The sequence below is a fragment of the Sorex fumeus genome, unplaced genomic scaffold, assembly GCF_029834395.1.
Source record: "Sorex fumeus unplaced genomic scaffold, SorFum_2.1 ptg000129l, whole genome shotgun sequence".
Classification (NCBI taxonomy): domain Eukaryota; kingdom Metazoa; phylum Chordata; class Mammalia; order Eulipotyphla; family Soricidae; genus Sorex; species Sorex fumeus.
This window is the reverse complement of record NW_026606186.1, coordinates 10720221-10864399: the sequence shown is the minus strand read 5'-3', so window position 1 is coordinate 10864399 and position 144179 is coordinate 10720221. Positions and strand designations below refer to the sequence as shown.

Here is a 144179-nt window from a genome sequence, read left to right as displayed (position 1 = left end):
GAGATTACCCGGCCACTCCACAATGCTCAGAGGTCTCTAGGTTTGTGATCCCTGATGCTTAAAGTACCATGTGGTGCTAAGGATAGAACTGGGATTGGCCACAAGCAAGGCATGTTTGTTCCATAACCCTTGTACTATCTCTCTGACCACTGCATTATCTCTTTAAATTTAATTTTTCTAGATATATACATAAAGAAATATTCATATTTACCTATACAAACATGCATAATTAGGTATAGAATAGATAGTATAAATAGAGATACAGATATTGAAATAGGCACAGACACAAATAAAGACAGATAATATTAATACAAATATGCTTTGTATATAACCACAGATAACCAAAGATGCAGATATTATGTAGATAGACATTTAGAAATAGATATAAATATAGTTATATTGACAGATGCACAGATACAGATATAGTTATATAGAAATAAACTATAGATATATAGATACATATCTAGATAGAGATATATATCTATTATGAGAAGTATATATAAATAGATACATCTATAGATATATGGATACATGTGTAGACATAGAAATATAGATTTAGATATGTAGATGATATATATAGATGATAAAGATGCAAACATTGAAATAACTATATGTAAATGTTGAAGCAGATGCCCACACAGACTTAACTATATAGATGCCATAGATATAAGGATACACATGCAGGCATATCCCATACTTGGACAATCCCTTTTCCCAACTGGCCCCTTACAAAGGTGAGGCATCTAAACCATAGCTTCTTATCAACTTTGGGCCACAGTTCCATATCAGTTTATGTTGTTGATTTATTATCAGTAACTGTCTGATTTATGTACCGACACTAAATTCCTTTTATCCATGGGATTGCATACAATTTCTCAGGTGAAAAGGAGTCATGAGTGGAGTAAGTTATGAAGCCCTATTTGGGGTTCTGTTCTGCTCTCATCTCCAGCCTTTTCAGATCTTCTCTCTGGTTATGTGAAACCAGTTGTTTTCTGTCTTTCAGAAAGTCCTTTGAGAGAAGGAACTTGGCTATCATTCAACCCAGGATACAGATGAGGAAATAGGGTGTTTGATACAGCTGCTATTCTAGGGTGTCTAGGTCCTCTAAACTCTACCCTCATGCTCCTCCTTCTCGAACAAGCACCTTCACCTTACTCACCCCTGGAAGTTCATCTACTACCTACCTCTTCCTAAAGTCCCCCCTCGCCCCAGCTCTCTCTCTTGACATCCCAGGCCTGCACTCATGTGGTTCCCACCACAGCACTGAGCCAGATGCTTGATAACTCTGCTTATTCCTTATCTGACAAAAACATGCTCTCAACACAAGTCTTTTCTTTTCCAAACACTGAGTCCCTCAGACTATCACTTTTTTGTCTCTCTTACCCTGTGCCCAGTGATATGCCTGGCACCCAGGAAATGCTCAGTAAATGTTTGTCAAATAAATGATTCAGGGAATGATCTTTCCAGAGCCTCGTGGCTTCCGATGATTTGAGTTATTGCATTTTTCCCCATCCAGAAAGAAAAGCTCCAGACGACCCATCGGCTGTGTTCAGATATTGTAAATAATTGATCATAAAGATGAAACGCACAAGCTGGATGGAGACCAGGGAACTTGTCAATATCCTGGGAATAAATCTTTCTTCACAGAAGCCAAGTGCTGGAGCTGGCTTCCCAAGGTCATTAAACAATCACTGCGACTCAGGCATTAGCTGGAATAAAGTGTTTGTGTTTGTTTGTTATCATTTCTTAGTAAAACTAATTAAGGAACTAATTGATTGTTTTGTTGTTCTACTAATTAACTCCATATGGTGCCCATTTCCATGGAGATAGACTATGAGTTATGGGAAGGATTCTGATTTAACACGTCGTTTCTGGGTTTGGGGATAATCCTTTAGAATTAAGTATCCTTTGCAGTCTCATTTCCCTTCATTGCCTCAACCATATTCTTAGCCTTCCTGGATCTTTGAGGGTGGGTAGGGAGTTGGGAGTAGCCAAGAGTGGACAGGAAAGTGCTGGGAAAAGCCAAGGAAAAATATTAAAACTGGAGCAAGTGGTGGAGAAAACCCTGAGGTTTCCACTTTCGGTACCTGCTATATATCCGACTCCTTTCTGCACACCATGCAGAAATTATCCCAAATTCCACTAGTGTCTAACACCCTCATTCGCATACCCGTTTTGAAGAAGAAGCAACAGAGTTTTCAGAATTTCTCAGATAAAGGTATCCAGTTAGTTCACTGCTTCATTCATTCATTCAACAAATGTTGATTGATCACCCATCATGAGTGAGGCAAATCATGAATAATTGATTTGATCCTTTTCCTCACAAAAATTATTTTTTAGAAGGAGGAGATATATGAGAAATAAAAAAAACAAGGACTTGCATAGAGATAGGCTTAGGGGAGGGTGGTGGAAGAAAAATCGTACATTGGTAGTGGGAAATGTACACTGGTGGAGGGACAGGTGTTGGAACATTGTATGACTGAAACTCAACCACGATCAACTCTGTAACTCTGTATATCACAGTGACTAAAAAAAATTGAAAAAAAGAAGAGAAAAGAAATCAAGAAATCAAGAGCTGGAAAAGTAGTACAGCAGTAAGGTACTGCCCTACATGCAGCCCACCTGGATTCAATTCCTGGCACTGGAGTAAGGTCTGAGCACTGATGGTGTGAGTCAAAAAGAGAAAGAAAGAAAAGGCAGGAAGTCAGAAAAGCAGGAAGGCAGGAAAGAAGGCAGGAAGGCAGGAAGGCAGGAAGGCAGGCAGGCAGGCAGGCAGGCAGGAAGGAAGGAAGGAAGGAAGGAAGGAAGGAAGGAAGGAAGGAAGGAAGGAAGGAGGGAAGGAGTGAGGGAAGGAGAGAGAGAGAAAGAAAGAAAGAAAGAAAGAAAGAAAGAAAGAAAGAAAGAAAGAAAGAAAGAATTTTAGATGATACATGCAAGAAAGAAAACAAGCCTAGGTCGTAAGAGAGCAATGGGGGAACCATATAAATGTCTCAGTTAAGAACACTATGGGCAAAAAGTACGCCAAGCAGAATGCAGGAAAGAGCAAATAGAATGTGAGAAGTTGCATACCGTGTCCCAAGGACCAGAGGCTGGGGATTGTGGCAAGGGGAGAAGAAAGGGAGCTGTGATGTCAGATGTCAGGCCCTGAGGGCCTTAGTCATTGTGGACAGAGATTACATCTCTGGTCTGGAGATGATCAGCCCTTAACCTGATTCTAAGACTTGTGTTTACTCTTGTCGCCCTGTGCTCCCCTAATCCATATGCCCAGTGAACCTCATGCAGTATGGTCCTGAGAAGATCCTTTGACACTAAGGGGCTCAGTGTCTCCTTTCCTATGATCCTTGAACACTGAAGATTTGGGGGAAAAAATGAGTCTCAGGAGACATGGTCCAGTACTGACAGGATGCTTCGTTCCAAATCAGTCCCCAGTGTCTGGGTCAACCTTCCTTGAAATCCCAGAATGTAATGCCTTTTCAGGTGGGTAACCCAGTGAATAGTTACCTTCTCTTTACTCACTGGGGTTGGACTAGACCATTTAATTCTTTAGCGAATGGAACAACGGAAGCTGTGAAGTGAGCAGAGGTTTTATTTGTTTGGGTGGATTAGTGGGGCGCCTTGAGATGGAGCAATGTGTCATGGGTTCACTTCTCAAGTTGCTGCTGTCCATCGGTGTGAGTGTCCACACTCACCCATAGTGTGGAGCCACCATTTGAAACAGTCTCTCAATGAAGTAGTAAAACCCAGACTATACCAACCAAACCACAGCTGGAATGCAAACTGTAAGCCTAAGAACAAACACTTGGTGTTATACGCTGTTTGAGGCTATAGAGATGCTTGTTATATAGCATTATTGAAACTGATTAGGAAACATGCTATGCATAGCCCTTGGCTAGAAACTGGGAAGTAAAGAAATGAGTAAGGATAAGGAATTGTGTTTGCTGTTAAATAGATAGCAATCTTATATAGTTCAATTTATTTTATTTTATTTTTATTTATTTATTTATTTTTTTGCTTTTTGGGTCACACCCGGCAATGCACAGGGGTCACTCCTGGCTCTGCGCTCAGGAATTACTCCTGGCGGTGCTCAGGGGACCATATGGGATGCTGGGAATTGAACCTGGGTTGGCCACGTGCAAGACAAACGCCCTACCCGCTGTGCTATCGCTCCAGGCCCCAATAGTTCAATTTTTTAAAATTCTAATTACAATAAGTCAATTCTAAAACCCAGGCTCTTTCATACAGATTGATATTCTGATCTGTAATTGAAAAATTAGACATTTTAAAGGAGAAATATAATTAATTGTAACTTAATATACATCAAGGCTTCTTGAAGACTCACAGAGAGAAGAAATAGTGCATTAAGATGCAGTCTTCAAAGTTAGAGATACGGACTCAATGCCCCAAGCTCTTACTTAGAAGGTGGATGACCTGAAGAAAAAAACCCAGCCAGACTGAACACCAATCTTGTCATCTCTAACATGGAGAAAGTTCCACCCTTTCACAATAAGGATATCTGGGTTTATTTTGTTTTGTTATTGTTTGCTTTTTTGTGGGGAGTGTAGGTGAGGGGAGACATGCTACCTCTGAAAGTTCTCAGGGACTACTCCTGGTTTTGTGTTCAGGGCACTCCCAATGGTGCTCAGGAGTGATGTCATGTATTAAACCAGGTGTGGCCACATTTAAGGCAAACATTTTAATCCCTATATTAGCTCTCAGCCCACAAGATTTTTTAAGGAGGTATATGTATGATGTCCAGTACAATGATAAAGGGGACCCTTCAAATGAACCTCCCTTTTGGCTGTAGGTTCTAAATTAACAGTTGAAAAGTATTCCATAAGTACAAATTTTAAGAGTCCAAATTTTATTTCCTGCATTTTTAGATTTTTTGAAAACCAAGCACAAAGTGAAATGAAAAATGAAAAAATAAGTAGCAGTAGTTTTAACAGAAACACAGGAACTGAACAACCCACAACAGAGTTCTTCTGTGTCAGAGTTGAGTTAGAGATTGCATAAGGTCAGGGATCTAGAAAGACCAGGTCTGTCCCCAAAAAGGTACAAAGAGGAAGGAAACCCATCTGCTCCCACACAGTCATAGGCTGAACTGATCACTAGGGAACCAGTTGAATAGTTGACCTTTACAGTTGCTTCCTCTTCACTGTCATGGACACCAAGGGAGCTTCTATGTGGGGGACAATTGTCATTCCCAAAAGGAGGTCATCATAGGAAGGACTCAGAGGAGAGGTAGGAGTGGGGCTTAGAGTTCTTACTTGAAGAAAGATGCTAAAATTGTAAATTCACCCTCCTTAGACCAAAGCTGAAGTATGTCTACCACTGCAAATGTATCCATTTTTCTCCCCCTCAAATACCAGGCAACAATATTACATTTAAAAAGCACACATTTTTGGAGGTGCTCTTCCATGAGAAGGAGTATTCAGGCTGATGGAGGAGACAAACCCACACCATTTGGCTTTGATTCCACATGTGGAACTCTACATCTAGGTAAGAGAGGCAGAACTTCCGTTTAAAACCCACCATGTATGAAAGAACCAACTTTATATCTAAGAACCCAAGTCTAGATAAATCAACAGACCTCTTTAAGTTTATCCAGCTGGAAAGTGGCTTATGTTGAACTCAGATCACAATTTGAACCTGACTTGATAGGTTGGCCTCTTGGTGCCTCTGAACAGTCATGATGGAAAGGGGAGGCTTGTGTTTGATGGACATGTGGACACCTACACCTCGATACAATTCTCTCTAGAAATCAATTTAAGAATATCAGAGTATCAGTCAGACAGCAAATGTTTATGACATGTGTACATGCCCGACATTGATCTAGTCTCTGGAGCACAATTCTGAGCAAGATACACAAGATCCCAGCACTCACTATGCTTAGCTTCTACTGAGGCAAAACAGTGAGCAGAGGGAGGAAAGGAAATTTTAAGGTAAAATTGCTGTCTTACCTGCCACTTCTGGTTCCCAAAGTCTCTGAGACTCTCTGGGCACCAGGAGTATTTAGCACAGAATGGGATTTTTCTCCCACCCTTCCTCCTCTCCCCAAATTCTCAGGTCAGTCTTATGCTCAGTCAGTATAGCTGTTCACCCAACTTTCCCCTACCCCCTCCCTGCTTTCTCTTCTCCAGTCCTTGACTCTAACCTTTCCACTTGTTTTTCTCCTCTGATGTTGTCTGAGCTTCCAGAATAATTACTGCAGGAAAAACAATCAGTTCCATCTTCAACAAGTTGAGACAGACAGGAAAGCTAGGGTATTAGGCTGTCAATTTTCAGGTCCTTCCAAATGTTAGAACAATTTTGGTGAATTACAGGCAATAAAAATCACTTTGGGGGCTCTAGGTGGGAAACAAAAGCAATGATGAGTATCTGGAAGCATAGACAGAAGGAGGATTTCCTGAGGCCAAACCCCACCTTCCAGAATCTCCCAGGAATGACTCAACCCTTTATCACATTGAGAAGGCCCAAATGATATCCCATGTATATGGTAGAAAGAAGTAGTGCTTTTATATCCTAGACAATTCACTGTGTGTGTAGAGCACCCACAGTCTACATTGGTGATGAGCGAGACACGCTTGCTCTATAGTTGCTCAGACCAGTGAGAGACCCATGTATAGAAATACCACCAACGAGAGCAAAGCTCTGTGAGAGTAAGGAGGAGAGACAGAGTGATCTGACAAGAGTGAGAGTTATTTCACACAAGAAAGGTATTTGAGTAAGATCTTGATGTTAAAATATACTCTTACTGGGAGGCAGGGATGTAGCTCAAAGTGACAAAGGAAAGCCCTGGGTTTGAACCTCACCACTGCATGCCCCACCTGCTGCATTGCTGGGTGTGTCTCCCATAACAAATAACAAAAGGTTATACTCTTATTCTACCAATAGTACTAGTGATAATGAAAATGCTAAACCTTGTTTAAGCCTTGTAGCTAAATACTTTGGAAATTTGAAATTTCAAAAAACTTGACCACTATTTGTAGGCAGTTACCATTATCATCTCCACTTTATAGATCAGGAAACTTATGCACAGAGAGGTTAAGTAATTACTTACTAGGTTAAGCAATTACTATAAGTAATTATAGCCAATAAGTCTTCAAGTAGAGAATCTATCTGAATCATATAAATGAATCCTCTACAGGAGAATCCTCGGAGTATACATGACTTTTTAGGAGACATGAGATGACTGGTGACTAGTAGGAGTGCCAGTAAACAAGATCAGAATTCATGTCCAGGCTCCACTACTTACAACCCAACTGACTATTCAAGTCACTTGGGGGGAATTCCTGTGACATTCTGAGTCCTAGGTTTTTTTAAAGGAATTGTCATTGTATCAGGTAGTCAGAAACAAGGGCTGGAAATAGCAGCAAGTAGAAGTCAGAGCCAGAGACTATATTTGCATTCATTCCAAGAGTTCACTGAACACCTGTTGTGGTCCCAGCACCAGGTGAAGTGTTGCAGGGAGAAAGACAAATGAGAACAAATCTTGCTCTTATGGGAACTGCAATATGGTGAGAAATCCTTGTAAGTATTAATCTAGATGTTTATTTACTCTTAGACTCTGGGGTCACTGAATTCTTTCAATTGTACCCCAGTGTCTCTTCTCTGCCCCACTCCTGGGGCTCCTCTCTGCAATATAAAACAAAGGTTTCTATGAAAAATGCTAAAGGAAAGAAAAATCATATGTTTACCAGCTAGATATTATGACTTTAGAAGAGGAAAAGAAAATGAGAAAGGGAGATAACATTTGGGAAGCAACCATGGGAAACTAGAGAGAATGGAGTGGATCTTTGCTTAGAGTAAGAAAGGAACCTTGTACTGTGAGTTTCTAAAAAAATCTGTGGTGCCCAAACAGGGAGAAGAGTGTTCGGTGGCCTAGAACTGTTCCCCTGGCCAACCCACAATGTTGATGGACGATAGACAAAGGACCAAAAGAATGGAGAAACAAGAATTGGGCCCCAGGCTGGTTGGTAGTAGGTTTATTTCTCTCTCCTCCCCAGCATAACCTGATCTCTCCCAAGCATAGTCGTAGTTTTGATCATAGTCCCAATCATCATAGTTCCATCATTTTAGTCTCCTTGTAGACCTCAAAGTCCTCTACCCAGTTACATTTTCTTCCTCATCTCATTGTAATCTCAGAGTCCTCTACTTCCAGTCATCATCGTCATCTACTCCTCATTCTGGTCCTCACAGACCCTATAGTCCTAAAAGACCTCAAAGTCCCAGAGTCTCTTCTTTCCCCTTACAGTATAGTTATATAGCAATCATGAAGGGTGGGGTACACATAGGTGGGATTAAATATTGTCATAACAACAAACAGAGGTAAAGCCACTCTTTCAGGGGAAGTTCTAGATTAACTCAAGGACAAAATGTCATCTGAGGGTTCAGCACACCAACTTACTAGAAGATGTGCTCAAGGGTGGGATTCCACCCAGGGTGTGTTGTTTTCTCCTTTCCTCAGCTAGTAATCCATTTAAACAATCATAGTAATTTTACTTCTTATAATATTTCTAGTCATTCTGTATGAACACAGTAAGAGATTTATTAAGCTCAAAGGTTGACTCTTACTGGACATCTCACAATATATTCCAGACCACAGTCCTCAGGCCAGGTTACTCTTTTCCTAATCCCAGAAGGGTCCTTATTTAGTTACTTTTTCCTGGGTAATGACAGAGTTTGTTCCATGACTGTGGTCTTAATTTATTATACTTATAGAGCTTAGTTTGTCCCCTTTCAATGGCAGGGTAGCTTACAGTTTGCCCTGAGCCCATTCAGTCCCTTCTTTGGGACCTTGCTTTTGGAGTGCTAGGTACTAAGAGAAACTGAGGTTTATGTAAATATGAATGCCCAGGAGTAAATATTATTTTGAAGTCAATTAACTCCCATGTTACAAAGCATACCATGAACTGTCTTCCTGTGTCTATACAAAAAGGACATTGCTAAATAAACCATGCAAATGACATAAAGGAAATAGAAAAACAATATAGAATTATTAGTGCTTGATGGAATTGGGTGTGCCTCAGGGGCACTGTTGTGGGAGTAACTCAATAAACCTAAGCTCCCTGCAGGGAGGATCAAGAACAACCCAATGTTACTCAACATTGTACCACAAACATCAGGGCACAGGAACATACGCTGACTCAGTAAAAGTGAGGGAATTCCATTGCCAGAGGTCTGCCACATTAGTCTTTGCTCACCTAACTTGCAGTGCTGTGATATTGGTGGTACCCACAGACTATGTCTCTGTTTGATCCAATCCATGAAAGCCCATGAAAAATGTTTCAAGGTCTCTGACAGATGCAAGGTTCCAGATCAGAGGACAGAGGTCATAGATTAAAAAAAAAAGTCTTAACCTCAGACAAAGGCAGTCTAGGAGGAGCCTGCTAGAATTACCTTATTTTACTATGAGAACAAGGAGTCAGACCAATGATGGCACAGAGATACGCATGCTAGGATAAAGCCTGCCCAGTGTCCCAGATCAAAAAGAAGAAGAGCAGTTCCACAAGTGTAGAGGAGGGTCTGAGGTCAAGAAAACCTCATAGATAAGGTGACCTTTCAACCAGGTCCTGGGCCCAGCCACCAGATCTTAAGGTGAGGGAGAGTCTCCATACCCTGCAGTGGAAAACCTAGAACCTGAACCGGAAGACACAGGTAATCAGGTGTTAATAAATAGAAACATGACATAGGATAGAATAAATAGGACCTCCTAGATCTAGGTCAGAATGGAAGTGAAGGAATGGGGACTCATCAACCAGCAAGAAGAAGCACCCTATTTTTCTTCACATCAGAGACAGCTCCAGCCTTTGTGGAAGGAGGACGTCACAGAAGGAGCTTAGGTGATTCCAGCATGGGGATGGGGTAGGCTGTGTCAGGAGCCATATGCCGAGCAGCGTCTGAGATGGAAAGGTGGATAAAAAACATTTGTACTGTGATCTTCAAGCCACCTCCCTGTGCCACAGCTGGAATCAATGCAGATAAAGAGAAGTTAATATGAAAACTGTTTAAAAGAGAAAACTGTGAGCTCTATAGAAACCAGTCCCAAATTAAACCTGGTTTTGTTATGGTTGTCTGGAGTGCATGGCAGGATTTCATAGAGGCATATTTCTAAGTTAGTTGAGAGAACAGGCAGAAAATAGATGCATGGACCATTAAGTCAATAAAAAGTACCCCAGCTAAGAGGTCAGATAAACTTGGGTTCAGATCCTGACTAGGGAATTTAGAAGCTATGCAAATGCGAGTTCTTTTGTGGTTTTTAGAGCTTTTTTGTTTCTTAGACCGCTATTTTTCTCAAATGGAAAAATACTTTTATCAGATCTTAGAAAGCACATATAAAGTCCCTGATTAAATGCCTCATGCAAAGCAGTCACCTCAAAATACAGAAAATTTGAATGATGATAATGAGGAGGATAGAGGTGGTGATGGTGATGATAAAGGTGGTGATGATGGTGCTACTTTTGCCATGGGTGATGATGATGGTCACAGTGATAGGATGATGATAATGATTAGGAGGGGGTTATGGTGGTAGTGGTGGTGGTGATGTGATGGTGAGGTGGTATTAATGGCGGTGATGGTGATGATGGATGGAGTGATGATATTGATAATGCTACAATGGTGGTGGTGGTGGTGTGGTAGCAATGATGGTGGAGATGAATAGAACAATATTCCACCCTTTTATTTGCCCAGGCTATAATAATGACTTTTTATCACCCTATCCTATTGATCTTGGATAGTGTGAAAACCTTCAGACATAGAGAAAAATATCTTGGAAAATAGTAAAATTAAAATGTTACAACTCAACAGAAGGAGAGGAACAGACACAGAATGACTGCACTTATTTATGGAATATAAAGAAAAATAGTAGGAGACAAAATGACCAATGACAGTAGGAACAAGGGCCAGAAGGACTGGCCGTTGAGAGCAAGCTTGCTGCAATTGGTGAAATGCAGGAGGGCAGTTAGGATAGGAAGTCCACTATGACAGTGGTAGCTGGAAATGATCACTCTGGACAAGAACTGAGTGCTGAATGCCACTTTCTAGGTCCTGCCTAGGGCAACAGGGTGTCGGTGCTTCCACTGCCATCATTATGTTTCACCCCCAATACTGAGACAGAGAATGGGACAGTGCTCTCTGAAGAGGCACAGTTAGTGCAAAGGTCCTGAGGAAGATAGGAATAAGATGGCTGGAGAGTTGAGAGCCCAGAAGAGAGTGGGGCAAGATGAAACTGAACAGTGTACACTCAACTCTCAAGTTCCTGAAACAGTGTCAGCACAGAGTAAGAGGTCAGAAGCAGATGTTACCTCACCATTGCCAGCAAATGATCATGGAAAGAGTTGCAGCACAAAGATGGAGAGATGCTACTGCAATCTGGGGAAAAGCTCTCATCTTAGGAGATCCGTGAGCTATGATCGTCTGATATTTTAGGTCATTGACAGCTCAGAAGTAGGTTGAAACCCTGGAGTGAGGCAAAGTTTGGGAACCATTTCAACCACTCTTCCTTACAGAGCAGTAAACTGAGAGGAAGGGCATGAGAGTCATGGGGATGCTTTCGGGTGCCTCTGGAAGTCTTCTGTGAGGGTGAATTTCCTCAGCAAGGTGCCATCACTATCTGTCTGGGCCAGTTCTAAATTCTGCCAAAGTTTCTCAGCCCAATACTGGGCATAAATGCCTCAAAAAAGACAGACTTTCTCTGTGTCTTAGTTCCTTTTGAACTTGTCCTACCTCTTTTTGTTCTTCCATTTTAATGATTCCTTTCTCTCTACACCCCTTTTGACAGCTACCATGGATCAACCCCCACAGCAGGGAGCCCTTTAATTGGTAGAAATGTTGCCAACACTCAGCTTTGCAGGTGGAGAAGCATTTAGTGGTGTTTGTTCTTTACCGAGGGAAAAGGGGGGAGTTCTTCAAAACCAAAGTAGCCCCAGTAGCTTGTTCAACACGATTTGAAGGTGATAAATTGGACCTGATTTTTTGTCATATTTTTTCCCCTGCCGGTTCTGACAAGTGGCCACTGCTGAGAATGCTGGAGGAGAGAGAATTGCTTTCTGCAGTGCTCCTGTCTTTCCACCTCCTCCCTTCCCTTCCTTCCTCCAGTTCTGTTCTTTCCTCCCTATCCCTCCATCCATTACCTTTCTGTCCCTTGCCCCCCTCCTTCAAAATCTGGCATTGCCCAATACAAGGTCTGTCCCTTGGCATGCCCAGAAAACTGAGGACAGCATCTCTGAGGACTGGGGCCATTAATTGACTAAATTCTGAAAAACAAAACAAAACAAAACAAAACAAAAAAAACCAATCTGGAAAAAAGGTGAAGTTGCATTCATTGGAGTGTGACTTTGGGGTCCAGAACCTGAGATCAGAAGCTCAAGCTTTGGGAATTCTCCCCACTCCCTCTCTTATTTCTCATGTCATTTATTCACTCACTGCACTTGCATTTATTGAGTACTGACTCAGGACCCTGTACTAGGGGATACATAAAGAAGCGAAACTTAAAAATATGTTTATTTTGGAGGACAAGAAAGAAGGCATGATTATAATGTACAGTAAACAATACAATAAGTCAGAAAACTATACATAAATATATAGTTGAGTACAATATTTAAATATATATTGTTGAATGCACCAAAATTTTAAAAATCGGATGAGGAAAAGGGTGATTGAGAATGTGGAGTGGGAGTGGGAGGAAGGCAACTTTTTTTTTTTGCTTTTCGGGTCACACCCAGCGATACACAGGGGTACTCCTGGCTCTGCAGTCAGGAATTACTCCTGGCGGTGCTTGAGGGACCATATGGGATGCTGGGAATCGAAACCCAGGTCAGCCTCGTGCAAGGCAGATGCCCTACCCACTGTGCTGTCACTCCAGCCCCCAAGAAGGCAACTTTTGATAAAGTGAATGAGATAGTGCTTACTTAAATGGAGATGGCAAAATTTATTCATTTGCCTTCTGATTGTCCCATTCACACATCCATTCATTCCACCAAATCATTCATTCCCTCCACCCGCACCCTCATTCAACAATTCCTTCATTCACTCATGTAGTCTCTTCCATTTGCTTGCTCACTCCTTTGTTGATGTATTCATTTATGAATTGCCTCAATCGAGTTTCTCGTATTGAGCAAATTTTAATCCCATTCATAGATGTCACTCATGACACTTCTCTCCTCTGGGTCTCTGCATTGGTTCTTCTCATTGCCTCTAACACAACTTCTGCTTATTTGCATCCACCTTCTCCGGGAAGCCTCTCTGACTTAACCTCTAGTTTAATGGTCTCCATTCAGGGTCTCTGCCGCCCTGATTTTTTCTTGCACGGCACAGCATCATTCCAGCAATTGGTTTCTTAGTCTGACACTCCCACAAGACCATAGCACTGTAGCACGATCCTCCCATTGTTCATCAACTTACTCAAGCAGGCACCAGTAACATCTCCATTGAGAGACTTGCTGTTTTTGTTTTTGGCATGTCGAATACGCCACAGGGAGCTTGCCAGCCTCTGCTGTGTGGGTGGGATACTCTCAGTAGTTTGCCAGGCTCTCTGAGAGGGATGGAGGAATCAAACCTGGGTCGCCTGCATGCATGGCAAATGCCCTACCTGTTGGGCTATCGTAGCTCCAGCCCTCACAAGACCTTAAGCTCCTTAAATTGAATGACAATGTCTTATCTTTGAGCAGGCATTAGTTATTCAGTAATAACAAAGTCAATCAAGCTTCTGGGTCAAGTTGTGGAGGGGTGAAAGTAAATGAAAGAAGATACACACTACAGGGAGCAGGAAGAGAGCCTCTGTGCTGAGTCACTGTATACACCTATGGTTTCAGAGACGTGGGTCAGCTCCACACTGATCTGCAACAATAAACATTTGTAACTCCACTTCATAGATGAGGTCAGTGGAGCACCCAAAGTTTAAAGGACGTTTCCAAAGATCTCAGAGATGCTAGATGGTCCTGCAGAACTCACCCTCTCATTTCTGCCTGATCCCCCAAATCCCGCTCTTGCCATACTCCTAACACAAGTGAAATCCTGTCATCCAGGATTTTTGTTTAGTTTGGTTTGGTTTGGTTTTTTGTTTTGGGGCCACACCCAGTGATGTTCAGGAGTTACTCCTGGCTCTGCACTCAGGCATCGCTCCTGGTAGTGTTCAGGGGCCATATGGGATGCTGGAGATTGAACCCAGGTTGGCCGCATGCAATACAATCCCTTTACCTGCTATACTACAGCATCTCTCAGCACCAGAGCCAGCCAAGTTGAGAATGAGCCTGAAGCTCTGTAGCCACATTACAGGTATCCCAGACCCCCACCTTAGCTCTCGGCTGATGGCTGATATAAGATTATTTTCCTGATTCTGCATTTAAAACAGGCCAGACCTCCCCAAGACCATGGAGCCCTGGCCTCAGACCTTTTAACTGGTAATTACTCTGCAGCCACAGTGTGAGATCATCCATTAACCTGAGGCCAAAGTGTGCCCTGCTAATCAGCCGGCTCCAATGCCATCAAGCAGCTGGGCTGATTGCAGACCTTAATCACAGAGGGAAGGCCACAATCAGACTGTCCTGCCCTCCTCCAAGCCCAAAGGGGGAAGAAAGTTTTATTATAGAGGGGCTGACATTTGGCAGCCTCTGCAAGGAGAGGTTACCATAGGCCATGTCTCAACCAAGGCTCATTAAATAACCAAGGAAGACCAAAGGAAGAAGATGATGAGCTGGGGCCAGACAGCCATATGGGACTTGAAGCATGAAGGGAAGAAAAGGAAGGGGACTTTTAGGCCACAACCGCTTCATCGTTTTTAGTACTACATGCCAAACACTGCCCTGTGTGTGTGACTTACATTGCCTTTAATCTTCAACTAAAGTCCCAAGGGAGATATTCTTGAGCTCCGTTGGTAATGAAAAAGCTGAGGTTCAAGAAAATTAAGAAACTTTTCAGGGTCACATCATTGGTAAGTAGCTGAACTAAGACTTGTTCCAAGATGGGTGCCCTTTCTCCTGTCCCCAGGTATCTAACTGTCAGCTGGCTGATTTCCTTGTATTAAGGATGACAGTGCAATTGATATATAGGTAGAGACTTCAGTGCAATGCTCATTCTAGTCACATTTGCATTTGAAGAGAACTGTGATTAAACTGAAGAAGAGGCTCAATGATAGTAGATTTTCAGGTGACTGGGGAGCTCCAGCAGCATGGGAGACTCTTCAGGTCTCTCTGAATCCCTTCTTAAACTAATCTCCACTTCCCCTGTATTCTTTCATCCCTTTGGCTGTCAGAGAACAGCTAGGAAAGCTTGAGACCCTGTGGATATGCTTTGAGGAGTAAAAATGAAAGGTAGAATCTTCCTGGGAATAAAGGTAAGAGAAACCCACCTTAGAGGAGGAGGGCTCAGTGACTGGAAGACCCCTTCAGTCTAAAGTGGGAGAAGATTGTCTACAGAGGTCTGACCACTTCGTGGCCAAATGAGATAATCCAGGCATGGCATGTTGTCACCTAGGAACCTGAAAATGAGTGAAAAGATAAATGCAAAGGACTCCAGACAGGTGATCCCAACAGCTTACCTATCATTCCTTTTATTTTACATAAGTATATACATTCCTTTTATTTTACATAAGTACGTTGATTCACAATAATAGATTTTCAGGTATACAATGTACCAATGCCAAACCCACTTCCGTGTCAGCATCCCTCCACCAAAGTTCAAAAGTCCCCTCCCACACTCCTTCCTGCCTCCCTAGTAAACTCTCTTTTTTGTGTTTTTGCTTGCTTGTTTTGGGGGAGGGATACAGCTGGTGGTGCTCACGGCTTACTCCTGGTTCTGCATTTGGGTACCACTCCTGGTAGGGCTTGGGAGAGTATATGGGATGCTGGGGATAGAACCTGGATTGGCTGCATGTAGGGGAAGTATGAACTATATACTACCTGCTATCACTCTGGTCCCACAAACTCATTTTTAAATTTGAATTATTATAGTTTTGATCACATGCTTACAAGACTGCTGACTTGTATGCTTTAATGCTCACAATTACCTTCTTTCTATACCACCTAGGTATCCAATACCCTCCTCAACCAATGTCCTTATGACACCTCCAGTCTTCCTATTTGTTTCTCCTCTTTGCATCAGCAAGCTCAAGAATCCAAACTCCAAGAGTTTCTACTGGGAGAGAAGTTGTCTTTCCTATATTAACTATAATCCCATTAATCCAGGTCAACAGGAATTCACTAAAGACCTACTCGATGCTATAGAGAGGAATCAGAGATGGATAAAACCTGTCATGAGAAATTTAAACCTCGACTATCTCACCAAGACTAGATTTGACCCTTTTTTTAATCTGGGTTCCTTGAAGATCTAGCATATGAAGGGTCTAGCCGAAAACCAATGTCATACTCAAAATTGGTAACTGAAATGAGTTTATTAAAATCTTTGTTTATAAATGCAAGGACAAAAATAGTAAAAACCAACTATGGTTAGCATAGAATTTTGAAACCATCATTACTAGTTTGAATACAAAAAAAAGAGGGCAGTAAGTTATTAAAACCCAGACATAGTGACTGGGGCTTTGTATAGACTGGGAATGGAGGAAAGAGAAAGGAAATTAGCCTTAACTTTCTCCTCCAAGTTTTTAACTGAACCCACAGGATTCCAAAATATGAAGGATGGTCTGCAGATGGAGTCCATAGAGTTGATCCAGTAGGAAATCAGCGTGGAGGAAGAAAGAAGAGAGAGGAGTTAGAGAGAGAAGAAAGCACATCAGGCACACTTGCCAGCTCCAGATAACTGGTCATGAACTTGAGAAAGACTTAGCTTTCCCCATTCCACCCTGCAATGCTGTCAGTCAGCCTGAGTTGTTCCTTCCAAGAATGCATCAAAAGTGGGGAGTTTAAGTCACTTTCTTGCTAAAACATATGAAAGTCTCCAAAGCCCAATTGAAATTCTCTCCCTCTCCCCAACTCTCCTGGTAACATTGCAGGATTACTGCAGCTCATATTCATCTGTCTCCAAAAGATTAAACTATCCCCTAGAAAAGGCCACAGTTTCCCCAAGGAGAAATGCTCATTTATGTTCATTCCCTCAAGAAACTGACTTTTCAGAGGTAAAAATGCAGGTCAATTTCTTCTCTGACTTAGGAAGAAGTTGCTGGTTTTTGCTGAGGCTCATGGGAAGAGTAATATGCATCTGAAGAACTCTTGAACAATTTTTTAGTAGGAATAATGATTTTAAAAGATATTGTTATAAACAATTATAATGACCGATACATATTTATCAAACACTTATTGTAGTTCAGCACTTTGTTGTTAAGCACTATATAGAAATTATGGTTTTGTTAATTCCCATAGAGTAATTCTTATTATTTGCTCCATATTATAGATGAGAAAACAGAGGCACAGAATTGTTTTCTCCCAAACATCACATAACCAGTAAGAGATAGAACTGGGACTCAAGTCTGGGACTGAATTCTCTGTAAAGCAATTCTTTCCAATTGCAGACTCAGTGTCTTCTAAGGGACATCTGGTATTGCCTAAAAACACTTTTGACTGTCATGGCCTGGAACAAGAAGTGTTAAAAGCATCTAATAGTAGAGCCATTGGGATTTCTAAATATCTTACAATGCACAGTACAAGTGCCCATGGCAAAAAATTACCCGGCCTCAAAAGTCAATAGCACTGTAACACTGTCCTCCTGTTGATCATCGATTTGCTCGAGTGAGCCCAGTAACATTGTGAGACATTTTTGTTACTGTGTTTGGCATATCAAATACATCATGGGTAGTTTGCCAGGCTTTGCCATGCAGGCGAGATACTCTCGGTACGTTACTGGGCTCTCCGAGAGGGGTGGAGGAATCAAACTCAAAAGCCAATAAATAGTGCTAAAATCAGAAGTCCTTCTCTAAAGTTCCCTTTACCCACTCTTGCACTTGTCCAAACATGATGGCCCCTCAGTTAGAGGTAAAGCTAGACAGGGGGAGAAGGGCCAAGATAATGCAATGTCTTGTTGTAAATATTTGTCTTTTGCCTATGCATATTAAGAATCTCTGAAGAATTTGGGAAGAGATATGGTATATTTGAAGCTTAAGAAGCTAATTGATTGCCGGGTAGAGATTCATCAGAAGGCATAAAGGGAAACCAGCAAGGAGATTGGTAGTGATGATCAGACAATGACAAGTGGATGGAAAGATGATGGAGATGTGGGATCAAGAAGGTGTATTAAGGATCCTTTTAGAAGGAGGCCAATATCACAAGATATGTTGAGGAGGAAGAAGTGTTGAAAAAAGGCTGCCCCGTATATAAGATCACTCCCACTATTTTCTAGAACCCCCCTCTCTTTCCATAATGGCCTTTCTAATAAACAATAATGTATTTCTAACATAAGGAGCAGCATCTGTGAGGTGATTGAGAAAAAAAGTAGTCAGGTGCAATCTCTAGGACACCAGGTATGGTTGATCAGGTGGCCTATAATGTGGATGGTACCCCTGGGGGATGTGCCTGTGTGGCAGCTGTAAAAACCCGGGTTACAGTTGCCAGAAACTCTTAATTGGTAGCTGATAGAATCTCTGACCTGAGCTTTTGACTTGGTGTTAAGCATTTCCTTGAAACCTATGAATCCCCAAGGTTGGGGTCAAACCCACCAAAAGCAAGTTTATTCCAAACAAGAGGAACACTCAGCTTACCAGAGGAAGCCACTGACTCCCATTTTTTTTACAAAGCTCCCTTCACATAGGGTAGGGAGGAGATCAGTGGGATGCTTGACTGGTAGGAAGGTGAGAACCCAGACATGAAAATGATAGAGATACATATGTCAGCTTTAAAAAGGAATCCTGAACAATAATGGTCTACCTTGTCAAGAAATAAGCTCCGCATTGGAGCCAGAGAAATAATAGTGTAGGTAGGGAGCTGCCTTGCATATGGCAGACCCATGTTTAATCCCCCAAATCCCATATGGTCCCCTGAGCACCACCAGGAGTAATTCCTGAGTGTAGAGCCGGGAGTTACCACTGAGCAAAGCCAGGTGTGCCCTCCCTCCAAAAAAACCCCAAAACGAACAAAGAAGAAATAAGCTCCTCATCACTAAGAAAAATTCAAGCTCAAGAATAATAGCATCCAGAGAGAAATTCCACTGGGATCCAGAGGGATCCCAGCATCTCTTTAGCAGGATGTGAGATCAGACTTCCTCCACGACACATTCTACTCTAAGAGTATAGGATGCAAACTAAATGTGGTCATATTTTTATGTTGACCCTTTAGGAAACTCAAGTGATTTTTTTCATAAACTCTTAGAGCATTTGTTTCGCCAGCTGATAAAAATTACACTGTTAGTCCTTACCACATCACTTCTTAAAAAACATTCCATGAAAGAGTGAAAAATCATCCAGACTTTTTTTTTAATGTATCACTGACCTGCTTGCAGTTGCTGACAGAACTTCAGTAAATGTTCCTTCAATGCAAGCACGTTTCCACCTTCACCCCTCTAACAAGAACTCTCTTGATTCCCACCCATCTAAACATTCACACATTCTCTTTTTCCACTTGATTAGGAGTCAGGGAGAAAAGATTAGACCAAATTAAGAGATAATACAGGAATAGCCCCTACCACATCTTGAGATGTCTTGTTAACTACCATGTTGATCCTAACATGGGCTCTCTCTTACCCTGAATTTTCTTCTGAGCCTCCAAACCCACATAGCCAATTGCTATGAAGCATCTCCTCCAAAATGTTCCACAGGCATCTCAGTTACCTAAGTATAGTTCCTTGTCACCATACTTCTCAACACCAAAGCACGTCCCTTCCCCAAGATGTTAAGGTTTCAGGCAATGATGCCCAACCATAATCTTTTAACAGTGTCTTTGATTCTTCTACTTCACTCCCCATAACCATTCATTTCTGCCTGAGTCGAGTGTTCCAGCAGAAAATCCTGATACAAGAATTTAAATGTAAGATTTTTATTTAGGAAGTGCAGGAAATCAGGACAAAAGTGTGAGCACGTGAAATAGGGAAGAAAAGGAAATCAACCAAGTTTGCATTTCTCAAGCCATCTGGACTGTGGGTAATTGAAACTCAACTCTATGTCAAAACTTGAAGAAATGGTGGAGAAACAAATCTTAGAGTCACAATATCACTTGTTGGTGGAACTCCCTTGGGGATGGGCTGTTAATTCCCTGGCACTAGTATACTATCTTACCCACAGGATGTTCCCCAGTTTTAGAGAAATCCTTCAGGCAAAGAGTTATACAGTTCCTGCAGTTGTATGTAATGCAAGAAATAGTAGGATTCAAGAACTGTTAGAGTTCAAGGAAGGGTGGTAGGACATTCATAGAGTCTACCATATAATCGTATCCTACAGAGCTTAAATATTCCATGAATCCAGGTTTCATTCACCTATACCCAGACCACCATCCATCTCCTTTAAATAATTGTGAATTGGTCTATGCCTTGCCTTCAGCAGAACACTCTATAATCCTTCTCCAATGGCAGTCTTAATGAAGTAGTTTGTACTTGTATAATCACTTGATGACTTGATATCCCACTACTCATCAATTTGCTTGAGTGGGCGCCAGTAACGTCTCCATTCATCCCTGTTGTGTTGTGTGCTAGCGTAGCCCAATGGCATCTGCTTGTTCTAGAAACATGAAGAGCCTCAAACCAATTGTTCAGGATCTTGACAAAGAAGTCTGACCATCTCGTATAAGCCGGGGGTGTGGGGGCGACTAAAACCTCATGGGAAAGAGGGCATTCCAGTCCGTCCTTCACGCCCTACCGAGGTCACCAGTTGCCCCCCACGAGCGATTCTCCAGCACGGCCACGGCTCCAGAAACACAAGGACTTAATGCAGAACCCGGCAGCTTGGAGCAGAAAAGTGAACGGACTATGCGTTAATCCAGGCCATCAAGTCTGCCCGGAGGGGAAAGGGTGTTGCCCCATTCGCCCTCTCTTCTCTGGAAAGAAAGATGGCGGCTGCATGGGAGTCTTGTGGACAGCAGGTATGAGCCGGGGGAGTGGGGGCGACTAAAACCTCATGGGAAGGGGGGCGTTTCGGTCCGTCCTTCATGCCCTACCGAGGTCACCAGTTGCCCCCCGCGAGCGGCTCTCCAGCACGGCCACGGCCCCAGAAGCACAAGGACTTAATGCAGAACCCGGCAGCTTGGAGCAGAAAAGTGAACAGACTATGCGTTAATCCAGGCCATCAGGTCTGTCCAGAGGGGAAAGGATGTTGCCCCAGTCGCCTTCTCCTCTCTGGAAAGTAGAAATACTTCCAGGGCCAATAAGTAAAATAGCAGAAATCCAAAGGTAAAGGTAAAGGTAAAGGTAAAGGCCCTCCTGTTGATCATCGATTTGCTCGAGCGGGCCCAGTAACGTCTCCATTGGAGACTTTGTTGTTACTGTGTCTGGCATATCGAATACTCTCGGTAGCTTGCCGGGCTCTCCAAGAGGGGCGGAGGAATCGAACTCGGGTCGGCCATGTTGGCTGCGTGCAAGGCAGACGCCCTACCCGCTGTGCTATCGCTCCAGCCCAGGTCCATCCTTCACGCCCTACCGAGGTCACCAGTTGCCCCCCACGAGCAGCTCTCCGGCACGGCCATGACTCCACAGCACAGAAACCAATCTCTTAATTATCTGACTTTCAGTAGAAATACTTCCAGGGTTAATAAGTAAAATAGCAGAAATCCAAAACCAACATTTAATTCTTGAACCCAGATGTAGAAAGCAAATCACTTCACAATGCTTTTTCAGCATGTCTGATTTGGGGGGGGGGGGTAAACTCTAAATAATAGTGGTGAATCTTTTATTGAAACAATGAATCTAATCAAAGCAGATAGAGTGTTAACTAGAATTCATCTGCCCCACAGGGACTGGGAGGGGTGGGGGGTGGGGTTTTATTGGGGTTCTTCATGGTAAAAAATAAGTTTTGGTAAAGGGAAATGTGTTTGATATTTGCATGACTGAGACCTAAACCTGAAAGCTTTGTAACCTTTCCCACGCTGATTCAATAAATAAATTTTAAAAAAAAAGTCTGACCATCTCGTAGGTGGGCAGCCACGTGATCTTTTGACGTCCCGTGGAATCCAGTCAGTAATGGCTCTAGTCCAACGGTCGTCTCTAAATCTTATTACATGTCCAGCCCATCTGATTTTCGATGCCTTGGCAAAGGAGATAGCGTCCCTGATTCTTGAGCATTGACGGAGGTCGGAACTTCAGATTCTTTCTTTCATTTGAGTGAAGTATGATACTCCAAGCATAGCTCTTTCGATTCCTCTTTGAGAGACTCGAATAGCATTCTCATCCTGTTTGCGTAGGGTCCAGGTCTCTGAGGCATATGTTAATGCAGGAAGAACAGTGGAATCAAAGAGATATTCTCAGAGCCGGAGGTTCTTCGTCCTCTTAGTTATTTCTTCGACACTCTTGAAGGTGTTCCAAGCCACTTTCCTCCTCCTGCGCAACTCAGATGCCAGTCATTCGTCATATTGACTTCTCAACCTAGGTACACATAACTGTTGCATTCAGAGATTGTCATTCCATTGAGAGTGAATGGAACGTCAGGAACAAGACTGTTACTCATGAACATGGTCTTTGTGAGATTCAGCTGTAATCTGACCTTTCCACACTCACGGTCGCAAGTCAGTCAGCATTTGTGCTGCTTGGCTTATGTTTGATGTTATTAGAACGATGTCATCAGCAAAGCGGAGGTGGTGTTATTGCCGACCATCTATCTTCACTCCCATTCCTTCCCATTCCAGTCCTCGCATGACGTTCTCAAGGGTGGCACTGAAGAGTTTCGGTGAAATAGTATCACCCTGCCGAACCCCTCTCTTGACATGGATGATCACTTCTTTGTAGAATGGTGAGATCCTGGTAGTGAATCCATAGTACAGATCATGGAGGATCCGGATGTATTGAGTTTGAATGCCCTGATTGGCTAAGGCTTCAATGACCGCTTCCATCTCAACAGAATCAAAGGCCTTCTTTAAATCAATGAATATTAGACAGGGCTGTATCTTGAACTCCCGAGAAACCTCAATGAGCTTGGTTATCATGTGGATATGGTCGATGGTGCTGAATCCTTTTCCGAACCCGGCTTGCTCGCATGGTTGTCCCTCATCTAGTGTTCTGCCAATCCTATTCAGGATGACTCAAGTGAACAGCTTGTAGATGACAGACAATAGGCAGATTGGGCGATAGTTGCCAATGTTGTGGATGTCTCCCTTCTTGTATAGTAGTACAGTCCTGCTGGTTTTCCATTGGGCGGAACCTTGCATTCAGACAGGTAGCATGTGAAGAGCCGAGCCAGTGTATTGATGAGTACTGACAGCAGTTCAGGTCTGACCTTGTCTGAGCCAGGTGCTCTTTGTTTCTTTACTGTCAAGAGGGTGTGTTGTATTTCAGAAGGAAGAACACTGGGAATGACATATCCATCCTGCGGAATTTGGTATGTGGGCTAGTGGACGCGGCTATTAAAGACATCTGAGTAATGAATAATCTCCATTGCCCTTCTGGAAGATGCGATAGATTCATCAGGACATCGGAGGGCAGTCATCTTGGTCTTGTAGTTGGTGAAGGACAGGCGGACATTATAAATGCTTTTCCAGGCTTCTGCCACATCTACCAGCACTGCTGCTCTTCTTTTTTTGAGGTCTTCCTCGATGGCTTCTCTGCACTGTTTTCCGAGCTTGGACATTCACTTGCATGCGCCAAGCCATGTTGTCGAATAAGCTCAAGAGTTTTTGAAGACAGGCGTTTTTTGTGGTTATCTCTCTCTTGGTGTTCCTCGCACAATCATGAAGGTGTTGAAGCAGTTGATTGTATTTGTTGTCAATTTTGTCAATGACAGCATCTTCCCATGTTGCTGCAACAGAGCCAAAGAGCTCTCAGTTGATGGTCATTCTGGGAGTTCTCTTCTTAAACTTTGCATTCCTTTCTCCCCGCTCTGTGAAGTAGAACTTTGCATGACTGAGACAATGGTCCGATCCCATTTGGAATTTTGTGATAACAGCAACATCAGTCAGGCAAAACCGTCGATTGAACATTATGTGGTCAATTTTGCTGTGGAACCGTCCACCAAGAGACTCCCATGTCCAACCTGTAGATTCGGCCTTCTGGAACTGTGAGTAAGCATGGATGGTTTTGATCTACATGATGAACTCATGTCATATAATGAACTTGTAAAATGATTCTGCCAAATATGGTTTTTGACTTCTTGTGTCTTCTTTATAACTGTACCTGGCTTTTTTCTTACTGCTTTTACAAGTGAATATAGGGCATGAAATTGAAATTTTCATTATAAAGTTATTGAAAACATTAAGTGAGTCAACACTCTTATGTTCCTTGCACCACTATCCACAATAGTCAATATCTGGAAACAATCTGACTTCCAAGAATAAATGACTGTATAGAGAAACTATCATGCATATAGACAATGGAATATTACTCAGCCATAAGAAAAGATAGTCATGAAATTTTTTGCTACATGGAGAAAGTTGGAGAGTGTCATGCCAAGTGAAGTTAGTTAGAAGGATACAGACACAGAAAGATCTCTCATATATATGGGACATAAAGAAATATAATGGTGGAATGAAAAATACTCAAAGGCAATGGAAACAAAGAACATGAGAACTGGTGTTCATTAGATAATATGCCACCTATGGGAGCTGGGGGATAGGACAGGAAGAGGGCAATGGTGGTGGAACGAAGCACTCAGCTGAGAGGAAGAATTGGTAGATGGTAAAGTAGTGTGTATGAAACCCTAGCCTCAATAATCCTATAAATAACATTGAAAAATGAGTGTGAGTGTGTGTGTGTGTGTGTGTACACACCTCATAAAATGGGGTGGAAGAGGGCATTGTTAGAGGGAAATGGACATTGGTGAAGGAATCAGTGTTGAAACACTATATGCCTAAAACTCAATCTAAAACTTTGATATTTTATGGTGACTAAATTTTGTTTCATTTTATTTTTGAAAAATTTTAAATTAGAGTCTTTTTTCCTCTACATCCTCAATGGCTAACTTGCTACATTCTGATCACTAGTTAGCACATTAGAAATACTACTACTAAATTGGGCATTTTGAATACCTATTCCACATCCTCCATATCTGTCTTCTCACTCCAGTATTTGCTACCAAAGCTCCCTGTGTATGTTTGAAGCCTGAAAACATCCCTTGAACCATCTTTACACAAACATATACGTCTAATTTCTATGGAACTTCCTTATGACAAACTAAACTCGGTCTGGTTCATAATATGTCACTGCCACTCAAAACTTCATGACTGTTGCACTGTAGACCTACTCAAGAAGATTCCTGAAGGACATGGAGATGAGGGAGTTACTCCCCGTAGGTAGGACTTTGAGCTGTCATCTAAGCTTGTTCACCTTGTATGCAGGCATTAATGTATGGAGGTATTAATATACAAAGATTCCTGAGCAATGCATGGAGCAAAGGTCTGGAAGGAGTATGACATGAGATTAGAGATAAGAAAGTTTGAGGAAGAAGAGAGAAGATACGAATGAATCTATGGCTATGGAAATGATGAATGTGCTTCTTTGTGTCAAATCTCTGCGCTCAAATAGTCATCTAAGTAGAAAGAGGATCCAGCTCCTAGATAGACAGGTCAACTCAATGAATGGTGCCAACCAGCCTTCTTGGTGGACCACCAGGGTCGGGGTAGTGGGGTTAGGAACAGTGCAGCCACATACAGAATAGAAATTTTACATGAGCTCAGCTGCAGGGGCTCCTTCTCACTAAGGCTGAGCAAGCTATCACCACTGATGAGTGTCTATTCTAACAGCAGCAGAAACTGAAAATGAGTCCACAATAATGGCACCACAAGGACATTAGCTGGCCGCTTGGCAGCAGATTAATTATATCAGACTCCATTTTATTGAAGACTGGGTAGCAAACATCCATATGGGGACTGATATTCATGCTAGTGATGGTTTTAACATTTCTGCATTGCCTCTGTGAACAGTACCAATTATGGATTTAAAGAATATGAGTCTTGCTAAATAGGACCCTGTATAGTATCACAGGGGGTCCAAGAAAGAGCAATGACAGTGGATGTATGATCTCTGGATATGTGAAGATTTAAACACCCTATAAAAGGCTCGAATTAAGGAGGCAAGGCTAGGACAATGATCTGCAGAGCTGGGATGCTGTGCTGTAGGATGAGGGCTATAGTGCAGGTCACTCATAAGTGGAGTATTTAATGTCCAGGAACCAGGGGTGAAAGCAGAGTTGGTGTCTTTTACCCTCACAACATAAATACATTATTTTTTTTGCTTTTTTTTGCTTTTTTTTTGCTTTTTGGGGTCACATCTGGGGATGCTCAGGGGTTACTCCTGGCTTTGTACTCAGGAATCACTCCTAGGAGTGCTCCGGGAACCATATGGGATGCTGGGAATCAAACCCGGGTCAGCTGCGTGCAAGGCAAATGCCCTACCCGCTGTGTTATTGCTCAAGCCTCATACATGCTTATGAGTATATTTAAAATGAGCTTCCCATTCCAGTTTCTCATACCCAGTGGATGGATGGAAGAAACCCAGTCCAAAAGAGGAAAAATAATCGCGAGATTGGCTTGGGTTATTCACTCTGCTGTAAACTGGCATGGGACAATCACCTAAGCTTCAGTTTCTTTCCACAATGGAGACAGCAATGAATGCCCCTCCCTCGGAAGGCTGCTTTGAACATTAATGTGAAGCCCAGAAGACTCAGTTAGATACAGACATTGGACAAAGCAATGTTTGACAACTTCTTTATTAAACAATCAAAATGCCTTCTTTTCATTTTCTTTCACTTTTCCTTCTAGTTCAGTCCCACTAGGCACCCCTTCACACAAACATATAAATTGGTATATTTCTCTCTGGTGCAAACCAAGTGGGAGTGGGAGGATGAGGGTTTAATTACTGATCAGCTCAATTTCAAGAGAAGACCAGAGAGAGAGAGAGAGAGAGAGAGAGAAAGCTTCAAATCTGAAGCTTCCCAGGATAAAGATAAGAATTTCCCTGCCAGTGTCCAGTATTCATACATATGGCTAAGATTCTCAACTCTTGAGGAAAAGATTTTGTTTTTCATTGGTTGTGACATCTCTTTATCTAAGGCCTTGGAGGCTACCTTCACCAGGGACTCATGAATAATCCATGGTGACCTGTAAAACTCTAGGTGGTTAAATTAAAGATGAACATGGCAAACCTGGATATTTAGCCTGGATTCAGCTGTCCCCACAGCAAACATCTTTGCAACACAGAACCCCACTAGCAGTGAGCATGCTTCACTTCAATACTGGTCCTACCTTCCAGAGGTTCCAGGCCTCCACACTGGCCCACTAACTCCTGTAATACACGATTCTGAACTTAGACCTCAGCATCATGTCCCTCCATTGTCCTATTTCCTCTATGATTTATTAGAAAGAGGTCAAATCAGAAAACTAATTTATGCAGGGTCAGAGTAATAGCTTAAAGGACCACCAGGTATCTTGTCTGATTGAGGTTCCAAGTTCATTGAGGTATGACATGTCCCACCAGGTGTCCTTCATTGTCCCCAGAACCACTGGGTTCAAGCAGCATCTAATCACTGGATTGAGCATTGCATTTCAGCTCGAAATGCTTTTTCTTGAATCATGATGAGATATACAGTTTTCTTTTTCTTTTAATTGAATTATGATGAGATATACAGTTACCAAGTTGTTTGTGATTGGGTTTCAGTCATACAATGTTCCAACACCCATAGGAACAGTCAATTTTCTTTCCTCTCTCTCTCTCTCTCTCTCTCTGTGTGTGTGTGTGTGTCTTCCTCTCCTCTCACCTGCCCTGCCTCTCTGTGTCTCTCTTCTTTTGGTATTATGGTTTGCACTACAGGTACTGAAAGGTCATCATATTTGTCCCTTTACCTACTTTCAGCACTCAGTTCTTGTCCAGAGTGATCATTTCCAACTACCCTTGTTGTAAGGGTCCCTTCTCAATCTAACTGCACTCCCTGTCTACACAACCACCACCACTTGTGGTAAGCTTCCAAGCATAGACCAGTCCTCCTGGTCCTTGTTTCTACAGACCTTGGGTATTAGTCTCATATTGTGTTGTTTTTATATCCCCCAAATGAGTTCAATAATTCTATGTCTTTCCCTTTCTCTCTCTCTCACTTATTTCAGTCAGCATGATACTTTCTATTTCCATCTATTTATAGTGAAATTCATGATCTCATTTTTTCTGGGGGCTGCATCGTATTCCATTGTGTAGATGTGCTGTATTTTCTTTATCCAGTTGTCTGTTCTCGGATACGTGGGTTGTTTCCAGATTTGGGCTATTGTGAATAGTGCTACAATGAACATAGAAGAGAAACTGGAATTTCTACTGCATTGTTTTGGGTCTCCAGGATATATTCCCAGACATGGTATTGCTGGGTCATATGGAAGCTCAATTTCTACTTTTTTGAGGAATTCCCATACTTTTTTCAAAAAAGGTTGGACCAATCAGCATTCCCACCAACAATGAATAAGAGTCCCTTTCTCTCTGTGTCCATGCCAGCGCCAGTTGTTTTTGTTCTTTTTGATGTTTTTGTTCTCTGTCATGTGAGATGATATTTCATGGTTGTTTTAATTTGCATCTCCCTGGTGATTAGCAATGCAGAGCATTTTAATGTGCTTTTTTCTCATTTGTATTTTTACTTTTTTAAAGAGTTTAGGGTCACTTTCAGGTCTACTCCCAGATCAGTGCTCAGTGATCACTCCCTGTGGTGCTGAGGGAACATGCAATACCAGGGGTTGAACCCAGTTTTCCTGAATATAAAGGATGTGTCTAGCCCTTTGAGCTGCCTACCCAGACCTGGGTTAAGCATCAAATCATCTGGTCTGTTTGACCAGGTATCACTAGGAGTAGATCCCAGGGTCCCTGAGCACAGGAATTTATTTATTAAGGACCTGATATCACTGTATCACTGTATAACTGTCGTCCCATTGTTCATCGATTTAGTCAAGCAGGTGCCAATAATGTCTCCAATCGTCCCAGCCCTGAGATTTTAGCAACTTCTTCTTACTCGTCTTTCCCAACGCTGCCATATTGGAGACTCTTTTAGGGTCAGGGGAATGATACCCATTATTGTTACTGTTTTGGCATATAGAATATATAAATAATAATTTATACAGTGCAGAGAACTATAAAGCAGTGTTACCCTTTCAGATTGCACAGTTTTGGCTTATACCCATAAAGGCTGTGCCTGAAAAAGTATATCTGCAGATACCACTGAAGTAAAGGGGTAAAAGGAGCTATTGATTATACAATTTGTAGTGTCAATTCACAAGAGGAGTGAACTTTGGGCCCTCTACTGGGTGAGGAGATCCCAAAAGAGATCTAGTAACACTCTCGCCTCTCTGCAGCGGGGCTGAGTAACACAAGATCAATAGCACGCCTCTTTCATCATTCCACAGATGGAAGAACCAAGGTTCACAGTGGAGAGGCAACCGTCTCAGTGTCACACAGAAAGTGGTCAATAAAATCACAAAGAGAAGGGCTTGAGCGATAGTTCAACAGGTAGGGCATTTGCCTTGCATACAGCCAATCCTGGTTCGATTCCCAGCAAGTGTGTTTCCTGAGTGTGATTCCTGAGTGCAGAGCCAGGAATAATCCCTGAGCATCACCAGGTGTGACCCAAAAGCAAAAAATAAAAAAGAATCACAAAGAGAACCAGAATTCACAGCCCTCTTCCCCATCCTAATAGCCCACCACCCCATCTCCAGGTGAATCCTCCCCGGCAAAGGAGGGGAAATATATTTGCCAGTGATTTAGCACTGGGATGCTTCCAGGATGCCCTACTCCCTTTGGGTAATTTATGGCTGTGGGAACAGGATGATGGGCTCATTGCTTACACAGTGTAATTCAAAAAATGCAGCTGCCCCAGAAAGATGGGTGAGAGGTATAAAAATATGTACATTTGATGGAGCATATATATGTGTTTGTAAATACAGTCTGTTATTGCTCAGTGTTATTATATATCCATCATCTTTCTTTGGGTTATTGGAAACATAAAAATCTTAAAGCACTAAAAACACAAAGAACAGTAAGTCACCCAGGAAAGTATATCTTCTCAGGGATGATTTTATGTCGGGAACAGTTTGTGCCTTCAGAAAATAAAGTCTGTGCACTGCCAGGGAGGGAAGAGAAAACAGAGAGTGGAGCTGGGAGAAGGTCTGTGTTAGCTCCTAAGTAGAGACTGAGCTAAACTGATGGGTGGTCAGGATTCAAGGGGCTAAAACAGGTGTCTCCCCTGTGATGTTGGGCAAGCTGTGACCTTGAAGCCTGTTATCTTGCATAGAAATAGGGGATCAGAACACTCACTGAGGCATATAGGGCACCATAAGTACTAGCTCCCTCCTCCTTAAATCACCCCATTCTGAGAAAGCACTAACTGAGGCTATACACACACACACATACACACACTCATACACACACACAAAAAAAAGAAAGAAAAATGACTGTGATGTATTAGCCTGTCTTTCTCTCTGGATTCTCTCCTCGTAGCCTGAGCATCCAAACCATGAAGTGGAACCATAAACTAAATTCCAAGCAGCAGATCTAGTCAATAGCACAGACGTGATTTTTAAGTGAAATTAACGATTTTTCAAATATAGATTTCCTCTCCAGGCCCTTCCTTCCACAACGTCGGAGATTCGTGCTTCTACATGCTTTGGGTAATGTTGTGAAGGCCTGAGGTTCTGTTGTATGTCACAGGTTAAGGAGACCTGGAGGGGAGAGTGCAGGGATGGCAGGGGTCACATGGGTAGGAGGTCCTTTCACACTTATAATGTAGGTCACAGGTCTATGCAGACAGGCAGGCAGGCTAGACTGATGTAAACCCTGATCTTCTTTCACCCTGTGTCCCCTTAGGCCCACCACCACCTGGGACTGTGAACATCTAAACATGAGGGAGGGAGGTCCAGAAATGGTGATGAAACTCAAGCATGAAAATTTACATTACATGTCTATCCCTGAGAACTGGCACACATAGTAGTTGCTTCATAAATGCCAATTACGTATAGTTAATTGTAGTTAATTCCTTTGTAAGAATAATTTTCTAAGGGTGCTTTGTGAAAGACAGAAGACAGGGTAGTAGATTATCCCTGATTAGACTTGAAGAGAAAGCGTTGAAGGCAGCTAAGTACAATGTGGAGAAAGGGCATTCTGCATAAAAGGTGACAGTAAAGTCAAGAAGACATGAAAGTTTTGGTGTATGAAGAGAAAAAATGTGTTGATATGTTTGAAGGATGGAGTTCAAACTCTGGGAAGTGTGTCTGGAAATAAAGCTAGAGATGCAAACAGGATTTAGAAGATAAAAAGCCAGCTTTCATTTCACATCAAGGAGCTTAGGACTATTTTTTTAGGTACCCAGGAGTCCTAGAAAGAGTTTAAGCCCAGAAATAGCATGCAGTCCAGTCATACTAAGGTAAGAAACCACTATGTCTCCAACTGTGATCTGCCCCATTCCTGGAAATAGTTGCTATCTTGCAAGAGTCTATTGCTCTGGGAATGGCATGAGTACCTAATATGGATAAAATTCCCATTGTATAAAAGTTTTTATACAATGATTTTATAAAATTTTAAAGTACTGATATGGATAAAATTCCCATTGTATAAAAGTTTTTATACAATGATTTTATAAAATTTTAAAGTACTGACAACCTGGGGTGGGGGAAAGGGATGGTTAACATCTTATCATCATAGGTTGTTACCTTTCCATCGTGTTCTTGCTCACCATTTGGTAGGTAGGAAAACGGAGCCACAGAGAGGTGGATATATTGGCCCCTTATAAGTAATAGTTGATCTAGGACTTTGGACTTCCAAGTGCTGCCACCCACTACCTTTCATTACTTCCTAAGAGAAAAAAAGTGCCTCAGATAGAAGCAAGACTCCTAGTGGGAGGATAGAGGTGCTTAGTGAAAGGTGGGAAGAACTCCAGGAAGGTATAGGACACCTGAGCTCCAGACCCAGCCTGACTCTGAGTCTCTGTGTGACTCCTGTTTCTGCCTCCCTATCTAATCCATGCAGTTCTGTTCTGGGACTTTCTAAGAGGAAGTGAAGTAAATGCTCCATCCAGAATTATATAAACAAGAGTCGATTATCAAAGCTTGGGCAGGAAGAGGTGGACTGGAGTAGAGAGAAAGGGGGTTATTCAGGAGGGGAAGAATAAGTCTAAAGACTTAATACAAGCCCACTGTTGCAAGAAATGAGTGAGCTCCCCCTCAAAAAATGCAAATATCTTTACCCTGATCCTAACCAGCTTGGCAATGGCCAACTTTCTCTCATACAATACTGACATGGGAAGTAGTCTTAGAGATTATGTTATCAGCCAATGGCTTTAACACTTATTTTTAGTCATTTTTTAAAATCTTGCATGGAATTCAATATACAAAGCTGGTTATTAAAAAGCAAGCTTTTACGTATGTGAACTTATTTCATAAGTACAGATGATAACCTCTACTTATTATAAAGTCAATCAATAAGAACAAGGCTGTTTTGATTAAATAAATTGGATGTTCAGGTTGATATTAAACTGCAATTGTCATCTGTAACCCCCCTGACTTCACTTTTTTGTGTTTATCAAAACAGCCTGATAATTTTCATTAGTTTGGGTTGTATAGTATCTTGGAAACACTATTTATACAGATGAGTAGCTGCGAATGCTGACAGGTTAAAAAAATAAAAGAAAAAGATTTTAAAGTAAAAATGGCTTTACAATCTTTGGATATTCTTTATTGATGCAGATACTTAAATGGATGGCAAGAATATGATACAAAGTGCCCTATTCAAGATCACTTCTGCAGTACAGGGTTTCATTTATTCATCCATTTATTCAACAAAGACCTCATGAGTTCCTACAACATGTTGTTCACTTGCCTAAGAACTGGGAATATGGTACAAAGCAGAATAAAATAAACCCTGTTCTCTTGAAATCAAAAATTCTACAATGGGAAAGATGGACAATGAATAAAGCAAAGATGTGAAATCTACAGATGATAGAGAAGAATGCTATGAGAATAAATGTAGTAAAGGAGGTGGGCATGTCTACATTTTAGGGTGGTTTCATTTGAAATCAGTCAGGGTGATTTCACTTATCGGGTCTGAGAACAATCTTGAGAGGGTGAGGAGCTGGAACCTAAGCCTAAAGAAAGAGAACCCATCAAGAACTCAGTCCTGCAAGAGGTGTAAGAAATAGTCTGAAGGATGAAACTGGGAGACTGGAGGGATAGAGTCAGAGTGAGATCCTTGAAAATAGGGTCAGAGTTTACAGGGTAGGGATAGGATAGCCAGGTCACATTAAGTTTAGAGGACCATTATCACAGTCTTCTGGTTTCTGCAAATAAAGGAAATGTCTTGAAGATTCTGAAGAAGAGACATGACTGCTTCATGGTGTATTTTACAATATCACTTGGGATGCTAGGTTGAGAATAGTGTAAGAAGTATTGGTGAAATCAAAAGAGGAGAATAGAGCTGGAGTAATAGCACAGTGGGTAGGGCATTGGCCTCGCATGTGGCCAACCCAGGTTCAATTCCCAGCATCACATATGGTCCCCCAAGCACTGCCAGGAGTAATTCCTGAGTGCATGAGCCAGGAGTAACCCCTGTGCATCTCCAGGTGTAACCCAGAAAAGAAAAAAAAAAGTAGAAGAGAAGAATAAAAGCTATTTGCAATAATCCAGCAGGAGCAGTTGGTAGTACAGACCAAATCGTGGTAAAAATTGTAAAAAAAAATTATTAGATTCTACACACACTTTGAAAAAAGAAAACTGGTATGTTCTTACCAGTTCATGATGAATTGAATGTAGGATATGAAAGAAAGTACTCAAGAATAACATCAAGTGTTTGCACACAGCAGCTGGTAAGGTGAAGCTGCCATACCTGACTCAAGTGTGCTACAACAGTAGAGGTTGATGAGACTGTGGGTCAGTACTTCAGTCTGGCATGTGTTCAAGATGTTAGGACTGCAAGTAAAGGCGGACAGACATCAGGAATCCAGGGAAGTGTTTTGATCTGGAAATGTCAGTTGGGGAGTGGTCTATGGCAGATGGTGTTTCAAGTATGAGAGAAACAGCAAGAGATCAGTGATGCTGAAATGAAGATAGAGACACAAAAATTCAGCTGAAGACTCCATGACAATCACAGGTTTGAGAAGGGACCAGCCAGAATACTGAGAAGGAGATGGTTGTTCCATTGAGAGTGAATGGAACGTTCAAGAACAAGACTGTTTCTCATGAACATTTTCTTTGTGAGATTCAGCTGTAATCTGACCTTTCCACACTCACGGTCACAAGTCGGTCAGCATTTGTGCTACTTGGCTTAGGTTTGGTGTTCTTAGAACAATGTCATCAGCAAAGCAGAGGTGGTGTAGTTGCTGACCATCTATCTTCACTCCCATTCCTTCCCATTCCAGTCGTCACATGACGTTCTCGAGGGTGGCACTGAAGAGTTTCGATGAAATAATATCACCCTGCCGAACCCCTCTCTTGACATGGATGATCACTTCTTTGTAGAATGGTGAGATCCTGGCAGTGAATCCATAATACAGCTCACAGAGGATCCTGATGTATTGAGTTTGAACGCCCTGATTGGCTAGGGCTTCGATGACCACTTCCATCTCAACAGAGTCAAAGGCCTTCTTTAAATCAATGAACGTTAGACAGAACAGCATCTTGAACTCCCAAGAAACCTCAATGAGCTTGGTTATCATGTGGATATGGTCGATAGTGCTGAATCCTTTTCAGAACACAGCTTGCTTGCGTGGTTGTCCTTCATCTAGTGTTCTGCCAATCCTATTCAGGATGACTCGAGTGAACAGCTTGTAGATGACAGACAATAGTCAGATTGAGCCATAGTTGCCAATGTCGTGAATGTCTCCCTGCTTGTATAGTAGTACAGTCCTGCTGGTTTTCCACTGGGACGGAACCTTGCATTTAGACAGGTAGCGTGTGAAGAGCTGAGCCAGTGTATTGATGAGTACTGACGGCAGGTTCTTCAGGTGTTCAGGTCTGACCTTGTCTGAGCCAGGTGCTCTTTGTTTCTTTACCGACAAGATGGCATGTTGTATATCGGAAGGGAGAACATTGGGAACGACATATCCATGCTGCAGAATTTGGTATGTGGGCAAGTGGACGTGGCTATTAAAGACATCTGATTAGAAGTCATGAATAATCTTCTCCATTGTCCTTCTGGAAGATGTGATAGATCCATCAGAATGTCGGAGGGCAGTCATCTTGGTCTTGTAGTTGGTGAAGGACAGGCGGGCGTTATGAATGCTTTTCCAGGCTTCTGCCACATCTACCAGCACTGCTGTTCTTCTGTCTTTTAGGTCTTCCTTGATGGCTTCTCTGCACTGTTTTGCGAGCTCGGATGTTCACTTGCAGTTGCCTGAGGCATGCGCCAAGCCATGTTGGCGAATAAGTTCAAGAGTTTTCGAAGACAGACTTTTTTTGTGGTTATCTCTCTCTTGGTGTTCCTCGCACAATAATGGAGGTGGTAAAACAGTCGATCGTATTCCTTATCAAAGTTGTCGATGACGGCATCTTCCCATGTTGCCGTAACAGAGCCAAAGAGCTCCCAGTTGGTGGTCATAGGAGAAATGAAAATTAGAAAAAAAAAAGAAATGGAAATTAGAATATCAGGGGACGGCGAGGGGGTAAGAGGATGTATTGGAGATCCAAAATGGAAGGAGCAGGCTTTAAAAAAAAACTCTAAGTAGAGAGAGCCTCGGTGAATCAGGAACATGATTCATGGTTGGCAGGTAGCATGAGGACTTGGGGACAGGGTAGGGTGGGAGGCTTTGAACGCTATTCTCCAGACATATTCACAGCTTTGGGACAGACAAAGGCCAGGAGATTGAAATCAGGTTTGTGATTCTACTGAACTAGGTTGAGAGAATGGGAGTTTAGCAAGGATATAGGCTCTGGAAATAATACTCCTGGTTACAAATCCTTGACCATTTCCTAGTTGTGTGCTCACTAGGTAACTTGAGCAAGTTACCTAACTTCTCTGCATCAATCTTCAACAGGTTCTTAAGGAAAGATAAATGAGATAAGATATACAGAGCAGTTAGAATAGTATCTGGCACATGTAAAGCCCTCAGTTAATATTAGCTTCTATAGGGATCAAAACTCCCAAAGGAGTTTTGGGAAACTTTTGTTTCTTGTTTTGAGTTTTCCAAAACTCCGTTAAAATCTTGTTTTTCAGAAAACACTTGGGAAATGTGTCTGATACACTGGGTGATATAAAACAATGCCACACATTAAATCTCACTCAGCCCAGTGCTATTGGGTCCACCTTTAGATATCTTGATCTAATTTCTCTTTTCCTTTGAAAAGTGAGTTCAGCCATACAGTTCCTCTTTCCCGGCTGAGACTGTCAGCTCAGTGACAACTTAAAGTCAACCAGAAAGCATCCAAAAGGCACTGATAAATCTTCACATAGCATTATGCTGTGTCCTGTGCCCTGCCGGCTCTCACAGAAAGGAGGCAGGAGCCTGAGATGCCCTGGGTCAGAAAGAAAAAAAATTGCTTTCATAAGTGATATGCATGATACCCTTTCAGTAACAGTATTGTAAACCACAATGCCTAAAAGGAAAAAAGAAAACTGCCTGCCACAGAGACAGGCTGGGGAATGAGGGAGAAACTGGAGACATTGGTGGAGGGAAGGGGACATTAGTGAAGTGATACGAGCTCAAATACTGTATGACTGAAGTTACAAAGCAACTTTGTAATTTTGGATATCATGATGAGTCAGTATATTTTTTTAAAAATTAGAATATATGCTCGAGCGGGCCCAGTAACGTCTCCATTGGAGACTTTTGTTGTTACTGTGTCTGGCATATCGAATACTCTCGGTAGCTTGCCGGGCTCTCCGAGAGGGGCGGAGAAATCGAACTCGGGTCGGCCATGTTGGCCACGTGTAAGGTGAATGCCCTACCCGCTGTGCTATCGCAGAGCGATAGGGCGTTCGCCTTGCACACGGCCAACATGGCCGACCCGAGTTCGATTCCTCCGCCCCTCTCGGAGAGCCCGGCAAGCTACCGAGAGTATTGGATATGCCAGACACAGTAACAACAAAGTCTCCAATGGAGACGTTACTGGGCCCGCTCGAGCAAATCGATGATCAACGGGAGGGCCTTTACCTTTACCTTTTAGAATATATGCACAGAAACAACATTTTTGCATTTTTTTCCCAAGAGGCCACACCTGGTGGTACTCAGTGCAGTATTCCTGGTGATGCTTGGGCTAACCCTGGTCTGATACTCAGTGCCACATGGTCCCCAGATCATTACTGGGTGGTGCTCTAGAGGCTCTCCAAGAACCACAGAAGTGGCTCATGTAATCTTCAACACTCAGAGCCTGAGCAGCATGGCACCCTTGGGTTTTCACATTGAACATTGGTAAACCTTTGGCTGAGAATCATGGGGATAGGCCCTTGGGCCTCCTGAGCACCAATTGGAACTCCCCTATATATGTGGCAGCCAGTAAAATAGAGTATAGCTTTTCAATTATCCATCACTTCTACTCTCTTTTGAGAATTTAATTTTAATTCTATTTCTTTTTGGGATTGGGATTCTGGAACCCTTGTTCTCAAACATCTCCTTGAAACCACAAGATCCCTCTTTCCCTAGGATTAGACCTTATTTAATCTCCTGTTCTTCTGGGGAAGAATAAATCAGCCTCAGGGGCATGCAGAGGTGCATGGAATGGGATGGAAGCAGGGTGCCAGGTGAGGCTAACCTAGTGTCTTCAGTGGAGACTTATTCAGAAACATTCAAGAAAACTGCAATTGGCCAGCAAAAGGGACAAGAAGGGAAACATATTTAGAGTATTAACTCAAGGTATATTACATGGGCCAGCATTAGCAACTCTGTAAGGAACTTGTTAAGAATGCAAACTTCCAGCCCCACCCTGGACCTACTAAGACAAAACCTGCATTTTAACATGATCTTCAGGTGATTTGGGTATTTGCCAATGCTTGAGAGGTATCCACTCCCCTTATCTCATGTCACTGTCCCCATTACCCTGCACAACCTCTCTGCCCCTTGTACAGATTAGAAATGCAGAGGCTAAAAGAGTTTATTCCTCCCCTGCTCAGGGACAATGCTTATAATGTGTAGGTCTGAACCTGGGTTGTCATGTTCAAGAGGTTATGCCCTTTTCCTGACCTTGCTGGCAGGGCAGGAAGTGCATGAGCTCAGTCTGTGAAGGGAAGGGGGAAAAATGGTCAGAATTGATCAGGAATCCAAAGCATCAATCCATAATGCAGTATAGAAATCAACCTCTTTCACTCATTTATCCATTCAGCAAACATTTCTCAAGAGTACCTACTCTGAGCTAGAAATGGGCTACAGAGAAAATTATAACTATGTGTATGCTAAAAAACAGAGTTGAAGAGGAAGATGGAAGGGTGGCCCCCACCCCCACTGTCTCCACTCATTCTCAAGTCCCACATTCCCACTCCCACTTCATTCACTAGCCAATCCATTACATCTTTTCTTCTCCCTCCTACTTTTTTCTTCTCTCCTCTGCCCTTCTTCTTGCTTATACAGTTGCACCTGCACATCTCCAAAAGAGAAGCATGGCTACAGTCGTCACCCCCATAATGATGATTTTGCTGAGAAACAAAGGCAACACCCATGTACCTATGCACTCTAGAAACCAGACATCTGCTATCACTGGTCTCCGCAAGCCAAGACTCTGACTTGGCACCAAAAAACTCATTGCTAGATAAGGCCCTTCCAGTGGTGTTCAGTGTCCTCTCTTTGGAGGAAACCTCCCTGCTCTCAGTAAGTGAGCAAAGGCTGTTCCCTATCCAGAGCCCCCTACAGAAGCTCAGTGCAAAAGAGCATGTTGAATAATACAGATGCAGCCATCATCAAGCAACCCTTATGCCAAGTATGGAAAACAATGATATCACAGTCATGGTCACAGTCATACAATTGTTCATCGATTTCCTAAAGCAGGCACCAGTAACGTCTCCATTTGTCCTAGCTCTGAGATTTTAGCAAGTGCCATATTGGAGGCTCTTTCGGGGTCAGGAGAATGAGTCCCATTATTGTTACTGGGTTTGGGAATATCAAATACGCCATTGGGAGCTTGCCATACTATTCCCTGCAGGCAGGATACTCTCAGTAGCCTGCAAATGTGGCTGCACACCTCCGGGAGCTTGGTTTTATAGTCTCTGGGGCTTGGCCGTTGATGGGATTACACAGCACCGGAGGCAATTGGTGGGTGTAACACCTAGCTACTAGAAGATGGGGGATCTGGTCGGAGGGGGCCCAGTCCCAATCCAAGCAGCCTTGGAGATCTCAGCCCCGGGTCCCATATACCTGGGTTCCTCTGCCAGTTCCTTAATGTGTGAGACCCAGAGATTATACAACCAAGTTCCCGGAAGAGAACAATGCATTCTCCTGCCCCTGCACCTGGATATTCTCACTGGGACCCCTTTGAAAGGGGGTGGTGGGTTGACTTTCCCTCCCTGCCCTGAGCAGTGCCCCAGCAGCTGAAGACCTCCAGAACCAGCCTCAGCCATGCTTAAGACCACTCTCCACAATAATGATATAAGCTGGAGGAAAACAGGGGAGGGGGCACTAGGTAGGAGGAATGAAGAGGTCAAGTTTATGGCAATACTAGAAACATGACCCTAGGAGCCCACCAAACAAGTGAGCTCAATGATAGGCAAGTCACGTTCAGCCACAGAGTTATCGACAATGGGGTGACAAAAGAATGAACCAGTTAAAAAGACAGTGCAAATCTATGTACACATATGTGCAGACATAAAGCATCTGTAAGGAAGGGAGGATATGTTCATCTGTGCTGATGGCAGAGTGGCTCGTGCTGATTTACAATATAAAGGGCCACCAGTTACAGAGGGAAAAGGGTCATTTTCCTTCCTATTTACCTCAGTAATTTGACAATAGCAATAAGTTGCCTAAAAGAACTCTTAGAAAGACAATTTCTTTCTTTCTAGTCCTTTTCATAAGAAATTCCCTCTTTCTTCCATGCAGTTTTTCTTGAGATTTTTCTGACCTCTACCGGGATGGTAAATTCTATCCCAATCCAGTCTGGAACCTCCCACTTCAGACTTTGATCATGTACAGTTCCATGAACAAGATTTTGTCCAGATGGTGAAGGCGATCTGTATTGGGACAGTGTTGTGTCATGATTTGACCAACAACAACAACAAAAAAAAAACCTGGAGGCTTGAGAGAAAGTACAGGGTTTAATCATTTGCCTCCCATGCAACTAACCCAGGTTCAGTCCCCGCAGCACATATGGTCCCCTGATCACAAGCCACGAGTAGGACTTGAGCAAGAAGGAAGGAAGGAAGGAAGGAAGGAAGGAAGGAAGGAAGGAAGGAAGGAAGGAAGGAAGGAAGGAAGGAGGGAGAGAGGGAGGGAAGAAAGGAAGGAAGAAAAGAGGGATGGAGGGAGGGAGGGAGGGAGGGAGGGAGGGAGGGAGGGAGGGAGGGAGGGAGGGAGATACTGTAGAGACATCAGCCTGAAGCCAAAAGGCTTCCATTGACTTCAAATTTCTGAATTATTGACATTTTTGGTAAATCTAAAATTAGGGTATATGTCTCCTACAACTTTCCACTTGAAATTCTTTTGAGACTTTTTTCCCCAAGAGTTTCTTAACTTCCCAAGATTGGATAAAAGTTTCTCTGCTTCCAGAAACCATTTTTCTCTTTTCTGTTACCCTGTCCCTAAAAGAGACCATTCCAGTCCAGGGGAAAGAGCTCCAGGTCAGCAAAACAAAGACAGGATCAGCAATTATTATAGGGGCTTCACACTTACCCACCTCTTTCTGGGTAAGATGCTTAAGATCTTCACACCCAAAATGCCATCATCTCTAGTTTGTCCATAAGGAAGGTGAGACTCAAAAGAGGTGAACAATTTGTCTCCACTTCCACCCCAGCTTGCTGAAGAAAGGACCAGCACTCAGAGCAGCTCTTCATAACCAGGTTCCAAGTCTTCTCTTCAGGGCCAACCTCTACCCAGATGCCACCACTAAAATATTATGAAGGAGTCACTCTTGGTCACAGCTGATGAAAGATTTTTGTTTTCTTCTCTTGGCTTACAACTATTCCCCAATATCATATAATAAATAGGATTTACCTTGGACATAATATTTAGAAAATTAACGTCATGTTTTTAAAAGAAGGAGTTGTTTGACCCAGGTTCCCCTGGAAAGTAGAACTGTGGGTAAGGGATTCATTTCACACTGGGGAGACCCCAGGGAGAGTTTTTCTAATCCTGAGATGCCTCATCCTCTGAACTCCAGGAGGGTAAGCCCTTAAAATGACCCAAATAATTTTCTATCTAAGGCACACATTATTTTATGTCTCAAACTGACTTGTTCTGTTTTAATTTTTTATTAAATCATAGTTAAATATGCAGTTACAAAGTTGTTCATGATTGGGTTTCATACAATGCTCCATCTGTCCTTTCGCCAGTGCACATTTCCCAGCACCAATGTCCACCACCCAGTTTCTCTCCTGCAAATGCCCCCACCCTACCTTCACCCCCAACCTGCCTCTATGGCAGGCAGTTTTCAGGAAGTTAGTTTTGATTCACTAATAGCGTTTTGTGTTGCATCATCTCTCTTGAAACATCTGAGTGAAATTTTTTTGTTTGCTTCTTCACTTTTTAATTGTTAGAATCATGTAGATAGCGTGTTTATAATTGTGTTAATGTTTCCATTTTTATATTATTTACCCTAAAACACAAAACATGAATTCAAAAAGATATATGCACACCTATGTTGATTGCAGGCTTTAAGTAAAGTAGCCAGGGTATGGAGATAACCCAAACGTTCAATGACAGTTGAATAGGTAAAGAAAGTGTAGATACACACACACACACACACACACACACACACTCACACACACGGAATTCTATGCAGCTGTAAGAAGAGATAGAAATCCTGCAGTTTGGAAGGAACAAAAAAGTCTCATGTTCAAAATAAGTCAGAGGTGGAGGGATGGGCACTTGATCATTGTATAACTGAAACCCAAGCACAAAATTTGTAAGCCTATAACTGTACCTCATGGTGTTTCACTAATAAAAAAAGAAAAAAAAATAAGTCAGAGGAAGAAAGACAGATACCATATGGCCTCACTTATCTGTGGTCTAGAGAGAGATAAAGCAAGGAAATAGACAGTGCATAAGAATGACAAACCCTTGACCTTGGATGACAAAACTAGGATAATCAAGCAATGGGGGGTGAGGAATGAAGCTATATCATAGATGAATGGTAGAGGGTCAGGGGAACCAAGTGTGTCTCTAAGCAAACTGCTTAGTGGCTAGGCTCTGGGCTTGATCTCTCCTCCCAGGAAATCCTGGATGGCCATTGGCTTTCCTAGATGTACTCCTTTACCACTGCCCTTTCTTGCCAACTTGAGGAATGGGTGGCAGGAGGTAGATGACAACAGACACCCTCTGTGGCACTGCAGCTGATACCACAAAAGAGAGCATTCTCAGTGACCCTTTCACAAGGGCTTGTGATGGTGCATCATGTCACAGAATGGGAAAGTGGGTGACCTTCTGGCCTCCAACCTCAATCGTCACAAAATGTCAGTAGTGCTGCAGATATAACCACAACATCACAGAGTCAGAAATAATGAACATATTCAGAAAGAATGAAGAACAGTTAGGATAGAGAATAGAGTATGACAATAATAGTTGGAAATGGTCACTCTGGACAAAAACTGAGTATTGAAAATAGATAAAGGAATATACATGATAACCTTTTGGTATCTGTATTGCAAACCATTATGAGAAAGGGGGGAAAGAGAGAGAGGAAAAAAAGTGCCTGCCATTGAGACAGTGGGTGGGGAGGAGGTGCAGAAGGGAAGCAGGGGACATTGTTGGTAAGAAGTGTACACTGATGAAGGGGCAGGTGTGGGAACATTATATGACTGAAGCCAAATCATGAAAAACTTTGTAACTGTGCATCTCATTGTGATTCAATTTAAAAATGATGAACACATCAATCCACTGTAAAGCTACTTTTATCTCCAGCATGCTGTTTCCCCAGCACCAGAATAGTCACCTCCCAAAAATGCATTATAGGTTAGAAGCTCAAAGCAAAACCCAAGCAACTGAGTGCCCACATTTTGAAACAAGACCGATTCCAGGAGGAGATGTATGTTCTGGGACGCATCCAGGAACCAAAGACCCTAGCAAGCATCTTTATAGCTCTTTCCTTGATGGTTCAGAGGCTAGCAGGTTTAAGCATGGCCCTCCATGCTCCCACACTACAAATGGGATTTATACAAGGTGGTAAAACAGTGTCATCAGGGCAGCGGCATATGGGTCTTTGTGTAGTCTCACTCCCCTGCAGACCCATGAGTTGTCCAGCCAGCTTGCTATTTGCATACATAGGTTTAACATTCAAAGGAGGCAGATGGGACCTCTTGATTGGCTTTGCCTGATAAAAACTCGCAAAGAAAAAGGAGAAACACCAAGGAAGAGAGTCACACATTTTTCACTCAAAAGAATTTGGAGAAATTTGATTCCCATAGTCTATACCCACAGCAGACCTCATAGCATAGCACATGACAGCATCCCCCTTGCGACTGAGCCCAGACCCAGCTTTGCAGTTTCATTAATATCCTCCATCAGGTGACAACCATATACCAGCTGGGATTGACACCCCAGATAAAACTGACTTGATATCCTCAGTTAGATCCAGCAGAGACAGGGGCAACTTTGACCAAAATACATAATTGTGGGACTCATGACAGAAGCAGGTAGATCCAGGATTAGCTGCACCATTCTTTCTAACTCAATGGATTAGTGCTCTTAACTTTTAAGAATTGGGTAAACAGAAAGGAAGAGATAGATGAATTAAGGGGGCATCCATGGAAAAACATAGGCTTTAGCTGGAAGTAAACTGGATGCAAATCAATCATGTTTCAGACAAGCAGCTTCAATATCTGTTCCTCCATTTTTCTCATGCAAATGAAGACAATGATGGCTCATGCCATAAAGAAATGGTGTGATGTCCTAAAGAAATGGTGCCTGGTACCCGACATAAACTCGGGAAAGGGTGTATGTGGAATGCTTCCCCTGACAACACCAGATTTCACTCTGAATGTCTGCCACTTCTCTCCAAGTTGCCTTTCCAGCCAAATGACCTCCTGTTCTCTTGATTGCCATCAGTCATAGATGAGGCTTTAGTTTCCGTGGTGGCCAAGACCTGTTCATAGGACAGATGATTTCTGTCATCCACAGGGTCTCCGCTCAGAATTGGCAGAGGCTGAGACCACTGAAGCTGCAATTCCAGGACACCTGGGCTTTGTCCACTCCAGAGAAAGCCTTGGGTGCTCATAGACACTCTTTGTCAATTACCAGGTAAAGTTGCTGACGTTTTTAGAAAACGCCAAAGTCCCTATTAAGTAAAATTTACTCAAACTGATTAAGTTCCTCTGAATTTTCCACTTGCTCATGGTATTTACCCATACCCTCTCCCCTTCACACACACAGAGGGTCTTGGACCTGTTTAGCTCTGCACCTATTTTATCCTTATATCCTGGCAAGTAATAAGGGTTTTGCTTGGCTTCATTGTTGATCCTAAACCTCCTACCCCTTACTATACCCACGTCCTTTACCTTGTAACTTCGCAATTTTTTTCTCACTGCAAGAGCAGCATAATCAATCCCCCAACCCAAACCTGGCTACATGACTTGCTTTAGTCTCAGGGACATGTATTATCTACTGCTGCATAAACAACTGATTAAACTTAGAGGCTTAATACGTTGATTGTCTCCCAGCATTAGTGGGTCCGAAATCTCTAGCTGAAACCTCTGCTTCAGAACTTTTCACAGACTACAATTAAGGTTATTTGTTGGCTGGAAATCATCTCAGGGCTGAGTGAGGGAAGGATCTACTTCCAATCTCACGCAGTATATTGGCTGGATTCATTCAGTTCCATGTAGACTAATCGACAGAGGAACCTACCCTCAATTTGTTACCATATGGTGCACTGCACCAAGAACTATAAGTCAAGAAGACAATAGAATCTGCTACCAAGACAGAAGTCACAATCTTTCATCACCTAATCATGAAAGTACATCAACTTGATTGTCTCAACTGTGGGAAGCAAGTCATGAGTCCTTCCCAGCCTACAGGAGAGGATTCTTCAAAACTTTGAATGCCAGGAGGTGAAACCAATGGAGATCATCTAGAAGTCCGCACAGGACATTTGCAGGTGTCGTAAGTAAAGGCTTATTTCCTCTTGTGCTTCTGATTCTCCCATTAGAAGGATGTTCTCTGGAACTAGTCCCAGAAAAAGGAAGAGACATATGGTCAGAGTTAAGATCCTCCAGCCAATCCCAACCCATAACACAGGTCCTCGTTAAAACAAAGACATGTGAATGGCCCCAGCTGAGACCAACCAAATTGGTACTTTGATCAGCTGAACTTAGCCAAAGTCATTGAGGTTTTGTGTTTCTTTTTGATGTAGAAAGATTAACTGATACTCTAAGTAACACATGTTAGCAAAATGTTTTACTTCTCAGTTTGCTCATCTGTAGAGAGGGGATAATAATATTCATACCTTATGAAGTCATAAAAATTAAATTAATTTGTGTTTCCAAAATATTTAGACTAGCTGTTTGATACATTATAAGCAGACCTAAGTTCCTGATGAATTAAAATAAGTAAGTCAGCAATAGTTGGCTTGTTTAAATCCTTACCAGATGCATTTTTATACACTGCTCCATCTACTCATTACAACAATTCTATGAAGTTAGTATAATTATTTTCCTTTTTCATATGAATCTTCCAAAGTGTAGGATGCAAGGCAGTCAGAGTTCAAACTTGGAATTGGCTAAATAAAATCCAAGATTGGAAGCAAGAGAATAGGTTCAAAGATGGAAGAAGAATCAAAGGAATATGCAGAGGAGCTGAATTGACTCAAGGCTCAGGTTACAGAAGGTAGGCAGGCATCAGGACACTGGGGTGTGTGTGTGTGTGTGTGTGTGTGTGTGTGTGTCCGTCCTTATGTGCCACAGAGGGAACAAAGAAAAGATCCAAAGAAGGCAGAACAAAAATGTTTAACTAAGACAACATAAGTCCAAAGGGGCAATGGGAAAGATGTTTTCAAATAAGAAAAAAAGTTTGGAAGTATTAATTGGATGACTCAGTTTATCCCCAGGAGACAAATCTAGGTTAACTGTTAGGAAGTTTGAAATGGGGAGGGGTCAATGTAAGGAAGTACTAGATAAGAATCTCAATTTCTAAACCATATAAGAATATATGAAGAAACAATTAGCCTACTAGACATGCAAGGAAGATTCTGGGGCTTGCATGCCCAGAATGTTGATAGAAATCCTTGCCTGTATGAGGAGCTAAATGATTTGCCTCATAAGACCTTTTCTAGTTCATAGAGTTGAGCTACCCAGAAAACAACTGCATTTATGGGTACATTGCCAAGTCTTACTGAGGGAAAGTGACCCTTACTTCATTTTTTATTTGATGGCATAAAACAGAGAAAATGTACACACACACACACACACACACACACACACACACACACACACACACACACACACCACAGAGAGAGAGAGAGAGAGAGAGAGGAGAGCTCTATTTTTTCTCTTTAAAAATGGATCAAATAATTATAATTCTAAACACTAAACATGTTCAATAAAATAAATCTTCATTATGAGCCTCAATAGACAGCTTGGCTGTCATTAACCCTCAACCAAATTGATCATCGGCAGAGACACTTTCCAAGCCCCCTACCTGGACCTAATCACACTCTATTCCCTGATATCCTCCTTCCCACCCCTTCTCTCTTCCATCTGGTTTCTCCAAAGCTCATTCCTCTTGCAACAGAAATCTGGGTTTTCTTTCATTAACCTCTTTCATCTGCTGGTGGTATCCCCATTTTTTTCCTTCTGGGACTTTTCAATGCCTAACATCCCTGCTTTCACCTTACATTTTTGGTAAACATCAAGTCCTTATCAATCTTCTTTTCTTACTAGTTCTCATACCTCTACAGGTAATTCCAAATATACCTGTGGCAATTGGCCATCCACAAGCCAGGAACATTTTTTTTCATGTTCATATGCACCTCTCTTTCCAAGCTGAAGTCTTCATGCCTGATAAGCTGCTAAATGTCTCCACTAATTGCCCCAGGTATGTCTTACTCAACCTTTGCAAATTTTTCTTTATCCTTCAGCCAAATCAGTTTTGTCTTCTTTAGTGACACTGCTTAGTGTTAGTAGTGACTAAGTTCTTGTGTCATTTCTCTTCTCTTCACAATTTTTACAACTGTAGGTTATGGAGGGTGGATGGAATTATTTTCAAAGTCCCTATTTAATATTTCAGGCATCTTGTTACTCTACAACTTTAGAGCTTCAAATATTGCTAAATTCGATGAGGTTAGAAGACAATACATAATGAAAAAAATACAACAGTAACAATGGCTGAAAATAAAAATATATTATCAATGGCTGATAATATAACAATAATATCAACTTAACTTTACTGAATAATTATGATGTATGAGAAGTTTCTAGAAACATTCTCTATGGATCACCTCCATAAAGTAGCACCACCATTGTTATCTCCTTTTTTTTGTTTTGTTTTGGTGACAAAGCGCTGGCTTTGGTGGCAAAGGGCTGGAGCGATAGCACAGCGGGTAGGGCGTTCACCTTAAAAGCGGCCAACATGGCCGACCCGAGTTTGATTCCTCCGCCCCTCTCGGAGAGCCCAGCAAGCTACCGAGAGTATTCGATATGCCAGGCACAGTAACAACAAGGTCTCCAATGGAGACGTTACTGGGCCCGCTCGAGCAAATCGACGATCAACGGGAGAGCCTTTACCTTTACCTTTACCTTGGTGGCAATTAGTAGTACTCAGGATTGTACCGAGGTTGACCATGTTTGAGACAAGTACCATACCCCTTGTACTATCTCTCAGGTCCTATTGTCTCCATTTTAAGTATTAATAAATACTAAGTAAGAAAGTTTAGATTTTTGTCAGATAATGGCTGAACTGTGATTCAAACTGATTCATATTCCTGACTACAAGGCTATTTGAGTTTGGGGGATAATGACTGGCATTTGAGCACTATTCTGGTTCTATGCTTAGGAGAGTTCTCTGGTGGTGCTCAGAAGTCTATATGTAGTGCCAAGACTAAACCCTGGTGGAGACCAGGGTTTATATTGTTTCTTTTATTTATTATCTTACCTCTTATAGGTCTGGAGCAATAGCATAGCAGTAGGGCGTTTGCCTTGCACGCAGCCCACCCGAGCAAGCCGGGTTCGATTCCTCCGCCCCTCTTGGAGAGCCCAGCAAGCTACCAAGAGTATCTGGCCCCCACGGCAAAGCCTGGCAAGCTACCCATGATGAATTCAATATGCCAAACACAGTAAGTCTCACGATGGAGATGTTACTGGGCCGCTCGAGCAAATCAATGAACAATAGGAGGACAGTGACTGTGACAGTGACCTCTTATAGTATCTTTCCAGTCCCAAAGTCTATTTTGTTAATTTATAGAGAAGTAGTGGTTTGGTTTCTTTAATTTGTTCTTTTATATTTATATAATTCATCTCCTTTTTTTAAAAAAAATTTCCTTTACCTTATTTTCTCTCCCCATTCTCTTCTCATGCAACATTAGTTTTTTTTTAAAAAAATCAATGTTTCACCTTTTGTCCATTAATTATATATTTTTATGCTATGCACAAGCCAAATCATTAAATGCTTGTCTTTTTCCCTTCTGACTTATCTTACTCAATATAACCCCTTTTAGTTCCTTTCAGTTTCCTGCAAACTACCAAATTTCATCTTTCATGGCTGAATAGTATTCCCTGGTATAAACTATCACATATTGTTTATCCAGTCATCAATTAATGAACACTTACATAGTTTAGTTATTACTGATAAGATGGTAATAAACATTGGTGCACATAACTTTTTGTGTTAATGTTTTCTTATACTTCACATGGATATCCAAAAGTGACAATGCAAGATCATGTGATAGCTCTATCTTTAACTTTATCTTGAAATTGCACCATACCATTTTCCCAAATTGTTGCATTGATTTGCTTTCCCACCAACAGTGCATGAAAGTTTCTTTTTCTCCACATTCTCTACAGGTTTCTTACTTTGGATATAAGCTATTCTCATAGGTATGAAGCAGTATCTCATTACGGTCTTAATTTACATTTCCAGGGTCAAAGTCTTAAATTTAAGTCCTATGATTTAAGTCCTCCAGGGTTTGTGTTCCTGGGCAAATCTTTTGTCCTTTTAGGCACCATTTTCCTATCTCTCCAAGGACAGTAATATCAGTAGCTAAAAGTAGCTAATGTTAATTCACTTGCAGACCAGCAGGATTAAATGAGATAATACTCTATAATCCAAGGATTTCTCTGATTCCCCATGTGATCAGCCCTCCCACTCAAGACAAAATGTGCCTTGTCCCCAGCATTCACTGCCTCAAGGCTAGGACATCAGAGCAAAGGCTTAAGAGCCTTGATCCTAAGGGATATAGGACATAAATATTGATTTGGTGAAAACGGTTATCTTCCCGTCCCCCAAGCAGAAGAAAACACTTCTGAGAAAACCCTAAATTAGTAGATTTGGAGATTTTTATGACAAAGAAGTTCCATTCTCACCTATAGTCCTTGTCTCTTGTGTGTGGCAGAGGAGAAGGATAATGAAAGTTCCAGATATGATCAGAGATCTGACTGCAAAGTGCCCTCAACACCAACTCAGAATGCCTCTCTGCCTAAGCAGCTAAATTTCAGGTCCTAGCCAAAGGTCATGCTCTGTTTCCAGCATCTTTGCTGTCAGGGTGGTTCTGGAATTACAAGAAAATTCAATGACCAGAGCAATGCGGGCATAATTAACAAGAGTATCAGAAGAAAACATTTTTTTTCAGGATGAAAGAGAACCCAAAGGGACCAGGGCTAGGAACCAAAATGATCTTGCAGTCAGTAGCACAGATGTATAATGGCATGTCTGGGACCAGATGCCCAGACCCTTTCCCAGTCCCATGGAGCTTTAAAACTCTATAAGGCTTCAGGTTCTTTTTTTTTTTTCTTTTTGGGTCACACCCAATGATGCACAGTGGTTACTCTTGGCTCTGCACTCAGGAACTACTCCTGGCAGTGCTCAGGGGACCATAAGGGAAGCTGGGAATCGAACCCAGGTCGGCCATGTGCAAGGTGAACGCCCTACCTGCTGTACTATCAATCCAGCCCCAAGGATTCAGGTTCTTAAGACCTCATCTGAGGGCAACGTAAGAGCCAAATAGATTGTAGTTAAGTTTCTGCCATTTAACAATCTGGAAAGTCAGAACAAAAATTAAGTTCAGATAGGAAAAAAGAAAGGAATCTGTAGCTCAGTTCTTCTCTCCCTGATTTATGAGGTGAAAACAAGGTCACTGCATATGAAGACCCCAGTCAGCAAATTGCCTGGCACAGGAGCAAGTTGATCAATGAGGTGTTACCACCTCCTGGAAAAAAAACCCCTCTCACATGAGCTCTCTCCTGCCCCCAGCCCCTCGTGTCCAATGACTATGGGAGAGAAACAAAATGGGGAGATGAAATACATTTACTCACTGGTCTTTGCACCCCTGAGGGACAGAAGTCACATTTCTCTCCCACTAATGGTAGAAGCTCATTGATGCTATTGTGAAAATTGAATGACTCACTGAAGATTACTCTTTGACCCTGGAATTCAACTTGGAGTAGGTCTATTTGTTCATTAGTTAATTAGTTCATCCGTTTATTTAGTAACAGCCAAATGCTATGAGACACCATTAGGGGATGAAAATTCTTCAGATTCATTCTGCTTAAACTTCCAAGTGCCCATACATCAGTGGGGATCTATTAAGATGCAGACTTCAAATCAGAGGTCTAAAAAGAAACCTGTGTTCTGTGTTCCCAATTAGCTCCCAGAGAACACCCACCCTGATGAACCAGGGTCAAATGCAAATGATTCTCAGGTCAAATGCATTGAATTCAAGTTCCTATTCTGAGTCTTGGTAGCTGTGTGGCCTTAGGTAAGTTAATTAACCTTGCTGAGCCTCAATATTGTTTGTTATTTGTTAGGATTCTGTAACTTATTATTGAAAGTGATGGGGGATATTTTAAACTACTCCAAAAACCCTGTCATGTTGTGGGTACTCCAAAACTGACTGTGAGTTAAATGGACAGCCTAAGCTCTGAACTGGTAAGGAAACAACACACCTTAGTGACCAATCTCAACGGTGTCTAATATTCCCTGGAATGAAAGAATTAATGACTGTGGCTCTGATTCCTACAATCAATTTGCCCACAATTTGCTGAAGGGGCTGCTTGGTGTTGGCTTTTGCCAGACTACAGAGATCTTTCCAGACCAGCTTGGGACAGAGCAGATCCTACACACTGACCATGCTGTATCCCTCCCTATTCTCCTCTTCCAGGCTTCAGCCAGCTCAAGATGCCTCCTGATTATTCATTTGTGGCAATCAGCACAGATATTAAAGCAATTCCCTGGCCTGGCATTGATGTGTCCCCTGAGTCAGCCTGAGAGTCTCTTTGAGGTCCCCAGAGCCAGTGGTGATTTGAGAGGACCCAACCCTGGAAATAAAATGTTAGTAAAATATACAGGAAATGAGATTCGCTTTTTTTACTGGAAGGGAAAAGGAAAAATGACAACAACGGGAGGCTCAGGGGGGAAAGGCATATGCACCAGCCATCAACAGACAAGCCTGGAATGAGAAAGCCGCTTTGCAGCCTGACTCACCAGCCCTGGGGAGCCAAGGAACATCTGTCCAGAATGGGACCTGTGAGGGTGTTTGGGGTGGGGTATGGAGAGGGAGGGAAAGAAGGAGGATGGAAAGGGGGAGGAAAAGAGAAAGAGGAAGAGAAAAGAGGAGGAGAAGGAGAGGAAGAGAAGGCAGATGAGAAGGAGCTGATAAGTCTCACTTTATAATGACTTACAGAATAGAGGCACAAATCTGAAACATGCTGGTCTTCAATGCAAAACACCAGGGTGTAAACACAATTGTCTACCCCCTAGCTGCTGCTACACAACATTCCACCATGAGCCTCTGCCCCATGCCCCACGCTCTGGGCTGTTGCTCACAGCAGTACTGAGTCAGGAGGAGGGTGATGGAAAACAGTAGATGAGACCCCCTATGTGGGCCACTAAGAAGTCTAAATGGGGTGCCAGAGAAATACAAAGCAGTTAGAAAGATATTTTACATCATGATCTTGTGCATAAATATGGATCCATAAACATAAATATGGATCATAAATATGGATTACAAAAACGTGAAGTAGGAGCAAATTGGTAACCTTTCTGGGTGTGTTAATAACTGAGAACACATGTAGGACTTCTTACCTTCTAGGCGCTCAACACTTGTTAAATACTAACATGCCCCTGTGAAGTGGTGGCCTTGATGATACCCATTTTATAGATGAGGAGGTAAGTCTAAGATTCCCTTGGGTAGTTTTCCTATAGCCCAAGAGTCAGATGATGGCGAAGTTAGTTTCAAACACAGTTCACTCTGTCCACTTCACTGCTACATCTGGGCCTTCTCATTTGACACTATCTGGTCATAATGTGCAATTAGACAAATGTGATGATAGCATGCCAATGTGCATGAACATGTCATTCCCTTAGTACTGGTCTGAACCTGACTGAGGCAGAAGTTTTCATTTCTGTTTCTACCACCACTACACCACCATCTACCCTGATTACATGGCACCTAGTTGGACCCACAGTGATCCTCAGTAAATATTATTATAATTGGGCCAGAAAGATAGTGCAGGGGTTAAGGCGCTTATTGTGTATGTTTAAACAACAACCCTGATTTAAACCCCAGACCCATGGCTCCCAAGGTATCGCTGGGTGCAGTCCTGGAGTACCCCAAGCACTTCCAGTATGGCCTGGGTAATTTCTGGCACAACAGAGCCACCATCAGGACCTTTCATTGCATAGAGAGCCTGGTGGGTCCAGAATTACCTGCAAGGCCCCCAGTATCTTTGAGCACTACCTTGGAGTTTCCTTCCGCCATATCAAAGAATATTTTGTGAGAATGCTTTACCTGAGAATCATGTGCATTTCATCAAGCTTTATTTTAGTGAGAAAAATAAAGCACAGCCAAAGAACTAGTACAGGGGTTAAGGCACAAGCCTTGCATGCACAAAACCCTGGTTTGATCCTGGCACCAGGGTTTTGTGTATATCACCCAGTATCACTGGAAAGTGCCTGAGTATCACTGGGAAGGCCTGGGAAGTAACTGAGCACTGGTTGGTGTTGAGTACTGGTAGTAGAGCACTGGTGAGCCCTACTAGAGTGACCTTGATAATCCCTACCCTCACAGGGCCAAATCACGTCCTCAGTGCCTTCAACAGTCTGTCCCAGTTGGCTGAGAGTGCTCCCAGGGCCTTCCATGCACTTTTTGGGAACCCCCACATTAAAATAATAGAAAACTAATTGTGAAGCATCATCATGTGCTTCTTAGGACTGGGAATTTCCATTCACCAAATCACAGTATTCTGAAGTAACCAATCATAGAAGGATAAAAAGCTCTTTTTTTTACTCCCCCTTCCTCACTAATACAAATAAGGCTCAGGAGGGTTTCAGTAAATCTGCATCTGAGCAAGTGACTCTAGGATTCAAGCCCAAGATGTCAGCGCTGTGATTAATTGAATGGTGACCTTTATAAAGAAAAGATCCACTGGAATTTGTGAATGTGACTTTATTCTCACAAAGGTTTTTAGCAGATGTCATTAAAGAGTTCAAATGAGCTCATCCTGGACTTAGCATATGCTAGACTACATTTAATGGAATTGGTCCTTGTAAAAGATGGAAGAGGGAGGGCACAGGAAGTGAAGAGTTGGAAATTGGAGGCATTGTCACAAGCCTACGAATGCCAGACGCCAGCAAGACTGGAAGAGAGGAACGTGGATTCTCCTTGGAAGCCAAGAGACAATCGTACTACCAACACTTTGATTTCAGATGTCTGACCATAGAGGGTTTAAAACAGAATAACTTCAGTTGCTTTAAACTATTCAATCATTTGTTACCTAATACTAGGCAGCTGCAGGAAACTACAACAAACTCTAATATCCTTGAACTCTCCAGTTTCCTCAGCTTAAGAGATACACAGAGCATTCCTCTCCTCCTGGGCACTGGTATATAAGGCTTAGGAGAGCCTGAACTTTTTTTTTCAAATAATTTTTTTTATTTTTTAAATTTTTTTTATATTTTTATTAGTGAAACACCATGAGGTACAGTTGTAGATTTACAAATTTTTGTGCTTGGGTTTCAGTTATACAATGATCAAATACCATCCCTCCACCAGTGCCCATTTCCCACTACCATGGATCCCAGTACCCCTCCCACCCCCATCCCCCCATCCCACCCTGCCTCTGTAGCAGGGCATTCCATTTTGTTTTCTCTCTCCTTTGGGGTGTTGTGGTCTGCAAAAGAGGCATTGAGTGGCAATCATGTTCGGTCCATAGTCTACTTTCCACATGCATCTCCCATCCTGGGAGGATCCTCCAAACACCCTTTATTTGGTGCTCCCTTCTCTATCTGAGCTACCCTTTGCCCTATTTTGCCCAGCTGGAGGAGATCCTGAACTTTGAGCCTTAGTTCCATTACTTCCTGATGGAGTCACTTTGGACAAATCACTAAATCTGTGAGCCACGCTGTCTTGCATAAGACATGGATAATATATCACATGTAAGTCATAGTACTATTCAATTTTTCAAGTTCGCCCAGAACAGAACATTGAGTATTAAAACAAGAACACTCCAGGAAAATCAAAGCAAATCAGTCCCCATGGGTGATGATAAATAAGAACTTTTATTTAGAGGCTGGAAAGAGAGTACAACAGGTAGGGCACCTTCCTTGCATGCAATTGACCTGGATTCATTCAGTCCCTAACACCACATACCAACCCTCTGGGCCCACCAGGAGTAATCCCTGCATGCAGAGCCAGGAGTAAGTCCTGAGAAATTCTGTGTCCGCCCCCCGCCTGGAAAAAAGCAGTTTATTCAATATTAAATATTTATTAAGTGTCTGTTGTGTGAAAGTCACTGTTTTTATGTGAGCCAAACATTTTTGGTGCTGGAAATACAGGAAAAAGAAAATTATCTGCTTCATGAAGCTTACACTCTAGCAAGGGAAGAACGACACAAGAAGTAAAATAGTATACCAAATAATTATAAATAAAAAGAAGAAAAATACAGCAAAATGTTCAAAGAACACCGGGCATCATGTAATCCAAAGTTTACATAAATTAGCTGGAGCAATAGCACAGAGGTAGGGCATTTGCCTTGCATGCAGCTGGCTCGGCTGAGCCTGGTTCGATTCCTCCGCCCCTCTTGGAGAGCCCGGCAAGCTACCGAGAGTATCTCGCCCGCATGGCAGAGCCTGGCAAGAAACCCATGGCGTATTCAATACGCCAAACACAGTAACAACAAGTCTCACAATGGAGACGTTTCTGGGCCCACTCGAACAAATCGATGAACAATGGGAGGACAGCACCACAGTGCTATGGTAGGTCAAGAAAAAATAAATAAATAAATAAATAAATAAATAAATAAATAAATGGAAGTCTTAGATGATAGGAACAATTTTTAAAATAATAAATACAGAGCGAAATGGAAGCTGGTATTTCTCAGCACAGAATAAAAAATCAGTGCTTATTTTGGTTTTGATTTTATTTACACCACACACACACACACACACTCTTTTTCAGGAGTCTGAAGTCTGTGTTTCAAGAAGTTTTGGGGCATCTCCCAACTAATCTTGCGTACCTGACCCCTCCTTTGGAGCTCGTGTGGAAAGACAAGTCTCTAGATGCCTTCACATTAGTTCTGAAACTCAGCACACTGGGGGACCTGGGAAGTTTCTACAGGACCATGCTGAGTTTCTTTGTGCTGTATGTCCCAATCTCTTACCCCTGAGATTGCTGTGACAGAGATATATAACATTTTCCTATGCAATGAGCTTGAATTATCCCAGGGATAATGGAAAGGTATTTTTCATCTTTAGGGTGTTAATGAATATAAATGGCATTCACAGCCCATTTCTCTGCTTTTGTCCCCCTCCCAACCTGGGAAGTGCAATCATAGAAGAGAAATTTCCAGGGGCAGACGGGGAGGGGATCCCCACACTTAGCACCTCCCACTCAAGACACCTTCCAAGAAAGGGGAAAATTCCTATAACCCAATGCTTTCCCTTCCTGCCAACTGATCAAAAACTCCTTCAAGTAAAAAGTGATTGATATCACATGTTACAAGATTTTTTTCATCTATAGTTCCAAACCAATAAACTCTCCCAAGTGTGCAAGGAGGCTGTGAATTCAATACTTAAATCCCCTTTATAAAATGGAATTCTCTCCCTGCTTGTGGATTTCTCCTGGCGAGCAGAGACAATATTTTTCTTGGTCTGAATCAGTTCACACGTCTCAGAGAAGGAAATTGCTTTATGTGTCCTATTCTTGGCTTTGTTTTCTAGAAACAAAGATCACAAAATCTAGAAAGTTCTATTGCCCTCTGGTCATTTTTGTGCTATGTAATATGTCTTTCTTCACCATTCAGCCAAACAAAATTGAGAATAGCTAAGAAGGGTGAAACAGGTAAGATCCTGGTGATGAAGAGCTATTCTTCTCTGACCATACCACTGTAGCACAGTCCTCCCATTGTTCATCTATTTGCTCGAGCAGCACCAGTAACATCTCCGTTGTGAGACTTGTTTTTGGCATATCAAATATGTCACAGGGAGCTTGCCAGGCTCTGCCCTGCAGGCAGGATGCTATTAGTAGCTTGCCATGCTCTCTGAGAGGGACGGAGAAATCGAACCCTGGGTCGGCCGCATGCAAAGCAAATGCCCTACCCACTGTGCTATATCTCCACTCTCTCTGACTGTATGAATGTCAATATCCTGGTATGACATAGTACTATTGGAGAAAGTTAGTAAGAAATATACAAGATCTCAGAATTTCTTCCTTCCTTCCTTCGTGCCTTCATTTCTTTCTTCCATCTTCTCTTATTTCCTTCCTTCCTTCCTTCCTTCCTTCCTTCCTTCCTTCCTTCCTTCCTTTCTTCCTGTCTTCCTCTATCTTTCTCTCTCTCTCTCACTGTCTCTCTCTTTCTTTATCTTAACATACCCAGAAGTTCTCAGAGCTTACTCCTGGCTCTGTACTCAGGGACCATTCCTGGCAGTCTTCAGGGAACCATATGTAGTGCCAGAGGCTGGACCCAGGTTGACTGCACCCTAACTACTGCAGTAAACCTCTAACCATCTATGTATCATTTTTTATAACTTCATGTTAATCTTCAGTCATTTAATAATTAAATTCTGGTTGTTTTCTGACTAACCTCCTTGGATAATCTAATATTCGGTCAAGATTCAGAAAAATCTCCAGCCCAATACTAACCAAGAGAAATCCCTGTGATGATGGAACTGTTTTCTGTCTGCATTATACCACAGTATCTACTGGCCCTTATAGCCATGTGTAGCTATTTAACTTCTTTAATAGTGGCTAGTAACTATTGAGAAATTAACTTTATTGTTTATTTCTTTATTATAGTTTAGGTAACCTAGTTACAGTTGGGTTAACATTTATGTTATGGCTGTATACAGTTACTGTACCTCACCACCACCAAATGCCCAGAATCCTCCACCAATGGCTCTATGTCACCTCTAATTTAGGTATTTTCTCCTCTTCCCCATTCTTCCATTATTTAGTAATCTGAGTTTTTAATCCAAGGCCAAGGGTTTGCCATAATTCCATACTGCTCATTCCCTTGTTTTATCTCTCTGTGTACCACAGATGAGTGAGATCATCCAGGATTTGTCCTTACCTTAGGAACTAATATTTTTATCTGATTAATCAAAATTAGGGCTGGACCGATAGCACAGTGGTAGGGCGTTTGCCTTACAAGCAGCCAACATGGCCAACCCAAGTTCGATTCCTCCACCCCTCTCGGATAGCCCAGCAAGCTACTGAGAGTATCTCGCCCGCACGGCAGAGCCTGACAAGCTACCCGTGATGTATTCGATATGCCATACACAGTAATAACAAGACTCATGATGGAGACGTTACTGGGCCAGCTTGAGCAAATCGATGAACAACGGGAAAACCGTGAGTCAAAATTAAATAGTCCGTGTGAGATAGTATTTTGCTAGGATTGCCTTAACAACACACATAAATTGAGTTGCTTACAACAGAAATGTATTATCTCACAGGTTGGAAAACAATCCTGGGCACCACTAGATCAGGGTGTCCACAGGACTGGATCCTCTAAGTAAGTGGTAGGAGAGAGAAGCTGCTCCAGGCCTCCAGCCTACATCAGGGGATTTGCTAGGCCCCATTGTCATTCAATGACTTAGGGTAGCATCTCCCAGCCTCTGCCTTCATCTTTACTGTGCATTCTGTGTGTTCATCTCCAAATTTCTCTTCATAATAAGGATACTAGTCCTAGCATCCTAGCAGTTTAGGATTTACTCTATTGATGGACCTCATTTTTAAAAATCTTATTTAGACACCATGATTTATAAATTATCAATAATAGGGTTTAAGGTATACAATGTTCTCACTCCAATCCCACCATCAGTGTCAGCTTCGCTCCACCAATTCCCAAGGTTCTCTCCCACTCCAAGCCTGCCTCCTTAACAGGCAGATTTTTTAACTCCCACTCTATTTATTTATTTTTGTTTTGTCTTGTTTTATCAGTTTTGTGGCCACACACACAGTGATTCTCAGGGCTTACTCCCGGTTTTGTGCTCAGAGATCAGTCCTGTAGAAGCTCAGGGGACCTTATGTGGTGTCAGGGATTGAGCCAGGATTGCAGCTAAAGTGGCCATAAGCATGGCAAATGCCATTTCTCTCTTTCCGTGGCTTTTTCATTTCTGTATCTATGGTCTAAGGGTTTACCCTCCTTTGATACTCTCCATTTCTTTGTAATGTTATTCTTTACACCACAGATAGTGAAAGCACCTGATATCGTTCTTCCTCTTCTGACTTACTTCACTTAACATGATACTCTCCAGTCCCTATCCAACTTTCGGTGAATCGCATAATTTCATCATTCCATCAAATTGCATGATTTCATCATGCAGTGAATTGCTACATATTATTCCATTATGGATATATACCTCAACTTCATTACCCAGTCAACTATCATTGGACATCTGAGTTGATACCATATCCTAGTTATTGCACTAAATGCTGCAATGATCAAAAGTATGCATGTGTCTGTTTTTTTTTTTTTTTGGTTTTTGGGTCACACCCAATGATACACAGGGGTTACTCCTGGCTCTGCACTCAGAAATTACCCCTTGCAGTGCTCAGGGGACCATATGGGATGCTGGGAATCGAACCCAGGTCAGCCACGTGCAAGGCAAATGCCCTACCCGCTGTGCTATCACTCCAGTCCCCTGCATGTGTCTTTTGAATTAATGGGGGATTTGTCTTGGGAGTGAATTACAAGTAGAATTGTTGAATTATATGGGAATTTTATTCTGACTTTTTTGAGATATTGTTATACTGTTTTTCATAGAAGCTAAACAAGACAATATTCCACCAGCAGTGAATAAGTTTCTTCTTATTTCTATTTTATCTTGTGGGCTGGAGGGTTTCAACCACTGCTCAGAATGCAGTACTGCTCAGATCCTACAGTGTCAGGAACTACCAGAGCCACCCTAGAAATTTTAGGACACCAAGTGCTACCAGAAATTAAATCGGAGTCAGCTATATGTAAGACACACACCTTAACCTCTGTACTATTTCTCCAGCCCATGGACCTCATTACAACCTCATTGCTTTATAAAGATTATAGCTCCACAACTGAGTAATATTCCACTGTATGTATTCTACAATTGCATTATCCTGTGACGTTGGGCTCTTGGTTGTTATGATTCAACTGTAAGAAAGGATGAGATCAGGCAGTTCACTGAAACCTGGATGGAGTTGGAGGAGGATATCATGCTAAGTGAAGTAAGTCCAAAGGACAAAGACAAATACCGAATGATCTAACTCATATGTGAACTATAGGTAAAGGTAAAGGTAAAGGCCCTCCCATTGTTCATCGATTTGCTCGAGCGGGCCCAGTAACGTCTCCATTGGAGATTTTGTTGTTACTGTGTTTGGCATATCGAATACATCACGGATGGCTTGCCAGGCTCTGCCATGTGGGCAAGATACTCTCAGTAGCTTGCCGGGCTCTCCGAGAGGGGCGGAGGAATCGAACTCGGGTTGGCCGTGTTGGCTGCGTGCAAGGCAAACGCCCTTCCACTGTGCTATCGCTCTAGAGAAGAAAAAAAAAGGGACAAAACAATTCCCAGAGGAAGTGAGCTCTGAAATAGTACCAACAAAACAGCAATCAGATGACAAAGTGCTGAGGTACAGAAATTGTGGGGAATTTTGGGGCAGGGGTACAAAGTTACACACTCCGGTGGTAGGTATGCAGAAACTGCATTTCAAATATAAAGCAATAATATGGAAACTTTTATAAACCACATTACCAAAATGGATAGTAGAAATAACAATAAAAGATGCTGAAGAGAAGCACATTCTGAGATGCTAGGGAGTTTGAATTCAACATGACCCAATACATAACACATGGCTAATAGCTAGAAGTGTACTAGCCAACCCAACTTCCTCAGGTTTTCCTTCTAAACTATAGCCAGACCTCCCCAATAGCCACTTCAGCTACTTTCTCTCACCATTATTTCCTTCAGCAAATATTGATGGCATGTTTACTATAAGCCAAACACAGTTCTAGGTGTTGGGAAAGAGTTAACAAGCTAAAGCCATGTTTTCTCAAAAACCACAATTTTCTGGAGACACCAACAAGAAGGTCAACCTTTTACATGTCAAGTCACACATGAAAAGTCATTAAGTAGGCACTGGGGTAAATAGTCCAAATAACTCTGAGGTAAATCTAAGAGTCTGTGAGTGCGTGAAAGGAGATAAATTCAGGGCCTGTCTGGCTGCTCCAGGGGTTGAGGAACTCAGTATCTCAGCACTTTTATAGTCTTTTCAGAACCTTCTGGCTGCCAAGATCCAGGGTAGGCAATTACCACCCAGTATGACAAATGCTGGGATCAGAAATATACAAGTAAATAAAAGAGGACAGAAGAGGATCTTCACCTCAGGAAGTTCAGAATGGTCTTCTGGATAGAAGAAAAAGCCTTTGTGGCAATCATTCATTCATTGTTAGTGTTGTTGTCTAACAGCTTGTTTTCCTTTTCCACCTGAATACCTAGAAAGACCAAATCCCCTTACCCCTTTAAATGTAAATGCTGTTATGGTTTTCAATACAGGTACTAAGTGGCCATCAAGTCTGGGCTATGGTCTACTTTAGGCATGCATATCCCATCCCAAGGGAGCCCTCCAACCATCATTTACTTAGTGGTCTCTTCTATATCCCAGCTGCATTCTCCCCCACCATGGTGGAGAATGGGCACTGGTGGAGGGATGGGTACACTATCACTGTATGACTGAAACATCATCACAAAAGTCTGTAAGTCTGTAATTGTATCTCATGGTGAGTCATTAAAAAATAATAATAAATAAATAAATTTAAAGGCTGGGGGCCAGAGAGATAGTACAGGGGCTAAAGTGTTTGCCTTGCACACAGCCATCCCCAATTTGGATTCTGGGTACCTAGTCTCCAGAGCACTACCAGGAGTGATCTCTTAGTACAGAGTCAGAAGTAAGTCCTGAGCACTGCAAGGTGTGGTCCCCTGAATGAATAAGGGAAATATGGAGCCTGATAAAGAAACATGAGATCTGACACAAGTATCTGACTGTGTTGGGAGTCACCCCATCATGACTTTTTACTTATTCCGATATTTTCGCTGTGAACAGTATCTTCTGTGGATAATTTTATCTAATCTTAAACTTCAGCCTTTTATTTAATCTATATATTAGGATTATTCTCCATTTGCCTGCCTCCATCTCCACGCTCCTGTGACATATATTTGTGACTTGGTCTTTCACTACTCTCCCCAAAAAATAGGCACAGTGAATAAATTCTGAAGTTCTCACTCTGTCCTCTCCCTGTCTCTAGCCTAATAAGAAAGGCTAGGACAAATGTCCAGTGCAGGATTCTAGGCATGTCATTACTAATGGGGGCACAGGATCTTTGAGGGCTCTCTAGAGAAGATAGATTTGGAGTTTGTCTTGAATGATTATTTAAAGCTTTGAAACATTGGATCAAGATGAGTTGCTATCTGGGCTGGAGAGATAGCACAGTGTTAAGGCATTTGCCTTGCACACAGCCAGCCCAGCTGAGCCGGGTTCGATTCTCCCGCCCCTCTGGGAGAGCCTGGCAAGCTACCGAGAGTATCTCACCCGCACAGCAGAGTCTGGCAAGGCACCCATGACGTAATCGATATGCCAAACACAGTAACAACAAGTCTCAAAAAAAATGGAGACGTTACTGGGCCTGCTCCAGCAAATCGATGAACAATGGAGGGACAGTACTCAGTGTGAGTTGCTATCTAAGGAAGCAAGAGGGGGTTACTATTTCCCATACTATTTGCAAAAAAAATCCAAATACTCATTCTGTGGAGTATTAATAGATAACAATACATGAAAAGGAATTTCTCAAGTCAGAAATGTTTTGGAAATATATGTTAGACAAAATAAGTATATTATTATTATATGATGTGTTAGAATCTTTTTTGATATATGGTTTGCATGCTAGCATGCACCACACATATCTGGAGTAGCAGTATCTCTTTTGGTTGATTGATCACAAGAGATTTTTGTCTCAGGAATTTGGTAAGAGAAAAGACGAAAAGCTGGATTTAGCACCATGGTCATGAAAAGAGCAAATCAACCCCTCTAGGATAAAGGGTTAGAAAAGATGAGTAGAAATAAAACTAAAAAGATAAGTTGAGGACCAGAGAGATAGGATAAGGGTTAAGACACTTGCCTTGGTTAAGACACTTGCCTTACATGCAGCCACCCTAACTTGACCCCTGGCACCACATATAGTTCCCCAGCACCATACAGAGTGACCCTTGAACACCATTGGGTAAAGTCTCAAAACCAAAAAAAAAAATAATAGTTTGATGTTAGAATATGGATCATTTAATAAGTTATCATAAGGGTGTTTCTTTTCCATAGTGACATAAGCCAACCCTGAGCCTAGATCCAAACAAGATCACCATCACTATCATCTTTATTGTTACCATAACTGCCACCATCATCATCAACACCATTGTCATTACTCTTGTCATTATCAAATCACTGTTGTTATCAACACAAAATATTCTTCTGAGGAACGCTATGATTTTTAAACCAATAACTAAGAAAAGGCCTATGGATCAGACACACAAATTTGAGTCCCAACTTAATCATTAACTCTAATTCTCTCTCTTTCTCTCTCTCTCTCTCGTGTATGTATATATACATATATATTTATATGTCTCTATATATACACCGTTATAGAGACATACAAAGAAATTTTCCAGAAATCACTTATCCTTTATAATCCTGTGCTTTTTTTGTCAGGATAATAATGAGTATAGCTCATATTGAAAGAATTGATGAGAAAAAAACTATCCATTTGAAACAGTGGAATACACTGTTCTCATTACTACTATTCTGTCTCACCTAATTTACGTTGTATCTGATCTCCCAGGAACATTGGCCCTGAGGACATATCTCAACATCCCCCCCTTCAAAATATTTGAAGTAGTACAATTTCTCTATCTCTGTGACTTGTAACTGATCGATTTCTTTCCCTTTCTGAACCTGCTTCCTCACACAGAAACTGAGATCATAAGGTTATTGTGAGTAACCAACCAATAAGATAATGAATGTCCAGTGCTTTTCACATAGAAGTTACTCCATAGATGTCCGTTCTCTCTCTCTCTCTCTCTCTCTCTCTCTCTCTCTCTCTTTATTTGTTTGAGGGTAGCTTTCAAACAATATAATGGAAAAATACACCCAAAAGGGGGGGACTCACTTCTGGTGAGAATATTTATTGTTTGTTTTTGTTTACTTTTTGTCTTTGTTTTTCTTTAGAAAGGTCTTAGACAAACTAAGAGTGGGGCAACAGTTTCCTGTCTTCAGATCAGAAATCTCTCAATTAGTCCACAACAATCCAAGAAGACAGCAATTCCCTCTTTCCTCATTTTCAGCATATGAATTAACAAAAATTCCAGGAAAAGAACTGCTGGTGCATACAGTTCTCAGGAAAGAGAATGAATCTCAACAGCTGGAGACTCGAAGAGGGAAAGAAATAGTGTTATGAGCCCAAATACACATAGGAAAGCATCATTTCATCTGTAGTCGTCTCAATTACAAATTAAACTTTCCTTTACAACCAACGTTTACCTCAATAGCTGGAATAACATCCTGTGAAAGGAATATGTGGCTTGCATGCATCAGTTGTTATTGATTTCTCCACAAAGGCCAATTTGGGGATGCCAGACAGCAAGCACAAAAAAAAATTAAAATGAAATGCTAGCTAAACCGTTGAACACAAAGGGAGTGTGTTTTTATCCATTGGTGAGTAAATGGAAGCCTGGCACACGGATTGCTACTTAATCCTCTCAGTTAGAGAGGCAGGGCTCTGAGCCTGCCACACAAATTGTGGCTCTGGAAAGGCACAGTGGGAGACAGTTCAGCGAGCAGAGAAGAACACCAGGCTGAAAACACAACAATCTGAGGTAGAGTTCCAGACCTGCCAACAGCTTGCCCAAGCCCTTTAGATCAATCCAGTTCAACATCAGCGGGGTCTTTAATGACTCCATTGGCAAAGTCGACAGAAGCAAAAATAAATAAACAGGACTACACTCACACTGCAAAGTAAAATATGGGTAAAATTAAAAGACATCCAACTGAATGGGGAAAATATTTGAATATAATATATATGATAAAGGGCTAATATTCAAGATATATAAAGCACTCTATAAGTTCAACAACAAAATAAAAATTGTTTTTAATTAAAAATAGGAAGGGGAGATGAAGACACAAAGAGGAGGCCAATAGGCGTGTTGTAGGTATAAGAGTTGAGGTACTGTTCCTGTTTGCATCTAATATGTTCTATCCCCAGCACCACATGATCCCAAGAGCATCATCAAGCATGATCCCAGAATCACAAAAGTGGTCCCAAGAGCATCATCAAGAGTGATCCTTGAGCACAGAGCCAGGGCTAATCCACACCTGCACTAACAAGTTTGGTCATAAAACAATTAATTCATTAATTCAGATTTAGTTTGCCAACATTTAAGAGTTAAATTGCCAACATTTAGAAAACTTAGACATAAATAAATTCCTGGAAATTTAAAAACTACAAAGACTAAATCTTGATGAGATAAAATATCTGACATGCCAATTACTAGTAAGGAGATTATGTTATAAAATCCCCAACAAAATAAATTCCAGGACCAGATGGTTTGACTGGTGGACTATGCCAAACTTTAAAAGAAGAATCAATGCCAGTCCTTCTCAAATCATTCCCAAAAATATGAGGGACTACTTCCAAACTTCTTTTACAAGGTCAGCATTAACTTGATTCCAAGCCAATAAGGAAACCACAGTATAAGTATAAACTAATAGATGTGATAAACACAAATGCAAAAGTTTTAAACAAAATATTGGCAAACCAAAATCAATAGTACATTAGAGGATCTTAAGATGTGATTAAGTGGGATTTATCACTGGGATGCAAGGATGGTTCAACACTGTGTAAAAACATTTTAACAAATAAAGAATAAAAAAATCACATGATTTCCTCAGCAGATGCAGAGAAAATATTTGACAGAATTTAACCTTTTTGTGATAAACAAAGACTCAAAGAATTGGGTATAAATGAAATGTACTTCAGCATATAAAAGACAAATAAAGCACTACTACAACTAGTATTATGCTTAATGCTAAAACTTAGAGCTCTTCCTCTTAAATCAGGAACAAGAAAAGAATTCACCCTTTTATTCCCTCTATCTAGCATAATAAAGACAGTCCTATCAGTCCTATAGGTAAAAAAAACAAAAGACACCTGTTCAGAAAGAAGTAAAATTGTCCCTGTTTGTAGATGACATGTAGTGTATTTTATACATAGAAAACCCTAAAGTCTACCACCAAATCACCTTCAAAAAACAAATCAGTGGATTCAGTAAAGTTCCAGAATTCATAAATCAACTGTGCTTCTGTACACAAAAAATAAGCTTTCAGAAAGAGAAGGAGATAATACCTTTTACAATAACATCTTTTAAAGAGTAAAATATTCAGGAATAAACTTGACCATAATAAATTTTACACTAAAATCTATAAAATGTTTTGAAAGAAACTGTATACAACACAAACAAAAATAAATATGTTTCGTGCTCATACATTGAAAGAATGAATATTGTTAAACTATTCATTCCCAGGGCCAAAGAGATAGTACAGTGGGTCAGGTACTTTCCTTGCATATATAGTGCTCAGGTTCAATCCCTGGCACTCCATATGGTCTCGCAGGCACCTTCAGGAGTGATCTCTGTGCACAGAGCCAGGAGTAAGCCCTGAGCATAGCTGGGTGTGGCCCCCCAAAAAACAATACAAAAAGCAAAATATACATGTGCATGCTACCCAAAGCAATATGCAGATTCAGTATAGTCCTGACAAAAATTCCCAAGGCATTTTTAACAAAAGTAAAATAAACATTCTATATGAAATCATCTAAGATCCTCCAAAATTCCATGAAATATATTTTTTTGCTTTAATTTGGAGCCACACCCAGCAGTGCTTCCAGCAATCTATCCAAATCTCACACATGCAAAGCAAGCACTTACCTTATTTCTGATCATGAAGTCTTTTTTTTTTTTTTTTTTTTGGCTTTTCGGGTCACACTTGGCAATGCACAGGAGTTACTCCTGGCTCTGCACTCAGGAATTACTCCTGGCGGTAGCTCAGGGGACCATATGGGATGCTGGGAATCAAACCCGGGTCGCCCACGTGCAAGGCAAAGGCCCTACCCGCTGTGCTATCACTCCAGCCCCTGATCATGAAATCTTAAGAAAAGAATAAAACTAGTTTTCTTTTTTTTATCACACAGTTTTTATTTATCATACTCCATGTTTTCAAAGGATATTATATGGTCAATTAATTTTGGCCAAGTCAAGAATACCCAATAGTGAAAGGACAATCACTATAGTACATTATGTAGGGAAACTGGATATCCTATTTTAAATCATGCACAAAAATCAACTCAAAGTGAATTACAGACCCTAGAACAGCACCTAAAGCTCTAAAAGAAAACATAGAGACTAAGTATCTTGGCATCTATATTGACAATTTTTTTTAACTTTGACACCAATCGCAAAAGCAAGAAAAGCAAAAACAAACAAGTGGGACATACAATCTACAGATACATGAAAAAAGTACTTAATATCACTAATCATCAGGAAAATGCAAATTAAATGTTTGGCACCACACACCAAACATATCACATATGTTTATGACCAAAAAGACAAGATAAACAAATGCTGGTAAGAATATTTAGGAATAGACTTGACTATGACAAATTATATGCTGAAAACTATAAAATGTTATGAAAGAAACTGGATACCACACAAATAAAATGTAGAAAAGGAATCTTTGGGAATCATGCTGGTAGAGCTACTGGAGTTTCTACAACAAGATGGAATTTCTCCAACAAACTTGAAAGAGAACTTCTGTATCACTCAGCAATCCTACCTCATGGTATATATATCCAAAGGAAACAAAACCATTTTCACAAAGAGATAATTGCAATACTATGTTATTTGCTGCATTATTCATAATAGACAATACATGAAAACAATCATCAATAAATTAAAGAAAATATTATTCATCTACATTATTATGTCTATTGTTATATTATGTATGTTTGGAAAGTGTTTAACATTTCTTTGAAAAAGGCAATCCTACCATTCAAAAAAAAAGATGAAATGGATAGGTATTACAATAAGTGAAAGAAACCAGACAAAAATAAACTAATAAAATTGCAGGTTGTCTCTTAAAAAGCAAAAAAGTTGGACTTATAAACACAAATTGTAGAATAATAGGAACCAGAAGGTATTGGATACATAAATTGGAGGGATGGTGGTGGTAAAATTATACAAGCTATAAGATACAGAGTGAATAGGGTCAGAGACGCTGAAAACTATAATAGTGACTACAGTTGATAATACTGGGTTATATCATTAAAATTTGATAAGAGCATAGAACTTGTTTTTTCACACATTCAAAAAAAGGTAAATATGTGAGATGATGGATGTGTTAATTAACTTGACTGTGGAAATCTTTTTACAATGTAAAAACATGTGTATCGGATCATCACGTATACTTTAAGTATAACAATTTTAGTTGTCAATCATCTCAATAAAGCGGAAAAAGGTATGAAAAAATAATGGCTGGAGGTCATAGAGAGAACAATGAGATGGAAATTTTTATGTAAAGGGAATGTAAGGCAGACCCTATGTTCTGTTCTTTATTAACACAAGCACATTTCACTCTTACTATACTTCTCTGAAGTTGGTTTTATGATTATAACATAAGTGAACACACAAGTGAATAGCTGAGTCAAAGACTGACTATTCTGTCCCAAATTATCCCTGTAATTTGTATTAGTGGCAAACATCTTACTTTCCTGGATACTCTGTGCTGCTAGCTTCTCAGTCAAATTCCCTCTCACTCTGTAATTAACTGTTGCAGCGTTAGTGCTGCTAACAAGTGGTCATCTGGGATCTCTGCACCTCAGCTGAGCCTGACTCCTGGTTGTGAGCAGAGTTAAAATATATTCCATAGGTCTTTACTTTGGATATAGAGGCTTTCCAGCACATGTTCTTTCTGACAGTAGATCGGGAGGTTCAAAAGGACTTCTATCACGTGAACACATTTAGAGCCTCTACTTCAATGAGGAGACACAAAGAGAGTGAAAAGCCATTAACATTTACCTTACTCATGTGAATTTCTTATAAGAAGGCAGATATGATAGTGTCCATTCTGAGTTTAAGTTTCTGGAAGATACTCAGTCAAGCCGGCTAGTCCCACAAATAGGGTAAAAGACCCAGTGACCAAAACTGTGTAGCCAAGGTTGACCACTCAGACAAGCTACAGCAGAGTCAACAGCCAACTGCATAGGCATGAAACTAGCCTCTGTGCCAGCATCATCCCAGCATAGAAGTAATAAAACCTTGTATGCTACCAAACTGTGATCATTTCCTATTGTACAACATTATTACTGCAGCAATAGAGAATAAGACATACTCTAATAGAGATACATTGGCCATGACCATATGGAGTTTTGTGTTTAGAAAGATTCACATCCAGGCTAAGCAAAGAGGAGTTTCATAATGGATTGGTGATCACTATCTACCATGAGCAGAAAAATGAGGAGAGACAACACAGACCAAATGTATTTTTCTACCTCAGAGTGGCATTTAGCAAAACAGATCATTTTGCTGTGAAATAGTTTTGCCTTTCTTCAGTCCCAATCACCCAATAAAACAACAAGAATTATAATAAAAATAAAATTTAGAGAATCAGTTTATTTCTTTGCAAACATCCTTGCCTGGAGTCAATTTTCAGATGGATCAGTCATACTCTGAATATCACTAATTCCGACATATATTTATTGATTGTTTATCCTCTTACTCCCTCATTTCATACACAAATCACAACTGGAATGCTGACTTGTATTCACAAATCTATTTTGGTGTGTGTTGAGGGTGGGAAGGTACTCTCAAGAAGTGTTCAGGAGACCTGGTGGCCCACCAGAAATTCTTGACTAATTGGGCCAGTGGCTCATCACTTGAGAATGAGATTGATGCTGAAAATATGATACTGCAATGTGAGGGGCTACCTGGACCACCACAGTAGTGCTGGGGCAGGGAGACACAAACATTCAGGGCCATACCCAGAGAGCTTTTGGGAGCCTCCAGTGCTGCATTCAGCCTAGGACCATCTCTCCCAGATTAGTTTCTTTGACTAAGCATAGAGGGAGAGAGATAAAAGAATATGATTATGAATAGAAATCCATATATCACTCTACCCATCAACTACTGATCAGACCAGAGTGACATCATTCCCATGGGCATTCCAAACCACAAAGCATGCTCAATCCAAACCCTAAACACAACTGGTACAATTCTCATACTCCTTAGGGAGAAAGAGCGATGGCTCCAAGTTTGAATCTTCAGCTCTTCTGATCTATATTTGAGAAAAAGACCCTGTCACCATCTGTCTAGAGATTTCAACTAGAATGTTTGAGTGCTACAAACAGCTACAAAGTCCAGTACAAGATCATCACTAAAAATATGGCTCCTGCTTGGTGTTTCTTAATTAATGATGATTTTATCTCCATGAAAACAATAATGAAATACTGACCAAATTTCAGACGCTGTCACTCTGTGCCAATTCTTTTCGATCACTGTACACACCTAGGTAGGAGGAACTCTCCATGGTTTCAGTTTTCACCTAGTGAGAATAAGCACCTTGCTCAGGATCACCCAGGTAGGAAGTGGTAGATCTATGCCCAGAGCTTACACACAGGCTTTAGACTGTTGCCTTCATATTCCTTGTAAACTGGAAGTCTATGGTGCCTTTTATTCATCCTCAAATCCAGTTCCACCTCCCTAAATCTATCTTCTCCACTTTCACCCAAGTCAAAGCAATGATCAACTCACATGGCGAGAGACTCCCAATATCTAGACCTTCTCCCCAATCCCCACCATCTGCTGTCCAGAGTGAATGTTCTGAACATCCCTTGGGCCATCTTTCCCCTTCCTGCTTAACCCTCCTGAGTGGTCATTCTTGGGACTCTGAAGAAAGCCCAGTATCTTTTCTCTTCTGCAGGTCTGACTCTCACTACTCTGAATTCCAGAAATAATGAAATTTCTTCAGATCATTAAAGTGTTACTTTTTTTCTGTTCAAAGCCCACCCAAGAGGAGCTCAGATCTCACTCCTGCCAGGAGTGGGGGACCATAGGAGATACTAAGGACCGAACCATGTTCAGCTGCATGCAAGGCAGTGCACTACCTGCTGTGTTATCTCTCCATCTCTTACTGTTCAGAGCCTTTGTACCCCCTGCGCCTACTTGATCAAATGCTCTTTCTCTGCTTTTGACCCTCTGTAACCACTTACCATCCAATTCTTGATAATTCAACTCCAAGGAAATATCCTCAAATGAGCCTGTCTCCAGCTCAGATCTGAGCCAAGTTTTTTGCACAAGTACTCAGACCTCCTTGTGTATTGACTTATACACTTTTCATTGCAAATTTGCATATTTATTTGATTTCCACCACATGCCCCTTAGACTACATCTCCAGGGTAGATGCCATGGTCATTTTGCCAAGCAACAGTTCTCATTTCCTCTCCCCACCAAATACCAACAGCTTCCAGAAAGGCAGACAGGTAAATGGTTACAAATCAGAGGATTTTTCTCACAGGTGTAGGGGTATGTGTGACATAATGTCACAAACAAGAAGAAGAAAGAAGACAAGCATTGAATTGCTTGCCTAGGCAGCCTTAGAGGAGGTGAAAAAATGGAAGTCCAGTCTTAAGATTGGGGTAGAAACCATCTGTGTGTTTGATAGAAAATGAAGGTGAGCGAAAAGGGTGCTTTCTTGTCAGGGCATGATAGGAAACAAAAGGCTCTAGGAAGAAAAAAAATATTGCAAAGACCTGGAGTGCATGAGGTCAGGGCAGACATGACCACAATGACTTCTCCTGTTCCTAAGGCTGTCTTTTCTGTAATTGCGCCACTTTTAACATCATCTTTCCAAGAGCCCACTCATTAGTAGAGTCACTGCACTGAAAAGCATGTCACTGGGGGTCTGAGGAGATACTTAGCAAGAAAATCTATTCAACCCTGGCGAAGTCACATGCAGAATATTGCATTTTGTTTGGGGGCAGCTCGTTACTAGGCCAAACTAGACAGATTGGAAAGAATTTGAAAGCGAACAAGAGAAGGGGGGAAATGATTAGGAGAATGACAGAATTGATCCAGGCAGAAAGATTAAAAGAAATAAGAGTGTGTATGTGTGTGTGTGTGTGTGTGTGTGTGTGTGTGTGTGTGTGTGTGTAAGTCAGGAGAGGCAGCTGCCTACAGCACAAATGCAGGGAGCTGAGTCAGAGAGAGTCAGGAGTCAGGATGCAGAGCAAGGAAGCTGAACACGCAGGGCCCAATAGGAAGCAAGAGATTAAGGAAAAGGGGGCTCTGGCTTTAGAGTGACTGGACTCACCTAAATATATAAGGAGCCCCAACAGCCAAAAGCCTGCCAGCGTTTGTCCCTAGACTGTCTGAAACACCAGTCAAGGCTCTTTTAAAAGGCTGCTCAGAGAGCAAGTGAGACAGTACAGTGGGGTAGAGAGCTTGCCTTGCATGCAGAAAACCCAAGTTCAATCCCTGGCACCATCCATGGTCCCCCAGACCCCACCAGGAGTGATACCTGACTATACAATCAGGAGTAAGCCCTGAGCACTGTCAGCTGTGCCCCCCCACCCCAAATCAAAAGGCTCCTTGGGAGCTGGAGCGATAGCACAGTGGGTAGGGTATTTGCCCTGCATGCTGCTGACCCTGGTTCGATTCTCAGCATCCCATATGGTCCCCCAGCACCACCAGGAGTAATTCCTGAGTTCATGAGCCAGGAGTCACCCTTGTGCATTACCGGGTGTGACCCAAAAAGCAAAAAAATAAAAATAAACAAACAAAAAAGGCTCCTCAGGGATTGGAAATGGACTTGGAGAGAGGAAGAGTTCAAGAGTAATGGGTTAAACTACCCTGGTTTGAATCTACCTTCTTCTGTCTCATTCCATCTATCTGAAGCTCAGAAAGACCCTGCACTTCCCTGAGCCTCACAGTTTCCTGCCCGTGAAAAAAAAAAAAAGATAATCATATTTTCCATCTGCATCTGACCCTCTAGGAAGGGTCACCTATGTGTTGACAGGAAGTTTTTATTTCTTTTCCTAACCTTGTCTCTCTTAACTGGAGTCCTGGACTCCTGTTAGGGGCCTGGACAGGAAGGGCATGCTGTGACCCTACACCATGATCCAGGTCCTGGATGACCTCAGAAAGATCCACCTTTCAGGAAAGCTTTGTTTAAAAGTTCTTTGTTTGAGGGCTATACCCAGAAAACTGGAGGGTAATGCTGGCTCTGTGTTCAGGAGACCATGTGGCTTCATCCCCAGTGGTGCTCAAGGGACCCGCAGTGTTGCGAATCCAAGCCACGCCTCACCTTACACATAAAAGCTATGTGATCATCCCAGCGAGCTATCTCTCTGGTCCAGTTCTGGGAAGAATTTGAACCGGGGTCTTACATAAGCCTCAGAACACACTACTCATGATCTGGTATGCGTGGGCACAGCACTGGCCTCTTTGGCCTCAGTTACCCCACCACAGAGTGAACCCAGCCAGCAAAATCTGCTACTCTGGGAAACCGCAAGATTCAAATAAGTCAGAGCATGTGGAATGGGGGCTGGAGCGATAGCACAGCGGTAAGGCGTTTGCCTTGCACGCAGCCAACATGGCCGACTCGAGTTTGATTCCTCCGCCCCTCTCAGAGAGCCCGGCAAGCTACCGAGAGTATCTCACCTGCACGACAGAGCCTGGCAAGCTACTCATGACGTACTCGATATGCCAAACACAGTAACAACAAGTCTCATGATGGAGACGTTATTGGGCCCGCTTGAGCAAATCGATGAACAACAGGAGAACCGTGATGTGGAATGGGCAAAAAGGTGCACAATTCTAATGGTAACTGCCTGTTTGAAGGTCTCAGCAGATCTTCTCAATTTCTGACTCTTGGTCTACCAAGCAAAGGCTAGACACTGCAGAGTTCCTAAACCCTCTTCTGTACATGCTAATATCAGTCACTTTGCTGCCAGGGCAGTTTCTGAGCCCTGTTTCTCCATTCCCACCCCCTCCATAAGTCCCCTAGACTTGAACCAGTAGACTGACTCTATGCTCACTTCTGGTCAATTCTGATCACGTCTGATGGATTCTGATCAACTATACGTCCACCGGTCGCACAGGAACAACACAATACTGTAAACACACAACTTCTCCATAACCTCCCATTATAGGGAAAGGCCTGTAAGTCAAGCACAGCCTGCAGCACAGCTCACCCCCGGGCCTGTTTTTGCAAATAATGCTTGATGGGAATGCATCCCACCTTTTATTGCTTCTGTGCCAGAGGCAGCCATGAGTGCACAAGGTAAATTCCAAAATTAGTGACTTGCTGTTGCTTGGCGGGGGAAACTTCTGGGCACACTGCCCTACCTGATCCTGGAGGTCCAGGAGAGAGGAAATCCAGAGAACTCTGTGTGTGTGTGTGTGAGTATGTGTGTGTGTGTGTGTGTGAGAGAGAGAGAGAGAGAGAGAGACAGAGACAGAGACAGAGACAGAGACAGAGACAGAGAGACAGAGAGAGAGGGAGAGAGAGGAGAGAGAGAGAGAGAAAGGAGAGAGTAAAAGGAGAGGAGAGAATGGAGAGAGAGACAGAGAGATATGTGGTTGGGGGCTTCCTTTTATGTGCTGTAAATCCTACCCTAGCTATCCTGTTGTCTATTCTGATTGGCTATCTGTTCCATGAGCAGAGATTTAAAGTGACCTGGGGCTCCACACCTCAGCTCCTGGTGATTGTGAAGCTCGGCTACTGCTATGAATAATGGCAGCACCTGCTCACAGGGAAGCCATGGGGATAAGACATGTTTAGAGCAACCTGGAAACAGGGGTGGGGTGGGGAAGAGAGACACAGAGACAGAGAGAGACAGACACAGAAAGAGACAGAGACAGAAAGACAGAGAAGTCAGAGGAGAGAGAGAAAGAGAGGGAGAGAGGGAAAACAGATTTCAAAGGAAAGGCAGAGACAGAGAGGAAGAGAGGAAAGAGGAGACATAGAGAGAGACAGAAAGAGGCATAGAAGAAGTGAAAGAGAGGGAGAAGGAGGGAAAGAGAGAGACAGACACAGAGAGACTGTGGAGAAGTCCATCCACACAGACACCCTGGCTAGCCACTCTGCCCTGTCCAGTTCTGCATGGAAGATCTCAAGACTGCCTTGTTCTTTACACACACACACACACACACAAACATTAAATTTTATTTTATACTGGGATTTCATTACAGTAATGATCATATCTCACCTGTCGTTAATAATACTTATTTTTCCTTTTTCATTGTTGTTTGATTTAATTTAATTAATTTATTTATTTTTATCGAATCACCATGAGATTGTTTGAGTTTCAGTCATACAATGATCAAACACCCATCCCTCCACCAGTGTACATTTTCTACCAGCAATGTCCCCAGTATTCTTCCCCCACCCCATCCCACCCCTCCCCCTGCATCTATGGCAGACAATTTCCCTCTTACTCTTTCTCTACTTTTGGGCATTATGGTTTTCAATACAGATACTGAGAGGCATCATGTTTGGTCCTTTATCTACTTTCAGCACACATCTCCCATGCCGAGCAATCCCTCCAACCATCATTGACTTAGTGATCCCTTCCTTATCTCAGTTCATGAGGCAGGCTTCCAACTATGGAGCAATTATCCTGGCATTTGTCTCTACTATCCTTGAGCATAAGTCTCATGTTGTTTTATATTCCACAAATGAGTGCAGTCATTCTATGTCTGTCCCTGTCTTTCTGACTCATTTCAGTCAGAAATGATAGCTTGATACTCTTCATGTCCATCCACTTAAAAGCAAATTGCACGACTTCATCTTTCCTAACAGCTGCATAGTATTCCATTAGTATTCCATTGTGTAGATGTACCAAAGATTCTTTAACCCAGTCTTCTGTTCTCTAAAGGCTATCTTGTTGTTTTGCTGTCTTGCTTCCCCTGAGCCAGAAGCTTCCTCCCTCCCATCTCTTCCCACCATCTCCAAGGTGGGTTCCGAATCTGCACCCATCTCCAACAAGACCTCCTCTCCAGCCACAAAATGTTGACTGCCATGGCTGCTGCTGCCAGTGCTGGGAGCCTAAACTGCTGTCAGGACATCCAGAAATTCTTGGGGAAGAGGATTAAGGGGATTAATATATTAAAGCATTATTACGGCGATCACAGGGGATTTTCAAAAAAGACATTACACAGCGATCTATTTGTCCCCGTTACATAAAACTCGCATTAAAAGGCTGATGGCAAGGGGTGGGGGCACAAGGGAAACTCATCTGTGGGATCAATAACCTTAGTTTTTGGAAAACACATTGAGCCAGTCGAGCTGGTCATTAAGGCCTGCAGATCTTCCCGTGGTGTGCAGCAGAGAAATTAGCCCTGAAAAATCCATTCAGCGATGAAAGTGGGGCTGCTCTGTGCCCTGCCTGCCAATGGCAGGGGGTGGGGGGTGAGCAGAGAGAAACCGCCACACCCCCTCTCCCTGCCTGGCCCTCACCTGAGTCTATGCACCTCGTGAATCCTCCTGAGTTCCAAGTGCCCGGAAGTGTGTGTTTGAGGGTGAGGAAAAGGTTTAAGTACAAAAGCAGAGGGATGGGTAGTGTGGGAAGTGCAAGGGGGAGGGGAGTCCCTGCCCCGGAGGGGTGCTTGGGTGGGTGGAGGAGGTGTAACCTCAACTTCGCTCACTCTGAAAACTGCTGTCTTTGCCAAGCTTTCATCTGAGGGTTGAGAAGAAGCCCTCTGGACTTCCGCCACCAAAGCACAGCTCACTCCTACAGGTCACAGAATGATAGAAGTGCGGCCATGAGGATCACATCTTATGGTTACATCGCCCCAGTGGATGGTGCACACCTATGCATCAGTGCTCAGAGCAATCTCAGCAGACCCAAGAGCAGGCTCTCTTCTTTTTCCCTCTCTGCAGTTTAGGAAGTCGAGAGGCAGCGAGACAGAAAACAGCTTCCCCAAGACCCTCTGTGAAGGAACAGGGTGGGGCTTGATCCCAGCAACTGGACTCCAGAGGCCCAGCAGGGAATCAGAAAGCGACATGCATGCACCAAGTTATCCCGCTGACAGACAGACACTCGCTGAGCTTGCTTCTGCTGAGGGCTGAGCAGTCACTCAGTAGAGTCTGAGAAAGTGTGCTGGCACACTTACTCCTCACAAAATCTCTTTAACACAGATGGTGCTGCAGTCTTCCCTCTCATGAGCTACAGAAACTGAAATGCAGAGCAACCAAGGAGCAACTGGCTGGAAGTTAAGTCCCCCCACCCCTCCTCACCAGCCCTTGGTGTTTGGGTCACACCTGGTTTACTCTTGGCTCTCTGCTCAAGAATCACTGTTGGCAGGGTTCGGATGAACATATGGGATGTCAGGAATCAAACCCAGGTTGGTCACATAGAAGGTGAGAACCCTACCCTCTGTATTATCTATCACTCTGGCCACTTTGGAGGTTACTTGGTTGGCAAATCTGGAGATAAAATTTCAATCTGGTGCCAGGCACTTATAACAAATCAGAGCATAGACTTAGTTCTAGAGATTATGCACTGTAGTACTGTCCTCCCATTGTTCATCGATTTGCTCGAGCAGGCACCAGTAACATCTCCATTGTGAAACTTGTTAGTGTTTTTTTTTTGGCATATTGAATATGCCACAGGGAGCTTGCCAGGCTCTGCCAGGTGGGTGGGATACTCTCAATAGCTTACCGGGCTCTCCGAGAGGGACAGAGGAATTGAACCCAGGTCGGCTGTGTACAAGGCAAATGCCCTACCCACTGTGCTATAGCTCCAGCCCCTGGTTTTTAAAGGACCTAACCAAAATCAATATTACTCAGTTTATCTAAATGTTGCCAGTGGAGATGGCATTAATGTTTATTAAACGTTGACTCAGTACCCCCCAAAAAATATCAAAGCATAGGTCTACTCTACACCCAAAGCACAGCACCAAGTAAAGGCCAGGTAATCATCCGTCACTCTAGAAGTCTTGGCCAATGTTCTAGAAATGAGAGAAGGAGAAGACACAACCTTCACTGGGCTCCAGGATCCTGAGGGTTAGATTTGCTGTCTGGCTTCCATTACTGTACTCACAGACTTATCCCAGAGCCTGACATAGATCGAAGTCCTATTCCATGAATTACTGAATGAATTCCTATTTAGAAGCGAGGAAGCCAAAGTTCAGGCAGGAAGATATTCTGTCCAAAATTATACACCTGGGACAGACTAAACTGAGATTCCATTTTGTTTTCCTTGTCTTCCTTAGGTTTGTCTTATAACCTACCTTTTCTCTACCTACCCTTATACAACACACACACACACACACACACACACACACACACACACCCTAAGCTTTGGCTATATCTAATTAGCTTAGAGTGCAGAAGACAATGGAATCTAGCAAACCCCCAGGCTTTGCAGAAGTCATTCCGTGTGGAACATTGTTCCTTACACTCCACTTTACGTGGATGATTCTTAGCTTCCCTGGATAACTGTTGTTATCCCTAGAAAACCTTCCTATGACCTCAAATTTTGGGTCAGATTGTAGACCTCTTTTTTTATGTTTATTCATCCTTATTTTATTTTTTTTTATTTTTTATTTTATTTTTTTTATTTTTTATTTTTTTTTAATATAATTTATTTATTTATTGAATCACTGTGGGAAAAGTTACAGAGCTTTCGGGTTTAGGTCTCAGTCATGTAGATGCCGAACACATTTCCCTTTACCAATACTCATTTTTAACCCCGAACCCCAATAGACCCCCACCTCCCACCCCTCCCAATTCTTGTGAGGCAGATGAGTTCTAGTTAATACTCTATCTACTTTGACTAGATAGATTATTTCGATAGAAGATGCACAATTATTATTTAGAGTTTATGACCCACACCCCCCCCAATCAGACCTGCTGAAACAGCGTTGTGAAATGATTTGCTTTCTACAACTTGGTTTAAGAATAAAATGATGTCGCGTGGCCGCGATAGCGGCCGCGCGGTTTTGAATTTCTGCTATTTTACTTATTGACCCTGGAAGAATTTCTATTAAAAGTTAGCTAGTTAAGAGATTGGTTTCTGTGCCCTGGAGTCGTGGCCGTGCCGGAGAGTCGCTCGTGGGGGGCAGCTGGCGACCTCGGTGGGGCGTGGGGGACGGCCCACAAAGCCCCCCTTCCCATGAGGTCCCCGCCGCTCCCCCGAGCCCGGCTCAAACCTGCTTTCCACAAGGCTCCCGTGCGGCCGCCATCTTTCTTTCCAGAGAGGAGCGGGCGGGCCGGTCAACGCCCTTCCCCCTCCGGGCAGGCTTGGTGGCGCGGATCAACACAAGTCCATTTGCTTTTCTGCTCCAAGCGGCTGGTTCTCTGTGCTAAGTCCTTGTGCCTCCGGGGCCGTGGCCGTGCCGGAGAGCCGCTCGTGGGGGGCAGCTGGCGACCCCGGTGGGGCGTGGGGGACGGCCCACAAAGCCCCCCTTCCCATGAGGTCCCCGCCGCTCCCCCGAGCCCGGCTCAAACCTGCTTTCCACAAGGCTCCCGTGCGGCCGCCATCTTTCTTTCCAGAGCTATTTTTTATTTTTTTATTTTATTTTTTTATTTTATTTTATTTTATTTATTTATTTATTTTATTTATCGCTGGAGCGATAGCACAGCGGTAGGGCGCTTGCCTTGCATGCAGCCAGCATGGCCGAACCGAGTTCAATTCCTCCACCCCTCTCGGAGAGCCCGGCAAGCTACCTAGAGTACCTCGCCCACACGGCAGAGCCTGGCAAGCTCCCCGTGATGTATTTGATATGCCAGACACAGTAACAACAAGTTTCCAATGGAGACGTTACTGGGCCCGCTTGAGCAAATCGACGAACAACGGGAGGGCCTTTACCTTTACCTTACCATCTTTATTTTAGACAGATAATTTTTTTATTTTTATTTATTTATTTGTTTTGAATACCCATCCCTCCACCAGTGACCATTTCCCACCACCACGGATGCCAGTATCCCTCCCACCCCCCATCCCTCCCATCCCACCCTGCCTCTGTGGCAGGGCATTCCCTTTTGTTCTCGCTCTCCTATTGGGTGTTGTGGTTTGTAAAAGAGTTAAGCCTGATTTTCAGGGAAAAACGTTGGATGATTTACTTTCCATTGATCACTTTGTATATAAGGAGATGTCGCGCAGCTGCATAAGCAGCCGTGCAGTTTGGAATAAAAGTCCTGGTTCCCGCATGCCTGACTATGCTTGTAGAGGCTCATGGTCACTGGGGTTTCATCTGAAGAAGGCGGGATGCGGCACCTACCCCATCTCGGACTTCCCAGTGATCTCGGCTCTGTTTGGAACCTGGAGCATTCTCTGGGAGCTGTGGAGCCTCCTAGCGGTAGCGGTTTTTCTTCTTTGTTGCTGTTAGACCTCTTTTCTTAACTGCCACAGGTCCTGGGGTTTTTGGTTTCCTACTTTTTGGCACCTTGCATTGCCTACTCTTTCAAGAATGAGCCTCCTATGTCCTTTGTGTATGTGGGGTGGGAGGGGTGATTGTTGAGGATAGATAAGATAGAGAAGAGACCAGTATAACAATAATAGCTAGGAATGATCACTCTGGACAAGATCTAAGAGTTAGAAATAGGTAAAGGGATTTTCTTAATAACCTTTCAGTATCAATATTGCAAACCACGATGCCCAAAAGGAGAGAAAAAGGGAGAGAGAAAGAGAGCGAGAGAGAGAGAAAAGAAAGGTGCCTGCCATAGAGGCAAGCAGGAAGTAGGGGGTGGGGGTTATGGGAGGGAACCTGGGGACACTGGTGCTGGGAAATGTACACTGGTGGAGGGATGGGTATTGGAATACTGTATGATGAAACCCAATCATATACTGCTTTGTAATGGTCTATTTCACAGTGATTCAACAAAAAAGGGTTAAAAAGAAAGAATGAGCCTCCTATTTATTTAAAGTCCCACTGTGGACCTGTGATTTGTCTGCCTCTACCCACTTAGGCCTGGGGCTTTAATAAACAAGTGCTAAATGAGTGGACACAATTTAGCACTTTCACACATGCAAATACACACACACACACACACACACACACACACACAAACACGCAGAGCAGAGATTACTTAAGCCATATCAGTTTTCCTTTTATTTTCTCTATTAACTCCATTCATCATCAATTATCATATAACTGATCATCCAGACATTATTGGTGACTTGAATTAACAACAAACATTTTGAGTATCTCTCGATTTCTGTAGATCAGGAATCTGAGAACAGTAAGGCTGGTTGATTCTGGCCTGTGACCTCGGGTCATGTATCAAGTTGTTGCTGGTACTAGAGTTGGTCTGAAGGCTTCATGGGGTCAAGGGTCTCTTTCCAAGATGGTGCTTCACCTGTGGTATTAGCCGGAAACCTCAGTTCTTCCTCACACGGGCCTGTGCACTTGACTGCTTCAGTTTCCTCAGGACATGGCAGTTGGCATTTCCTGGGTTGGTGCCCCAGAGAGAGCAAAGAAGAAGCCAAATGGTTTTCACGACCCACACGATGTCACATCCCACCATGTCTGCCACATTCTTTTTGTTAGAATCAAACCATTGAGTCCTTACTCAAGGGAAAGGAAATTGGGCTCCAGCTGCAAGCATGGCAACAAACCTGTAGGCTGTTAGAAAGGATGATTGTCTTTTTCTTTTGTCCCCTTGCCAGGAGCTAACCAAGTCTTGGGTTCTTAATCTGAAGGCTTTTCCAGAGAGGGTCTTCTACCAAGTGAAAAAAAATCACAAAATTTCAAAGCACAAAACCAAAATCATTTAAAAGATAACCATTACCCCCACTCCCCTCTCAGCTGACCCTACCTCTTGCTGGGGATGGAGAACCTGGAAAGAGAGTGGTGCTCCCCAAATGTAATGGGTATAGGGTGGTGGTGTGCATTCTTTCTTCCCACATCCCACCACTAAAGTGCGGCTAAGTCTGTCCTCACACAGGCGAGGTCTATTATCTGTCACGCTCAGCCTCTACAAGTAGATGCTTCTAACGGTGCTATGTCTTCACAGGTCCTGGGTCTCCTACTTGTTGTCACCTTGCAATACCCACTTTCTCAGGAATTATCCTCCTATTTATTTATTCTCTCAGGAATTATCCTTCTATTTATTTAAAGTCCCACTGTGTATGGACCTGTGATTTGTCCACCTCCACTCACTTATGCCTGGGCTTTAATAAACAAGTGTTACATGAGGTGACACAATTTAGCACTTTCTTACATGCAAATACATACACACAGGGACATAGAGTCCTGTAGTATAGACTGGCATCCACTGAGAGGCCCCGCGAAGGATCTTAGAGGAGCCCCCTAGATCCTACCAAACAATGGCCAAGTCTAACAACCCATCCAGATATTATTAAGGCTGCCTTCATGCCTTGGGGACCACAAGGAACTGAGGATTCTCCCCCATTTCTAGAATCTCCAGGCCCCTGTAAGCTAGTCTACCACCAACCCATTCCAAAATGCCCTTAAAGAAAGCTAACAGTGGACTGTACAGGCTGGCCTGGGTCGTGGGGTGGGGGGATTCTCTCCCCCTTAGAAAGTAAGGCTCAGAGGGAAAATGCAATTTCCTTCTGCACAGACATCATCTTATACAGCTCTTTCACACAGTCTTTGTTTCTAAGCTCTCTTGAAACTCAGACACCCATTTAATTAGAGGAACAAGAAAAGAATTGTTACTTACTTAAGTTCTACCATGAGCCAGGATTCACGCATGCCATCTGCTTTAGTCTTTAGGTCAGAGGTTCTTATTCCCATCTTACAGATGGGTAAGTGGTGGCATGCAAAGCAGTCCCCACTGTGAGGACACTGGGGTCTTAGGTGCCCTCTGCCTGGAGATGTTATCCATAAATTACAAATGAGAACACAGAGATTCCAAAGCCCAAATAATAAGGGAATAAACTCAGCACTCCAGCTCGTCTATGCCGAATTGTCTTCCTTCGATGAGAAAACAAATATTGTTAATATGTCATGCTCTTTCCTTCAAAGAATCAGCATGTCTCCTCCTTCCCATGTCTCTCCTCTGCCCCACTCTGAACTTACAGCCCCTTGCAGCTCCCTAAGAAGTTCTGGGGGCAATGGGAGCTGTGGGGGGGGGGGAGAACCCAGACAGAGCCTCTCAGGGACAGCAGAGCTCCAAGAAATGAGTCTGTGGTAATTTGACAGGATTAGGGGGATTAATGCATTAATGCATTATTAGCGCCTTTATAGGAGATTTTCAAAGAGTTGAGCACTGTGATCTCTATGTCCTGTTATATAAACTGGCAGTAATTGTCTTAATTGGCCTATTGTTGCTGATGGGAGCAGACAAGAAATAGGCCTGATTATTTTAGGGCCTGTGTTTTCCGGTCTGGCTATAGGTCTAGGCCAGGCCACAAAAGTTCTGGGAAACTGAGCCTGGCAAAAGCTTCCAAAGATCCTGCTCCATAGAAGATGTAAGTCAAAGCCTCCGACTTCCACAGCATAGAATGGCAAGTACCTTGGGTGTGGAATTCAAAGAAGTGAATTTTTTTAAATTTTTATTAGTGAAACACCATGAGGTACAGTCGTAGACTTACAAATTTTTGTGCTTGGTTTTCAGTTATACAATGATCAAGTACCCATCTCTCCACCAGTGCCCATTTTCCGGCCCACATCCAAAAGAACAAAAGCAACCTGTGTTGGCGTGGATGTGGTGAGAAAGGGACCGTCCTTCACTGCTAGTGGGAATGCCGACTGGTTCAGCCCTTTTGGAAAACAGTATGGACAATTCTCAAAAAATTAGAAATTGAGCTCCCATTCAACCCAGCAATACCACTCCTGGGAATATATCCCAGAGAGGCAAAAAAGTATAGTCGAAGTGACATCTGCGCTTGTTTGTTCATTGCAGCACTCTTTACAATAGCCAGAATCTGGAAAAAACCTGAGTGCACAAGAACAGATGACTGGTTAAAGAAACTTTGGTACATTTACACAATGGAGTACTATGTAGCTGTTAGAAAAGATGAAGTCATGAAATTTACATACAAGTGGTACTACATGCAAAGAAGTGAATTTTTGCCTCCTTAGTACTCTCTGGGCTGGAGCGATAGCACAGCAGGTAGGGCATTTGCCTTGCACGCCGCCGACCCGGGTTTGATTCCTCCGTCCCTCTTGGATTGCCCGGCAAGCTATGGAGAGTATCACACCCGCACGTCAGAGCCTGGCAAGCTCCCCATGGCATATTCGATATGCCCAAAACAGTAACAACCAGTCTCACAATGGAGACATTACTGGTTCCCACTTGAGCAAATTGATGAACAAGGGGAGGACAGTGCTAAAGTGCTATGGAACTGTCTACTGGTTGACAATCTTGCCCCCACCTGCCTGCCCACTCTTGCCTCCCCGTTTTCATATCTGCCTGTGCAAATGTAGAGCATCAATTTCTCCTACACTGCATTGCATTGCAGAGATAATGCAATGGGCCAAACTGAATTGATACACTCTGCAGATGAGATAGGTCTAGGTTAGTGGGAGGAATTCCGGGTCATCCTTCGATAGATGGTCTGAGAGTGTGGCTTTGTCTCTTGGTGTTTATCTGTTGGAAGAGTTCCTGGGAGGGGAGAAAGCGGAATGTACAGGAGAGGTCAGGAGATGTCCATGGGGACAAGGCCATCAGGTGATCTGAGGGTGGTAGGTGGTGAGCTGTGAAAGAAGACAGCATGCTCCAGTACTGAGGCCAGGACACCTCAGCACTTCTCCTGCTGGCTGAGTAGCAGGTCACATGGGAAGTCACCAGCAACTGTGACTACTGGTTCCTTGAAGTTTAAATGTCTTTGCTAATTAAGCACCTGGGCTGTACCCCCTGTAGGAGATGTTTGTCTGCAGCTTCATCGATGAACATAATAATAGAATGTTAGAATCACGGCTTCAGAAGGGTTCTGGAAGGTCTTTCTCTGTAAACAAGTCAAAAAAATATTCTTTCTCTTTTCTACAAATCTAGTCAGGGTTCAGGAAAGATCCCAGTGGCTTCAAGATTAGTATCTGGAAGGGAATAACCTGAGTGGGTGGGGACTTGGTTAACATCGCTCTGACTGAAAGACCAAAGATAAATTACAAGCAGTAAGAGGGACAAGAAACAAAATTAGAGGCAAATGTGGCAAGTAGGTGGGAGGTGGTGAAGACTGGATAGGCTCGAGATCAGAGTTGTGATTTTTGTTATAAATAAAAATCTTTGATTTAGTCCACCCCATGAGTTATATACTATATGTTGTAAGTTCAGCCCTTAGCCAGAGATTGGCTAAGCTTGATCAAACCACGGACCAGAGAGTCTTTGAATAATTGATATGGAAAATTTTTCTTTTCCTCTATAGTTGAGTGTAACCGTAGAAGAAATAGCCCTTCTAATGCTCTTTGTTGCCATGAATTGTTGGTTGGTTGGTTGTTGTTGTTGTTGTTGTTGTTGTTGTTGTTGTTTTGATTTTTCAGCCACACCTGCTGGTACTTAGGGCTTACTCCTGGCTCTGTGCTCAGGGATCGCTCCTAAAAGGACTCAGAGGACCATATGGAATGACAGGAATCAAATATGGGCAGATCCGGTTGCTTGTGTGGCAAGTGCCCTACCCACAGTACTATCTCTCTAGTCCCCATTTCTTCCCCTACTAAAATCAGATACTAGTACGAGTGGTTAACAAATAGTTGGTAGAACCCAACAAAAATGAACATTTTTGTTTATAAATGATAAAGAATGAATTGCAACTTTAGCATGGTCTCTGCTTTTACTATTTAAATTTTAGCATGCAGTACATATTTTAATTTCAGAATTTAGCAATGGCACAGCGGGTAGGCCATTTACCTTGCACGTGGCAGAACTGGGTTCGATTCCTTTGTCCCTTTTGGAAAGCCCGGAAAGCTACCGAGAGTATCCTGCCCATACAGCAGAGCCTGGAAAGCTCCCCATAGGGTATTCGATATCCCAAAAACAGTAACAACAAGTCTCACAATAGAGACGTTACTGGTGCCCACTCGAGCAAATCGATGAACAGGGGGAGGACAGTGCTACAGTGCTACTAGGACTTGGTAATGCTTCAGAAGATGTAAGGAGCGCTAATCAGGTCCTACAGACTCCCCACCCCCAAGCACATAGATACAATGCTTTTCCCCATCTATCTTGTGGTTGGTGAAGTCACGTGACTAGTTATGGGGCATGAGTTGGAGCAGAAACATCATGCATCATTTCTGGACTGGGAAATGGATTAGGGTGTGAAACCCTTCTGAGATCTGCTTTATCTCTGGCCCAGAAACTGTAAAGCCTCCCCTAGTGAGTCTTCAATTGACTTAAGATCCTAGCTGAAACACAAGCACAAAAATTTGTAAGTCTACAACTCTATCTCATGGTGTTTCACTCATAGAAATTTTTAAAAAATAATCCTAGATATCACACTAATCCTCATAGCCTTCCTCCCCACCTCCCCCAAGAACTTGCAATGGACAAGTATCATAAACAAGAATTAAATCGCTTTCAAGCTTCTGAGAAGTTGAGTACATATAGATATATTTACATACACAGAGGTAGGGCGTTTGTCTTGCATGCAGCCAACATGGCCGACCCGAGTTTGATTCCTCCACTCCTCTCGGAGAGCCCAGCAAGCTACGGAGAGTATCTCACCCGCACGGCAGAGCCTGGCAAGCTACCCGTGACATATTCGATATGCCAAACACAGTAACAACAAAGTCTCCAATGGAGACGTTACTGGGCCCGCTCGAGCAAATCGATGAACAACGGGAGGACAGTGACAGTGATATATATATATGTATATATCTATATATACATATATATTTGGACTGGGGAGTCAGGGGGCACACCCTGTGTTGCTCAGGGACTATTCTTGGCTTTGTGCTCAGGCATGGCCCCCTAGTGATGTTTGAGGGACCATATGCTGTGCAGTGATTCAAACAGGGATCATCAGCATGCAAGACAAGCACCCTACCTCCTATAGCATCTCTTTGGGCCCTTTGGGATATTTCTTTACCAAAGCACACCTTAGTCCACATTGCTAATATGGGAAAAGTAAACTGCATCATCATAGTCCAATGGAGATTATTAGTATAGTAACACACATATGAAAAATAATTATCATTCTCAATCCTGATCAAGGACTCTTTGACTTTAAGCCAAATTCACTGCCTTCAAACTTGAAAAGTAATGAAGACTTTGGAGAGTTTTCCTAGAACTCTTTTAAAGCTAACATTAGCTTTTTGGTTCAGACATTGGGAGAAAGAAATCTTGTATATATTTTACATGCTTTAGTCACAGTGCACAGAGCCCTGGACATTGGCCATTGGAATTGGCCTCCCATTTTAGCACATGCATCTGGAACAAGAAGATAGAAACCTAACTGTAATGAGTTTGCCCCATGTCTGTGACATTTGTGCTTTGTAAAAGGAGGAGTGCAGGAAGAATGAGGAAAAATGCAAAGTCCCAAAGTCAGTTTGCTTTTAGCACAGTGATGAGGTCTGCAAACTCTAACTTGGATTTAAACTTAGCCTCCCAACAAAGCCCGGGAGAGAAGTTAGGGATGAATTGGTGCTTTTTAGAATCCTTTGTGTTTTTATCCAAATTTGCATTTTCCTCTTTCCATTGATAAATTGCTTGGTCTGAGATGAAGGTGGAACTCTCACTGTGAATGTTAATGTATTTATTAGAAAGGAAAAGAATGGTGCCCAAGTCCCCACTCTGTGTGTCAGTGTGTGTGAGCACTGGGCTCTGTGCTTTTTACATTACCCCCTTCTATACTCTCATTAACCCTTTGATATAAGTATAGTATTTACTCTGGAGGAAAGACAATCAGCAATTCCAAATAATAGGGGGGAAAAAGAACAGTGTCGGGGTAGGAAACCACATTTGCCAAGCCAAGAATTCAAGTTTTCTTCCCTACAGTATATCATGTTGGAATCATTATTAAATCCATGCCCTGACAAAGTATAGCCTTTTAAAATATAATTACTATTTTTGCAGGTGGAATTTATGGTAGCGTGTGTAGAATTTAGGCTATGGAAACAGAACTTTAGCTCAAAATCCTGAGACCATTAATGAGTGGTTTTAAATGTCATAGTGTCAATGAAATACTACACAGCCACAAGGAAAAGTGAAATTTGCTTATAAATGGATGGACATGGAGAGTATCATGCTGAGTAAAATGAGCCAAAAGGAGAGGGACAGACATAGAATGACTGCACTCATTTGTGGGATTTAAATATACATATGTATATAGTTTGAGATTAACATCTAAGGACAGAAGAAACAAGCCAGGAGGACAACTCCATGGTTGGAAGCTTGCTATAAGTATGTGTGTGGAGAGGGGCGTGCGGTGTGCAGGTGGAGATCATTTAGGATAGAGAAGAGACCACTATGACAATAATAGTTGGAAATGATCACTCTGAACAAGAACTGCATGCTGAAAGTAGGTAAAGGGATATACATGATAGCGTTTCATTACCTGTACTGCAAACCATAATGACCAAAAGAAGAGAGAGAGAGAGAGAGAGAGAGAGAGAGAGAGAGAGAGAGAGAAGTATCTGCCTAGAGGCAGGCTGGGTCATGAAGGAGGGGTGGCAAGAGAGAAACTGAGGGCATTGGTACTGGGAAATGTACACTTATAAAGGGATAGTTGTTGGAACATTATTATGAAGTAAACCCAGTCATAAATAACTTTGCAACTGTGTATTTCACTGTGATTAAGAGAGAGAGACAGAGAGAGAGAGAGAGAGAGAATGAACACATCAACCCACTGTAAAACTATACTTCCTTGTCCCCAGCACCCTCTTTTTCCAGCACCAATATAGTTGTAACAAGCAATATAAAGCAAACTATTGTGTGCCTCCTAGGGGGGCAGGTTGAGGGGCGGTTGGGGAAATGGGAACAATGGTGGTAGAAAAGTCATTCAGGGAGTGGGATCGGTATTGAAACATCAAAAGCTCATAACAACTATAGTATGAGCAATTTTGCAAACTAGTGTTTAAAGAAAGTATTTTCTTTTGGAAAAACTAAAGATAATTTTAGATCACAGCAAGGACTATAAGGGAAGTAAACCATAATGATGTGCTAGAGATGAAATTGTGGGTTCTGAAAATTTAGGGTCAACTATTAATAACTAGAAAGTCAGACATGACTTCGTGTGGGAGGGATTTTTGTAATAAGATTCAATTAACAAGACAAGAAAATAGATTTGGGAATATAACAACCCGAAAGAGAAATTATGATAAAGATTGATGCTTTTAGGTAGAATATACCTGGTGTTTTGAAGGGCAGCAAAGAAAGGTCATTGGTGGGGAGAAATAACGGGCAAAAGAGAAATGGGGTTAGGGTAGTTTAGTCACAGAGGCAGTTTAGAGAACATAGTGATCTTTAACAATTCAGAAAATCTGAGCACAGGGATTCACCAATAAACTAGGAGTGAGAATGTCAATATCTTAATAAGCAGGTTCAGCCCGTAGAAAGAACCAATGATCAATGCTGCATTTGTTAGCATAATGAGAGGATCTGTAATAAACAAGCCCCCTCTCAGCAACGCAACAGGCCGTTGGTGTGTTCTTGGTTGACAGACTGATTCATTGATCCTAACTCCCCTCTTATGGCTTTTCCTAAGGCCTCGGGGCCCTCTGCATCTGGCCCAGGAAGATAAAAACAGATGTGTGGAGATAGTGGATTCACCTATTAAACCTATTAAACCTTTATCCAAAATAAACAAACATGGCTTCCACCCACAATCCAATGGCAAGAACTGGCCCTATGTTCCCACCTGGATGCAAGGTAGACTAGAAAACAGTTTATGAACAGTCACCCACCTCCCAGGAACAGCTTGCACTACAGAGAACACACATTCTGGTAAACAAAAGGCCATTTGTCAGCAAAACCAAGGAAATAATTGTATCCATTCCGTCATATTGTTATGTAGAGGATGAGAGTTGGTCTCCATGAGAACACAACCCATACTGCTTTCATGGGGGTCCTGGCCCAAACTTACCCAGTCATATACTTCTTTAGGTTTAGGAAGTATCCCTCTTCCATAGGTCATCAGGCTTGAGGTCTAATGTTACTTTCTTTAAATGACCTTAAGCCAGTCATCAAACCCTTTTCTGCAGTAAGCCTCTTCATCTAGAAGATGAAGAGGTGGGGGGAATGATAGAAGCTGACTCTTACAGAGACATTTTACCCATGAAAGTTCATGATCATGGAGTGTCAAATAAAATATCATAAGACTGACACCCAAGGACAGTAGACACAAGGATCAGGAGGATTGCTCCACAGTTGGAAATCTGCGTTATGAGTGGAGGGAGAAGGCACCTGGAATAGAGAAGGGATCACTAAAAAAAGGATGGTTAGAGGGATCGGTCGGGATGGGAGATGTGTGCTGAAAGTAGATAAAGGACCAAACATGATAACCTCTCAGTATCTGTATTGGAAACCATAATGCCCAAAAGTAGAGAGAGAATATGGGGGGCAATTGTTTGCCATAGAGGCAGGGGGCAGGTGGGAAAGTGGGGGGAGGGTATACTGGGTAGATTGGTGATGGGGAATGTGCACTGGTGGAGGGATGTGTGGGGTTTTTTTGGTTTTTTTAAATTTTTTTATTTTTATTAGTGAGACACCATGAGGTACAGTTGTAGACTTACAAATTTGTATACTTGGGTTTCAGTTTACAATGATCAAATACCCATCCCTCCACCAGTGCCCATTTCCCACCACCACAAATCCCAGTATCCCTCCCACCCACCCCTGCCCACCATCCCACCCTGCCTCTGTGGCAGTGCATTCCCTTTTGTTCTCTCTCTCCTTTTGGGTGCTGTGGTTTGCAAAAGAGGCATTGAGTGGCAATCACGTTTGGTCTATAGTCTACTTTCAGCATGCTTCTCCCATCCAGGGAGGATCCTCCCAACACCCTTTATTTGGTGCTCCCTTCTCTATCTGAGCTCCCTTTTCCCCTAGCATGTGTGGCTGGCCTCCAAGCCATGGAGCAAAATTCCTGGTACTAATCTCGGCCATTCTTGGGTGTTAGTCTCCTATTTTGTTACTTTATGTTAGGGATGTATGTTTGATCATTGTATGAATGCAACTTAAACCTGAAAGCTTACAACTCTATCACACAGTGAGTCAATAAAATAAAAAATAGTAAAAGAAAGAAAGAAAGAAAGAAAGAAAGAAAGAAAGAAAGTTCATGATCCCATGATTTTCCATGCCCTCCAGCTAGCTGGGGGTATGAAGTTGACCTTGCAGCCCATGTCTGTGAAAAAGTGACAAAATTTAAGATTGGAGGAAGAAAAGGAGTCACCCAGATGCCTTATGTGTGTGATTTTAAAGGCATCCTCATCACTGCTTCCAGTGAAGAGGTCCTCCTGCATCCTGCAGCCATTTCAACAAAAGGATTTAGGGCCAATCAGAACAGCTAAGGAATTTGCTGAGCCTGCTTCCATCTATTGAAGACAATTTGGGATGGTCTGTTTCCAGACAATTCCTGAAACAAGTTGAAAGGGAAGAGAGGACCAATCAAAGGGAATAAAGTGAGACGAGATAGATATCAAGACACACATTCAGACTAGAAATCCGAGATAAGAAAAGGAAATCCAGGTGCACGGTAGAGTGAAGGAGTTAAAGAAGGAAAAGAAGAGAAGAGGGATGGAGGGATGGGGAGATCCAGAGAGGGTAGGGGTACCCGGAGCAGAGATAGACAGGGAATCTGTCCATCTGGGGTAAAGCCGAGATGTTCCCACACCCAAGGGTAAGACAAAGGTGCAGAGGCACCAACGATGGCGAAAGCATAGGGAGAGACAGATGGCAGCCAGCGCCAGGGAGAGGCGATTCCAATCCAGCCTGTTGAAATGGATGTTGGCGAATACAGGAGGCAGCAAAGCATGCGATTGAGAGGAAGTGGGAGGGGACAGTTGGGAGGGAGCTGGAGGGGAGGCCAAGAGGAACAGGCTGGGTGAGCTTCTGCCAGGGACTGGGCTGGAGCAGCGGGCTCCAGCAGCGAGGCCTCAACAGGACAAGCCCTCCGCCCACTCCCCCACCACCGTTGGACTCACCTGACAGTGGAATGAATAATGAGTTCATTAAATCCTGCCTTCCCTGTTCCTGCAAAGAAGATGAATGCGGCAGAGAAAGGCCCAGGCACGCGTGCCTGACTGTGCAAGTGGTGCCCGCAGTGTCCCGGCACTCGGTCTCAAGCCAACAGGTCAGATACCTCTTGGAGATGCACCACTCTCTACCACCCTTGCAGGCACGTCGAGAGCTGGCATTCGGGACCTTTCCTGAGTGGGGAACTGCCAACCTCTGGGACCTCCGTGTGTACCCCTCCTCTCTCCTGCTGGGTACACAGCTCTTCCAAGCTACCAGGAGCTTCCCCCAACACGCAGCTTTTTCATGAGGCCAGACCCTCCCAGGGAGACCCACTCGGCTCGATCCACCCCTTCACAGATGTCCGTGTGATGAACATCGAGCCTCCCTGCTGAAACTTGCTCCAGGGTCATCGCCTCTTGGAGGCTTCCGGTGGGCAACCAAGCTGGCTGTGTGTCCTCTGTGACACTTGTGTGCCGAGAAGCACAGCTAAATCATTTGTCATTGTCACTATCCCTTTCCACATCGCTTTGGCCTACTGAATGCCCCCTCCTTTGCATCTCTGTATCTCATTCATCTCTGTATCCACTTAGCACAGAAATATTAAGAGCAATATTTTAAAGTTAAGGGGAACTCTGGATTCAAACATAGGGGGTTGGGATGAGATCAGAGGGACGGAGTTCCTCTGGAATCCACCTCTTCCAATCCTGGTATTGTGGGACTGTTGAGGAGGTGGGTAGGGGGATAAAAACACCTATTTTAAGAGCCAGAGAGATAGCTTGAGGGAGGAAATCACTTGTCTTGCATTGGCTAACCCTGGTTCACATGACCCCCTGAGCATCTCGGAGAATGGCCTAGAGGGCCCTCAGGGCCTCTGTAGCAATTCTTAGGAGAACCCCCTGCCTGGCCCTCCACAAAAAAAAAAATGCCTAATTCAAGGGCTACTCTAGGGAGAAAATGAGACAAAGGTGTGCTTGGTAGAGTCAATACTAAGTTTCAGGGTCTTAAAGAGCTCTGATGTTTCGCATGTTAGATCAGTGCTGTCTCATTCCAGTCCCAGCCCTAATCATGACCATGAGTAGCCAGGAAGTCTTGGATCAGTTACCCAGGTTGGAAAAGACATGCGACCTTGAGCTAGTGACCTACCACTCCAGCTTCTATTTCCTTGTGAATGACGAGGATGAGTCACTTTATACACCATAGGTTACTGTCAAGCTAAAGAGGCTGGTGCGGATTTGAAAAGGAAAAACTCTCTGCTTGAAAAGAATACAAGCAGTCACAAGGCCTGGTTCAAGAATATCCCACCCCATCCTAGTTCTGTAGGAAACCTTTAGCAAGTAATAGAATTGTGTTGACCAAGGTTCAGTGTTCACATCTCTGAAATAGGACCACAAGGCAGTGGTTCCTTTCTCTTGGAATAATTGTGGAAATTAAATAATTGGGGTTTTAAAAAAAGTGTATGAGTCTTATGAAGCAATGTATGTCTTATGAAGAACAAAAGAAACCTTTTATAATGATATCAGAACTAATCCAGAGGGTATTTTTTGTATAGTTGAGAAGAATGCACATTGCATTGTTGGTAGGTGAAATGTCCTATGGATGTCTGTTAGGTCTTGGTGGCTTATAATGTACAAATTCTCTATGTTTTACTGCTAATGTGTCTAGATTTCATTACTGACAATGCAATATTGAATTAATTAACCATTATTTTAGAACTGTGTGTTTATAGTTAATTGTATCAGTTTTACTCCATATGTTTTAAAATTGTGTCATTGTGTGTCTATAAATATCATATTTTATTGATGAATTGACCCGTTCAAGTGTACAATGGCCTTCTTTGTCTATTGTCTCAGTTTTTTTAAATTAAGATCAATTTTGGATAAAAAGGAAAGTAACTACTTCCAACTTTTGTTGATTGCAATGAAAAGATCTTGTGTTAAATTCCAACTGTGTCCTTTACAAACTGAGTGACCTATAGCAAGTACCTTTCTCTATGAAAGGTTCCCTCAGGTTCCCTCTCAGTAAAATGGGGATAAAACCTCCTGTGAGGATTAGAAGCTAAGTAGATTACAGGCTGGGCATGGAGAAAAATTTTATAGAATTGCCTGCAAAATTTTTCAACTATCTTTGTAACAAGTCACTTTGGTGCTCTGTGTCTCCCGGGTGAAATACTACCATCTTCAAGCTACAGTGAGGATGGAAGATATATTTATAAAAAGCAATACCATGAACTCATATAGGACACTGCATACAACCCTTCTCTCCTGTAAGCTAGAATGGAAGTCCCAATTCACTTTCACCTATCCAGGGCCCAAGTTCAAAAGATACTGTCCACAACATCCTGTGGGAGAATTGTGAATGAGCCTAGGGTATGAAGGTCATAAAAGTGTGTGTGTGTGTGTGTGTGTGTGTGTGTGTGTACAGAGATGTGTGTGTGTGTACAGAGAGACAGAGAGAGAGAGAGAGAGAGAGAGAGAGAGAGAGAGAAACCAACTGAGTTTGAGCCCCACTGCCTCTACAGGAAGGCAGCCAGCCTCCCTCCCTCAGGAGCTGACCCTCCCAGTGCCCATAAAAAGATGAAGAATCATAGCGCACAGACAAAGTAACCTGAGCTCTGAGCTTCAAATTTTGTCTTCAGAGAGTCTTAGGAAACCCAACAAGGTGGGAAGCTGCAGAGTTGTGGCTTGAGTCTCTTCCTTTCACCCAATCTCTCCATTCTTCCAAACCAACAGGCTATACCCAGCCCCACCTCCACGCCATGTCCCCAGTCTGGGATGTTTTCCCTCTCCCACTTCTGTTCATGCCTACCCTGTCCCCTGAATTCACCCCACCTCCATAAATTCCGTTTATTCCAGGAAGTCTTGATTAAGCACTGGGAAATATCAAATATATTTTTATTTGGTTTTGTTTGTTGTTATCCACATATGATTTAAAATAGTCTTAATATCAATGTTTTAGAAACATAGTGTTACTCTATTTTTATGAAAAAAGTTTTTACAATTCAAAAAGTAGTGGAAATTAAGTGATGAACACTCATAAACATGCCAATGTCCTCAAAGTATCCACATTTTGTCCTGCACATAAGGTACTCATACCTTATATTTTCACATGAATATTATTGCTCTTGTGATTGAAGCAGTGCTTTAGTACAGGGAAAACCTCTCCTTATTTCAACAGCAAAGAAACTTTGAGTTTTACAGCTAATTATCTCACCCAGAATCATAACCAAGATGGTCTCCTGTCTAGGCAAAACTTCTTGTTGGAACTACACATGGCTGCTATGTTTGGGGAACCATTTCTTTCTTCTTTAATCTCACTTGTCTCTTAAAGATAATTCCATCATCCAGTTTGAGTGTAGTTAAATCAGTCATTCCCAAAAGAGTTGGCATGCCAGGGGTAATAGGGTTATGTCTTTGCTCCCCACAAACACATTCACCTTCCAAGTCATCCAGCTGAGTGCTAAACAGTCTGGTTATAGTCTCCAGGAGCTGTGTAGACCTGCTCAGTACTGAACCCTGCTTTTACCTGGAAATGATTCTCTCTCTTGAGAATTACATAGTTGGGAATGAAGGGTTGTCTTTCCTAGTACCTGGAAGTACTAGGTTTCTCTCTATGTCAGCTTAAGGAAGACAAAGTTTTGTATACTTGATTGATCTCAGAAGAATGACTCTTTTGAAACCCAAAAATTTCTATAATAAAGCAGAGTGACAACAGTGGAGCAGAGAGACAGCCCCACCTCCTATTAGATTGTAGCACCAACAGGAAATGATCCTTGACTCACTGCAAAGCCCCTGAAATACTGGAGTTTCAATATAAGGTCAATATCACACACAAATTTCTGTCTTTTTGAAATGTACACAGAGAGATACTGAGAAGCTATGTCCAGGTCAAATCATGAAATTTTTGCCACTGTTTTTAAGTATTTATAAATCCAATAGAGTATTTCAATTGTAAGACTTTAGACAGAAGGAAATGGCTTAAACAACCACCATATACTTGGCAGTGCTATACGTGCTAGAAACTATAAGCCAACATTATCACACCATCTAGGGTCATCCTCCCATAAACCACACTCGCCATTTTACAGATAAGAAAACAATTTCTTGTTGCATGACAAGTAGACATCAGAAGCAGGGGTCAGACCACACCTGTCTAGTTATAAAATTCGAGTGCTTTCCATTAACAACACCACCTACTATGATTAATTTAACTCAATGCAGTTTCATACAATTTTTTCTCTCCATCAGGGGTATCTGTAACTTTTACAATAATAAAAAATGCATATTTAGACACAAACTCAATAAATAAATAATCTAGCTACAGAGAGGGAGTAGATAGAATTAAAGAGCCCAGACACCCAGGTGCTCGTTCGTGGTCCTCTATGAAAGCCTTTGAAGATAACAGAAATGTGACCACCTAACGGATGGTCCTGCTGAGTGAAAAATGACAGTCCCTTTTATTAGAGTTTCCAATCATTCCTATAAAAGGGAGTTTCCACACAAGTCTTGTGATTGCTCATTTGTAAACAGAATCTGTATAAAGTGGATTCTCTTCTCTAGTTAATCAGGTTGGGTTTGGATAACCAAGTTGAACTTCTTAGACTTCCTGTGATGAGCCTCCCTCCAACTACCTGAAACCTTCCCCCCACCCCCTCTGTTTCTTCTCTGTGTCTGTTTATATCTTCCTGGTTTTCAATTTCTTAATGATGTTTTAACGAGATGCCAGTTACACATGCAAATTGGAAAGAGGCGACATTGAGAGATTGCTACCTGGTGGTAAATTTATTAAAATCAAGGCGGTTTTAATAACTTCCTTGCATATGCATCCGCCTCCATGTCTGTAATATTAGTTTGGGTTTTTTTAAAAAGCCGTAATAGAACAAGTGTGTTAGGTGAAGTCACGGGGGAAAATCTAATTGTTTCATATTAGTCTTGCTTCCCCAAATAGATTATATAGGAGTAAAGTATTTTCCTTTACCTTTTTTTCTTTCTTTCTGGTTTTTGGACCACACCCAGAGGTGCTCAAGGCTTACTCCTGGCTCTGCACTCAAAGATCACTCCTGAAGGATTCATGAGACCTTATGGAGTGCTGGGATAGAATCCAGGTCAGCCACATACAAGGCAAATGGCTTTCCACTGTTCTATTTCTCCAGCCCCTTCTCCTCTACATTTTGGAATTGTTTCTTGCAACATTTGCAATCAGTTTTCTCAGTCTTCATTCATGATCACCATCAGCATCAGTACAGCAATCATGAAGCACTCAACTCAAGGTTGCTGAGAAAGGGCTGGAGAGAGTTCAGTGGGGTAAGTACATGCTTTGAATGCAGGAGGCCTGGGTTTGATTCCTAGCATTGCATATGATTCTCCAGCACTCCTGGGATAATTCTGAACCAAAAGAAGTCAGGAGCTGAGAGTCTTTCCTGGTGGTACTCAGGAGACCCTCTGCAGGGGACTTGAAGGGTTGGCCCCTAAAGAAAAACAAAACAGAACAGGGATTTCTCTTCAAGTCCAAATTCTCCCTTGAACACGTGTCTCTATGTTTCTTTGTTTCTTTATTTCCACTCTGGAGAAGCCTTGTTCTTTCTCAGACATGTTTCTCTTTTTCTCTTCTTTCACACACACACACACACATACATATATATAATATATATTTAATGAATCACCGTGAGATACAGTTACAGACTTACAAACTTCCATGATTACATTTCAGTCACACAATGATCAAGTACCCATCCCTCCACCAGTGCCCATTCTCCACCACCAATGTTCCCAATTTCCCTTCTTTCACATCTTTCTAAATAAGTTTAAATACTTGATTCCTTAACAAAAAAAAAAAAAGAACGAGAGCATACAGCCGGAAGAGAAGGGCCACATGGAGGGCGGGACCCACAGCTCCCGGAGAAAAAGAAAAAAACAGGTTCCAAAAAGAGCCGAGATCATCGGGAAGTCCCAGATGGGGTAGGTACTGCATCCCGCCTCCCCCAGATGGAACCCCGGTGACCAGAAGCCTCTACAAGCACAGCTCGAGTATGCGGGAACTAGGACTTTTCCTCAAAACCGCGTGGCCACTTACGCGGCCGTGCGACATCTCTCTATATACAAAGTGATCAATGGGAAGTAAACCACTCAACGTTTCTCCCTGAAAATCAGAGTTAAGTTTGGAGCCCGGCCACAGCCCCAGAAACACAAGGACTTAATGCAGAACCCAGCAGCTTGGAGCAGAAAAGTGAACGGACTATGCGTTAATCCAGCCATCAAGTCTGCCAGAGGGGAAAGGGTGTTGCCCCATTCGCCCTCTCTTCTCTGGAAAGAAGGATGGCGGCCACATGGAAGCCTTGTGGACAGCAGGTATGAGCCGGGGGAGTGGGGGGTGACTAAAACCTCATGGGAAAGGGGGCATTCCGGTCCGTCCTTCACGCCCCATCGAGGTCACCAGTTGCCCCCCACGAGCGGCTCTCTAGCATGGCCACAGCCCCAGAAGCACAAGGACTTAATGCAGAACCCAGCAGCTTGGAGCAGAAAAGTGAAAGGACTATGCGTTAATCCAGGCCATCATGTCTGCCCGGAGGGGAAAGGGTGTTGCTCCCTTCCGCCCTCCTCCCTCTGGAAAGAAAGATGGCGGCCACACGGGAGCCTTGTGGACAGCAGGTATGAGCCGGGGGTGTGGGGGCGATTAAAACCTCATGGGAAGGGGGGCGTTCCGGTCCGTCCTTCACGCCCTACCGAGGTCACCATTTGCCCCCCGCGAGTGGCTCTCCAGCACAGCCACGGCCCCAGAAGCACAAGGACTTAATGCAGAACCCGGCAGCTTGGAGCAGAAAAGTGAACAGACTATGCGTTAATCCAGGCCATCATGTCTGTCCGGAGGGGAAAGGGTGTTGCCCCATTCGCCCTTTCCTCCCTGGAAAGAAAGATGGCGGCCGCATGGGAGCCTTGTGGACAGCAGGTATGAGCCGGGGGTGTGGGGGCGACTAAAACCTCATGGGAAGGGGGGCGTTTTGGTCCGCCCTTCACGCCCTACCGAGGCCACCAGTTGCCCCCCACGAGCGGCTCTCCAGCACGGTCACGACTCCAGAGCACAGAAACCAATTTCTTAGCTATCTGACTTTCAGTAGAAATACTTCCAGGGTCAATAAGTAAAATAACAGAAATCCAAAACCAACATTTAATTCTTGAACCCAGCTGTAGAAAGCAAATCACTTCACAATGCTTTTTCAGCATGTCTGATTTGGGGGGGGGTGGGTAAACTCTAAATAATAGTGGTGAATCTTTTAATGAAACAATGAATCTAATCAAAGCAGATAGAGTGTTAACTAGAATTCATCTGCCTCACAGGGACTGGGAGGGGTGGGGGGGTGGGGTCTTATTGGGGTTCTTCATGGTAAAAAAGAAGTATTGGTAAAGGGAAATGTGTTTAATATTTGCATGACTGAGACCTAAACCTGAAAGCTTTGTAACCTTTCCCACAGTGATTCAATAAATAAATAAATTTTAAAAAAAAGAACAAAACAAACAGATCTCAAAGCTGGACAATGAAATATGTCTAATCTAAATCATTCCAGACTCCTGATCTACCCTTTCTCATTTTTAAACTCCTTTTTCCTTTGTCTCAGCTGACCTTGTGCCCTTGTTTTCCTTGTACCTCTTGTCTCTAGTTTTTTCTTCTCACCTTCAGTCTCTTTTTATTCTTCTTTCCCCCTCTTTACCCTAAACCTTCTTCCCTACCCACTCTCCCTTTTCTTAATCAATAATTGTCCTTTCTCAACCCAACTACACACATTGGAGTTTTCTGGTTTCTTTTTGTGGCACCAGGAATTGAACCCAGATCACACATGAGATACATGCATTCTACCATAAAGTCACATCCCTGGCCAATATTTGCTTTGGTCATGACTAAAACCAATATTGTCTGTCAACAGCTTCCATGCCTGACTTTCCAGACAGCCATCTCCATTAAGGGGCAGGCAAAGTCCTCATAAACCCAAACCTCTCCCAAGACTCCTCCTGATTCTGTTCTTTCTACCTAAATAGATGAAATAAATCAGAGACCCAAGAATTTCCCAGTCCCTACATTTATCTCCATGAGAAGGAAACTCAGTGATGTCCTCTGTCATTTCCATACGTCACTCATCCCACCACTGGGCACATGTAGATATAACCATCCTCTTCTCCTTCCCCTCTCTTGGAAGCACATCACCTCTAGGAATAAGGTACCACAACCATCACTAGAAAGTTGAAAGCACTTTCTGGTTCTAAGATTTAGTATTGAATATCACGCTGGCCTATATGCAAACCACATTCCCTTGCCTCCATTTTAACAAAAACTAAACTTCTATTTTTCATTTCTATTTTAATAACCTCTTGCTTTATTTCCCAATCAATTCAAGTTGTAAACAGACACAGTAACAAAGTCTCCAATGGAGACGTAAACAGAAAGTTTTTATTTATTAAACTTCTTAAAATTCCCAACAGCTGCCAATCACCCTTCTTCTCCCATCAAACACGGCTAAGTCCCATGGAATTGTCATGAAATTTTTCCTTTCTTCTCTACCTTAATCATAAATTCCTGGCCAGCTCCTCATGTCTAATCTGGATCTTTGCAACAGTCTCCATTCCACCCCTCCTCCTGGCCAAAACTCACTCCTCACCCCTTCCAGTCTTTTCCTACTAGAGCATAACAGAAGCTATGGCTATCCAAAATTAGAAATGAAGTACCAACTCCCAAGATATATCCCCAAGCTCTTCTCATTCACACCATGTTAGGCATATCACTCAGTCCAGTGACCTGCCGTGTTGTCTCTCAGACAAAGTTCAAGCTTAAAAAAGTTGCATCATTCAGTCAAATTCAAGACCAGAAAAATTCAGTCACTTTTACTAGGAAACAAATCAGCAGAGAGCAGTGTACAAATTCTGTTACCTTGAAGAGATTTCTAGAAATTAGTGGATAGCTGGACATGTTTGGATCCAAATGACAAGGCTGGGCTGTTTGAGATACTCATATTTAGGCATACAAAGTGCTGGACCTTTCTCAACCACCTGGGACCTAGAACATAACAACTCAGCAAAACTTTGACAAATAAATCATTGCTTCATTGATTTGATCTCTGCAACATTAGAAAAATACTGAGATCAGGTTTTTGTGTGTGCTTGATTTGGGTGTTTTGTTCTGTTTTGTTCTGTGGTGCCTGAAACTAAACCCAGGCCCTGATACATGCAAGACAAGTGCTCTACTCCTGAACTGTATCTCCAACTATAATTTTCAGTTCAGAGTCAGAAGTCTTTGTGGGTCAATTACAGGCTCTTCAATCTTGGAGAAGTCACTTCTCCTCTTGAATCCTCTGTTTCACCCTCTATAAAATGGGCTTATATCACCTCTCTGACAGGGTGATGGTGACAATTAAATGTGGCCTAGCATGTGAATGCAGAGACTTAATCTATGTCTCCATCTGTGGAATTTTTAAGACCAACTCACATTTCTCACTGATGCCTCAGACTCAAAATTTCATCAGAGCTTAAGCTTCAAACCTCAAATTCCTAAACAGTTGTTCCTAAAGAATTTATGTCTCTCTTTTTTCAAGCCCATAATCCTCCCTAATTTGAATCATGGGAAAAGCATGAAGAGAATCAATTTTTATATGAAAATTGCCTTTGAAATGACTGCAGCTTTGTTCTCAATCAGGAGCTTATAATGATGCATCTCAACTTCTGTTTGTGTACTTGATTTGGTGCTGGTGTGTGTACGGACTGCATATATTTGATTTTTATGATATTTTTTATGTTTGCAAACAGCGTTCTATAACCTAAAATATCGCTCCATTTAAATGCCAGCTATTAAATACACAAAATAGACAATCAATTTTTTTTCCACACATGCGGTCAATGCTTGGTTTTGTCTGAACACTGAGAGTAATCAGAAAGCAATCAAAGAAATAATAGAAATCAGATGTGGGGAAGGGTAGCCTTAAAGAATGGCTTCTGTACAGATGCCCTTTCCTTATTTTATAGATGGGAAACAGAGGCCCAAAAAGGGGAAAGGGATAACCCAATACCACACAGCAAATGGGAAAGTCAGAGCCTCAGTGAAAAATTCAAGTTCCCAGACCCTCCCTCTGCCATATGCTTCCTCCTCAGTACTGTGCAGACCCCTCCTCTCAGAGTTGTGAAAACCCAACATGTATAGAAGGTTTTGAGCTAAAACCAGGGAGATTCAAAACTGTCACCATGATTGTAGGACCAGGTGGCCACTGAGCAATTTCTCTGTTTAATCTGAGAGAATTTGTAGCCAATTGATGTTCCTGCATGTAGAAGATAAAACCATGATCCCATCCTCAGGAAAATCAGAAAGTGAATCTTTTCATTATCAGTGGTTTTGGGTTATTTTCCCTTTGTTTCCCAATGTTACAAAGCTCATAAAGCATGACCTTTGGAGTCAGGCCCAGCTCTGGACAAGTGATTTCCTGACATCTGGAGGTACCTATCTTTTGGGTTTGATTTTTAATTTTATTGTTGTTGGGGTAACATGGTTCTAATAATTTATGTTAATGTTTTTGGTGTACAACTTTATTATACCTACCACCACAGAATTGCCAAATTGCCCATTAAAATGGCAATTACCTTCCTCCAGTGTTCTTTTTTTTAAATAGTTTTTGCAATTTTTATATTTTTTATAAGTGTTGTTCACAATAGGGGCTGGAGTGATAGTGGACAGCTGATAGGGCATTTGCCTTGTACACGGCTGACCCAGGTTCGACTCCCAGCATCCCATATGGTCCCCTGAGCAACGCCAGACGTAATTCCTGAGTGCAGAGCCAGGAGTAATCCCTGTGCATCGCTGGGTGTGACCCAAAAAGAAAAAAAAAGTAGTTCACAATAGTTCATTACAGATAATATTCAAACGCCAATCCCACCACCGAGCACCTTCTCACCACAGTAAGAGGGAAGTGTGTGAAGGTTGTTGTGTTTCTTTCTGGAGCCACTTAAGCACAAATACAAGAGAATACAAGCAAGTATGTTACAAACCAAACAAATGTGTGCTACTTTTGGTAGGAAAAATATGGAATGCTTCACAAATTTGCATGTCATCCTTGCACAGGGGCCATGCTAATCTCTGTATCGTTCCAATTTTAGTATATGTGCTGCCGAAGCAAGCACCCTCCACTGTTCTTATGTCACTTCCAATTCATTTCTTCCGTCGCCATCGATAGCCCCATCTTCCCCTTACTGGCAACCTTAGTTCTGTAGTCAAAGTCGAGACAAACAAAAAAGGATTTGTTTTTATTGAATGCTGTCCATTGCCTTGCTTTGTGCCTTCATAAACAACATAAGAGTGAGATCATTGGCTATTTGTCCCTTTCCTTCTGATTTATTCTGCTTAAAATGAACAGAGTCTCTGTCTTTCAATAAGGATAATAAAAGCTCCTTCAGAAGGTAGTTGTACAAATCTGAAAGCATCTCATTTTACAACCAGCCTAGAATAAGAACTAAAGGTTGCCTCCTTTCTGGCTGATTTCCTCTCTTGCCCCCATCCCAATGTATAAAGCTTGGCAAAGAAATGACTTATAGACTAGAATGCTTGATGTCACAAAGGAAGTAAATGACAAGGTGAGCACAATAGCTCCAAGCTAGCAGGACACTGGCACAGACTAGTGCTCAACTATTCCTTCTACCCCTTTCATGTGTTAAAAATTAATTCCATTTATTGGTCAACTTTTCCCACGAGAACACATCTTTAATTTAATCATGTAAATCAATGGGAAAATCTAATTCACTTTAGAGAAATTTGCTTCAAGGCTAGCCTTATGGGAATGAATCTGTTCCTTTAAGTGAATCTGTAGCAAGTGGCCTGTGTCTTTATCACAGTTACAAAGGGATATAAATTAATCTCCAGCCCATTCTAGGAAATGGAAAGTTGATTAAATAAATGGTGGCTCTAGTGATCCAAACGATCTGTCATGTTTTAACATCTTAGACACTGATTTTAATCCTAAATTTTACCCCACTAAAATGTTAGATCCCTGTCCCTATTTAATATTCAATTTACCTTATTATTACTGTAACATTTCCACATATAATTATTGTCTGTTTTTTTATTTCTCTAATATCTGTTCCAAAGTCTTCTAGCTTTGGTTTATGGGTTGTGCCTCAACACAAGGGGAGTCACTCACACCTATCCCCTCGTGTTTCACTTGTCAGATTGCAAAATTCTTGATTTTACTATCAGAGAAGCCACCCTTAGCCAACCCCTAGCCATTTATTACGTGGGTCACCTGAAAGAATGAATGCAAATGTCTAGTCGCCCATACAAATTGCTCATATATCCAACAGATGATTGGTTGAAAAATAAATGATTAAGGTCATACATAAACCTCTATTGAGGACTCTATTTGCCAGGAACTCCAGTAGTAAAATAGGGTCCATTAAGATTCATGCTAACCTTAAAGAGCAATAGTGCAGAAATTAGGTAAGCAGACAGATGCTCAGAACACAGCACAAACATGTGCCCAGCAGTGGGATACCACCAAGGGCACCCTTGTCCTTCACTTGAAATCAAGGAAGACTTCCTGGAGGTGATAAGCTATAAAGACCCTGAGGGAGTTAACCAGTCATGGAAATAGGATTCTCTACTAATCTGTTTAAAATTCGACATAATATTTATTATTTTATAGAAGTAACTGTATCATGACATGATATGTTTCAGATATTTATCATTGTAAATCAACATTTGTAAATACTACCTTAATTTCAAACTTAGTCCAAATTATATTTCACCTTCAATTGAATCCATTTACCTTATTTATTCACTTTTCTCACCATCCCTTCTATTCTGATAATCACTAATTTGATCTCAGTACCTAAAAGTTGGTGTTTTTTTTAAATTGTACTTAAAGCATCAGTCTCAATATACAACATGGATAGTTCAACCATGTGGTATCTGTCCTCCTGTATCTGATTTGCTTCATTAAGCATAATAGCCTCTAGGTCCATAGTGTTATCACAGGTAGTGGGGTTTCATCCGTTTTTCTATAGCTGACTTAAATATTCCACTGTGTATGTGACACATCTTCTCCATCCAATCATCAGGCAATGGGCACTTAAGTTATCTCCAGTTCTTGACCATAGCATATAAGAGACAGTTTTATTATCTACTATGTCTATACTACACTTGCTCCTAAGAAGAATGTTAGGAATGTAAAAGAGACCTTCCACTGCATCATTCTAAGATACCAGCAGGACAATAAACCTACCATAAGCATAATAAGGACACAGGTTTAGTTAGGGAATTAAAGCTTCTATACGTGTGAAAGAAGCTGGGGGAATGAAGGTGTAAAACTCAGGAGCTAACAGATTAGAGAAACTAAAAATTTTAGCCTCAATTTCTAAAAAATATGAGTGACCTGAAGGCCTATGAAAAAGTATTCATTGTCATTTACTATTTGGAAAATTCAAAGGAAAATAGCAAGGAGATATCATCTCACACCAATGATAATGACATATACCAAAAAGGGTATAAACAACTGGGGCTGGCAGAGATACAGTGAAATGGGAATATTCATTGACTATTGGTGGGAATGTTTTCTGATTTACCTTCTATGGAAAGCAGGTGAATATTCTTCCAAAAATAGTACAATAGAAGTCACTATGACCTAGTGATTCCACTTCATGATATCTACACCATAACAAATTGGTTTGAGGGGCTAGAGAGATAGTACAGTGGATAGGTTGTTTGTCTTGCACACAGCCAACCTAGGTTCAATCCCCGGCACCCCATATAGTCAACAATCCCTGCCAAGAGTTATCCTTAAACACAGAGCCAGGAATATTCCCTAAGTAAAACCATGTATGGCCCCAAAAATGTTAATTTGAAAAAATGTATGCACAGTGTGTTCATTGCACCGATTGGTTCACAGCCAAGATATAGAAACAACCCAAATGTCCAAAGACAGAGAGTAAAGAAGCTGTGGTTTATAAACACAGTGGAATACTATGCAGCTATAAGAAAAGATAAAAAGTAAGCAGTTTGTTGCATCATGAACTGGAGGGTGTCATGTAAAGCAAAGTAAGGTAGAGAGAGGACAAATACAAGATGGTCTCACTCATCCATAGAATATAGAGACAAAACAAGGGGAAATAGAATCAAACAATGACAAACCCTGAGCCTTGAATTATAAAACATTAACAAGTAGTATAGGCAGGGCTGATGAGGAATAAAGTTCTGACTAGAGGTGACATAAGGCAAGAGGTAGAAGATTGTGAGCACTTTTGCCGTGGTGATGTATAGGAACTTTGTACACCAACACCATAAATATTAATACTGCTGTAATACCACTGTAGCCATGTCACCTGAACTATAATAAAATCATTTTAGAAAAAATAAAATTTAAGTCTCAATACTGAAAAAATACAACACACAAATTCAGGGGCTAGGCTGAGAAACTACCACAGAGATCATGTCACCATTTTTCTCTTACTCTGACCCACACCCCAACTTCCCCCTCTTCTTTCTATTGTGGTTCAAGGAAAGATCTATCCAGATCTCCCCCAATGCCCAAGGAAAAGTTTGTTGTTCTGGAGACAAAAAAAATTGACATACCTTAAACAAACAGTTTGCTCTCAAAAGACATAAACAGAAGCTTTGTGCCAAGACTCTGAGGTGGGTTTGAGCTTGGAGGTCTTTATCCTTTATCCTGAGCAGTTTGGTATTCTGAACTGACCTCGCCCCAGGGCCCCTACCTTCCCAGTGCTGCAGCAAATGGATGAAAAATAGTATCATTAAACTCTTTGATGTTCTCCTGTCTAATTGAACCTGTGAAATTTCCTAAGGTTCTCCAGTCTCCAAAAATTCAATTTTCCATGTAATGCATGGTGACGTGTCAATAAATCATGCTGTAAAATAAATGCGCGGATTCTTTTGTGCAGGAGCGAGTGAGGAATAAACCTTTCGTAATTGATAAATAATGTCATTGGAATCAATAGCTGGCAGAGGACTTGGAGGAGTAAGCCTGAATCATGTATGAGTGCTCCGGGGTGATCAATGCCTTTGAAACAGCCAGGAGCTCAGGAGCCAAGTGTATAAATTACTGCCTTAATATTACAGCAGGGCCCATAGTTTAAAAGATGGGTATCTTACTAAGTGATGGCAAGAGGGGAAAATGGGTCTGGGTGCGGGTGGGTGAGCTCCCTGATGAGCTTTCTCTGAAGGGCTTAGCGGGCTTCTGCAGATGGTTAGCAATGAATACGAGGAGCAGATTGTGCAATCTGGAATCTGGGGCGAAGACAGCAGGATTCCAGCTCTGGCCAGTCCTGCCTATGGCCCAAGTTAGCAGCGATAGAAACTATCTGCTGCGGGAACATCAGTTTGCGCTGACATACAGGATGAAGGACAAGCCTGGGGTGCATTGACTCAGGCTCCGAGTAGCAGCTGCAGACCATGTTGGACCAAAGAGAAGCTTTGCAGTGAAATATCAGGAGCTTCAGCTTCAGAGTCAGGCTGCTCAGTCCGCCACCAGCTGTGTGACTCCAAGGCAAGTGTCTCCTCCTTTGTAAAATGGAATAATAATGCCAACCTCACGGATGCAAGAGGGCGAAATGGAATCAAATAGCCTGGTGCCTCTTCGTATGTACTAAACACCAAGCAAGTTGGAAGGAAAGCTCCTAAGTGGTGATATATTGCTTCGGGGATTCTTCCAGAACTTTCCTTGTATCATTGTATTTCATCTTCACAGCAATCCCACAAGATAGTTGCTATTATTATCCCCCATGTCATGGACAGGTGAACCAAGAAGATACATGCTTTGCCCAAATCACCTTGCTCTGATTGTGGGTTTAGAGGCCAAATTTGAATATAGGTGGTAACAAGTCAGGACTGAGCTTGCAGCCAAAAAAATGCTGGAGTAGGATATAGAGCTGCCCTGGCCACCCAGCAGAGGACTGGGCTTGGCGGAAGCTCTCCATGGTGCTTTTCAATTCTGACTCATAGGTAGCCTGGATGGAGGGAAGGGAGCAGGCAAAGGCTATAGTGTGTTCAGGTCCCATATTACTCCTGGTTCCATATTCCTAGCCATCCCTCCTGCTCTCTGAGCAATCAGAGCTGTCTCAGCCGTAACATAAAAATGATCCTGCTGGCCCCTGGAGTTTTATCTCCAAGAAGAGGGAAAAGCAGCACAGGAGCTGACGGCAGAGGCTGCCGGTCAGTTGATGCTTAGGGTCAGCCTGAAAAGAACCGTGCTCAGCCCCGCCTGACTGTGTGCCCTGGAGTCAACAGCTCCTGTCTGCATCTCAGCTGCCTCATCTCTGAAAAGTGACCCGTGACACCAGCCTCTACAGCCTAAGAATAGGATGAGCTAGCCAATGCAAATCACCTTTGTAACAGGTCCTGCTGCCAAGGGGGCTCTCAGAAAACAAACAAACAAACAACAAAAAAAAAACATAAAAGACCAGTTCTCTCTAACCTCCTTTCCTTCTGAAAAGAGTTTAAAAGTCATCCCACCAGAATGCACTGCTTAGCTGTAGAGGGGCTATTCCAAACTACCTCTGCACGACTGAAGCTAGCAACCAGGAGAAATCCAGAATGGTTTTTTTTTTTTTTGGTTTATTTGTTTGATTGTTAATGAGCCAATCCCTGAATTCAGCTTAAAGTCACTTTCTGAAAAATACTTCACTTGCACCAAAGGTGTCTCCAGGTTATGTATCTTATGGGCCCCTGTGCTGATGGTCCCTCACTTAGTTGACTGTGGTCTAGCTTAGCACCACCTTCCTTTGTTAGAGGGTCAGTTTAGTGAAAATAGGCATTTTGTGCCTTAGCGTGGTTGGGATTCCTCCAAAGCAAACCTTGAGGCTATAGCTGGAGTGCCAGTGATTGATGTAGGACACAGTCCAAGACAGTAAAAGTGTGGGGGAAGGATTTGAGGAAACAAAGACAAGAAAGGTGCACTAATGAGCAGGTTTCCACCATGAACTGCTGGGGGTTCAGTCCACTTTAGGAAACCATGTAGGACATGCCCCAGGGGGAGCCAACCTGATGGATAGGAAGATGAACCTCCCACCAGCATGGGTGAATCCCCAGCTTACTAGCCTATGACCCAAGTGGGCACATGCTCCAGAGAAAGCCTGCAGATACTTGCCATAGAGATCCATCACTGGGACCGGAGCCATAGTACAGCGGGTAGGGTGTTTGCCTTGTATGCAACTGACCCAGATTCAATACTCAGCATCCCATATGGTCCTCTGAGCACAACCAGGAGCAATTCCTGAGTTCAAAGTCAGGAGTAACAGCCCTGAACATTGCTGGGTGCGATGCAAAACATAAAATTTTTTTAAAAAATTTAAATTCCATTATTTGTGGGAGGGTTATATCTGAGTTTTGTAGAGCTCCTGCTATACCTGTCTCACTTGCTTATGTCCAAAGTCCTGGAGCTCTCCTGGAACCTATCCTGATACTCTGTGAAAAGAATGTGGATATGAGTGAGAAGCACTACCCAGGGTCAGAAGTGATTTCACACCAAGGTGAAAATTTGAATCTTCTACTTCAAAAGCTTCAGAGAACTGCTCTCCCAGAAGAACTTGACAGGAAGGCATGGTTTTTGTAGCCAGGCTGGACCACTTTGGGCACAGCATCCTATGTCTGAAGACCACACAGATTCAGAGACTCACACATGCAGCCAGAGGTAAGACATCAAACAGATTACATCTTTCTTTCCTGGTGGACTGTTATGAAAGGAACAGAGCTGGTGGGGATGCTCCAGAGGCAGAGTAACTTATTGTCTTGAGAGCTGACCTCCTGTATTAACAGAGCTCCAGCTATCACAGGGAACATAATCAATGGTAAAGAAACTGAGTCGGGTTAGTGAAAGGTAACAGGAAATGGATTTCTATTCAACCACAAAATGACTTCTCCAGCCCTTTAAGATAAAATAGACTGATGGGTTTATTCACTCATTTGGCAAACCTTTGGTTTACAACTCTATGTACCAGGTTGAGCTAGATGATGAGAACAAAAGGATGAATGAGACAAAGTCCTTGACCTTGAAGTCAAGTGGTGAGTCTAATACATCAAACGGTCATTAAAATGCAGTGCCGTGAGTACTCTAATAACAGAAGTGTGTAAGGGAAGATTGTAAGAGTCAGGACCGTCAATGTGCTCAAGGGATAGTGGAGATTATTTTCCCACACACTCATGTTCATTCGTTCATTAATTCATTTTTTCATTCATTCATGTATGTGCTGTGTCAGGTCCTGAGCAAATTGAACATCATCTCTGTCTCATTGGAGGTCCAGCCGAAAGCATCTATTATTTCATCTTCAGACTCATCAAAGCCCTATCGCTGGATCAGATTTACAAAAGTGTTAATGGGAGAGTTTCCTGTTTACACCATTTCAGCACTATGTCCTCCAACAGAGTTTCCGCTTCCCTCCACCACTGTCCCAGTGCCCCAACTTCATATCCCCCCACCCTATCCTGGTCCTTCTTCCCATTCTCCCTGATTCCTACTGAAGACCAGTTTCCAGTTTCTGTTGACTTCTAACATCTATTGTTTCTTCATTATGTTTATTTATATCCACACATGAAGGAAACCAGTCTCTCATTCTTAACCAAGATAGCTATGAAATAAGATAAGCAACCACAGACCACAGAAAGGAGGCAGACAGCACAGTTTAGATTTGCCCAGACTGACTTCAGGTGCTCGTGAGACCTCCAAGGGGAATATATCCAGTGAACAATTAGATCATCAAGTCTATAGTCACCATTGGAGGTCCAGGATAGAGTCTCCTGCATCTGGCCAGCAGTTCAGCCATCAGCATAGCCATGGCCCGAGAGACTGTGCAATCCTGTCCATGAATCTGAGCATCATCTGACTCAGTCTTCTTTCCTCTTACAGACCCCTCCTGAGTTCATTTCCCTTGTTGCTCTTTCCACCTGTTTTGAAGGATGATTGGTTTTCTGGGCAAGGAGCCCAGTGTGTATATGTGTGTGTATAATTTTAAGCTCTTGTACCATCCCAAGCACTTACCTAGATATGGGCGAGATATAACTGTATGCATCTGATAAATTTATAGTCACACCATGCTTTAATCTACATACCAGTGGGTCATTAGAACGGTGGTAAAATGAATACCCATCTGGGAGAGGAGAACCAATGTGCTGATGCCCGTTCCACCTGGCAGTTGTCATAAAAACCCCAATATGAGGGAGCAGAAGTGTGTTTGACTGGGAGAATGATTCTTGTTTCCTTTTCATTATTCTTAATAAAAGGAGATGGTGCCGAAAAATTGTGTTTCCTGGGTTATTTTTCCCTAGAGATCTTTTATAAAACACGGAATACATAACAGACCGTGTTGCAGGCAAATGCCTCATTAAGGGAATATAGTTAGAAAGAAATAGTAACCAAAACGAACAGTTATTTTCTTTATTTTTTTTGCCCTCTGCAAAATGGAGAAATTGAATGCGATATGGATTTAGTAACAACCCTCAACTAATATTGTGGAAACATGAGGCAAGTAAGAGAGATGGAGATGGAGGAGTCTCTCAGTGCTGCTCTGTAAAAGCACCGGCCTTGGGGAGCACAATCTCCAGGAGAGGGCTATGTCCTGCCTGTTGAGGTCTTGATTCAGGCAGCTGGGTTGACACTTCCTTTTCTACCTCCTTCTCTATTGCTGATACTACCTCCACTACCCAGCCGTCGCCACACTCCAGGACGCTTTCCGGACCCACGTGGCAGCTCCGGCCGAGACTCACGCACGACTGAAGACCAACAGAACAAGATAAGCAGAACTCTCTGAGACCTTGGACTCCAGCTCAGCAGACCCAGGGACAGAGTTTCTCTGCTTGCTTCCACCAACCACAGGTGACAAAGGGGTTGTAATCAGGAGCCCCACCCTACCCTGCCCTGTCTGCTTCCATCAACCACCCAGGGATCGGATTGCGCACAGAAGACCCACCCTATCCAGATAAATACCCCACTGGCAGACTTCCACTATCGACACTACCTCCACTACCTAGCCGTCGCCACACTCCAGGATGCTTTCCGGACCCGCGCGGCTGCTTTCACTTCATAAGACACTAAATACCCATCTTCCGGAATTGTCATACCATATTTGATAGGGTTCAAATATGGTAACACCTACAAGGGTGATTAGAGGTCGCCCCAAAAGCCTCTATCCCTCTCGGAAAGACTGGCAAGCTACCGAGAGTATCCCGCCCACACGGAAGAGCCTGGCAAGCTATCCGTTGTGTATTCGATATGCCAAAACCAGTAACTGCAACTGGTCTCATTCACCTGACCCTGAAGGCTTCACCGACATGGCAGCACTGAGAAGGACGAGAAAGGAGAGTCCGACAAAATCTCAAGTTCAAACTAGGCTGCCACAACAAAGGAAGACAAAAATGATTGTCTGTACGCTAGCATCAGATGCATCCATCGAGGACCTGATGGTACAAGCGCGAATGATCAAGTACGACATCATTGGTCTGACCGAGACAAGAAGGCACGAATCTCACCATGCCATTTTCGACACTGGAGAAGATTTGTTCCTCGGAACATGTGATAAAAGAGGTGTCGGAGGCGTCAGTGTCCTTGTCAACACAAACTTGGCCAAGAGCATTGATTCATTCGAATGCCTAACAACCCGAATCGGACGTTTACATTTGAATAGATGTGACTCACTGCCTGCAGTTTCTATCTTCGTTGTCTATGCACCAACATCTCATTACAATGAAAGAGAAATCGAGAAGTTCTACATGGAGCTGGAGAAGTTCTATAAAGAAGACCATCATCGTGGTGATTTTAATGCCAAGATAGGACCGAGAAGATCAGCTGAAGAACTTCACATAGGGACCCATGGCCTAGAATGGAATGAACAGGGTGAGAGACTGTCTGAGTTCATCATGTCGACCAAGACCATCCATGGTAACTCACAGTTCCAGAAGGCAGAATCTAAACGTTGGACATGGGAGTCTCCTGGTGGACGATTCCACAATGAAATAGACCACATCATATTCAATCGACGGTTTTGCCTGACCGATGTCGCTGTTGTCCCAAAATTTCGAACGGGATCGGACCACCGTCTCCTTCATGCAAAATTCTACTTCACAGAGCGGGGAGAAAGGGCTGCAAAGTTCAAAAAGAGAACTCCCAGAACGACCACCAACTGGGAACTCTTTGGCACTATTGCGGCAACATGGGAAGATGCCATTGTTGACAACATTGACGAGGAATACGATCGACTGGTTCAGCACCTCCATGAATGTGCGAGGAATGCCAAGAGAGAGATAGCCACAAAAAAACGCCTGTCTTCAAAAACTCTTGAGCTAATTCGCCAGCGTGGTTTGGCGCATGCCTCAGGCAACTGCAAGCTAACGTCCGAGCTCGCAAAGCAGTGCAGAGATGCGATCAAGGAAGACCTCAAAGAGAGAAAAGCAGAAGTATTGGTAGAGGGGGCAGAAGCTGGGAAAAGTATTCGTAACGCCCGCCTGTCCTTCGCCAACTACAAGACCAAGATGACTGCCCTCTGACGTCCTGATGGATCCATCACATCCTCCAGAACGGCAATGGAGAAGATTATCCATGACTTCTACTCAAATCTCTTCAATAGCCATGTCCACTTGCCGACATACCAAATTCCACAGGATGGATATGTCGTTCCCAATGTTCTCCCTTCCAAAATCCGACACACCATTTCGTAGGTAAAGAAACAAACAGCACCCGGCCCAGACAAGGTCAGACCTGAACACCTGAAGAACCTGCCATCGGTACTCATCAATACACTGGCTCCGCTCTTCACTTGCTACCTGTCTGAATGCAAGGTTCCGTCCCAGTGGAAAACCAGCAGGACCGTACTACTGTTCAAGAAGGGAGACATCCATGACATTGGCAACTATCGCCCGATCTGCCTATTGGCTGTCATCTACAATTTGTTCACTCGAGTCATCCTAAATAGGATTGGCAGAACACTAGATGAAGGACAACCATGCGAGCAAGCTGGGCTCCGCAAAGGATTCAGCACCATCGACCATATCCACACAATAACCAAACTCATTGTGGTTTCTCAGGAGTTCAAGATGCCGCTCTGTTTAATGTTCATTGATTTAAAGAAGGCCTTTGATTCTGTTGAGACGGAAGCGGTCATTGAAGCCCTAGCCAATCAGGGCATTCAAGTCCAATACATCAAGATCCTCCGTGAGCTGTATTGCAGATTCACTACCAGGATCTCACCATTCTACAAAGAAGTGATTGTTGATGTCAAGAGAAGGGTTCGGCAGGGTGATACCATTTCACCGAAACTCTTCAGCGCCACCCTCGAGAACATTATGTGACGACTGGAATGGGAAGGAATGGAAGTGAAGATAGATGGTCGGCAATTACACCACCTCCGCTTTGCTGATGACATTGTTTTAATAACACCATTCATCAGCCAAGCGGCACAAATGCTGGCCGACCTTGACCGTGAGTGTGGAAAGGTAGGACTATAGCTGAATCTTACGAAGACAATGTTTATGAGAAACAGCCTCGTTCCTGATGCCCCATTCGCTCTCAACCGAACGACCATCTCCGAATGCAACAGCTATGTGTACCTAGGTCGAGAAGTCAACATGACAAATGACCTGGCACCTGAGCTGCGCAGGAGGAACAGAGCGGCTTGGAACGCCTTCAAGAACGTCGAAGAAATAGCTAAGAGGACGAAGAACCTCCGGCTCTGGGCACATCTCTTTGATTCCACTGTTCTTCCTGCATTAACATATGCCTCAGAGACCTGGGCCCTATGCAAACAGGATGAGAACACTATTCAGGTCTCCCAAAGAAGAATAGAAAGAGCTATGCTTGGAATATCACGTTTCACTCAAATGAGAGAAAGAATCCGGAGTTCCGACATCCGTCGAAGATCAAGAATCAGGGACGCTGTCTCATTTGCCAAGGTGTCAAAAATCAGATGGGCTGGCCACGTAATGAGATTTAAAGATGACCGCTGGACTAGAGCTGTTACTGACTGGATTCCAGGGGATGTCAAAAGACCGCGTGGCCGCCCACCTACCAGATGGTCAGACTTCTTCGTGAAGATCATGAACGATCGATTTGAGGCTCTTCATGTTCCCAGAGCGAACAGATGCCATTGGGCTACACTAGCAAGTGACAGGGACAAATGGAGACGTCACTGGCGCCCACTCGAGCAAATCGACGACTAACGGGAAGTTAAGTGATTAAGTGATCTCTATTTCTGTATTCTTCCATCTGATCCCATGCAGGGAGGTAAAGAAACCAAACCTCCACTTCTAATTCATTCTCCAGAGCTGGAGACCCGACTATATTGGAATTGTCCAGCCATTCCTTCTGCGTGTTCCCTAGTCCCTCAAAGTCACTGTGCAACCCTCCAAGCTCATCACTTGCCCACCCCCATCTCTACCCATCCGGACTCCCCATCCTGGGGAGCATGTCACGATTCACCCAACAGCACTGACCAGAAAAGCTCTGGAATCTACTGAACCTCACAGCCAATAGCTCCCATATCCTCTTGATTCCATCTCTTCATAGTACCCAAAGGCATTCCCTGGACTTCTAACTGTACTGCCATACCCTGGTCTACTCAACCATCCCACTCCTCCCTCTGCTCTCTCTTTCCCTGCTCAGGGTTAGCTTTTATAGACCTCCGTATTATTTCCAGAACCTCATTAACGAATCTTCATGTACTGCAAGTTTCCCAGCTGCCTGGTCCCCCAGATTTAGAGTGCCTCTCTTAATTTCTTCTCTCTAACTGCTCCCTTTTGCTTCCCCTCCAATCACCTGGTGCATGAACCACACGGTGCATCCAGGATGCCAGTTGCTCGTTTTCTGAAATTCCCATTACCCCTCACTCATTCACCTTTGCACACTATTACTATTCCCTACCTGGTTCCTGATGCCAACCTCTTCCCAGCTGGCTTTGACCTGCCCTGACTCATCCTTCAGTAGAAGGTGATGGTTCCACTGCTTTTAGGAAGACTTCCAGGTTTCAGCACACTTAGAGCCCCTCTCTCATAACAATTTCCAGCAGGCAAGGTCATTATCTAATCTAATTCTTGTGGGTTTTTTCCACTGTGCAATGAGTGCCTCAGTGGCAGGGATCTGTCTTTTATTGACTTCTTTATCCACCTATGGTGGCCCCCTACAGATACAGGGTTCACCTGTCAGTGACCAAAGATGGGCCAAGAGAAATTTCAAATCAAGAAGATACAACTTATTGAGAGAAGAGGAGACATAGTGACCCTTGAAGTTATTTTCCAAGCCAAAGATTTGAACCTGTTTCAAAAAAGAAACAGTAAAAGAGATGCTATGCTCCAACCATAGCAGATTTGCAGTAGGCTTGTGAAGAAGTAGGAACATAGGTTTTGAAGGCCAACAACACTGGGTTCAAATCCAACAGCTGTTTTTAGCTGTTCCTCTCTGAAAGCTAAAGTCTTCATTGGAAGTGAAATATGTCAACTCTTTTCTTGCTGGGCTTATGAAGACCAGATCCAAGCATTAAAATTAAGTACAGGGATTTGATATCTGGTGTTTATAAGAATCATGACATTAGTTTATTTTTGCTTCTTAAGACTAAAATGCACATAACTTGTATTGAATCAACGAATTACATGGTGCATCTGGGAAGTCAGAACTAGTTGGATGTTCTTTATTTTTTTTTTCATTTTGTAGATGAGGAAACTGAAGCCCAGAGAAGTAAAGACATGTCCAAGGTCACACAGGTAGAGAGTGTGTGAGTTGGAATGCCAATCAGATCTGTCTAGTGCGTATAACCCCTACCCTACCTGCCCCCACCATGGAGACTACGTTATCTCTTTTTTGTGATTTGGCTGGATAGGGAGATTTGGGGAAAAGGCAGCAATATTCAGGCATGGAAAAATCAGTGTTAGCTTTTATAGACCTCCATATTATTTCCAGAACCTCATTAACGAATCCTCAGTGAGGAGTACTCAGATAGGTCCTTTCCTTGGGGGCTGATCTACCCGTCTGCCCATGTGAAATCCTCTCTTGAATTACCACCTCAGCTGTTCCGATCCCTGTCTGTTACTGAAAAACACACTAAGAATTGCTGTGTGCGTCTAGATAGGGCCTCTTCATAGCGTGCTCCTCAGGTCCCATGGGTACCATGTCCATGTACACAGGGAGCAGGAAGGGGGTGCATGGGAGGGATATCCACCTCATTCCTACTGCAAACAAAGCCAAGTTGGCACGTCTATTTCACCGACCATCTTCTATGTAACATGCCAAACTTCCTGCTGATTTAAAGATAATTCACTAAATAAAAGATCCAAGCAGTTATATACCACCTAAGGGAAACTGAGACCCGGACCAAAGCCATGAGTCTAAGATCCAGTAGCTTTCTAGAAACAGAATATAGACCTGTCCAAGACTTCTTCCCCCTGAACTCCCCCAGACGCTCCCCATTCACCCGTGCCCAAGCTGTCCAACATGAAGCAGATTTAATAACCACAAACAGGAAGCATTTATCTCTGAAATAACTGTTACGGTGCAGAATAGGAAAATCAATGCATTCATTTGCACATGCTGGGAGCAAAAAGCGGGTGCTTGTGGGGTGCTTGTTGCAGGCATTCGAGCATGAGAAATTGGAGCCTGGAGAGAGGTGGGTGATGGGACATCACCTGACACTCACTGGGCTTCTCCTCAGCTGACAGGTGACTAAACCCACCCAGGTTTGATTCCAAGGTATTGACTGTGACTGTTGAAGTTATATCTGGGAAAAGCAGTTGACTTTCATTTCAGTACCCAGTGACAACGAAGGGAGGTGATGATTAGAGAAATATTGATGGCCACACAAAGTCAGACAGCCTGTCTAAAGCAAAGGCTCAGTCCATGAGACAGGAAGTCGGCCAAGAGCTTGAGAGATTCCCCTGGCTTCAGAAAGGGGAGAGAAGAGTGCAGAAAAAGGAAACGACTAGTTTGAAATAAAGCTACTGATTAGGGACAAAGTCAAGATTAGAGTTGGGGGAAAGAGGTGGGCAGGAAGTAAATGAGGATCAATGGGTTGGTGCTGAATAAAACTAGGCTTTGAGTAGGCACTCTAATGCAACATCTACACAGATGTCAAGCTCTCAGGCTATACACCCAAAACCTTGACAAGACCTCCAATCAATGTCACTCCAATTTTGAAAACTGAAGGGGGGGTGAGCAGAAGGTAGGTAAGACAGAGAAGGATCCAGTATGACAATATTGGGAATGATCATTCTGGACAAGAACTAAATGTTGAAAGCAGGTAAAGGAACATATATGATAACCTTTAATACCTGCATTGTAAACCACAATGCCTAGGAGAGAGAAGGAGAGAGAGGGAGGAAGATGAAGAGAGAGATAAAGAGAGAGAGGGAGAGAGAGAGAAGAAAGGTGTCTGCCATAGAGGCAGGCTGGGGTGGGAAGAGGAGAGTGGGAGGGCTGGGAGGGAAACTGGGAACTTTGGTACTGGGAAATATACACTGGTGGAGAGATGGCTGTTGGAACAGTGTATAACTGAAAACCAATAATGAACAGCTTTGTAATGAGCTATTTCTCGATAATTCAATTTAAAATTTTTTAAATAAATAAATAGGTACAAATAAGTTTTTTTTTTCTATAAACCAAGTCTCTAGAAGCTTCTGGAAGACATAAATCATCTCTTCATGACCTGGCATGGACTGGAAACTTGAGAAATAAGAGTGGGAGAAATGAATACTTATCTGCCCGAGGCTCAGATCTCTTTCCAAAATACCTCATCTCTCAGAATCATCTTCCAGCACTGGAGAATAAATGCTAAAGGTCTCAGGGGTCTCTTGTCTTTTCCTTTCACATTTCAAGCTCTAAACATTTCAATGGAAAATCATATCCTCTTGCACCCTAGTTGACCTCATTCCAAGAGTGAATGGCTCTGTTTCAGAGGCGATGCTTCAGAGACCCACTTCCTGGATCCTTCAAGTTTGACAACCTGGAGAACATTCCAAGCCCCTGAATGTTCCTCACCTAAGAGCCATTTATCCCATCAGGGGGAACCACTGGGATCTGGGATGTGTCAGGATCACTCTGACCAAGGCTAGAGCAGTGGACATAACAGACAGAGTTCATGAAGCCTGCATTGTGGAGGAAGGACAATTACCAAATAAATACACCACACACTGCCTGACTGGTGGCATATTTGTAAGCAGAGATAAAGCAAAATGAGCTTCTCAAGTATGACGGAAGTCAGATTTCCACCTTGTAAGGAAAGAGCTGCATCTATCCTTCCATTCCTAGATGCAGAGCCTGAAACAGGATTTGCACACATTGGATGAGATCAAGAACGAAGGGGAGGACCAAGAACTGAACAAGGATTAAGCATGTGGATTCAACCAGAGTCCTATCTGACCCTTGCGGAGCTGAGACTCAGGAGGCAGAGTCTACCTGGCCTGGGCAGGTGCCGAGAGGCTGGGCAGCTCTCTGGAGCAAAGAGGAAACCTTGCCCATGAGCAGCCGCACTCTCCACCCTGGGCAAGGTCTCACAGCACCCTCCATAGCCCAGTGGAAAAGTCCTCTCAATAGGCATCTCATCGGAGGAGAAAGATGCGGGAAGGGGAGAAGATACCTGCAGAAAAATCTTGGTAGGAAGGAGTACCAATCATGCCATGCAAAGCACGGGAGGCAGACGTGTAGCGTGCACCCTGAGTTGTGCTTCTCCTGTCTCTTCCACAAATGGCAGAGGAGATAAGGAGACATGCAAGTGATTCCCTATATTGGAAACATTGCTTAAGCAACAACACAGTGGTTTTAGGGGCCAGGATGTGGCTCAGTTTGTAAAGCACAAGCCTCCCATGAGTGAGGTCCTGGGTTCTATCGCTAGCACCAGAGAAACAGAAGATCTAGCTATGGCCTTGAGACTATTAAATGCTTTGTTCTTGCACACAGTTCCCAGTTTAGAGACACACTCCCCCGACGCCTGCCCCCATGACTCACTGTAGTGTTATGGAAGATGCTGTTGTCCCTACTTTATCCAGAGAGTAAGTAGGGGAAGCCTCAAAATACTTCCTGACATGGACCACAATTATCACCTTGCTCTCTTCCTACCTCCTCCTCTACAGGACATGGAATGTTTTGAAATGGAATAAGCAGTGCCAGATCTCAGACCAGTCAATGGCCATGGTCAGCTAAAGGCCACATGCCTGCGGAACTCCCTCTGCTGCTAATAGCTCTCGAAACTTTCAAGTGGAAGGAAGTCCAAAAACCTCACTATCTCTCCTCTCTTTATTTTTGGTGGAGGGGTATTCTGCCATATCTCAAGATGCTTAGGGATGCCTACATCTCTGTGCTCTGGTGTCACTTCCAGTAGTGTTTCAAGAACCATGCAGTGTTGGTGCTGAAGCAATAGGACAGTGGGTTGGGCATTTGTCTTGTGTGCAGCCGATGCAGGTTTGATCTCCCGGCATCCCATATGGTCCCCCAAGCACTACCTGGAGTAATTCCTAAGTACAAAGCCAGGAGCAACCCCTGAGCTATGCTGTGTGTGACCCAAAAAGAAAAAAAAAAAAAGAACCATGCAGTGCTGAGAATGGTACTCGGTTTGGCTGCATGCAGACAAGTTCCTTAAACCTTGTACTATCTCTCAGTGTCTCTCTTCTCTGAGTCCCAAGGACAACAAAAAATGCTGAGAAATGTTTAACAGATGTGTTTGGGGGTCTCTGCATCAACTTTCTCTCAACTGTCTCCTGATCTGAATATCTCCTACCCGCCCTCCAGACCTGAATATAGCCCGCAGCACCTTGCTCTCTCCTTTATAGCACAAGAAAACACAATTTGAGGGAATCCGAGTTGGTTTAATTAGTTAGTCCACACAAATAGCATAAGTAGTTCCAGTGACTAACAAGGTTAGCCATAAACTGTATCTTTGTATATTTGTTTAATCAGTGTTTATTTCCCATACTCTCCTACTTCTCAGCAGAAGCAATGATTTCCTAGACCCTGTGAGACACAGATAAATCTCCTATACCATATTCATCTCTACCCCCAGGCAATGACTATTCTAAGTGATGAATTGGTAAGATCTGTGAGGTTAAAGGTCAACTTGGACAAGTCAAGGGAGTCCAAACCCTCTAGAGAGCAGGGAGGGTCAATGAGAAATAGGATGGAATGGGCCTCAAGTGAAAGTAAAGCTGGGGCAGGAAAAGGAAAAGTGCAAAATCTTTCCTTCAGCACTTGCTACCGATTAAGCCTTGTAGAATCATTCCCCAGCTAAGAATCCATGTTCCCAGGTCCCCAGAGTGATGTCATGGTAGAAATAATCTCTTTTCATCTGACAGGGAATATGCATAATTGAGCCCCTATTTGGGAGCTTTTTATACACGTTGGTTTGGAAAATCAGAACTGAAAGAATCCTGAGAACCAAGTGTCATTCCCCTGTTTCCCAGGCATGACGCTGCAGCCCAAGACACATGGGTCTGCAGGAGGTGGGGGGGGGGGGGGGTGCAGAGTTCTGTCTAGACCCTTTTCAGACGCCTCAATAGCCCCTTTCTCCATTTTCATTATAGAGAGGCCACCCAGAGCTCTGCCCGACTACTGTCAACTGTTATCTAAAAGAATGTTGCTCAGCAAAATGCAAATCTCAGCAGGAGGATAAAATATGAACAACATTTAAATAAAGTTTTAAGAAAAAAACTAATAATAATCTCCCTGAATCCCATTCACCCCACCATAATTATTTTCCTTTTCATGTTTTGAGCATCTATCTGGGTTCTGGGCATTGACACACGTTTTATTGTTGCAGACTCGATATTCTGCATTTTGCTCTTGCTTTCTCTCATAAATGTATGCCGTGTTGCTACAGTCTTCATAATTATCATTTTAATGGCGCCATAATACCCCTTCATGTTGGTGCACCATAATTTACAAAACTGTTCACCGGTTGTTGGACATTTAGCTTTTATACAGTGTTTGTTATTATAGATAATGCTATAATGAGTGTCTTCATTGCACATAGCTCTTGGCGTCTGATAAATTATATCCCCAGAATAAAAGAGAAGGTCCCAAAATTTGGTGTTTAGAATCAAAGGGCATAAACCTCATTAAAACACTTATCTATTACTGTGGTTTCCTCTCTCCCCCCAAATAATTATGTCCATTTATGTTATGCCAGTATGGAGTAGTATGCTTGTACCATTTTCACACCTCTCCAATGTAAATATTCTAAATTCTTATGTTTGTAGCAAAAATACATGTTCTCTGCCCAAAATCAAACAGAAGAAAAAGAAAGAAACTAAAAATCATCTTAACCATTCCAATCAAAACTAATCACTAGTAACAGTGAAGCAGAGCGTTATCAATGGGGCTGGTAGAAAGCGGGAGCTCTGCCCAGGTTCTAAATATTTCGAATAATCATATGAGACACGCAAGGTAAAAAGTTAAAGAGAGCAAGAGCTTATTGTAAGGTTTTAAAAAATGCACTGTAAAACAGAGTGGACTAAGCAGAGAGAAGCTCAGGGTCCCATGGACCTTTATACATGGTCTGGAGTGGTGAGGGGTCCTGGAGCTGTTAGGAAGACTGGTTGAGGTTTGGGGTTTCTTGGTGGGTCTTGATTGGCACTTTCAAATTGTTGGACAAAGGATTCAGAAGCACCCTTTGTGCTCTCAGCCTCTCTATTTTCTGGCTATTCACTACATGGAATGTGTGGAATACGTATCTGCCCCAGCTATGACTCTCAAAAAAATCCTAAATTGACATTTGAACCTTTTTGCATTGTCCTACTTATAAAAAATTTCTAATATTTACACATATGAAATTATTTTCCATATTATCTGTAGCAGTGTAGCACTGTCCTCTCATTGTTCATCAATTTGCTGTAGTGGGCCCAGTAATGTCTCCATTGTGAGACTCGTGGTTACTGTGTTTGGCATATTGAATATCTCATGGGGAGCTTGCAGGCTTTGCTGTGCGGGCGAGATACTCTCGGTAGCTTGCTGTGCTCTCCGAGAGGGGCTGAGGAATTGAACTTGGGTAAGCTGCGGGCAAGGCAAATGCCTTACCTGCTGTGCTATAGCTCCAACTCTTCAAGTTAAGAAAGAGAGAATAAATACTGAACATTCTCACTTATTTGTCATATATAGAAGAATAACAGGAGGAAGGAATGCAAGGTATCAAAACGGGGATACCCAGATAACCCTTGACTAGATTATAAAAATGAGAAGGGTGGGAAAATAAAGAAACCAAGGAGCTTAGTGTTGTTAAGAAGAGATGGACAGGAGGCAACAGGAGGCACAGAGGGTAGGGCATTTGCCTTGCATTCAGCAGACCCAGTTGGCCCAGGTTCAATTCCTCCGCCTCTCTCAGAGAGCCCGGCAAGCTACTGAGAGTATCTCGCCTGCACAGCAAAGCCTGGCAAGCTACCCATGATGTATTCGATATGCCAAACACAGTAACAAGTCTCACAATGGAGACGTTACTGGTGCCTGCTCAAGCAAATCGATGAACAATAGGATGACAGTGCTATATATACATATATATACTATAATATATATGCATATATATACTATAAGCATAAGATCCAAACTACAACATCCAATCTAAAAATATGTACCTGTTTGGAAGTTTGCCCTAAGTGGGGGGGTATGGGAGGCAGCAGACAGGATAGAGAAGGGACCATTATGACAGTGACAGTAGGGAATGATCACTCTGAACAAGAACCGAGTGCTGGAAATAGGCAAAGGGATGCATATTATAGCCTTTCAGAAGCTGTATTGCAAACCATAGTGTTCAAAGGGAGAGGGAGAGAGAGAAAGAAAGAGAGAAGAAAAGCGCCTGTCACTGAGGCAGATGGTATGGGGCGGGAGGATGTGGAGGATAGGAAACAGGAAACTGGGAACATTGGTGGTGGGAAATGAACACTGGGTATTGGAACATTATATGATTGAAACCTAATCATGAACAACTTTGTGTATCTCACAGTGAGGTAAAGGTAAAGGCCCTCCCGTTGATCGTCGATTTGCTCGAGCGGGCCCAGTAACGTCTCCATTGGAGACTTTGTTGTTACTGTGTCTGGCATGCACAGCGGGTAGGGCGTTTGCCTTACACACGGCCAACATGGCCGACCCAAGTTCGATTCCTCCGCCCCTCTCGGAGAGCCCGGCAAGCTACCGAGAGTATTCGATATGCCAGACACAGTAACAACAAAGTCTCCAATGGAGACGTTACTGGGCCCGCTCGAGCAAATCGATGATCAACGGGAGGGCCTTTACCTTTATCTCACAGTGAATCAATTAAAAATAAGTAAAGATTTTTTTAACCTGTACTCTCATATTTTAATACTTGGACTGTGTCCTAAGGCTCTCTCTCCACTCTGGAGATATTCAAGTTTTCTCTTGAATATATTACTCTCCCTCCATACCTCTGTCCCTCTGTCTCTCAGTCTGTCTCTCAGTCTGTATCTCTGTCTCTCTCTCTGTCTGTCCCTCTCTCTCTCTCTTCCCCCTACCCTTCTTCAAATGAAAGCTGTTTTTTACTTAGAAAGAGAGAGAGACAGAGACAGAGATAGAGACAGAGAAGAAGGCCTTTTTATCCATCTCAGAAGACAAAGGAGGCCACCATCTTATTCACTGGACCCCAGAAGGCAAGAGCTTGGTACAGGTCACAAGAAGAACCACATTCCTGCGCAGAACTCTGTGGAGTGCAGTTCAGAAGCATGAAGATGCCAGCAGAGAGGCGAAACTTGGCACCAGGCAACCTGTATCAGCAAGTAACTCTGGCCCTCTGCCAGGGGGCAGCAGAGATCCAGAGGTGGTGAGATCTTGTATGTTTGGGTCCCTTAACTCTTCCTCTTGGCTCTCCATTTACTCTTCACATCAACTTTGTGAGTTCCCTGGTATCCTTTCAATAAATCCATTCCCTGCTTTAGTGCAGAGTGGATTTCTAGTACTGTTATGAAGAACCAACTAGAAGCCAGCAGGTACTGATGGGAACTTGAAATGATACAGATAACGATGCTAAAACAGCATCAGACACAAAGCACTGCCTGCTATTATGCTGGTGATTACTGGGTAGCACAGAATTTCAGTCAAAAGCCAGGATTTTAGAAGCAGGCTGCCTGGGAGTCTTCCTCTTATCTGATGGATGACCTGGAGCAAATTACTAAACCTCTCTGTGCCCCATTTCTTCATATGCAATATGAGAATAATATCAATTCCTGCCTCTTAAGGTTGTGTAAGGAGAAAATGAGTTTAATACAAGCAAAATGCTCAAGAGAGTATCTTTTAAATGTTTGCTATTTTCGCTCTAATAACTCATTAAGGTATCACCCTTTGTCATATTTGTATACCTTCACTCTCCAGACCATTTCATCCTAGTCTCTGTTATGTAGGCGGTAAAATCCTTATTTTATAAATCCGTGTATTTAGGTTCAAAGGAGTTCCTTCCTTTAAGTTCCAGTGGGTGGTTAAAAAAATAATGCACAGTTCCCTTTGCTATAACTGGGAAAGAATTGGAGGGTGATGCACTAAGTGAAGTGAGTCAGACAAAGACAAGAGAATCTCACTCATATGCAGAGTAGAAAGAAAGCAACCAGATAATCCCCAGCGGGGAAAAATCCTGAAGTATGATGGTTAGCACTGTAGCACTGTCCTCCCATTGTTCATCGATTTGCTCGAGCTGGCCCAGTAACATGTTCATTGTGAGACTTGTTGTGACTGTGTTTGGCATATCGAATACGTCACGGGTAGCTTGCCAGGCTTTGCCATGGGGGCGAGATACTCTCGGTAGCTTGCCAGGCTCTCCGAGAGGGGCGGAGGAATTGAACCTGTGTTGGCCACTGTGCTATCGCTCCTGCCCAGTTAGAGTTGGGAAATAAGAGGATTAGGGTGAGGACCATGGGACAGTGGGGGAGGGATCTTGGACATATGGGTGGACAGATCCTGTGCAGTTTCGCTGTAACAAGAAGTGCAGTTATTGAAATCTTTAATAGAACAATTTCAATAAGAAAGAATGATACCTCTCAAGTAAAAAAAAAAAATTAAACGCAGCTCAAATTTAGGACTCTATGGAGCTCAAAATCATTCGGGATTAAGAGTTTCGTTTGTGAGTGTGGTATGTTCTCCAGACCAATACCTATGAGTGGGCAAAGGAGAAAATCTTAAAAATACGCCCCCCCCCTCGGCCCCTGTTTGCCCAGGTATTATTGCCCAGGCTCACACAGGGCAATATATTTGTAATTGAGGTGCTATTTACTTCTTATAGCAAGGAGGTCTGGGAACTTTTCACGTCTAGAATGAAGAAACTGAGGCTGTGAAGGGCTTCCCACCTTGCCCAAGGCTGCACAGATGGTCAGCAGCTGGCCCAGCTCTTGGCCCCCCAACCCCCTGCCCCCTCCAGCCCATCCATGTTTTCAAGGGAACACCCATCCGTTCATATTGCGTCTGCCAGTCATCTCCCTCTGATTATCTCCTGGCTGAAGTGTGCAAAAAAAGGTTATTTTCGCTTCCAAATTGGCGTTTAGAAGCTGGAGATTAAATAAACGAACGTGTGACCAGTTTATTGCACAAGGTTTGCAAGCGCAGCCAGGCTGGGCGTCAGCTGGCCTCGCCGTCGCTGCCGTTTGAGCGTGGGGCTGCCTGACAATGCGGTGCTCAGGATCCTGTTTATACAATGAATCTATAATGTAATTTCACAAGGTTCTGAAATGCACCGAGAAACATGCGAGGACTCCGTGCCTTGGCCTAATCCATATGAAACAGGCTGGAAACGAGCCTAGTAAACACGCTGAGCAGAGCACGGAGTGGAGGCCCCGCTGGGGGGTCCTGTAGTCAGTCGCTCCCCCTCTAAATGGGATGACGGGGAGCAGAGAGCCAGGCGCACCCTTGAGTTCAGTGTGTGTGTGTGTGTGTGTGTGTGTGTGTGTGTGTGTGTGTGTGTGCGCGCGCGCGCGTGTGTGGGTATGTGTGTGCGTGTGTACCAGTCTGTAGACTGGACCCACAGCTTGTGTGGACGGCTCCTGGGCAGCTCCTGGGCATCGCCAAACCCACCCCTCGGGCAGATGGCAGGATGTTGATGGCATTTGAGACAGGTGCGAACAAAAACCAATGGAGGTTAAAGAGAGGGAGATATTTCTAGTCCTTAAAGCCCGTTTCAATAAAAAACTATATAATCACAGGCACTGAGAGAACTAGCGCTTTCTTCATCCAAAATCACCTTCATTTTCTGTTTCTACCTCAAGGTGGTTCCTGCCCTGAGTGAGGTATGTGCATTGTGCATTCATTCACCCATTCATTCCTTCAAGCATGATACCTATCTTTTCTTCTTCCTCTTTTTTTTTTGCCTTTTTTTGGGGGTCACACCCGGAGCAATGAACAGGGGTTACTCGTGGCTCATGCACTCTCAGGAATTACTCCCGGCATTGCTCTGGAGACCATATGGGATGCTGGGAATCAAACCCAGGTCAGCCGTACAAGGCAAACGCCCTACCCGCTGTGCCATTGCTCCAGCCCTGTACCTATCTTTTCTAAGCGAGGTTCAGAACTAGTTGTTGGAGGTATGGGAAACTGTCAGAGGTATCTCTTTATGAATAGATTTAATTCATGAATGCAGATATGCCACATGCAGAGTGCTGCTACTGTGTGGGTGACTGAGCAGTAAGCAAAGGTCCTGCTTTCATTCCCAGGAGAGAGGTGATTAGTGAGGTAATTAACAAATGTGATGGTCAGGACCATGAAGAGAAATAAAAGGGGGTACAAATTTAATTAGGGTGACCAAAGAGGTTTTAAAATATAACCCTCCAAAGCCCCTATACAGAGATGGAAACGAAGGCCAGGGAAGGTCAAATTAGAGAGCAAGAATACCCATCTTCTCTGTAAAGAGCACAGCAGAGGGCCAAAATACTTAAGTTTCTTAGCAGGCATAGGGCAGCTCCTGAACCATTTGCATTAGCCCGGGGTTCTCCAGAGAAATAGAACAACAGAAGCAAGACCTAGGCAGACAGTTGAATGGATAGTGACAGAGATGATGGAGGGAAAGTGGAGGTAGAAGTAGAGCTAGATGATACAGATATAAAGACGTTGGTGAAGAACTGCCTTACACACCTCCAGAGGCTGACAAATTCCAAGGTCTATAGCCTGTACGCCTGAGAACCAGGAGGACTGTCACCAGAGCAAGGGGTAGTTTCAGGATCACACCAACAGAGAATACCTATGAATCGCTTCCAGCCACAATTCCCAGACACTCTCTTTCCATTTTGTCTCTCTTTGCAGGTTGAAGGACCAAGAAAAGACCTTAGGATAATAAGAATATTACACCAGTGTATGGTTCAAAGCAGGGACACCCCAGGGTCATACCCTGGGTGCTTGGTCAGAAGTCGTATTCACTGACCTTGTGGTCATAACTAAGTTATTAAACCTTCAAGAGCCTTTGTTATCCACTTGTAAAATAAAAGAATAATGGTTACCACCTAAGGTTTTAGGAACATCAGATAAAATAAAGAGCATGGGGGTGAGAACAATAGGATAGCGGGGAGGATGCTTGCCTTGCAGCATGCAGCTAACCTGTGTTCAATTCCCAGCACCCTATAGAGTCTTATGAGCACTGCCAGAAGTGATTCCTGAGCATTGCTGGCTGTGGCCCAAAAGCTAAAAAAAATAAAAATTAAAATAAATGTTAAAATAAAGAGCATATAGTATTCAGCATTTAATAAGCACGTCATATACTGTTGCTGTCATTATTATTATTATTATTAATTATTATCACAAGCAGTTTTAAAAATCTAAAACATCACAAATGCATACCTTATGCATCTCATTTCATGGGTCTGCCATCTGACATCCCTATCAAAGGATCCAACTGAGATCTCTGAACCTTTTATTTTTATTTATTTATTTATTTATTTATTGCTTTTTGGGTCATACCTGGCCATGCACAGGGGTTACTCCTGACTCTGCACTCAGGAGTTACTCCTAGCGGTGCTCAGGGGACCATATGGGATGCTGGGAATCGAACCCGGGTCAGACGCATGCAAGGCAAACACCCTACCCGCTGTGCTATCTCTCCAGCCCCCTCTGAACCTTTTAAATTAGTTCATTTAGTAGGCAGGAAACTGAGGTCCAAAGAGAAGATGTGATTCACCAATATGTCAGGGCTGATCCCAGAGTTTTCCCAATCAGATCAGGGCTGAGGCCAGAGTGGCTGCCAATTTTTTGCTGTTTTAAGGAATTATAAAATTTCTCCTTCTCTAGAGACTTTGTCATTGCTTAACTCTCTGCTAAGGCTGGAACTGAGAAAAAGAGAGATGAATAAGAGAGACAAATAAAAGATTAAAAAGAGAGTTAAATAAGAGAGATAAGATTAAATATGTCCCTCTTCCTAGCTGCCTTTTGGTCTATACACAACTTCTGAGTGGAAAGGGCTTCCACCCATTCCCGTTACCCCAAGAAACAACTCACCTCACTACTCACCTGCTGGAAAGTCTTGGATAAGCCACCAAGTATCCATGAATGCCATTTTCTTCATATCCCGAGTGAGATGATATGAACACTCTTACCAGGATGTTGTGAAGCTGAAACATTTAAATGCCTCACAAATGCCCTCAGTAAATGATAGCTCTTCCGATCATCAGTTTGAAAACACTAAAGGAGTAACTAGTCCTTCAGAATCTCTTCTTGGAGAGACAGACATCCACAGAGCCCAGCGAACAAAGGTTTGCCAAGTCCTGCAGGTACCTGTTTTAATGAATAAATGAAAATGCTTGGTAATGAGCATAGTGATTGTTTTATGTAAATGTCGCTCCCGTGGAGCTTGTAAACAATTTCTTGTCTCAAGAAAACATTGCCCTTGAGAGCTTGTTTACAGCACCAATTTGTTTCTCCAACTTCCTCTTTCTGGTCTGCTCAGAGGAGCTCTTGGCTCAGGTTTGAGAGCATCATGACAAATCCTAATTGGTACTTCCAACCCCAGCTGTATTCTTGGGATCCCAGGAGACTTTGGAGTCTGTACCTCCTTGAGAGAAAAGTTTCTTTCCCTTTCTCCTCCTTGTTCTTGGACCAAGTCAGGTGGTTCAGGTAATGTTTGCTGGAGTCAATATTTGTATATAAGTAAAAGTGATGAAGTTGGTAGATTAAAAACAAGAAGCATGGGATCAGAGATATTATATAGGGGCTAAGGTGCATGCCTTGCATATAGCTGATCCTGGTTCATTCCTTGGCACCACATGGTCCCCTGAGAATTGCTGAGTGCAGCACTGGGGGCCCCTAGGCATGATTGTGGCCCTGGAAGCCTCCAAGCACCACTGGGGTCTCCCAGGTAACCCCTAGCATCACAGAACTGGATTTATCTGCAGGGTCTGAGAAGCACTGCCTCCTTAGACCTTTGCATTGAACTGCTGGCCCAGTTGGCTAAGAATCATCAGGAGACATGCCCAGGCTCCCTGAGCACTGTTTGAAAGCCCCTTCACCCTACCGTCTCTCTCCCTCTCTCTCTCTCCCTCCCTCCCTCCCTCTCTCCCTCCCTCTCTCCCTCTCTCTCTCCCTCCCTCCCTCTCTCCCTCCATCTCTCTTGCACACACACATACACACACACACACACACACACACACACACACACACACACACCAAAAAAAGCATGACATAATAATGAAAAGATGTTACCACTAGACAGAATTTTCTACAACCCTATTCACTCTGGAACCTCAAGATAAGCATAAAAAGGAGGCAACTACTCAGGATAAATAAAGTCTCAGAAATCTATGGAAATGTGGTGTCAGGTTTCTACGTGCAACTCCTTACTCAATAACATGGAACAGGACACCACGTGGGTCACGAAACCCTGTTGTCACCAGCTTAAGGCTACACAAATACCAAGAGCAAATGCACACATCACCCGTATACCAGCCTGCTGACTACTGAGGATCTAGAAAATATGATCTAGAAAATACTGTCACTGTCACAGTGACAGAAAATACACAATCTAAAAAATGATGCCCTTTCTTTTTTAACCAAAATAAAGAATTATATAGTCTCCTATTTCTGTTCATTTGTTTTGTTTTGTTGCCACATCAGCAAGGCTCTAGGGGTTACTCCTGGCGCTACACTCGGAGGATTTGGGGGACCATATGTGATGCTGTTGATCAAATCCGGGTCAGCCTCATGCAAGGCAAGTACTTTACTAACTATACTATCACCACAGAAGTGTACAAACTCTCTTAAATCAAAAATATTCCCTTGTCTTTCAAAGTTAAACACTAACTTAAATTTTCAATTCTGTAAGTGTGATGGATCATAGGTTATTAGATCGCATGTGACTGATGGCCCTGAGCTTGAACATTCAACATTTAAGAGCCAAGGGGAGATTAAAGGTCATCTTACCAGTGGAGAAATAATTTCATGCTTTTGCACCTTTGGCTTGATGTTCTATTTGCCTGGAAAGCCATTCCTCTACCTTCCCATCTTCTTGTTCACCTGGACAACTCATAGTCACCCAATGAGCTTCCCTGTATGTTTCCCCAAGCAGTTAGTTATATAGCTGTGACTCTACACAGTGTTGATATTCCACACGTTTGCCTCCATTATGCAGGGAGGCTTCTGAGGTTCAGAATCAGGGTCTGTTCACATGTATAATCCCAACATCTACATTGAGTGGCACTGCATAGTAAGTCAATATATTTACCTCGCATGACATGAATGTCACTGTGACCATTTATCTCTACACCGTTTGTGACCCCTATGCAGTATCTTCATCTCCTGTGAAGAGATTATCCTTGACTCCACAGACTGGGAGAGAGTATTTTACCACCACTAAAGGATTCATACCCAAGACATATAAAACACTTGCAAAATCTTAACTAGAAAAATAATGACAAATTTCATCAACAAATGGAAAGAAGATATTAACGGAAACTTCCCCAAAGAACATACAGATGACCAATAAGTACATGGAAAAAATGCTCTGCATCACTTATCATGAGTAAAGTGAAAACTGAAACCATGAGACATCACCTTATATTAGTAAGACTGGCTGAATGAAATGGAAAAAAAATAATTAGTATTGACAAGGACTAGGAGAAAAGGAATCTTTATCCACTTCTGGTGGGAATGCTGATTTTTCAACCTATTTGGAAAACAGTATGAATGCTCCCCCAAAATTCAGAATTGAGCTTCCATATGACCCATAAATTCCATTTCTTGATATCTACCCCAAGGATCCCAAAACTCTATTCCCAGAAAACATTTGTGTTCCTCTATTCATTGTAGCACTGTTCACAATAGCCAAAATCTGGAAACAAGTTACATGTCCAAGAACAGATGACTGGATGAGGAAAATATGGCATCTATACAGTGAAATGCTACTCAAATATAAGAAAAGACAGAATCATGCAATTTACAGCAACCTGGATGGAACTGGACAGTATCATGCTGAGCCAAGTCAGCTAAAAGGAGAGGGACAGAGACAGAATGTTCTTCATATGTCAGATATAAAGAAGCAGAGTAAGGGGATGAAAAATAGCCAAAGGCAGTAAAATCTGAGAACTGGTCTAAAGAACTGAACTTACTTTGGCAGGAAGGAAGAAAGGGTCAGGGGACTCTGAGACAACTGTAAAGGGAAGCAATCACTCAGGTAGATGATATACAGTTGAAACACTGTAGCATGCATTCCTATTATTAATAGTATTGTAAGTTGTAAAGGTAAAGGTAAAGGTAAAGGCCCTCCCGTTCGTTGATCGTCGATTTGCTCGAGCGGGCCCAGTAACATCTCCATTGGAGACTTTGTTGTTACTGTGTCTGGCATATGGAATACTCTCGGTAGCTTGCCGGGCTCTCCGAGAGGGGTGGAGGAATCGAACTCGGGTCGGCCATGTTGGCCGCTTGTAAGGCGAACGCCCTACCTGCTGTGCTATCGCTCCAGCCATTGTAAGTTGTAGTGTATAAAATATTTATACTTTTTTCATTAAATGAATTAATAAATATTCTTTTTTTAAAAGAAATTATTCTTTTTGTTTTTTCTTTTTGTGTCACACCGGTAATGCCTGGGGGTTACTCCTGGCTCATGAACTCAGGAATTACTCCTGGCAGTGCTCGGGGGATCATATGGGATGCTGGGAATCGAACCCGGTTGGCCACATGCAAGGCAAATGCCCTACCCGCTGTGCTACCACTCCAGCCCCAAGGAATTATTCTTATCCTTGAATTTCTCTCCTGCAAGAAGAAAGGAAATGAATAGCTATATCTTTGCAGCTCAAAGATTCAAGAGGTGGAGGAACAGAGGACAAGAGTGAGGTAGCTGATATGACATGGCTGGAACATAATTGACCTACAGCAATGCTATAACTACGTAGATATAATGGGATAAATCATAATAAAGTTGTACTCTGCTAACGAAGAGATATTTTGCTTTTGTTTTGTTCTTTTTTTATAAAGTTGTTCACAATAATTTATTACACTTAATATTCCAACACCAATCCCACCAATATTACACCTTCCCAACACCATATTTCGAATGTTTCCACCCTGAACCCCAAAGCCTGCCCCAATGCAGGACCTAATTAATTTATTTTTATGTTGCTTGTATAATCTGCTAAAAATGATCCAAAAATGTTTCCTTAGAGGAAAGTCTGTGAAGATTGTTGTATTTCACCCTGGAGCCATTAAGCCCAAGAAGAGATCTTTTGAAAGAAACTAGAATGAGCACTGTGGTATTGGACTAGAAATGGAAGTGTCAGCCTAAACTTATAGAAAGCTACATATATATATAAATAAATACATACATACATGCATACTGTAGCACAGTAGCACTATCCTCCCATTGTTCATCGATTTGCTCTAGCAGGCACCAGTAACGTTGTTGTCTCTCCATTGTGAGACTTCTTGTTACTGTTTTTTGGCATATGGAATATGCCACAGGGAGCTTGCCAGGCTCTGCTGTGCAGGCAGGATACTCTCTTAGCTTGCCAGGCTCTCCAAGAGCGACAAAGGAATCAAACCCGGGTCGAATGCATGCAAGGCAAATACCCTATCCGCAGTACTATCACTCCAGCCCATACATGCATACATACGTAAGAAACCAATGGATATAGATATGGGTGCATATATATGAAATTTCCTAGCAATGTCCACTGACAGGGATCACATCAGTGCCATTCCAGTAAAAGCAAACACACAAAGCTCCCAAATCTTGGTTTCTAAATACCATGAATCTGGGATCTTTGAGAAAATGGTTAACTCAGGATTGGGCAGGTGACAAAGTATAAAGTAAACCTGGAACAGCTGGTGCCAGAAAATAAAGAAATAGTTAAAAAAGTACATAGGAGGTCCCAAAGCAATAATACAAGCACTAGGGCACTTGCTTTGCAGGCAGCTGACCCAAGTTCAATCCCCAGCACTCCCTATGGTCTCCCAAGTCTCACCAGGAGTAATCCCTGAGCACAGAGCCACAAGTAAGCCCTGAGCACTGTCAGATGTGACCCCCCCCCCCCAAAAAAAAAACAAAACAACCACCAAAAAGTACATGGAAGCCAGCTGGAAAGCATTCCAATCACAAAATCTGTGACAATGTGAGCATCAAGTAAATGATGATGGTAATAGATTATCATCTGTTAAAGATTATAGGAATCCATGGATTCCAAGTGATAATTAATTAATGGGAAGGAAGGAAAAATAATTCCTACAGAGAAATTCAACAAGAAAGGAATGATAGAAATAGAAAAATCACCATTTGGAACTACCAGTGTAGTTCTGTTTGAACAGGAATTATCAATGGATACTAAGATGGATGTAGTTTTATTGGTAAAAAAAAATGCATAATATTGGTATTTCTCACTTCATAATGTCAATTACAAGGGGAAAAACTGTGACAGAATTTGTGGTGGCATCAACTTGATTCTCCAAATAATCCAGGGTAGAGCTTGACTGTTCTGTCAAACTCCAGCTATGACACCCTCAACTGAATGGCCTTCACCAAGTTCTTCAAGCTCCTAGCTTCCACTTCTCTAAAATGATAGTATTGATGACTCGAGAGATAGTACAGGGACTAAGGCACTGGCACTGCATATGGCTAACTTCCATTCAATCCTTGGCACTGCATGGGATCTCTAAAGCACTGGCCAATTAAATAAGGAACCCTGAGTAAGGCCTGAGCATTGTTATCCCAAAATGATCAAATAGAGAAATAAAATGAGAGTATTGAAGGAGTATCCAAAGAGTATAATACTACAGGTCTATACAGTAGCCCAGGTAAAACACTTAAACCATGCCCGAACACTTACAGTATAAACTCTGAGGAAATCCAGTGCAGAGAGACAGAAATAGCTAACAAATTTTTATCTGTGAAATTCTAAATCAAACACTCAGATGTCTCCCAGGAATCAGAGAGCCCTGGTGGCCAAACACCTGGCACTTTTCAAAGTGTTTCATTCACTTTCCCCATGAGACTGGTTGCAGTTCCTAGAAATAAAGTTAGATCTCTCCTGGGCCCCATCTGACAGCTCTGAGATGACCTTGACTCCCCAAAATGACAGCTGTAATAAACATTACAGGAGTAATTTGACCCTGAGTTTTGACACTAAAGCCCTGGTTGCTTTTAGGACTGGAACTTGACTCCAGTAATTCCACCCTTATTGCCATGGGTCCAGAAAGAATCCTGGGGATGGTGTCCAATTTGAAAAAGACAACCAAAGTTAAGTGGTCCCTTTTGACCTTGAAATTTTCAGTGAATGTCCTGATGTGTCTCTCTCTTTGAAATTCATAATAGCTCTGAATTAGAACAAGCAAGAAGATTCTGGTAGAGATAGGGGAACTCAGGAGTTAAGATAAGAAACAAAGACCAAAAAAAAGAAAAAAGAAAGAAAGAAAAAAAGAAAAAATAAACAAAGACCAACTATAGTCTACTTTCAGCATGCATCTCCCAAAGCACAAAAATTTGTACATCTACAACTGTACCTCATGGTGTTTTATTAATAAAAATTTAAAAAAAAGAAACAAAGAAACAAAGACCAACCTTAACTCAAACATCTTCAAGGAAAGTCAAGTCAACTCAAAAGTCAAGTCAGTCCAAGCAAGTAGGAGACTATATCCTAAATTTCACCTTTAAATTGGCATGTGCTGTAATTTCAGTCTGTCATCTGTGGGCTAGGTACAAGGGGATTCAGAACCATATGATGGGCCACCCTTTGAATCTGAATTTAAGAGTCTGCATTTCTAGCATATGTTTTTGGGTTTTTGTTTGTTTGGGAACCACACCTAGAGGTACTCAAAGTACTGGGTGGGGTGCCAGGAATTGAACTCAGGTTGGCCACATGCAAGGCCTTACCCACTGCAGTCCCTAAAAGTCTTTCTTTCTAAAGTCCCAATGACTTCAAGTATGCAGGCGTGACCGTAGTCAACTCAGTGCTTTTTTGCCAAAGAATGGATTGAATGGAGGCCTTCATCAACACTGGAAAATAGATTTAAAATTACAATCATATCAAGAGAAGATAGAAGCCTTTGATGCCACATGGATCAAAAGACCAACCTGCACCATCATTCTCTTGCTTCAGCCCAGCCAAGACCATCTATAAAGATTTAATCTCTCACTTTCTCTTGCTCCCTGGAAACACTAAACCTCATCTGTCTGCAGTTAGTAGAAGCCTGGAGTAACTGGATTTTCTGCTGGAACAAAAGATATATGTGACGTTAACAGTTCATTGAGCTGTGAGATGAACAAGACGAGAGCTGAAAAGGGAACCTGAGCTGAGAGTACATTTCCAGTGTTAATAAAGATTCCCTTTTGTTGTATGTTTCCAAACACTGACTCCAGGATAGGCACCATCCGTTTCCTTCTAGAATTAGACAGGCCTACAGATTTAAGGCATCAACCAGCCTTATTAATGGACAGTACTAGGTGCTGCGTCAGGAACTTGCCCCCATCTTTATCTCTGGCTACAATGATTGCACTGGCTTAGCAAAGCTTGTAACTCCTTGTCTTATCCAGAAAATGTGCAGTCCACTGGGAGAGGTCACAGAATTCCAAACCTCAGAGTGTGGAGGTGCTTATCATGGCACTATAATCAATAGTGCGAGCGTGGGGAAAAGTCTGCATTCCCAATATTTGGTGCTTGGTTAATTAAATCGTGAAAGAGGCACACTGGTAAGGTTCTCTGTGGACCTTAAAAAATCATGCTGCAGGGCAGGAAAGATAGCTTAGTAGGCTAGAATGCGGGTTTCTCATGCAGGAGATGCTGGTTTAATTCCCAGCACTGCATGACCTCTCAAATACTGAGCGGGGAGGAACTCTGATATGCATCCTCCCCAGAAAAAAAATAAATAAAAATAGCATGCAGCAGAAGTGCATTTGATGACACAGAAAAATGTTCATGATTTATTGCAAAGTATTTTCAAAAGCAAAATATATAGCAGTGTAGATAACATGATTCCACTTGAATACTAAATCTAATGAGAAAGGGGAAAAAAAAAGAATCTGGCCTCCCTACTAGAAAGGATGGATCCCACTGAGTTGAAAGCATGACCATCTTGATGGTTTGAAAAGAAAGGATAGATCTTGGCTACAAATGCCCAGAAAGTATAAGGGGGTCAGCCTGACAGAGAAGGAAGTGAAGCTTCTTGGAGGGGGAAGGGTGCATTCCCTGAAAGCATGAGAAATTGAAGAAATAAGAACAAAAGTGGAAAGAAGACTTTGGTGTGTTTAAATCTGTATCCCCTAAAAATATATTGATTTCCATGATATTTATGAAAATGTGGCCAGTCTGGGAATAACAGAGATAATATAGCAATCAATTAGGATGGATCCTAACCCACTAACTGGTGTCTGTATAAGACAGAAAACAGAGACAAAGAGAGAATGTTCATGTGGAAAGAGAGATAAAGATTTTAACAACACCCCCCACAGGTCAGCAAATGCCCAGGACCACCAGAAGCTGGAAGGCCAAGAGAGGGCTTCCTCTTGAGGCTTTGCAGGCAAAAAGGTCCTGTCAATAGTGTGACCTTGGATTCCAGCCTCCAGGTCTATGAAAGAAATTTTTTTTGCTGGCTAAAGCCCCCTTGGTTTGTGAGATTTCAATACAACAGCCGTAGGAAACTAATGCAGGGACCCAGCTCTATGGGGGAGGCCAGGAAGGCTGCACGGGTGAAGAAAGTAACCAGTGACTGAATTAGTCAGGTTCTCCAGAGAACAGAATGATTAGGATATAAAGACACAAGCAAGAGGAAACTTATTACAGGAATTGCCTCACACAGTAGGAGAAGCTGAAACATCCCATGATCGGCCATCTGGAAGCTGGAGGCCCAGGAAAGTCAGTGGTGCTATTCAGTCTGAGTCTGGAGGTCTGAGGGCTCTGGAGCTGAGGGTATGAGTCCTGACCTGAGACTAATGGTCTGAGAAATTGGAGCACCCATATTTGAGGAGAAAGTGGGTGTCTCAGCTCAAGCAGAAAGAGCAAATTCACCCTTCCTCCACCTCTGTGTTCTATCAAGCCAGATTCTGAGAGAGTTGGATGAGGGCCATCCCCCTGAATGATGTGGACTTCTTTAATCAGTAGACTGACTCAGCACCCTTACTCAAAGACACACCCCAAAACAGTGTTCTACCAACTCTCTGGGCCTGCATTTGCCCAACCTGCATGCCTAAAATGAGCATCAAAAATGTTTTAAGGATCAAGATATCTTAGTCTACATTAAAGCCACTATCATTTCAATAATATAAATTCCTCATCCTCCACATTATCTCAAACTGACTAAAGTACTATGTTTGTAAGCAAGGGAGGGGTGGACAGCAATGAAGCAGGAGGAAACGGGGGTGGGACGCAGGGTGTGTTGTAGAAATTGATTTTCCAGGCCAAAATCCAAAGCTCCAGGAAGAGAGCACCACAGAATGTCCCGACTCCATGCCAGGCTGTCTTCACAGGGGCACCTCGGTGTGGGGTGGGTTGAATCTCCCTTCCGACCCCAAGCAGAACCTGGGCAGCCTAAAACCTCCAGAACCCAACCACCGCCATGCTCAAGGTCACTCTCCACACACTTGGATGAGCCTCACCCATGAAGGAACCAGCAGAGGAACCTAGGTATGCAGGAACCCATGACTGAGATCTCCAAGCTCTCTAGGATCAGGACTGGGCCTCCACCCCCAGCTCCTCAGTTTTCCAGTTGCTTGGCAATCACACCCACAAACTGCCCCCGGCACCATGTAATCTCATCAATGGCCAAGATCCAGAGACTTTAAACCAAAGCTCCTGGAAGAGAGTATCACAGAATATCCTGGAGCAAATCCAGCCACGAACCCTTATATTCTAACCCACTTACTTACCAAAAGTATCAAACATTTGTTCAGTTGTAACATACTTGCTTGTATTCTCTTATATTTGGACTTAAATAGCTCCAGAATGAAATACAACAACCTTCACACTTCCCTCTTTTGTGGTGGGGAGGTGCTTGGCGGTGGGATTGGTGTTTGAATATTATCTGTAATGAACTGTTGTGAACTACTTTTATGAAAATAAAATATATAAAATTTAAAGAAAAGAAAATGAGTTCCTACTCCCAGTCATCACAAAGTGGAAGCAAAGTGGAGCAGAGCCAGGGCCAATTCATGGACTGTAAAGCAGCCCCCTGTCCAACCCAACCCAAGTCAACTCAACCTAACCCAACCTAGCCCAACCCAATCTGATTCCACCCTAACAAAAAACTTCTCAGCGGAATTACACTCTGCCCAAATTAGAGGCTTTGTGCCATGAGAATGAGCTCGGAAGCTGAGAACATTTGAATAACATGGCCTCTGTCAAGCAGCCAGCCAAATCAGTGAGATTCCTGAGCCCAGGCTTCTACCAACATCCAAGTCAGTTCAGCGGCCTGTCCAGCTGCTCCAATGACTCTCAAAATGTCAAGCAGATGTTACACAATAACCATTCTATGTGTATGCCCACCTCCTGGGTAACCCAAATAGAGGCCAAGGAAAACAAAAAAAGTCTTTTTCTCTCTGCACAAAGGTCGCCCAAGGTCTTTTTCCCCACATTCCTATTGCTATAGCCAAACAGCATGTGGACATGTCATCTCTCTCCCCTCTCCTGGCTTTATATCCAGTTTATTCCAAGATAAATGATCTCATACACACTTTAGGAGCTTTAAAAACCGAAGCCATGTCTGTATAAGTGATCACTGAGATACTAAAAACCGTCAGATTCATGGAGCGATTCATTCATTGACCAAGTCAGAAGAGAAGGACCTTTGTAAAGGGGCTGAGGAATCGTTAGGGTTTTTCTCAGCCCAATGTGTTGGTGATACTGCAGCAGAGAATTATCTATTTCAACTCTAGAATGCTGTTCAACCCAAGATGGCTAATGTTCTGGCCCCAGCAAATAGGAGATACAGTCGGTTTTTCAAATCTCTGCAAAGTCCTCTGGTCTTTATTCCCATCACTTACCTGATTTGTTACACTATCATTAAAACCATGGAAAGCAGGATCTTGAACCAAAAGACTACAGGAGATCACTTGAGACTTCTGGACTTCTTGAAGGGGAGCCAAGGGCATTGCAGGAAAAAAGATCAGAGTGCGCATGAGTTCTGATGGAGAGAGGTCTCAGGCTCACCCCCAAATAAGTATTAGTCTTTGTATATCAGCGGAGGAGTAGAAGATGGCAGCAAAGGAACACAGGTCTCAAGGTAAGAGGGTGTAACTTTATGACCTTGGTCTCTGGGCTCAACGGGACCGGGAGTGGAGATCCTCTGTCCATTTCCCCCCAAGTCTCTGGCGACCCAGAGATCACGTCCATAAGCCACCTCCTGCCAGTACCACATAATCTCGTCATCAGTCACCATCCAGATCATATGACTGCTTCTCCCAAAAGGGAGCAAAACAAGAGTGCCCCATAACCATGCCACCAGACTCCATGCCGGGCTGTTTCACACAGGGTGCCCCGGAGGGGGGCGGATGAGAGCCTTCCCCACCCAAGGGACCCAGCCCCGGCAGCTGAAAACCTCCAGAACCCAACCGCTGCCATGCTCAAGGCCACTCCCCACACGCTCAGGTAGGGCTCACACGTGAGTGAACATATTCCTGGACCACATGGCCGCATTCGTGGCCACGCAACACATCATAAGACACTCCCTATCCATTTTTTTATAAGTACCACACTACATTTGATGGGGTTCAAATATTAGGTAACAAATCATAGAGGGAAATATGTACATATATATGCATATATACATATTTTCAGATATATATATAAAAGCTTACATCACTCAACCTTTAACAGCATGTTATTGATATCCTAAAGAATGTCTTAATGGCTTCTGCAAAAATAGAACAATCTTCACACTGTTTCCTCTGTGGATACTTTTGTAGCATTTTTAGTGGTTCTTTATAAAAGAGAATACAAAATATATTATTTCCGTTGTGCTTTGAGACAGGGATTGGGGCTTGGGATAGAAACATCCCAAATTTGGTGGTAGGAAGGTGTAATGGTGCTGGGGTTGGTGTTTGAATATCAAATGTAATCAAATATTGTGAACTACTTTATAAAATAAAAAAAAGATTTAAAAGAAATAAAAAATAAAAATGTAAAAAAAGAGAAAGTAAGAAGGTGCTGTGGAGTGATTCTGAGCAGGGGAGTCAGATGGAAAGATTTGGAAACTTCTAGTCATGGTACAGGCAAGAAATGAGCCCTGGGGCCATGCAGCTGGGGGAATGATGTGCCAAAGCCCAGGAAAGAAACAAAGAGAGCTGAGCAGGGGCAGAGAGAATGGCCACAGCTTGGAGAGAGCAGAGTGGAGCGATACTAGGTGGGAAAGATGCACCTCTTGGTAATAGACCAGCATGGGATGATTGGAGGAGAAGGAAGAGTCAGAATTGATCCCAAGTGTCTGGTTTGGGGATGTAGCCAATGCTGTAAGCTCAGGCCAGAGAAGCAGTCTCCAGGAAAAGAATGTAGGTGCATATTTTTAAAATGTAGTTATTACTCTGGAGTTATTGTGGTTTGTTGTGTTTTGTTTATTTATTTTTGAGTTTCTGTTTTGCTTTTGAATATTCTTTTTAGGAGCATCCCTTTTGGGTGCCAACAGAACGTCCAGATGGAAGAGAGCAGACGGGGCCTGGACATGAAAGATGGCCTTGGCAGTGACTCCGGGAGGTCAAGCACTGCCGTGGGCTGAGGCATCAACCATTTATGTCTTTCGTCTCTGGGACAGGGTGTCTAGCTCCAAAGCCCCAGATGGCTGTTGTGGGCTGACTCAGTTTCTCCACTCTCTCCTTCTATTGTTTTCCCTCTCTGAAACCACCTTCTTCAAAAGCAGACCAGTGCACTCCTGAGGAGATTAAAAGCAGTAGGTAGGGCTGGAGCGGTAGCACAGCAGGTAGAGCATTTGCCTTACACGTGACCAACCTGGGTTCGAATCCCAGAATCCCATATGGTTCCCTGATCATTGCCAGGAGTCACTCCTGAGTACAGAGCCAGGAGCAACCTCTGTGCATCGCCAGGTGTGAGTCAAAAAGCAAAAGATAAAAAATAAAATAAAAGCAGTAGACATGACCCCTAAAGTACAGAAGGGTCACGGTTGAAATTTAGGTCTGTCACAACCCTGACCTCTACTCTCGAGCACACCCAGAAAACACACACATGTGCAGGGACACTATCTCCCCAGGGTGTCTGATCAATAACAGGAACATTCCTATACTTTGGTGCAGAATCAATGGGGAGTGGGGAATGGGATTCAGCTGGATTTTCTATCCCTGGTCCCTAAAGAATCCCCCATCACTTGCCTCAGTTTACCTGTCTTGATCACCCTGCATTCGTCTAAGCCAGGATGGAAGTGGCACTGCTTAGTCCTACAAAAGTAAAAGAGAAGGAGACAAAGGAAGGAGAGAGGAAGGGGAAGAGAAGACCCAAGCTTTGAGATGATGAATTCCATGGCTCCACTAATAATATAGCACTGACCAAAGGCTGCCTCAGGAGGTCTGTATTCCTAACAACTGAATGATCAGGATTCTTTATTCAGAGAACTAGCATCTTTTCACATTTTTCCTAGTCACCTGTCAAAGCAAATATCATATTTCAAAAGTCCTGTATAAATCTTTGACACAAATTTCTTGAATTGTCACCTGGTATTCAGATGATTTTGATTTTTAAAAAAATCCAAAATCTTTTAGGCAGCTAGTACCTAAATAGCATCTCCAAACCCTTCCCCTGCATTCCACACATCTGAAAAATAAGAAAGGCAAGAATTACCAGGGTGCCACCAGTAGTCATTTACCAAAGAGTCTTTTGAATTCTGGATTTTAAAATGAAACACATAGAATTTGAAACCTACATTACAGCACATGCGTGTCTATTTTAGCATGGAAGCCATGTCTAAACCGGTTGCCAACTTATACAATGGAACTACCAGAAGATATTCTGTTTATAGTCGGTCTTTGGACTCAAGCATGTCTCTAGGAAATACAATCCCCAAAGAGATCTTTGCTTTTGTAAGTTGGATGCTGATTAAGGAGAGTAAAGAGGGCTGGGAATTTTCACCCACAGCTATGTTATAGAGCAAGTGCTTAAACAGGGAGGCTGGAGAGAGTACAGCAGGAAGGGTGTTTGCCTTGCATGAAGTCAACCCGGGTTCAATCTCCGGTATCCCAAGTGGTCCCCCAAGCACTACCAGGATTAATTCCTGAGTGCAGGGCCAGAAGGAACCCCTGAGCATCGCTGGATATGACCCAAAAAGAAAAAAAAGAAAGAGCTTAAACAGGAAGAAAGTTAACACAGATTTCTCATCATTTCATCAAACCACTGTTCTCGAGTGAGCTCTGTTATTCCCATATTACAGATGAGACAACAGAGAACTTAAGTGACTTATACAAGGTCTCAGGCAAGTATGGAGCAGAAAGGAAATTTGAAATCTTGACCGTTGAAATCAAAGTCAGGCTCTCTCCTCACTCAGACACCCCAAGACCCTGAGTTTTCCTTCCCACCCTCTTCTGGTGTTCATCCAAATATTCTTAGCACAAGCCATACAAGACACATCTCTGATCTGGGTTTTTTCATCGTCATAACTGTCACTTTGGTTTACTCTCTTTAGATTGACTTTCCAGCGCTCTTGTGATAAATTTGAATATATGTGTATATATAGAACTTTCGTGTCTATTTGTAGCACTAAAGACTAGTTTGTATTTAAAGGAGAGATTATTTTGTAAGATTTTTTTTTAAAAATTGCTGAAAATGTGGAAAACTGCTATAGATAAACTGCATTTATTCTGAGATATGATCTGTTGGATTCTCCACTACCAAAGCAGGGAGAAAGCAGGTGGTACTCTAGAAAAATACTCACAGATGGAAAATGTATAAATGGTAATTCACCAAAAACAACTGCAACCGTGACTTTTAAAATATGATGCTGGT

General features: G+C 42.8%; 1 non-coding gene across 1 annotated transcript; it reads right to left on the bottom strand.

The window, feature by feature from the left end:
• Window positions 1–102920: 102920 nt before the first annotated feature.
• Window positions 102921–103024, bottom strand: LOC130045855 (U6 spliceosomal RNA). The gene has a single exon (XR_008795624.1). It is a non-coding gene; the product is annotated as a U6 spliceosomal RNA (small nuclear RNA).
• Window positions 103025–144179: the final 41155 nt, after the last annotated feature.